Raw genomic sequence first — 144,179 nt, 5'->3', positions numbered from 1 at the left:
AGAAAGCTAAGAGGTTGAATGTCACCATCTGCAAGCTCTTGGCTACAGAAACGCTGCCTTTCTGCCTGGTGGACACAGAGGATTTTCGAGACCTTATGTCCGTCGCAGTGCCCCAGTACCAGATGCCCAGTCAGCACTACTTCTCAAAGAAAGGTGTGCCTGCGCTCCACCACACAACATCACCGCTTCTTTGAGAAACTCTGTGTGTGACAGGGTGCATTTCACCACAGACACTTGGACGAGTAGGCATGGACAGGGACGTTACATGTCGCTGACTGGGCACTGGGTAACTATGGTGACAGCAGGACAAGGGGCTGCTGTCCAAGTCTTGCCGTCCCCACAAGTTGTGCATCAATCCTCTTTATCTCGAAGTTCCTCCACTGCTTCTGCCTCCTCAAACTCCTCTCGGTCCTCCACCTGCAGCCAAAGCCTGTCTGGTCATGCCACATGCTTTCTAACTGCGCAGAAGGAATCTTGCACAACTCCTTACTATGCTGGCAGCAGGGCACAACGTCATCAGGCGGTTTTTACTTTGAAATGTCTGGGAAATGTGAGTCACACAGCTGAGGAGTTGTGATCAGCTCTGGAGAACCAGTTTCATGAATGGTTGTCTCCACTGGACCTGAAACCAGGGAAGGCCGTGTGCGACAATGCTGCAAACCTGGGTGCGGCCCTTCGCCGGGGCAATGTCACACATGTGCCTTGTATGGCTCACGTTTTGAACCTGGTTGTCCAGCAATTTTTAGCACACTATCCCGGACTAGATGGCCTTCTGCAGAGGGCACCGTCGCTGTGTGCTCACTTCCGCCATTCGCATCCCGCAGCTCAGCGACTTAGATCTCTACAGAAGTCGTTGGGCCTGCCACTTCACCGGCAAAAATGCGATGTGCCTACCCAGTGGAATTCAACTCTGCACATGTTGCAGCGACTGTGGCAGCACCGACAAGCCCTGGTGCAATACGTTCTGACGTATAGCCTGGGCCAACGGGATCCAGAGGTGGGGCAAATCACGCTGGAGGAGTGGTCTCAGATCAGGGACCTATGCACCCTTCTGCACAGTTTTGAAATGGCGACGAAGATGTTTAGTGCTGACGATGTCATTTTCAGCATGACTATTCCGGTGATTTACATGCTGGAGCACATATTAAACAGAATTCGGAGTTAGGTGGTGCGACAAGAGGAGGTGGAGGAAGTAGAGGAGGAGGAGTTGTATGCGGAAGGGCTAACATCTGCAAGGTCCAGACGGTCGGCAGCACCAAGGCGGCAGGCATGTGAGGGTGGAGGAGATGGATTTACCAGGGCGCATGGTAGCAGCCAAACTAGTGAGGAAGGTGCAGGAGCCCAGGAAGAAGTGGAGGATGACCTGATGGAAGACTCATCAGATGAGGGAGACCTTGATCACAATTCTGTTGTGCGAGGTTGAGGGGAGAGGGCAGAGGAAGGAAGCATGATTGTTACCTCGCCACCAACACAACAAGGACTTGGTGCTCCTGGATGCGCAAGACACATGAGTGCCTTCTTGCTGCACTACCTGCAACATGACCGTCGAATTGTCAGAATTCAAAATAATCCTGACTACTTGGTTGCCACACTCTTAGATCCCCGGTACAAAAGTAAATTTGCCGAAATAATTCCTGCCATAGAAAGGGTTTCACGCATGTAGAAGTATCAGCAGAGACTGTTGCAGAATCTTACATGTGCTTTTCCACAAAACACCAGTGGTGCATGTAGTGAATCTCACAGTTCTAACTTGCCAACCGTTGGACTGTCGAGTGTTCAGCACTCAAACCATAACAGAAACACAGTATCTGCTGGTAACAGCAATTTTTTCGGAATCATTTCACAGCTTTTTTACCCCATCCTTTGCAAGGCCACAGGAGACAAGAAGTCTGACACATAGTCAACGCCTAGAGACGATGGTACAGGAGTATCTCCAAGTAAACATCGAAGCCATGACTGTGTCACTGGACCCTTGCTCTTTTTGGGCTTCCAATCTGGATAAATGGCCGGAGCTCGCCACTTATGCCTTGGAGATCTTGTCATGCCCTGCAGCCAGCGTTCTCTCTGAATGTGTGTTCAGCGCGGCTGGTGGTGTGCTGACAGATAAGCGCACGCGGCTGTCCACTGAGAATGTAGACAGACTCACGTTCATGAAGATGAACGAATCATGGATCCGCAAGGACTTTTCTACCCCTCTATCATCGTGGGGAGAGTAAAAGCTTGAGGATTTCGTAAAATCACCTCACCAACAGTTTTAAGCTTTCAAATTACTAATAATTTTTAGCTGCATCTTGTCTGGAAAATAATTTTGGGCCTGTAGCAGTGTGCAGTACTCATTCTATTATGCCATCTATTCTAAGCTCCACCAGCTTGCAAATTACTAATAATTTTTAGCTGCATCTTGTCTGGAAAATAATTTTGGGCCTGTAGCAGTGTGCAGTACTCATTCTATTATGCCATCTATACTAAGCTCCACCAGCTTGCAAATTACTAATAATTTTTGGCTGCATCTTGTCTGGAAAATAATTTTGGGCCTGTAGCAGTGTGCGGTACTCATTCTATTATGCCATCTTTACTAAGCTCCACCAGCTTGCAAATTACTAATAATTTTTAGCTGCATCTTGTCTGGAAAATAATTTTGGGCCTGTAGCAGTGTGTGGTACTCATTCTATTATGCCATCTATACTAAGCTCCACCAGCTTGCAAATTACTAATAATTTTTAGCTGCATCTTGTCTGGAAAATAATTTTGGGCCTGTAGCAGTGTGCGGTACTCATTCTATTATGCCATCTATACTAAGTTCCACCAGCTTGCAAATTACTAATAATTTTTAGCTGCATCTTGTCTGGAAAATAATTTTGGGAATAGTAGCAGTGTGTGGTACTCATTCTAACCAACCGTTTTAAGCAACTCTGGGGCAATTGATGCCACTTAAGTGGTGTCTGTGCCACAAATTTTTGGAAAAAATGGACACTCTTTTTGGAGTCCCCTTGCTTTGTTTATCGTGACGTTGCCATCGTCAATTAGAGGTGGGTTGGGTCTCCCCCCCCCTTTTAACCGTAAGAAAATACATACACTATGGCTTGGGGTAACACAGATGGTTGAGTCTGAAGAGCTGTTTACTCAGAGGTCTGCTCCAAAGCTTCAGTGTGTGCTAGTTAGCATAATAACCCAGCTGCGAAGCAAGCTGCACCGCCTGTGTATCTAATAATGATTTTTAAATGCATCTAGCCTAGGCAGACTGTGGGGACCCCTAACCAAACCCAGATGCTCAGCCCTCTAACGCCCCCCTTTCATTGACAATACAATCATGTAACTCTTACAACTGGATGGTTGAGGATCGGTCACAGCTTTATTAACTGTTTATACTCATTCCATTAGAAATACATTTTATTTCTAAAATAATTCAGCTTGTTGCAGCATGCCCTGTGTCTCCAGTCTCCACAACAGCAAGTTGGCCAACAAGTGTAACTCTCCAACATGTCCTTTCTATTTCCAGGCCGCGGAGGATCCTGCTTACTCGTATGCAGGACTCCGACCCCCATCCATCACTCTTAACGCTTGTTCCACTCCGTCCTGGAGTCCTGACAGGAATATGTCCAGTCCAATATCCATTAAGTGAACACCGTCGGGCCGTATGAGGCCTGCTTTATCTCCTTTCAGTTGTCGGTGTCGTATCACTACACAGCCTCTGTCTCTTGTAAATTTTGCCATCCGAATATTTATTACCTGCCTTGTCCGTTCGATGGCCGTGATGTCTCACGCACCTTGCCATACCGTTCTCGGCACAATCTCTGACCATACTATAGTTAGTTTTGTGAAAAATTCTCTGAAGCGCTCAGTGTCTAGTTTCATTATTGCCATTAGTTATGCGCTCTTGTGATAAGCTATGTCGTTTCCCCCGGCCTGCATAACTAAGATGACCGGACCTCTTGCCTCTCTCTCTACCTTGATTGCCTCCATTAGTACCTGTGGCCATTGCAGGCCTCTAACACCTCTCCAGTTCAAATATGTGTTATGAAACTCCAATTTCCTCCCGCCTGGGCAGACTTTCACCCTTCTTTCTGCACAATATATATACGAGTTCTTAATCATTGCATAGCAAAAAAACAGCAAGGAAGTGGTATTTATATGTCATGTCCTGCTATGCACCTGTTCAAGGCTGAGTTAATCAGAAATTTAAACACACATACCATGTTAAAATCTTCTAGCATAAAAACAATGCATACAAATGTAAATAATCAAAAAGAAAAGAAGAAAAAAGGAACATATATATATAATAATAATCTATAAATGATCACTCATAATGATACATCAAATCATGTCTGATGTTTAAACCCGCTGGTACACGTGTATTTAAAGTATAAATCCACCAACTTTCTCTATTAAGGAGCTTTCTCCTATAATCATCCACCAAATCTCCACCAATCGCCACGGCCCACGGAGGGGCCACCACAGTCAGTGAATCCTTCCTTATTTAGTATAGAGTCTACCAATAATTTGGGCGTATTAGCCCAGCTGCGAAGCAAGCTGCACCGCCTGTGTATCTAATGAGAATTTTTAACTGCATCTAGCCTAGGCAGACTGTGGGGACCCCTAACCAAGCCCAGACGCTCTGCATCTAGCCCAGTCAATCATTTGATAGAATTGCTTGTAGCAGAGTCGCATGGGCTCTAAACCTTGCATAGCCTGTGCATTTTTTCAGATCGCTAAGGATGACCCAACTCGTGTTATCTGTAACATTTGTCACCAAAAGCTAAGTAGAGGCCCAAAAATCCATAGTTTGAGCACTTCATGCATGAACCGTCACATGGATATGAAGCATAAGTTGCAGTGCGAAGCTCACTGTGCTACAATGTGGCCTAGCGGGCCGGGACAACCACCATCTGCCCCACCTGTGTCATCCTGGGGAGACTAAAAGCTACTGCGTAGTCTTTTCCCAAAATTTGAGGGAATTACCATGGGAATGGTTTGGAAGAGGTATAAGAGTTTAGGTAGGACGTTCATTTTTAGTATACTTATTCTGCCGAACCAGGAAAAATCCTTCACCGTCCAAGAAGTAAGATCTTTACGGAGTTGTTCAATAAAGGGCCCAAAATTAAGATAAAATAGATGGGAGAGGTCTCTATGAATACAAATTCCTAAGTATTTGATACCCTGTGAGGGCCAGGCAAAGGGAAAGTTGGACTGGATGGAATCCTCTATGGATTTGGGGAGGGAGACATCGAGGGCCTCAGACTTCACTGCATTGATTTTAAAATTGGACCATGTAACAAAGTGATCTATTTCAGCCATAACAGCAGGAATGGATATATGTGATTGAGTGATATATACTAGGACATCATCAGCAAATGCAGAGCACTTGTACTCGGTGCCTCCCACCTCAATCCACCTAATATTGGGGTTATCGCGAATTGATGAGAGCAGGTGCTCCATCACTAGGATGTATAAGAGAGGGGACAGAGGACATCCCTGCCTTGTCCCATTGGTGATTATGAAAGGTGATGAAAATGTTCCATTTATCTTCAGCCTAGCTGACGGATTGCGATACAGGGCCATGATTTTGGCTATAAAAGGGTCCCCTAGACCCCTACCCCAAGCTTTTTAAGAGAATAATATATGGCGTGCCAGGAGACTCTATGGAATGCTTTCTCAGCATCCAATGAGAGTATCTAATTAAAATTTTTTAACTGCATCTAGCCCAGGAAATACTTTGGACCTAGTAGCAGTGTCTGCTAGTCAGCGGATTATCCCACCTGTTAAGCAAGCTACACCACCTGTAGTTTGGACACTTAATTTTTTCAAAGGAAATGCTTCGGGCCCCCCGGGACACTCAGTGAAGAGTATCGGGGAGGCTCCCCAAGGCACAAGGGCTGGGACTGGCAGTAGGATGCCTTGCTGTGGACCGCCAAGCTCGATCCTTATAAAAGCTTTTTAACTGCAGCAGCTTTAGTGGACGCTACTGGAGCTGGAATTCCCGTGGCTGCAGGCATCAGACTTGCCCTCCAATAGATCCTTGTAAAAGGATTTAAAGTGTACTCATTCAAATTACAGAGACAATTTAAATTAAAAGCTTAGACCTGCCTCCACCGCAGGGGGGCTCGCTCGACCCACCAGCGGACAGGCACCAGTATTGGGAGAGGGGGGCTGGCCGTCAGGGTCCACCGCAGCTCTGTCACAAACCCGGCGACACGGAGGTCGCATGGGCAGGAACGGACTGGCCGTGTCAGCTTCACACTTTTTTGGTTTTAGAAGGGCATGACATGCCTATATCTGTGTCTCCCCCTCCTTTTACTCCTCCACCTCTTTTCTTTTCGCATGACTATATGTACTTGTCACTTTTCCATGTGTTAGTTGTGTCTTTTCAGCAGATTGTCAGCTTTTGGACACCTTTGAAGGTGTTTTCTATGTGTTTCTATGTGCTTTTGTTTGCCTGCCATTGGTTTTAAAGGAGTTCGACGTACAGTTCGACGAACAGTTCGACGAACATACGGGTGTTCGACGAACCGAACCGAACTCGAACACTACGGGGGTGGCTTAACTCTACTTAGCTCCAGCCAGTCTGTAATATTTCCAGTGAACTATTGCACGACGCGATGGTATTAGCTCCGCCCCCAGTACCAGCAGCGAAGCCATCCACAATTTCCTTCTAAGAAATGTTATTTATTAGACTGAGTGGCTGGCCAAATACATTAGTTTCTCGCAAAGAAGCTGAAGTTACTGAGTGGCAGTAGGTGCAAGTTTCTCCAGCATGTTAGACCGGAGATTACATAAGGGAATATAGAGAGATTAGTTCAGAGATGTATGGAGGAGAAAGGTTATGGATGGCTTTTTAGGTCAGTGTTAGTAGTTTGAACTGGATATGCTGGGCAATTGGGAGCTAGTAAAGGGATCTTATAGATTGCAATCTTATTGATTGCTGGAGCCATGTCCACAGTAAAAAAAAGCAGACTGTGTGGCTGCCCAAATATATTAGTTTCTCACAAAGGAGCTGAAGATACTGAGTCGAGGTAGGTGCAAGTTTGTCCAGCATGTTAGATATCAGAGGAAGAACAGAGAGGGCAGCACAGTGGCTCAGTGGTTAGCACTGAAGCCTAACAGCGCCTGGATCCTGAGTTCAAATCCCAGCAAGGCCAACATCTGCAAGGATTTTGTATGTTCTCCGTGTGTTTGCGTGTGTTTCCCCCTCAGTAAAAAAGCAGCCATAAAGTGTACAGGAACCTTCACATAGACTTTTCTTAGCCAGGGCTGCTTCTCGGTAGGGTTGGACAGGCCAACCAGAGAATCGGAGAATCCTCTGGTTGGCCCTGGCTTCTCCATCAGGAGAGTTTATAGAGAAAACTTTGCAGCTGCTATGGGGCTCTTGATTGGGGGAGAAAGGTGGGCCCTCAGAATCAAGTTCTCTGGTGGGCCCAATGTTCTTCAGTCTGACACTGCTTATCAGTGAGAGTTGTATTTCACCACATTCATATTCTTTAGCTCGGTGAAAGGACTTGCATAGAGGGAAACCGTATCTACTCCGGCTGTCATTTCTCCACCACCAGGTTCCGGACATTGTCACGCAAGACCATACCTGGCTGTATGTTTAGCGGTGAGAGCTACAGATCTGCCTGCTGTGTTACAGCTTTCAACAACTCTGTAGCGGTGTGCGGTTTGTCACCTAAGCATAAGCATGTTATCTTCAGCACAGCCTGTTGCCACTTGGTCGAGTCAGTGCTGCAGTGCTTCCAACTAATAACTGATGTGGTCATTTTGGAGATGGAGGCTGAACTTGAAGAGGAGGTTCAGGAGCTGAACAATGTGATTACATTGAGGTTAAATTGGTAAGTCTGGTTTTTATACTAAAGATCCTACTGTGTTTTAATTTTTATTTTTTTTTAACGTCTCTTCAAATGTGTATTGGAATGCGTCCTACTTTTTGGCAGCTTTTGAAATTGCTGCATATGCAATAACAGTATAGGAGATCCATCCTTAATAATGGAAAGGACAATTCAAATAGATTCTATATTCTAAAATATTAACTGTCATATCTGAAATTCGTTTATGGGTGAGGTATCGCAGTATGGATAGCATATTACACCTATCCAGCCAGGTATTATTGCCTTATACTGCGTGCTGCTGGTGCTGCCCAAAAAAAAAATTAAAATCTATTCAATTCCCTATTGATAATGCTGTTAGATGCATTTACAATAGGGACAGGTGCTAGGTGGTATCATCAGCTCCAGATAAGTGTTCATTCTGGTCGCATAAATGTCTTCCACAGTCCATAACTTTTTTTTTATTATTTCTTTGGCCTCATATACTATTCATTACCGTGGAAAAAATGTTTCTTTAAATTTTTTTCCAGGAAAATCCATTTTAGCTTGTTTTTTGTATGTTTTTTTTATTGTCAGTCCATAAAAGTGGCATGATACTCTGACAACATTGTACACAGATATACTATTTGTCAGCGGCCAACTGTGAATACGTTTGAACCCACAACTGCAATACTTTAAATGGAGTGTAATATTCGATACGCTCACAAAAATTGCTGGATTATTAGGGCAATTATATGGGATCTGTAACGGGTCTGGGAGGCGGAACCTCTGAGCTACTATACAAGGGGGCGGTCCTTGTAAGGGAGCGGGTGGCGACCAGGCAGGCAGTCACAGCAGGTGACCGGGACAGTCTCTGGAAGAACGGGCAGGAAATCACGGCAAGTGACTGGGGCAGTCTCTGGGTGAACGGGCAGATGGTCACGGCAAGTGACCGGGACAGTCTCTGGAAGAACGGGCAGGAAATCACGGCAAGTGACTGGGGCAGTCTCTGGGTGAACGGGCAGATGGTCACGGCAAGTGACCGGGACAGTCTCTGGAAGAACGGGCAGGAGATCACGGCAAGTGACTGGGGCAGTCTCTGGGTGAACGGGCAGATGGTCACGGCAAGTGACCGGGGCAGTCTCTGGGTAAAGGATTGGTACGACCTGTGGCGGCTGATGGTAGACTTGAGCTCCCAGGTGAGCAGGCGAGAGTCTCTGGATAAACGGGTGGTCACAGCATGTGACGGCGGAGCCTCCAGGAAGACCAACCTGCAGGCGGCAGATGAGCGCTCCCAGGTGAGCGGGCGAGAGTCTCTGGATAAGCGGGTGGTCACAGCACGTGACGGCAGAGCCTCCAGGTAGGCTAGCGGACAGGCAGCAGATGAGCGCTCCCAGGTGAGCGGACAGGAGTCACTGGACAGGCAGGTGGTCACAGCACGTGACGGCGGAGCCTCCAGGTAGGCTAGCAGGCAGGTAGCTGAAGTGCGCTCCCAGGTGAGCGGGCAAGCTGGTCCTTAGACAGACTGACAGGAGTTGTAAGGCAGACCGTCGGACCTCAGGCTAGCAGGCAGGTAGCGGAATATCAGGCAGGAACAAGACAGCAAGCTGGCAGGAAACTGGCAGGTATCTGGCAGGTAACTGGCAACGGGACCTGAGGGCTGAAGCAGAGTAGTGAACAGTGCAACAACATTGCTCGGGCACCTCCATTTTGGAGGAGGTGCCTTTTATATGGGAGGTCCTCCGGCAATTGGCCGGGGACACCTTAGGACGGCGCGTGCGGCCCCTTTAAGAGGGAGGGAGAGCGCGCGCGCCCTAAGCACAGTGGCCGGGAAGGAGCGCGCGCTGCCAGCAGAGCGGGAGGAGGACGCCGGGCACGGAGCAGAGAGGTGAGGGGAACAGCGTCCCTGCCTAGCAGAGGGCAGGGACGCCGGCGCTACAGTACCCCCCCCTTTAGGCCCCCCCTTTTTTAGGCCAGACAGAAATTTAGCTAGGATAAGAGGGGCATGGATGTTCTCCCGGGGCTCCCACGTTCTCTCCTCAGGACCAAACCCCCTCCAATCTACTAGAAAAAAGGTCTTTCCTCTTACCCTTTTGGTGGCAAGAATGTTCTCTACCTCAAACTCATCCTCAGCAGAAACCGGAGCAGGAGGCGTACCTGTAGACTTGGAAAAAGAGTTAAGTACCACAGGTTTGAGGAGAGATACATGGAAGGAGTTAGGGATCCGTAAGTTGGCCGGGAGTTTTAATTTATAGGCCACCGGGTTGATCTGACTGATGACCTCCAGAGGACCGATGAACCGAGGCCCTAACTTGTAAGAAGGTATCTTGAGTCGAACATATTTAGATGAGAGCCAGACTTTATCTCCAGGACGAAATTGTGGAGGATCCAGGCGTTTTTTGTCAGCATGTCTTTTCATCCGTTCGGACGACTGAAGGAGTGCGGATCGGGCACTCTCCCAAATGGAGGAAAATTTGCTAACGAGAGATTCCGCAGCCGGGTTGTCCACAGAGGTGGAGACAGGAAAAGGAATCCGAGGATGCTGACCGAAGACTACAAAAAACGGGGATTTGGAGGAGGATTCACTCTCGTGATTGTTATAGGAGAACTCGGCCCAAGGTAGGAGATCCACCCAGTCAGAATGATGGGCATTAACGAAGTGCCGGAGGTAACTGGTCAGGTTCTGATTGATCCGCTCCACTTGACCATTGGACTGTGGGTGGTAAGCGGAAGAGAAGTCCAGGGTGACGTCTAGCAATTTACAAGTGGCTCTCCAGAAACGTGAGGTGAACTGTACCCCACGATCCGACACGATGTGGAGGGGCAGGCCATGAAGACGGAAGATGTGGCGGATAAAGTCTTTAGCCAGCTCGGGTGCAGACGGGAGGCCAGGCAGGGGAATAAAGTGAGCCATCTTGGAAAAGCGGTCAGCGACCACCCAAATGACCGTACAACCGGCAGAGACGGGGAGATCAGTTATGAAGTCCATAGCAATATGCTGCCAGGGGGCAGCAGGCACAGGAAGCGGAAGAAGGCGACCGGCTGGCAGGTGTCTCGGGACTTTGTTGCGGGCGCAGGACACACAGGCAGAAACAAAGTCCATTACGTCCTTGTGCAGGGTAGGCCACCAGTAGTGCCGGGCAATAAGCTGGAGGGTCTTTTTCTGACCGGCGTGGCCAGCTAGTTTAGACGAGTGACCCCAGTGTAGGATCTTCTCCCGATCAGGTACTGATACGAATGTCTTACCGGGAGGGAGACGATTTAGACTCACGGGAGCCACCTGCATTACTCTGGCGGGATCGATGATATGTTTAGGTTCTTCCTCGAGATCGGACACCAGAAAGGATCGGGACAAGGCATCTGCTTTGACGTTTTTGTCAGCCGGGCGAAAATGAAGAACAAAATCAAAGCGAGCAAAAAACAAGGACCACCGGGCTTGACGCGGGTTAAGTCTCTGGGCATGCTGGAGGTAAGCCAAGTTCTTGTGGTCAGTGTAAATTATTACCGGGTGAAGAGCCCCCTCGAGTAGGTAACGCCACTCCTCCAATGCCAGTTTGATGGCCAATAACTCTCGGTCTCCTATGGAATAGTTGCGCTCAGAAGAGGAGAAGAGTTTGGAGAAGAAGCCACAAGTTACCATTCTCCCGGAAGATGATTTTTGAGTAAGTACCGCTCCGGCTCCAGAGGAGGAGGCGTCAACTTCCAGGAAGAACTGCTTGTTGCCGTCCGGGCGATGCAGCACCGGGGCGGAAGAGAAGGCCTGTTTTAGGGAAAGAAAGGCCTCCTCTGCTTCGGGTGGCCACTCTTTGGGATTAGTACCCTTACGGGTGAGCGCGGAAATTGGGGCAGTCCGGGAAGAGAAGTGTGGTATGAAGAGACGGTAGTAGTTGGCGAAGCCCAGGAATCGCTGAATGGCCTTCAACCCCTCCGGTCGAGGCCATTTCTCGATGGCAGACAGTTTCTCTGGATCCATTCGTAGGCCGGTCTGAGAAATAATGTAGCCCAAAAACGGAAGCGAGGTCTGCTCAAAGAGGCACTTCTCGTATTTAGCGAAGAGGTGATTCTGCCTGAGCCTGAGCAGGACCTGACGAACGTCCCTCCGGTGAGTCTGGAGATCCGGAGAGAAGACCAAGATGTCGTCCAGGTACACCACTACGCAGGAGTAGAGAAGGTCCCGGAAGATGTCATTGACCAACTCTTGAAAGACGGCAGGAGCATTACAGAGACCAAAGGGCATTACCAGATATTCATAGTGGCCGTCCCGGGTGTTGAATGCCGTCTTCCATTCATCCCCCTGACGGATACGAACCAGGTTGTACGCCCCACGGAGGTCCAGTTTGGTGAAGATTCTAGCCCCCCTCAGGCGATCAAATAACTCCGGAATGAGCGGAAGGGGGTACTTATTCTTCACCGTGATCTGGTTAAGGCCTCTATAGTCTATACAGGGACGGAGAGAGCCGTCCTTCTTTTTGACGAAAAAGAAGCCTACTCCCGCCGGGGAGGTAGATTTCCGGATGAATCCCCTGGCCAGATTCTCCTCAATATATTCGGACATCGACCGGGTCTCAGCAGCGGATAAAGGATAAATACGCCCACGGGGAGGAGTAGTACCAGGTAACAGGTCGATAGGGCAGTCATATGGTCTATGAGGAGGTAGTGTCTCTGCTTCCTTTTTATTAAAGACATCAGCATAAGACCAATAAGGAATCGGAAGTCCAGGTAGATTAGCTGGGGTAGGAGAAGGATGGACGGGATGGACGGGAACCAGACAGGTCTTATGGCAGTCCTGTCCCCAGCGAAGGACTTCTCCGGTCTGCCAGTCAAGCACGGGTGCATGTCTCTGGAGCCAAGGTAGGCCTAGCAAGAGGGCGTGAGAGAGTCCAGGCAGAACATGAAAGGAGATGCTCTCAGAATTCCCACTTGCAGAGTTACGGATTCAGTGATGAGTTGGATGGGACGTGGTAAGAGGCCCCCATCCACAGCAGCGACAGATATTGGTACAGCCAGAGGTTTGGTGGGAATGCGGTATTTTTCTACCAGGGACTGTGAGATAAGATTCCCGGCCGCTCCAGAGTCAAGTTGGGCTAGTTCGAAATAACGATTCTCCCCGCAGATAATTGAGACTGACAGTAGCAGAGATGGAGAGGATTTATTCTTGTCTAGGTTGACCTCTCTGAGCGAACCTAGACACAGGCGTTTCCCGACCTCTCCGGGCAGGTACGGATCTGGTGCTCCTTACTGCCACAGTAGAAGCAGCTCCCTTCGGCACGGCGTAAGTCCTGACGGGTTTTGACCATCTTGGTCTGGTCGACCTGCATAGGCTCAGGAGAGTGTACCTGGGGAGAGACGGATGGAGTGACGGGTTTCTGAAAAGTAGGAGCTAGACGTGGAAACCTCCTCTCACGGGTGACCTCTTTGGCACGCTCCTGGAACCGTAGGTCAATCCGGGTGGCAAGAGTTATTAGGTCATCGAGAGTGGTAGGAATGTCCCGACCGGCAAGTTCATCTTTAATACGGCCGGACAGACCCTCCCAGAAGACGGATACCAGAGCGTCGTTATCCCAGGCCAGCTCCGAGGCAAGGGTACGGAACCGTATGGCATATTGGCCCACGGTGAGACTTCCCTGACGGAGGCGTAGCAGAGATGATGCGGATGAGGTCTTCCGTCCGGGTTCGTCGAAGACTTTCCGGAAAGCCGTGAGAAAGGCAGGCAAGTCGGACACCAGGGGGTCTCCTCTCTCCCATAGAGGATTTAGCCAGGCCAGGGCCTCCCCGGTGAGATGGGACATGATGAACGCAATTTTGGCCCGGTCGGAGTTAAACTGGTGGGACAATAGTTCAAAGTGCAGGGTGCACTGATTTATGAAGCCCCGAGCCTGGGCGGAGTCGCCTCCGAAGCGAGGAGGTGCAGAAAGCCGGGGTCCGGTGTAGGATACCATGGTATTAGTGGGCAGCGGGGCTGCCGGATTGCGAGACATGGCACTGGCGGAGGTTGCTGGTGAAGCAGTCAGAGTGTCCAGGCGAGTATTGACATTCCGCAGGTGACCCAGGATGGACTCCTGTTGGGACCTTTGACGGGACAGTTCATGACACAGGTCCGAGAGCGAGGGAGCTTGGGTGCCACCGGGTTCCATGGCCCGAGCAAACTGTAATGGGTCTGGGAGGCGGAACCTCTGAGCTACTATACAAGGGGGCGGTCCTTGTAAGGGAGCGGGTGGCGACCAGGCAGGCAGTCACAGCAGGTGACCGGGACAGTCTCTGGAAGAACGGGCAGGAAATCACGGCAAGTGACTGGGGCAGTCTCTGGGTGAACGGGCAGATGGTCACGGCAAGTGACCGGGACAGTCTCTGGAAGAACGGGCAGGAAATCACGGCAAGTGACTGGGGCAGTCTCTGGGTGAACGGGCAGATGGTCACGGCAAGTGACCGGGACAGTCTCTGGAAGAACGGGCAGGAGATCACGGCAAGTGACTGGGGCAGTCTCTGGGTGAACGGGCAGATGGTCACGGCAAGTGACCGGGGCAGTCTCTGGGTAAAGGATTGGTACGACCTGTGGCGGCTGATGGTAGACTTGAGCTCCCAGGTGAGCAGGCGAGAGTCTCTGGATAAACGGGTGGTCACAGCATGTGACGGCGGAGCCTCCAGGAAGACCAACAGACAGGCGGCAGATGAGCGCTCCCAGGTGAGCGGGCGAGAGTCTCTGGATAAGCGGGTGGTCACAGCACGTGACGGCAGAGCCTCCAGGTAGGCTAGCGGACAGGCAGCAGATGAGCGCTCCCAGGTGAGCGGACAGGAGTCACTGGACAGGCAGGTGGTCACAGCACGTGACGGCGGAGCCTCCAGGTAGGCTAGCAGGCAGGTAGCTGAAGTGCGCTCCCAGGTGAGCGGGCAAGCTGGTCCTTAGACAGACTGACAGGAGTTGTAAGGCAGACCGTCGGACCTCAGGCTAGCAGGCAGGTAGCGGAATATCAGGCAGGAACAAGACAGCAAGCTGGCAGGAAACTGGCAGGTATCTGGCAGGTAACTGGCAACGGGACCTGAGGGCTGAAGCAGAGTAGTGAACAGTGCAACAACATTGCTCGGGCACCTCCATTTTGGAGGAGGTGCCTTTTATATGGGAGGTCCTCCGGCAATTGGCCGGGGACACCTTAGGACGGCGCGAGCGGCCCCTTTAAGAGGGAGGGAGAGCGCGCGCGCGCGCCCTAAGCACAGTGGCCGGGAAGGAGCGCGCGCTGCCAGCAGAGCGGGAGGAGGACGCCGGGCACGGAGCAGAGAGGTGAGGGGAACAGCGTCCCTGCCTAGCAGAGGGCAGGGACGCCGGCGCTACAGAATCACGTCTGATGGCCACGGTTTCAGGCAGTCACCTAATAGTATGATATTTGTCAGCGACCAAGTGTCAATTGGTTCAACAAAACACAGCTGGCTAACTTTAAATTGAGTGGAATATTTGGCATGCTCCACAAAATTTCTGTATTATTACGGTAATCATATGGGATCACGTCTGATGGCCACGGTTTGAGGCAGTCGCCTAATAGTATGGTATTTGTCAGCGACCAAGTGTCAATTGGTTAAACAAAACACAGATGGCTGACTTTAAATGGAGTGGAATATTTGGCATGCTCCACAAAATTTCTTTATTATTATGGCAGTCATATGGGATCACGTCTGATGGCCCCGTATTCAGGCAACCGCCTAATAGTCTATGATATTTGTCAGTGACCAAGTGTCAATTGGTTCAACAAAACACAGCTGGCTGACTTTAAATGGACTAGAATATTTGGCACGCTTCACAAAATTTCTGTATTATTACGGCAGTCATATGGGATCACGTCTGATGGCCACTATTTCAAGCAGTCGCCTAATAATATCGTATTTGTCAGCGACCAAGTGTCAATCGGTTCAACAAAACACACCTGACTGACTTTAAATTCAGTGGAATATTTGGCACGCTCCACAAAATTTCTGTATTACTACGGCAGTCATATGGGATAACGCCCGATGGCCATGGTTTCAGGCAGTCGCCTAATAGTATGGTATTTGTCAGTGACCAAGTGTCAATTGGTTCAACAAAACACAGCTCACTGATTTTAAATGGAGTGGAATATTTGGCATGCTCCACAAAATTTCTGTATTATTATGGCAGTCATATGAGATCACATCTGATGGCCATGGTTTCAGGCAGTCGCCTAATAGTATATGATATTTGTCAGCGACCAAGTGTCAATTGGTTAAACAAAACACAGCTGGCTGACTTTAAATGGAGTTGAATATTTGGCATGCTCCACAAAATTTCTTTATTATTATGGCAGTCATATGAGATCACATCTGATGGCCATGGTTTCAGGCAGTCGCCTAATAGTATGGTATTTGTCAGCGACCAAGTGTCAATTGGTTTAACAAAACACAGCTGGCTGACTTTAAATTCAGTGGAATATTTGGCACGCTCCACAAAATTTCTTTATTACTATGGCAGTTATATGGGATAACCCTCGATGGCCACGGTTTCAGGCAGTTGCCTAATAGTATGGAATTTGTCAGTGACCAAGTGTCAATTGGTTCAACAAAACACAACTCGCTGATTTTAAATGGAGTGGAATATGTGGCATGCTCCACAAAATTTCTGTATTATTATGGCAATCATATGGGATCACGTCTGATGGCCACGGTTTCAGGCTGTCGCCTAATAGTATGGCATTTGTCAGCGACAAAGTGTTAATTGGTTCAACAAAACACAGCTGGCTGACTTTAAATTCAGTGGAATATTTGGCATGCTCCACAAAACTTCTGTATCATTACGACAGTCATATGGGATCACATCTGATGGTCACGGTTTCAGGCAGTCGTCTAATAGTATGGTATTTGTCAGCGAGCAAGTGTCAATTGGTTGAACAAAACACAGCTGGCTGACTTTAAATGTAGTGGATATTTGTCAGGCTCCACAAAATTTCTTTCCCTCACACAGCAGCACCTCTCTCTACTGTGCCGGTTTCCGGGATAAACTGTGATGAGCCTAGCGTCACCAGGTCTTATATAGACCCGATGACTCTATGCGGCCAGCCAATCACTGTAATGCCACAACCAATATGGCTACGGCATTGCAGTGTGTGGCAAGAAATCCCTGTATGTTCATTGGCTCTCTAAAGAGCGCCAAACATGCAGGGCAGGGACCCGAGCTCCCACTCGAGTAACCAGGAAATACTCGTCGAGCATGTCGAGCAGTGTGATGCTCGGGCGAGTACCGAGCAGTGGCGAGCACGCTTGCTCATCACTAAAACAGATGTCTCGAAGGTAGGCCTAGGAGCAGTACTGTCGCAAGAGGTGAACAGAGAAGTACATCCAGTCACCTACTTGAGCATGAATCTTACCCCGGCATTGAAAAATTATAGTGTAGTGGAGAAGGAGTGCTTGGCTATTAAATGGGCCTTGGAGTCCCTACACTATTATTGCTCGGGCGACAGTTTTGCTTGGTATGGATGAGAAATGCCAAGGAGAGCAATGCTCGAGTCACCAGATGGTTCTTGTCACTGCAAAATTTTAGTTTCTCAGTGGAACATCGAGTGGGGAAGACACAGGGAAATGCTGATGTCCTGTCACGGGCACCCTGTATGGTGACAGGTGTTAAACCCCACAAGTTTGAACAGGGGGGGGATATGTGAGGTAGTGAGGGGGATCATATACAAGGGACAGTATGTATCCCCCATGATGCGCATAGAGACCTATTGAACCCACTGGAGTGCATTGCAATCACAGACACAGCTATGATTGCAGTGCAAAATAAAAGTAAGTTTGGACTTGGTCAAGCTATTTGACCAAGTTGGATTTAAGAAAACCAGGCATGGGCTTTTATTTTCGGAGTGAACTACAGAATGGCAGTGGGGCGGTTCACTCCCTCCAGCCCGGGTCTTGCATGGGGTACATGTCCACAGTTTTCATTTAAAAACTTGCAGCAAAGGTTTGGGTGTGTCAGTGTTGTGTTTGCTAGCAGCAGAACAGGAGGAACTGCACTGCCAGCCTGTGTGAAGCTGAACACAGGCCTGTGAAGGCAACATAGCTGATACACGTTGAGTAATATGGCAGTGCCGTCGCCCACGACAACGAGGTTGGGTTATACAGACTGTATTGGAGTTGCCGGCTGCAATCCGGAGGATAAAGCTGCCTTTAATTTGTGAGTTTTTTGAACAATAAAAACTTTAAGTTGGACATTCTTGGGTCACTGCCTGTTAAATCACACTGCGTCAACACCGCCGTACTACAATATATACAAAAATGGAGTAATAGATTTGTATTATTTTAATCAACTCTATTTCCATAAAGTTTGACTACATATGTAATGACGAATGATGAATAATGTGGTCCTCAGAACTAGAGATGAGCGTTGTTCTACTCGAACTGTTCGCCAATCTCAAATTCGAGCTGTTTTGGGCGGTGTTCGAGCCGTTCGGCGAACACGAACAATTTGAGAAAAATTCGGCTGTTCGAGGTTATGTTCGATAACTGTTCGTGCACCAAAATCATAACTGGATTTTTTCTCAGTAATGATGAAAATTAATGTTAATACGCAATTTGAGTGTACAGCGGGGTGGGGGGAGGGGCAGGGGATGGATCTCTGCAGGAACAATGAAGATCTCCATTTTTTTTTCTCTTTCCCGCATTTACAGTGGGGAGGTGCAATCTGTCAGCCTATCAGCAGCGCACACACGGAGCGAAGTGCTTTTTTTCACACAAGCAAGGGCATGTGTCATTGGCAGTGTATGTCACATGTCCTTGCCCTATAAGACCAAGCCATTTTCCCCGTCGCCACCATTTTCTCACTGCTGCAGCTGCGTGTTAGACGGCACCGCTGTTGCTGTGTGCGCTATACCTTGTTAATTTCAAGCCAATTTTCGCACAAATATACAGATAGCTTGGGAGTAGGGAATAGTTGTGATTGCAGTCCTTTTAAGGACTAGGTTACAGCATTTCCTACGACTTTTATCAGGGAGGTCTGTGCTCTTAAATAGATAGGTTGTGGGAGTAAAGACTAATTGTAATTGGAGTCCTTTTCAGGACTAGGTTACATGAGTTCCTATCAGTTTTTGCCAGGCAGGTCTGTGCCAGTGCTGTGCAAGTTTTTTTCACAGCATTTGGCTGAATCTAGCAAAGCTAATCCTTTTTGGCCTATTGCAGAGTGTGTTAGTCAGTGGAGTAGCCTATCTGTGTTGCAAGATATACCACCTGTGTATAGAATACCAATTTTTTTACTGCACCTAGTGAAGTAAAATCTTTTGGGCATAGCATCATTCTATTAGTCCATCTATACTGACCTCCATCAGGTTGCAAATTAAAACTAATTTTTATCTGCATCTACAGTACCTCTGAAAAAATATTTGGGCTTCTAGCAGTGTGTGGGACTTGTTCTATTAGTCCATCTATACTGACCTCCATCAGGTTGCAAACTGAATATATTTTTTTCTGCATCTACCTCTGAAAAAATATTGGGCTTCTAGCTGTGTGTGGGTCTTGTTCTATTAATCCATCTATACTGACCTCCATCAGGTTGCAAACTGAATATAATTTTTTTCTGCATCTAGCTCTGAAAAAATATTTGGCCTTCTAGTAGTGTGTCGGACTTTCTCTATTAGTCCATCTATACTGACCTCCATCAGGTTGCAAATTAAAACTAATTTTTATCTGCATCTACAGTACCTCTGAAAAAATATTTGGGCTTCTAGCAGTGTGTGGGACTTGTTCTATTAGTCCATCTATACTGACCTCCATCAGGTTGCAAACTGAATATATTTTTTTCTGCATCTACCTCTGAAAAAATATTGGGCTTCTAGCTGTGTGTGGGTCTTGTTCTATTAATCCATCTATACTGACCTCCATCAGGTTGCAAACTGAATATAATTTTTTTCTGCATCTAGCTCTGAAAAAATATTTGGCCTTCTAGTAGTGTGTCGGACTTTCTCTATTAGTCCATCTATACTGACCTCCATCAGGTTGCAAATTAAAACTAATTTTTATCTGCATCTACAGTACCTCTGAAAAAATATTTGGGCTTCTAGCAGTGTGTGGGACTTGTTCTATTAGTCCATCTATACTGACCTCCATCAGGTTGCAAACTGAATATAGTTTTTTCTGCATCTACCTCTGAAAAAATATTGGGCTTCTAGCTGTGTGTGGGTCTTGTTCTATTAATCCATCTATACTGACCTCCATCAGGTTGCAAACTGAATATATTTTTTTCTGCATCTACCTCTGAAAAAATATTTGGCCTTCTAGTAGTGTGTCGGACTTTCTCTATTAGTCCATCTATACTGACCTCCATCAGGTTGCAAACTGAATATAATTTTTTTCTGCATCTAGCTCTGAAAAAATATTTGGCCTTCTAGTAGTGTGTCGGACTTTCTCTATTAGTCCATCTATACTGACCTCCATCAGGTTGCAAATTAAAACTAATTTTTATCTGCATCTACAGTACCTCTGAAAAAATATTTGGGCTTCTAGCAGTGTGTGGGACTTGTTCTATTAGTCCATCTATACTGACCTCCATCAGGTTGCAAACTGAATATATTTTTTTCTGCATCTACCTCTGAAAAAATATTGGGCTTCTAGCTGTGTGTGGGTCTTGTTCTATTAATCCATCTATACTGACCTCCATCAGGTTGCAAACTGAATATAATTTTTTTCTGCATCTAGCTCTGAAAAAATATTTGGCCTTCTAGTAGTGTGTCGGACTTTCTCTATTAGTCCATCTATACTGACCTCCATCAGGTTGCAAATTAAAACTAATTTTTATCTGCATCTACAGTACCTCTGAAAAAATATTTGGGCTTCTAGCTGTGTGTGGGACTTGTTGTATTAGTCCATCTATACTGACCTCCATCAGGTTGCAAACTGAATATATTTTTTTCTGCATCTACCTCTGAAAAAATATTTGGCCTTCTAGTAGTGTGTCGGACTTTCTCTATTAGTCCATCTATACTGACCTCCATCAGGTTGCAAATTCAAAATAATTTTTTTCTGCATCTAACCCAGCCAATAGTTTTGGCCTAATACCACAGTTTGGCCACTCAGCTCTGCTCGGTTACCATCCATTGTTTTTTTGTGCAAACAACTCCAGAGTTGTGAATTAGTTAACCACCAAAATGAGTGGAAAAAGGCCTGCTGCTGGTGGAAAGGGGAATAGGCGTGTTGGGAAGGGGAAAAAAGGTTGTGTCCGTGGGGTAGGTGTTAAAGCAACAGTAACATCTGCAGAAGAAAGACCATCTTCCAGCCAAACTAAAATGTCTACTTCTTTTAGCGGACAATGTGATAAGATCCCTTTCTTACGGCCACGCCAATCGCTACAAATTCCAGATGAGGCACAAAAACAGCAGGTGCTTCAACGGATATCAAGTGCTCCTTTAAGTGGGCTCTCCTCCACATCAACTTCAACATCACAAATACTCCAGTCCTCAAAGGTGTCACCCAAATCGCACTTGCTTCCTCACAGCTCCCAAATCTCCAGCTGCCCGTCTGAGTATGAGGTAGAACAGATGGTTGAGTCTGCAGAGCTGTTTACTCATACTATAGCCTGGGAATCAGAGGTCGACTCCAGCGCTTCTGTGAATCCAGACGAGGAAATGATCTGCACTGATGCCCAGAATCTTTATGAGTCGGATCCAGGACCAGACGCAGAAGGTTCTGACCATAATGTAGACCCTCATTCCCAAACTGTAACTCCTGTTGGTGGAGACAATGAGGAAGATGATGATAAGACTCAAATACCTGGTTGGAGCGACAACTTTAGTTTTTTGTCAGGGCAGGAACAGGTTGGCTCTGAGGACGACGGGTGTGATAACGCACAGGGTGATGATGATGAGGTCGGAGATCCCACTTACTGTCAACCCACAGTCAGCCAAGAGATGAGGTCAGCAGAGGAGGTGGAGGAAGATGCTAGTGACGACGAGGTCAGGTTGCGCCTTCCTGGACAGAGACGTAGTACTGGAAGCACGTCAACAACTGCATCCTCAATCACAACTCTGCCTCTCACCACAAGTCGTGGTGGCTCTTCAGGTCGCATGGGTGCTAAGCCTTGCATAGCCTGGGCATTTTTTCAGATCGATAAAGATGACCCAACTCGTGTTATCTGTAACATTTGTCAGCAAAAGCTAAGTAGAGGCCAAAAAATACATAGTTTGAGTACTTCATGCATGAACCGGCACATGGACATGAAGCATAAGTTGCAGTGGGAAGCTCAGTGTGCTACAATGCGGCCTAGCCGGCCGGGCCAACCACCGTCTGCCATATCTTGTGCATCCGCGGCCTCTTCATCCTCTGTGACTGGGGGGACAGCAGTCACACCTGTTTTGGGGCGCAGACCTGCCACCTCTTTACCCGCAACAGCCAGCGTGATTGGCAGGTCATCATTTTCTTTGGAGGTGGTAACACCAGCTGGTGTTGAGCGCTGTCCGACATCGATAGCACCACCTTTGGATGAAGGCAACCTAACATGTCCGCCTGCATCTTCCTCACAGACCGGCAGTTTGCCGGGGACACCCTTATCAACCCCGTCTAAGCACAATAGCCAGCCCTCGGTCCCTCAGATGTGGACAAGTAAAAGACCATTTCCTCCTAGCCATGAGAAAGCTAAGAGGTTGAATTTCACCATCTGCAAGCTCTTGGCTACAGAAATGCTGCCTTTCCGCCTGGTGGACACAGAGGATTTTCGAGACCTTATGTCCATCGCAGTGCCCCAGTACCAGATGCCCAGTCGGCACTACTTCTCAAAGAAAGGTGTGCCTGCGCTCCACCAGCATGTCGCACACAACATCACCGCTTCTTTGAGAAACTCTGTGTGTGACAGGGTGCATTTCACCACAGACACTTGGACGAGTAGGCATGGACAGGGGCGTTACATGTCGCTGACTGGGCACTGGGTAACTATGGTGACAGCAGGACAAGGGGCTGCTGTCCAAGTCTTGCCGTCCCCACGAGTTGTGCGTCAATCCTCTTTATGTCAAAGTTCCTCCACTGCTTCTGCCTCCTCAACCTCCTCTCGGTCTTCCACCTGCACCCAAAGCCTGTCTGGTCATGCCACAAGCTTTCTAACTGCGCAGAAGGGATCCTGCACACCTCCTTACTATGCTGGCAGTAGGGCTCAACGTCATCAGGCGGTTTTTACATTGAAATGTCTGGGAAATGTGAGTCACACAGCTGAGGAGTTGTGGTCAGCTCTGGAGAACCAATTTCATGAATGGTTGTCTCCACTGGACCTGAAACCAGGGAAGGCCGTGTGCGACAATGCTGCAAACCTGGGTGCGGCCCTTCGCCGGGGCAATGTCACACACGTGCCTTGTATGGCTCACGTGTTGAACCTGGTTGTCCAGCAATTTTTAGCCCACTATCCCAGACTAGATGGCCTTCTGCAGAGGGCACGGTCGCTGTGTGCTCACTTCCGCCGTTCGCATCCCGCAGCTCAGCAACTTACATCTCTACAGAAGTCGTTGGGCCTGCCACTTCACCGGCTAAAATGCGATGTGCCTACCCGGTGGAATTCAACTCTGCACATGTTGCAGCGACTGTGGCAGCACCGACAAGCCCTGGTGCAATACGTTCTGACGTATAGCCTGGGCCAACGAGATTCAGAGGTGGGGCAAATCATGCTGGAGGAGTGGTCTCAGATCAGGGACCTATGCACCCTTCTGCACAGTTTTGAAATGGCGACGAAGATGTTTAGTGCTGACGATGCCATTATCAGCATGACTATTCCGGTGATTTACATGCTGGAGCACATGTTAAACAGAATTCGGAGTCAGGTGGTGGCACAAGAGGAGGTGGAGGAAGTAGAGGAGGAGGAGTTGTATGCGGAAGGGCTAACATCTGCAAGGTCCAGAAGGTCGGCAGCACCAAGGCGGCAGGCATGTGAGGGTGGGGGAGATGGTTTTACCAGGGCGCATGGTAGCAGCCAAACTAGTGAGGAAGGTGCAGGAGCCCAGGAAGAAGTGGAGGACGAACTGATGGAAGACTCATCAGATGAGGGAGACCTTGATCACATTTCTGTTGTGCGAGGTTGGGGGGAGAGGACAGAGGAAGAAGCATGATTGTTACCTCGCCACCAACACAACAGGGACTTGGTGCTCCTGGATGCGCAACACACATGAGTGCCTTCTTGCTGCACTACCTGCAACATGACCCTCGAATTGTGAGAATTAGAAATAATCCTGACTACTGGGTTGCCACACTGTTAGATCCCCGGTACAAAAGTAAATTTTCAGAAATTATTCCTGCCATAGAAAGGGATGCACGCATGCAGGAGTATCAGCAGAGACTGTTGCAGAATCTTACATGTGCTTTTCCACAAAATACCAGTGGTGCACGTAGTGAATCTCACAGTTCCAACTTGCCAACCGTGGGACCGTCAAGTGTTCAGCACTCAAACCGTAACAGAACCACAGTATCTGCTGGTAACATCAATTTTGCGGAATCATTTCACCACTTTTTTAGCCCATCCTTTGCAAGGCCACAGGAGACAAGAAGTCTGACACATAGTCAACGCCTAGAGACGATGGTACAGGAGTATCTCCAAGTAAACATTGAAGCCACGACTGTGTCACTGGACCCTTGCTCTTTTTGGGCTTCCAATCTGGATAAATGGCCGGAGCTAGCCACTTACGCCTTGGAGATCTTGTCATGCCCCGCAGCCAGCGTTCTGTCTGAACGTGTGTTCAGCGCTGCTGGTGGTGTGCTGACAGATAAGCGCACGCGGCTCTCCACTGATAATGTAGACAGACTCACGTTCATAAAGATGAACAAATCATGGATCCGAAACGACTTTTCTACCCCTGTGTCATCCTGGGGAGAGTAAAAGCTTGATGATTGGTTAAAATCACCCTACCAAACGTTTTAAGCTTTCAAATTACTAATCATGTTTATCTGTATCTTGACTGGAAAATAATTTGGGCTTTGTAGCAGTGTGCAGCACTGATCCTATTAGGCCATCTATAATAAGCTCCACCAGATTTAAAATTAAAAATAATTTTTAGCTGCATCTAGCCCGGAAAATAATTTTGGGGCTCCGAGATGCGCAAGACACATAAGTGCCTTCTTGCTGCACTACCTGCAGCATGACCCTCATATTGTCAGAATTCGAAGTAATCATGACTACTGGGTTGCCACACTCTTAGATCCCCCAAACTTTTCGATCAACCTTTTCATTTTAATAAAGACCAAAAAAATGGTCATTTTTGAAATTATAAGCATTAGCAGGTTGTTAGAAACTGAAATCAAACAGTTTTCAACTCAAAACTTTATTCTAGGTGATGTTACATTTTCACATAGGACCCCTTGTTCGAAAGGAGCTTCTGAACTCTCTCGTCCATTGAATTTGTCAGGTTTTGGATGGTTTCTGCTTCAATTGTTTTGCATGAGGACAGAATACCCTCCCAGAGCTGTTGCTTAGATATGAACTGCCTCCCGCCATCATAGACACTCCTTTTAATGATGCTCCAAAGGTTCTGAATGGGGTAGAGGTCAGGGGAGCATGGGGGTCACACCATAAGTTTGTCCCCTTTTATGCCCATATCAGCCAGAGATGCAGATGTTTTATGTGCAGCATGAGATGGTGCATTATCATGCAGAAAAATGATCTTGCTGTGAAATACACGGTTCTTCTTCTTGAACCATGGCAGGAAGTGCTGTTTGAGAAAATCCACATACATTATGGAGTTCATCTTTAGCGCCTTCAGGGATCCTAAAGGGGCCGACAATCTCTCTCCCCATGATTCCAGCCCAAAACATTACTCCACCTCCTCCTTGTTGGCGCTGTAGCCGTGTTTGCGTGGGGTGTCCATCAACCAGCCATCCTCCACTCCATCCATCTGGACCATCGAGCGCTGCACGGCACTCATCCGTGAACAAAACAGTTTTGAAATCAGTCTTCATGTAATGTTTGGCCCACTGGAGCCGTTTCTGCTTGTGTGAAGTGGATAGAGGAGGTCGACAGGATGGCGTATGCACAGCTGCAAACCTCTGAAGGACCCTGCATCTTGTTGTTCGGGGGACGTTGGAGGCACAAGCAGCTTCAAAAACTTGTCTGCTGCTATGACAAGGCTTTTTTGCCGCTGCTCTTTCAACCTGACGTAATTGCCTGTAGGAAAGAGTCCTCAATTTGCCCTTATCAGCACGCACACGTGTGTACTGTGAATCAGCTACATACTTCTTGATTGCCAAGACACTTCATCCTGATCATCGCACAATGTTGATTGTAGTCATGCCTTGACCTAAACACTCCACAATTTGTTGCTTCTCAGCAGCCGACACATCCTTTTTCTTTCCCATTTTGGCAGAAAATGTAGGCTGCTTAATAATGTGAGAGAGCCTTCTTAAGTAGTCTTGCCTTTCATTGGACACACCTGCCAAACTAATTAGCACAGGTGTCTGCAATTGCTTACAGTGATATAAAGAGCCCAGACACACATCACCATCAATGAGTTTAACTGACAAACAAACAAATTCTTCCCTTATCACTCCTAAACACTTTTTGCATAATAATTTGGAACGCGGTGTACATGTGCTTTTCCACAAAACGCCAGCGGTTCACGTAGTGAATCTTACAGTTCTAACTTGCCAACCGTGGTCTGTATGGAATTGTTCAATAAAGGGCCCAAAATTAAGATAACATAGATGGGAGAGGTCTCTATGAATAGGAATTCCTAAGTATTTGATACCCTGTGAGGGCCAGGCAAAGGGAAAGTTGGACTGGATGGAATCCTATATGGATTTGGGGAGGGAGACATCGAGGGCCTCAGACTTCGCTGCATTGATTTTAAAATTTTACCATGTAACAAAGTGATCTATTTCAGCCATAACAGCATGGATGGATATATGTGATTGAGTGATATATACTAGGACATCATCAGCAAATAGAGAGCACTTGTACTCGGTGCCTCCCACCTCAATCCACCTAATATTGGGGTTATGGCGAATTGATGAGAGCAGGTGCTCCGTCACTAGGATGTATAAGAGAGGGGACAGAGGACATCCCTGCCTTGTCCCATTGGTGATTGTGAAAGGTGATGAAAATGTTCTGACGCACCCCCTGGGCCTTGGGACACCCGGAGCCGGACCCTTTTTGGTGGATGCTGGTGGTTGTAGTCTTCGTGGCGGCGACCCGGTTCCGTGGCTCAGGGCGGTCAAACCAGTGGCGGAACTATTTATGTGGTTTTGATGTTTAAATGTCCGACTACGCCAGCCGTGAATTGCGGTCAGAGTGAACCGCCGCTACAGGGCAGACCGCTGAGGCTGGTGTTGTGGGTGCAGCAGAGCGTAGCATAACTCCCCACGGGAGGAGTATAGCCTCAGGGCAGTGTATGCGGAGGATGGGGGTGATGGCGCAGGGCAGCAGCAGTAACGACACGGAGTCAGTGATGCAGTCCAGGGCCTTTACTCACAGTTCTTATTATCCAGACCACGTCTGCAGGTAACGGCTGCCCACGTCGTACTGTGCTCACCAGGTGAGGGGCTCAGACAACTCCCAGATAACTTTGGAGCACTTCACAGGACCCCCTTTGTGTGTCCTTTGTCTGGCCTTTCTTACCAACACTTCTGTCCGGCTGCCTCGGGCCTCCTCTTGGTAAACTTGGCGCCAGTTTCCCTGACCCTATGTGGTGCCTTCCTAGCGGGTGTAGCGAGGGGCTGCGCCACATAAAATGTCAGAGCCTCCGGTTTCTAGCTGAGGGTCGTTTCCTGCCTCCACTAGTTCGGGGACCGGTCTCCCCCTTTGGCCTGACCCCTCCACGCAGGTGGATTCGGGCGTGCGGTGGCGACTCGCCCGTCCGCACCCCTGGGATCCCTTCATTCCTCGTTCCTGGAGCCTTCTCCGCTCCTCTTCCTTCCTTCTCCCTCTTCCAGGCCTGGGCCTCTGTTACTAGGCCCGCCTCCGGAGCAGAGCTCATGCAGAGCCCCTGCTCCCTGCCACTTCTGCTCAGACTTCTCTGCACTGAACTAAGATGGTGCCCACCTTTTATTCTCCCTTCTCAATGCACCCAGGAACTGCTTCCTCCCTGCTCCTGCACTACAGGGTTCCCCTTCCTCAGTGTTCCCTCCCCCCACTCCAGCCAGGGACAGGGACTGTCGTGCCCATCTCAGGGGCATATTGGTCGCCCTGCCCCACGGCAATGTGGTGTAATGCATGCAGGTGTCGGGTCCTGATCCACACTCCATCCTTACCTGAGAGTGAGATATCACACCTCTGGGTGAGGTGCAATACGTCTGTAGCAACCGAGCCCTCAGGGTGCTACAGTTCCATTTATCTTCAGCCTAGGTGACGTATTGCGATACAGGGCCGTGATTTTGGCTATAAAAGGGTCCCCTAGACCCCTACCCCAAGCTTTTTAAGAGAATCATATATGGCGTGCCAGGAGACTCTATGGAATGCTTTCTCAGCATCCAACGAGAGTATCTAATTACAAATTTTTAACTGCATCTAGCCCAGGAAATACTTTGTGCCTAGTAGCAGTGTCTGCTAGTCAGCGGATTATCCCGGCTGTTAAGCAAGCTACACCACCTGTAGTTTAGACACTTAATTTTTTCAAAGGAAATGCTTCGGGACCATGGGATACTCAGTGAAGAGCATCAGGAGGCACCCCAAGGCATAGGGGCTGGGACTGGCAGTAGGATGCCTTGCGGTGGACAGCCGAGCTCGATCCTTATAAAAGCTTTTTAACTGCAGCAGCTTTAGTGGACGCTACTGGAGCTGGAATTACGCGGCTGCTGGCATGAGACTTGCCCTCCAATAGATCCTTGTAAATGGATTTAAAGTGTATTCATTCAAATTAGAGAGACAATTTAAATTAAAAAGCTTAGAGCTGCCTCCACCACAGGGGGGCTCGCTCGACCCACCAGCGGACAGGCACCAGTATTGGGAGAGGGGGGCTGGCCATCAGGGTTCACCGCGGCTCTGGCACAAACCCGGCGACACGGAGGTGGCACGGGCAGGAGCGGACTGGCCGTGTCGGCTTCTCACTTTTTGGATTTTAGAAGGGCATGACATGCCTATATCTGTGTCTCCCCCTCCTTTTACTCCTCCACCTCTTTTCTTTTCGCATGACTATATGTACTTGTCACTTTTCCATGTGTTAGTTGTGTCTTCTGAGCAGTTTGTCAGCTTTTGGACACCTTTGAAGGTGTTTTCTATGTGTTTCTATGTGTTTTTGTTTGCCTGCCATTGGTTTTAACGGTGTTCGAAGGTGTTCGACGAACAGTTCGACGAACAGTTCGGCGATCACACGGGTGTTCGACGAACCGAACCGAACTCGAACACTACGGGGGTGGCTCAACACTACTCAGAACTCAAGAACTAGTGAAGCCATAAATATTAAACCTGAGCACCATTGTAAGCATCTAGTTTTTATGCCACCGAACTTATAACTTAAATTCGACATGAATATGGCAAATTTGGATTTGTGATCGGAAAGGCGAGCAAAGGGAAAATCAGCAATGTTCAACGAATAAGTGCGGGAACGTGATTGCGGGGCAACTACAGTGCTTTTAACAGTTTTTCTAGTATAGTGCTTGTGTATGATGAGCAGGGAGACATGGTAGATGAGTGGGGGGCTGGTGATAGCTGAGAACAGATCAGATCAGCGGCGCGCTTGTAATTTTTTTCTTTCTGTAGGCTGTGGCTTTAAGTCAGGAATGCGCGGCTACCCAATCAGAGCACAGGAAGCATCCACACTGTCCAGACACAAGGGCTTCTGCAATTGGCTGCTGAAATCACATGTCCTCTCTATATAAAAAGCAGCCATGTTCCCTCAGCGCCATTTTATCCATGTCACTGCTGGAGAAAGATGCTGCTGAGTGTGTGCCTGTGTACTGAGAGATATTAGCTAGATAAAAGGGCGCTTCTTTAGAAGACAGATAGCGTAGATAAGTCCTCTGCTGTGTACCTGTTCAATCGACCTTGCAGCACATTTTTTTTTCTTGTGAAATTACTGAGATTCTGACTGAAAGAGCAGGACCCATGCCATAGAACAGTGTTGAGCACTGGTTGTATTGTGCTCCATGCACAAGCATACCTTCAATCTATTTTTGCACTTGCTAATGTGATAAAGCAAGCAAGCCCTTGTAGGCCACTTTTTGATTTTGTGGGGTTGAAATTCAGCTGTCTGCAGACTTTGCAGGGCTTCTGAGTACAGAGTACAAAAAAAAAATTTTTACATTTGCTAACATAATAGTGCAAGCTGTGTTAGCCCAGTTTGTCATTTTTTTGGTGGGTGAACTTCAGCTGTATGCAAAACAAATATAAAACAAATATATTTTTTTTGCTGGCAGGCAGAGTCCACATAGATTTTTTTGTGTCGTAAACGTGATACATTCTGATAAAAGCCACCTACTATTTTAGTGTCGGTGAATTTTAGCTGTTTTCAGAGTAAAAAAAATGATTTTTTTTGTCTTGCTAGGCAGAGTCTACAAAAGATTTTTTGGTGTCGCAAATGTGATACACTCTGCTAAAAGCCACCTGCTATTTTAATGGCGGTGAACTTCAGCTGTTTTCAGAGTAAAAAAATTGATTTTTTTGTCTTGCTAGGCAGAGTCCACAATAGATTTTTTTGTGTCACAAATGTGATACACTTTACTAAATGCCACCTACTATTTTAGTGGTGGTGTATGAAATTCAGCTGTATGCAGAGCTCATGCAGAGTAAAAAAAATCTATTTTTTACTGTGACTAACGTGATACAGCAGGCTAGATCTGAGTTTGAAATATCTTGGAGCATAAATTCTATGTTATACAGGCCTCATCCACAGTAAAAAAATACTTTCTTCGATTCCTAACGTTATACAGCAGGGGATATCTCAGTTTGAATTAGTTTGGAGACTATCTTGTATGTTATACAGGCCTCATCCACACTAAAAAAAATACTTTCTTTTGTTACTAATATGATACAGTAGGGGACATCTCTGTCTGAAATTGTTTGCAGCATATCTCCTATGTTATACAGGCCTCATCCACTAAAAAAATACTTTCTTCTGTTACTAATGTCATACACTAGGGAACATCTCAGGGTGCCAATGGAGGGTGGTTCACTGTGATTGAGGGGGGTTGGTGATACCAGAAAAACTGTTAGTGAAGGTGTTACTGAAGGCGAGGAACAAATGGAAGCAGAAGAGGTGATGGTCAAGCAACAGTCAGAACATGAAGAGGATAATCATCCCCTCTTTGTTCGCGTTTGGCAGGAGGGAATGGAGGAAACAAGCATCAGAATTACCCAGCCACCAACACAGCGTGGGCTTGAACCTCATGTAAGAGCCCGACATATAAGTGCGTTCTTACTGCACTTTCTGCAACATGATCCCCGTATAGTTATGATTCAAAATAGTGCTGACTACTTGGTTTCCACTCTGTTAGATCCACGTTATAAAAGTAAATTTTGCTAGATGCTTCCCGCCTTGGAAAGGGACCCGCGAATGCTGGAGTATCAAAACACGCTTTTACACAACCTTAAGATAGGTTTTCCCCAAGCCAGTAGTGAGGCACACAGAGTGCATTGCAGCTCTACACTTCCAACCTCCGGCACGTCAATTCATCAACGCCAAATTATTATTAGCAGCAGTAGATTAAGTGACAGAAGCAATTTCTGTGAGTCTTTTCACACATTTTTAGACCAGCTCATGCACCTGCACAACAGAGTACAAGTCTGACACGTGGTGAATGACTGGAGAGGATGGTGCACTCCTGATTGAGTCTCCATCTGCTGGGTTGACTGTAGTAGAAGTGGTTTTGGTTCCTAATTCTACAATTTCTACTGTAGTGAAATTGATGCTCCTTTGCTGGTGTCTGCCACAAATTTTTGGAATCCTGATTGGGTCTCCATCTATTGGGTTAGGTCTTTATCTCCTGGGTTGGCTGTAGTGGAAAAGGTTTTGCTCTCCATCCATTAGTATAGTTATACTGTAGTGAAATTAATTATTTGGTGCAGATATTGTTCTCCACAAAGGGGTACACAAACATGATAAACTCAAAATTGGTTTTCAATAAACAACCAAGAGCCGCCCCATCAAATACATCTGCTGCTTCTTCCTCTTCCTCTGTTAACATGCCAAGTATTGTCACCCATGTCTCCAATCACAGAACCTATGGTTGTATACCCTCTCCAGTCCGGCTGAGTGAGAGCCCATCAGCTGTAACAGAAGCAGGCATGCCTGCTGTGTTTGTTTCACTGAGCACACCACATGTTTCTCAATCCATCGTAACATCTCTGCTTGCACCTGACTCACGGTCTAGCAGTTTGTCCGCTTCACCATACTCCGCCCTCTCTCAGCACTGCAGCCAGTCCTCAGTCCCGCAGTTATGGTCACGTAAAAGATTATTTACTCCTACACATGACAAAGCTAAGAGGTTGAACTCCACCATCTCCAATCTGTAGGCCACAGAAATGGTGGTCTTAGACCCTAATTTTTTTTAAATGTGGACAGTCCTGATTGTGTCTCCATCTATTGGGTTAACTGTACTGGTAGAGGTGTTGGTTCCAATTACACTATTTCTACTGTAGTGAAATTGATGTCACTTTGCTGGTGTCTGACACTAATTTTTGGAAATGTAAACACTAGTAATAAGCGAGCATGTTCACTACTGCTCGGTACTCGCCCAAGCATCAAACTGCTCGACATGCTCGGCGCTCGCCGAATATTTCCGGGGTTGCTCGGCGGGAGCTCGGGTCTCCTCCCTGCATGTTTGATGCTCTTTAGAGCGCCAATGAACATGCAGGAATTGCCTGCCACTCACTGTAATGCCATAGCCATGTTGGTTGTGGCATTACAGTGATTGGCTGGCCGCACAGCGTCATCAGGTATATATCAGACCTGGCACCGTCATGCTCGTCACAGTCACTCTGGAATCAGACAGTGTAGGGAGAGCTGCTGCTGAGCTAGGGAGAGATTTGCTTGTTTCTAGTTAGTGTAGGTGTACCAAACTATATTAGAGACACATATCCATCTCAACAAACAGTCCTTCTGAGGACTAATCCATCTGCAGAGATATCAGTCAGGCAGTGTATATAGGCAGGCAGGCAGTGTATATAGCAGACTGCAGTGCAAATAGCACAAGAAGCTCCATTCCAGTTCTGTCTACTGCTGCTGTTATATTTCTAGAAATGGGCCCAGGTCTCAGGGGCCAGGAATAATTTTTTTTGGGATCTTAATCCTCATTATTTGCTTAAAAAGCAATCCAGAGCAATCTGCGTCATTTGCTTCTTGGCACTTCAGAATACAGCCAGGTCCTTTCCATATTAAAGCGCTAAAAATCCAGCTATTGAAAACTGTGTTTTCTCCGTCACACGGATCACATATACGTTTTCAGAAAATACTGCCATTTCTGCCCTCCATTAAATTTTTTTTTTCAGTGTGTCAGCAAAGTTTTTGACACTGGTTTGCTGTTCAAAATAGTTACCTACAGGCCAGGTATTTAAAACTGTGTTTTCTCTGTCACACGGATTACATATACATTTTCAGAAAATACTGCCATTACTGGCCTCCATTAAAAATTTGTTGCAGTGTGTCAGTGAAGCAATTGACACCAGATTGCTGTTCAAAATAGTTACCTACAGGCCAGGTATTTAAAACTGTGTTTTCTCCATCACATGGATCACATACACGTTTTCAGAAAATACTGCCATTTATGGCCTCCATTAAAAAAAAATTTCAGTGTGTCAGCAAAGTTTTTGCCACTGGTTTGCAGTTCAAAATAGTTATCTACAGGCCAGGTATTTAAAACTGTGTTTTCTCTGTCACACGGATTACATATTCGTTTTCAGAAAATAATGCCATTACTGCCCTCCATTAAAAAAAATTTTCAGTGTGTCAGTGAAGCAATTGACACGAGATTGCTGTTCAAAATAGTTACCTACAGGCCAGGTATTTAAAACTGTGTTTTCTCCATCACACGGATTACATATACGTTTTCAGAAAATACTGCCATTTCTGGCCTCCATTAAAAATTTGTTTCAGTGAAGCAATTGACACCAGATTGCTGTTCAAAATAGTTACCTACAGGTCAGGTATTTAAAACTGTGATTTGTCCGTCACACGGATCACATATAAGTTCGCTCCAAATTCAGTAATTTGTTGTGAGTGTGGAAGATATTGTCCTCCATTTAAAATGGGCAAGGCACGTGGCAAGGGACGGGGAAGTGGACGTGATGGTGCATGCAGAGGCCGAGGCCGTGCGCAAGCTGAAAATGTGCCACAACAAACACCCACATCTTCTCGCTCGACCTTCCTGTCCCAATTAATAGGGGACTGCAGAACACCACTATTGAACATAGAGCAGTGTGAAAAGGTTATTGGTTGGATAGCAGATAATGCTTCCAGTCACTTAACCACCACCACCACTACCTTTTCTTCCACACGGTCAAGTCTCAGTAGCTGTGAGTCTGGACCGCATATTCCTCACCCTGAACCTCCTACCTCCCACCATGCCGAGTGCCCAGAGACAACTGATCCCACACTTGGACACTCCGAAGAGCTGCTCACTTTCCCATTTATAGATTTGGGCCTCTCTCCCGGTCCACTTGAAGCGGTGCAAGAGGTGATCGCATGTAGCGATGCCCAAATATTTGAGCAGCCACGGTCACACGAAGGCGACGGTGGGAAAGTGTCACAAGAGGTGGATGATGATGAGACACAATTGCCAGAAAGTCAGGAGGAGAACCAGAGTGCCGAAGTGAAAGACAAGGTGGTGGTTGATATAGTAACCGACCCAACCTGGCAGGAGGACATGCAGAGCGAGGACAGCAGCACACAGGGGGAGGGAGGCAGAGCACACCAACAGACAGGAAGAAGCAGTGTAGTGGCCTCAGAAAGAAGGCAGGCAACCGTTCCCCGTAACACCAACACGAAGAAAGTTGCCAGTACAACTGTTAGGTCTTCCCGAGTCTGGTTGTTTTTAAAGACTCTGCCGATAACCCCAAAAAGGCCATTTGCACCACCTGCCGTGCCAGTATCAGCAGGGGTGGCAAAACGACCAGCCTGACCACCACCAGCATGATCTGGCACATTGCAGCAAAGCACCTGACTTTGTGGGACAAACCCCAGGATCCAGGAACAGTGTCTGCGGGTGGCACCATTGCTTCTTCCGCTGTTGTGCATGCAAGCCAATCCCATGTCCATGGTGCATGTCAAGATGCCTCTTGCCCTGCACCTGTCGTTGCACACTCTCAAGTAGCAGCATCAGAAAGCACATCCACGTCCTTGTCCCAGCGCATCGTTCAGTTGTCCATACCCCAGTCCTTGGAACGCAAGCGCAAATACGCAGTCAATGCCCCACAGGCCACAATACTAAATTCCCACATTTCACAACTGCTTGCACTTGAAATGTTGCCTTTTAGGCTCGTGGAGACGGAAACATTCCACAATCTGATGGTGGCGGCCGTCCCTCGGTACTCGGTCCCCAGCCGCCACTATTTCTCCCGGTGTGCCATCCCCGCATTACACAAGCACGTGTCCCAAAACATTAGCCGTGCCCTCAACAACGCAGTTACCGGTAAGGTCCACCTAACCACGGACACGTGGACAAGTGCTTGCGGGCAGGGATGGTACATCTCACTGACGGCACACTTGGTTAACATAGTGGAAGCCGGGACCCAGTCGGACCTTGGGACGGAACACGTACTCCTGATGCCGAGGATTGCGGGCCCTAGGTCAATAAGGGTTGCCCCCACAGTCTACAGCTCTTGCACCTCATCCTTCTCAGCCTCCTCCTCCTCTTCAGCCTTCATCTCCGAAATGACCACATCAGTCACAAGCAGCAACAGGCTGTGTTGAAGCTAATATGCTTAGGTGACAAACCACACAATGCTGAAGAATTGTGGACAGCTCTGAAAGAGCAGGCAGATCTGTGGCTCACACAGCGGAACCTACAGCTAGACATGGTCGTGTGTGACATTGGCCGGAACCTGGTGGCGGCTCTGAGGCGAGCTCACACACATACCGTGCCTGGCCCATGTGCTTAACCTTGTGGTTCAGCGGTTTCTCAAATCCTACCCGGAGCTGCCGGATCTGCTTGTTAAAGTACACCATCTGTGTGCCCATTTTAGAAAGTCACCTACAGCTTGCGCTGCCCTTGCTGTGTTTAAGCAGTGTTTGCAGCTTCTGGCTCACAGAGTTGTATGTGATGTCCCCACACGTTGGAACTCTACACTGCAGATTTTGGGAAGGATTTGTGAGCAGAAGAGGGCAGTTGTTGAGTACCAGCATCAACAAGGCCGTCGGAATTCAGTACAGACTCCACACATAAGACCTTAGGAGTGGACATGGATGTCAGACATATGTACCATCTTCCAAAATTTTGAAGACTCCACCAAGATGGTGAGCGGCGATGGCGCCATAATTAGCGTCACCATCCCACTTCTCTGTCTTCTGAAACGCTCTCTGCTCACAATCAAAGAGGATGCATTGCAGGCGGAGCATGATGAGATGGAGCAAGGAACCATACAGGGTGATTACCCGCATCTCATCCAAACGTGGATTGGGTGACAATGAGGAAGAGGAGGAGGAGGAAGAACAGGAGCTAGTTTCATGAGCTATAGATGGTACTACCTGCACAACTGTCATACCGTCTGTTCAGCATGGATGACCAGAGGACAGAGAGGAGGAGGAGGAGGAGAGTATGGTCAGTCATCCTCTTGGTGAGAACACGGAAGTCTTGCCTGTTAGCAGTCTGGCACGCATGGCTGAGTTTATGTTACGCTGCCTTTACCATGACCCTCGCGTTCTCAAAATTTTGGGTGACAGTCATTACTGGTTGGTGACACTTCTAGACCCATTCTACAAGGAGAACTTTTTATCTCTTATTCCTGAAGCGGACAAGTTTACAAAAATGGGGCAGTACCAGAAGGCCCTTGTTGCGGAACTAGTAAAAAAATTCCTATCTGAAAACGCTGGCGGCAGAGGTCACAGTTCGTTGGACAACCAAGGAGTACAGGCGAGAGATACACAAATGCAATCCAGCAGAGGCAGGGAAACACTGTCAAAGTTCTGGGACAGTTTTCTCAGACCCTCCCATCGCACAGGCCCTGAGGTGCGGGGTACTCTCACAAGGAGTGCAAAGTTTGGAAAGATGCTGACAGAGTACCTTGCCGACCGTACCAACGTCCTCTGTGATTCCTCTGTGCCTTTTAATTATTGAGTATCCAAGCTGGATACGTGGAATGAACTGACTCTCTACGCCTTGGAGGTCCTGGGCTGCCCCGCTGCTAGTGTTTTATCAGAGCGAGTTTTTAGTGCCGCTGGTGGAATTATAACTGATAAGCGCATCCACCTGTCAACTGAAAATGCTGACAGGATGACTCTTATAAAACTGAACAAGGGCTGGATTGGGCCAGACTTCTCAACTCTACCGAATGATAGCAGCGTAACATAAACTCAAATCCAGGGTCTTTTTTTGGGACTTATTCCCATGCACCTCTTCACACCCACACATGGGTATACGATTCCTGATTTTGACTATTTGCTCTTGTCCTCCTCCTTCTCCTCATCCTCCTCCACCACCATATCACCAGGGTGACCGTGGTCCGTGATGCAACACCAACATAATTTTTTAAAGGGTGTTTATGATGCCCATAAAAAAAAAATTATACAGTATGATCATGTATACCCCCCAAGGGTAAATGTTTGTCAGCCCATACACTTAGTGCATGGGCATTACAAATATAGGACACCTGCTCCTTTCTAATGGGAACATTTTTTTATGAGGCCCTCTAAGTCTCCTCCAAGGGGCATTGGAGTGCCTCCCAATTATTGCCAGCCCTTGCATTCACTGCATAGGCCAACACTATGGGAGACTCTCTCCTTTCTAATGAGAATATGTCATTACTGTGGCCCTGCTCTATGTGTCTTTAAATTCTTAGTGGGGTTTTTCTTAAATTTGGTCAGCCGTTGGACTCACTGCATACCCTATAACTGTACAGCAGACCCTCTCCTTTCTAATGGGAACATGTCGTACTTGTTACTGTGGCCCTGCTCTATGTGTCTTTAAATTCTTAGTGGGGTATTTCCTAAAATTGGTCCGCCGTTGGACTCACTGCATACCCTATAAATGTATAGCAGACTCTCTCCTTTCTAATGGGAATTTGTCATTACTGTGGCCCTGCTCTATGTGTCTTTAAATTCTTACTGGGGTTTTTCCTAAAATTGGTCAGCCGTTGGACTCACTGCGTACCCTTTAACTGTATAGCAGACCCTATCCTTTCTAATGGGAATATGTCTTACTTGTTACTGTGGCCCTGCTCTATGCATCTTTAAATTTTTAATGGCGTTTTTCCTATAATTGCCCAGCCGTTGGACTCACTGCATACCCTATAACTGTATAGCAGACTCTCTCCTTTCTAATGGGAATTTGTCGTTACTGTGGCCCTGCTCTTTGTGTCTTTAAATTCTTAGTGGGGTTTTTCCTAAATTTGGTCAGTCGTTGGACTCACTGCATACCCTATAACTGTATAGCAGACCCTCTCCTTTCTAATGGGAACATGTCGTACTTGTTACTGTGGCCCTGCTTTAAGAGTCTTTAAATTCTTAGTGGGGTTTTTCCCAAATTTTGGCAGCCCTTGCAGTCACAGCATGGGCATTACCACTATAGGAGACCTGCTCCTTTATAATGGGAACATTTTTTTTACTGAGACCGTCCTCTATGTCTCTTCAAAGGGGTATTGCGTTGCATCCAAATTTTTGGCAGCCCTTGCAGTCACTTCATACGCAATAACAGTATAGGAGACCCACTTGTGAATGATGGGAACAACAAAGCATAGCCGGCTGATGGCTCTCTAACAATAGTGAGGGCCATCTGATGGCCCTATGAAAATAGGCTTTATGACTTTCAGAGTCCCTCCATCATAAATAAAACAGGATGTGTCTGATGATGTGTCACACACCACATTGCCAGATAAAGTTGTAAAATGTTAAAACGACATTTCCCGTTGAATGCATTTGTCTTAAAAAATAACGTAAAAAAAAACAAAACAGTAGGATCTTTCTTTAGTATAAAAAACAACGTCACCAATTTAACCTCAATGTAATCACATTGTTCAGCTCCTGCACATCCTCCTCCATCTCCGAAATGACCACATCAGTCACCACCTGACAGCACTGTCTTGGCCAAGCGGCAACAGGCTGTGCTGAAGATAACATGCTTAATGCTTAGGTGACAAACCGCCCAGCGCTGCAGAGTTGTTGAAAGCTGTAACACAGCAGGTAGCACTCCTTGCTCCGTGCTGTTGATCTTCTAGGTGGGTGAGCTGATTTTTTCCTTTCTTTTTCTGCCATATGCCATGTGCTATCGTGCTCTCCACTATAGGACATATATCCATTATTGAATATAATCATTCATTTTTTCTGTGGCTATATATACATATTTTTCCATTGTTTTTGATTATTACTGGAAACTTTACGACAAATAAATTCCTTTGGGTCTTAAAATGTCACTATCCTTGGAAATGGAAAATGGAGATTATTGCAAGCCAGATTTTCCATATGATGAAGACCACACAAAAAGACGCAGTAAAGCGGCGTCTATATTCAGTCTGAACTCATCTCAACCTGCAGAAGCAGGACAAGAGTTACACCCACACCTGAAAGCATTAGAGAATCTTCTCATTAAAGAGACAAAACTATGGTGGGATAGTATTACTCTGCAATCCTACGTGGAAAAAAACATGATACCACGTGGATTGCACATTAGAAAACTTGCTACACATGTATTTAATGATGAGTTTAGTATGAAGTGGTTTGATATTTTGGACAATTGTTCTTTTCAATTGATGAAGTTATTAATAACTTTTGAGGAACAACAGTTATCATCTACTAAACTGGAAATTTTAAAAATTAAATCACTCATTAATACACTTCCAATGGATAAAACATATGATGATTGGAATGCCTCTATTAAACAAAGAATTATTCGTTTGGAAAATGATATTATTGCAATGAAAAAGAACAAGTTTGATAGAGACACACAGGCCTATGCTAATAAAGAAGTTTATTTGTGGAAACGGAAAATGAGACATTTTTTTCAAAGACCCATACTCAGACAGGGAGGCACGCCAAATAATAACACAAAAAGCACCTATAGGCATTTTGGCAAAAAAGTCAGTTTTTTTGGAATCAGTTTCATCCTGGGATAATTCAGAAGCCACCACCTCAGATGATCTTTCAGACTCCTCAACTGATTTTTTTAGTGCAACAAGACGCAATACTGCATACAATAAAAGTTCTATGGGTGTGAACATGCCCAATACTACTATAACGTCAAAAACCGGAAGAGGAGGAAACGAGGGGGCAGAAAACACAAAAGAACAAACTCATACCCGCTGAGATACAAGAAGAAATACAATGCCCACTAATCAACTTATCAAGTTATATATTGTCCAAATCCCAATTTTCTGTTTTATCCAAGGGACTGTCTTTTTCCCCTTCTAATGAATTTGATATATATAAAACCATGATGGATGTTAGTAAATTTGCAAGAGCACTGACTTTACGTTGTCATTTTTTTGAAGAACCAACTGATCTAATGAGTACAGACCAGAACCAGGGACAATTTAATTTGAGGACTTCAGAAATCCCGAACATAGGGACCTATGAAGAACAAAAATCCCTTTTTGATCTACAATTATTACAGTCGGAGAATGTACAGGATTGCACCAATTTGAATCATAAATATACCATCAAGAATCCTTACTACTATCCACTTCAATCAAGACCGGCCATTCTAGATGACTTTCAGGAAGCTGTTGAACGGGACTTGCATTCTCTAAAACAATCTCTAAAATATAAATGGAGACTGGCTTCCAATTTGACTAAATTGGAAAGAGATGCTATCATGGATATCAAAAATAATAACGATCTCATAGTGAGACCAGCAGATAAAGGAGGAGCAGTGGTACTCCTAGATGGAGGCCTATATGAGAAAATGAATCTAGATATGTTACAGGACAGCAATACCTATGAAGCACTACCAAATGACCCTACATTTAAATTTAAAAAAGAATTAGAAAATGTATTAGCCTATGGTATACAATTGGGAGTTATCACTGATAAATTAGCAGAGGATCTTTTGGTAAAATGTCCTATTACTCCCATATATCATTCCCTTCCTAAAATACATAAAGGGATTTTTCCCCCACCTTTCCGCCCAATAGTGGCAGGTATTGGTAGCTTAAATGAAAAACTCAGCATGTGGGTCGATATATTTCTACAACCTCTAGTCAAACAATTACCTGGTTACATTAAAGATACTAAACATCTTATAGCATCTCTTGATAATACTGAATGGGGGAATTCATCCCTTTGGCTCTCATGTGATGTTGTAGGTCTTTATCCGTGTATACCACACACACTAATGATCTCCATATTATCATACCATCTCCATACTTATAGCACTTATAGTGAAGATTTACAACATTTTTTAGTGCTCTCAGTTGAATATTTACTCAGCCACAACTATTTTTCCTTCAACAAAAATTTTTTCTACAGAAATGCGGAGCTTCAATGGGGGCGGGTTTCTCTCCCTCTATAGCCAACATTTTTATGGTCTTTTGGGAAAAACAGTATATTTTTTCTGACTCTGGTCCTTTCTCCTCCCATATCAGGTGGTATGGTCGCTACATAGACGACCTGCTCCTGATATGGGACGGGACAAGGTCAGAGGCGAATGAATTTTTTAAATTAATTTCTGATAATTCCATGAATCTTAAATTCACCCATAATATACAATCTAATTCGATTGATTTTTTTAGATATTACTTTGACTCTGACTGATCACACTGTAACTATCACACCCTGTAGAAAAAGTTTATCAAGAAATTCTACCTTACTGGCTTCCTCTTGCCATAATAAAAAGACTATAATTAATATACCAGTAGGAGAATTAATACGAACAAAAAGGAACACTAGTAACCCACGACAATATGAGATTGAAGCAAAAAAAGTCCTAGATAGACTATCAGCTAGACATTACCCCAAATGGACTTTAAAAAGAGCATACAATATAGTTAGCTCTAAAAACAGGAGTGATATGATTGGACCTAAATTCAGCAATCACCCTTCAGATGGTGTGAATGGATCCAACCAGGTCACCTTTGACTCTCAGTATAGCCCCCAATTTTCTATGATCAAAAATATTATCAACAAATATCTTCCTATGCTTTCTACAGATCCCAAATTGAGAGAAGTACTACTAACACCAGTTAGGTTCACAGCTCATAAGGCACCCACTTTGGGTGATCTATTATCTCCTAGTCTTTTTCTCAAATAAGATCCTTCTAATTCTAGTACCTGGTTACACACAACTGGTTTTTATAAATGTGGTCACTCCATTTGCACTTGCTGCAGCCATGTTAAAAATGCAGCAACTTTTACATCTTTTTCTACCAATATAAAATATAACATAAAAAATTTTATTAATTGTAATACTACTTATGTTATATATATTATTTCATGTAGTGCGTGCTGTCTCCAATACGTGGGATGTACGTGTACTACCTTGAAAAAACGCATCAGACGGCATTTATCAGATGTACATAATAAATTAAGTATCAGGTGTTCTGCAGCATCAAGACATTTTTCGTTATGCCATAATGGAGATACTTCAACATTTATAGTAACGGGCATAGAAAAAGTTTTGAAACCTCATAGAGGGGGTGATCATAGGAGAAAACTCCTTAATATAGAAAGTTGGTGGATTTATACTTTAAATACACGTGTACCAGCGAGTTTAAATATCAGACATGATTTGATGTACCATTATGAGTGATTATTTATGGATTATTATTATGTTTATGTTCCCTTTCTTCTCTTGGATTATTCACATTTATATGCATTGTTTCTATGCTATACGATTTTAATATGGTATGTGTGTTTAAAATTCTGATTAACCTAGCTCTGAACAGGTGCATAGCAGAACATGACATATAAATACCACTTCCTTGCTGTTTTTTTGCTATGCAATGATTAAGAACTTTTAGTTCGAAACGAGTTTGCTGTTCTTCTTCAAGGTGGACTTTTAATATTTTTTGTATGACCCAATAAAAAGTGGATTTTAGAAGATTTGTTCAGCCGGATCTTCCTGGTTCCTCATTGTTCGTCTGGTAGCACTCCTGGCTCCGTGCTGTTGATCTTCTAGGTGGGGGAGCTGATTATTTCCTTTCTTTTTCTGTAAAGCAGACTCTCTCCTTTCTAATGGGATTTTGTCTTTACTGTGGCCCTGCTCTATGTGTCTTTAAATTCTTAGTGGGGTTTTTCCTAGAATTGGTCAGCTGTTGGACTCACTGCATACCCTATAACTGTATAGTTGACTCTCTCCTTTCTAATGGGAATTTGTCATTACTGTGGCCCTGCTCTATGTGTCTTTAAATTCTTAGTGGGCTTGTCTATTGCAATCCCCATTAGGAAATGAGCTCCATTATTGACAGTGCTATCCAGTGTACATCTTGCCACATGTATGCAATCCTTGAACAGCCGGTCGGGGTTGCTTACTGCTGCGCGAGATGTGTGCATGTTGTGCGTTTGGAAGCCCAGATACTGGATCTAAATGAGCAGCTGGCAACACTGATGTAGAAAAGGCAAGAAAGCTTGTAAAAGAACTTCAACATGACGTTTCAAGGATGGAGCGAGACTGCCGTCTACTGGCCAGATACAGTCAAGCGGAACCAAAATATGCAAGGAAAGTTGCAGGGAGGGCAGGTTCAGACGCTGGACCCGATCAGGTGACTTCCAGGAAGGAGTTCCGGGAGATAAGAGGCCAGCGCGCCAAACCTGAGGGGTATTTGGCGCCAAGCAGCAGAAAGGAGCAGACGTGCTCCCTGTGACGCGCCCCTGGGCCTTCTGTGTCGTGCGGCATCGCGCGCACGGGGGCTTACCCGGAGCCGGATCAGATGGGGGTAGTAGTCTCGTGGCGGTGACCCGGTCCGTGCCCAGGGAGTCAAACTAAGCGGCGAGTCTATTAGCAGTAGATGTTAGAATGTGTGTCGACTACGCCACCCGTTGATTTGCGGTCACAAGGCCGCCGCTGCAAAACAGTCCGCTGAGGCCGGTGGTATGGGTGCAGCAGGGATGGTATAACCCCCAACGGGAGGGGTATGGCCTCAGGGCAGCAGGAGTAGATGATGGAGGTTGTGATGGTGCGGTAAGGAGGCACAGAGACGTGGGATGCAGTTTCAGGGTTTTTACTCACTGATGTTGCTTTAGTCACTCTGGCCTTGAGTGACCACCCGAGCCGTGCTGCGTCCACCAGGTGCGGGGCTCGGCTAACCCCCAGGCAGTTCCGGAGCGTGGTCCTGAGCTCCCCTCTCTCTCTCTTTCTGCTGGCCGTCCCCACCAGGGATCCACCTTTGTCCGGTTCCCTTGGGCCTTCTGATGGCAAAACCTTCTCTGGCTTTCCTGACCCTACTCTTGGTGTACCTTCCTGGTGGATGTGGTGAGGGTCGTGGCAAAGCTTGCCCACGACCTCCGGTTCCTGGCTAAGGGTTACTTTTGCCTCCGCCAGCTTGGGATCCGGTGCCCTTTTCTGCCAACCCTTCACCCTTTTTGGTCTGATTCTGGGATCTTAGGGTTCCCTCTGGCTCTGCCTCCCTGGGTCCTTCTTCCTCCTCTTTCTTCATGCTTGGCCCTGGAGCTGGGCCCAGCCGGAGCCACAGCTCCCTGTCAGCCCTCCTGGCTGAGCTCCTCTGCTCTGCTTCTCCTCAGGCTGAACTTGACTAAAAAGACCCTGTCTCTAGATGGTGCCCACCTTATATACTCCCTCTATGTGTGAGCCCAGGTGACCAGCACCCAATGGGCTCCTAGCTTTACCCAGAGTACTCCCCCTATCTGCCCCTACACTACTGGGATGTTCCACCCCCCCTCCCACTCCAGCCAGGGACAGACGCTGTCGTACCTGCACATTTAACTGGTGGGAGTACCGTAGTTCTGTCCCCCGGAAATGGGATGTATGTAGTGCATGCAGCCTACTGAGCTCAGTCCCACACTCCATCCTTACCCGGTAGTGGAATACCACACCTCTGGAGTGAGGTGCAATACCCCTGTAGCAGCCGAGTCCTCAGGGTGCTACATTCCCCCCTGGTAAATCACAGCACGTCCTCGGGCTGTAAAAGAGCAAAACATGCAAACATACAAAATTTTTTCAAAACATACACGAATATATAAAACATTATAAACATAATCAGCAACATAACATTACGGGTAACTTCTTATATTATAAGACTTTTTGATATTAAACTCTTCTTATAAAATGTTCTTGTTCTTCTGGCCACTGTGCACTTGTGACCAGGTAAAAGTGCAACAGTCACTTGAAGAAAAACAGTTCTTCTATAAAACCAGTAGGGGGCGCTTTAGGAAGCGCAACTATTTACAAGGGGTATGGCCGCTCTCAGTCCTCGGCCAGTGGGGATAAGGGATGGCTGCTCACAGTCCTCAGCCTGTTAAGGGATAGGGACACACGGGTAACAGTTTGCTGGTCCCAACGGGGACTATACTTTACTTAGCAGCAGTACTTGTAACAGTTCTTGTACCCTTACGGGTAACTATGTACAGTTCCACTTTACCGTACTTCAGTAACGGCATCCTCCTGCTCCTTCTCGCGGGTGACCTTCAAACCCGTCCGGGTTCTCTTGTTCCTCCTCGCACTGTAGCTCTCTCTCGGTCAGTCGGTGTACATGGAGAGCATATGGACCTTTGGCACATTGATGCCGGGTGAAAGTGACCTCATCACCCAGGTACAGATCTCGTCCTCTGTGTCCCTCCGGCAGGTGGGACTCGACATCTCTGCGGGTCACGAAGACGTCGCCGGGGGTGCGGTGATCCCGGATGAAGCCCCATCCGTGCTGCAGTTGGAATTTGATTACAGTCCCGGTGGCACGGGGACCGTGGGCTGCACGGGGGTTGCGTCGGGTCCGGCTCTTCTGTTCTGCACTCTGCACTTGCAGCCGCTCCTCGCGGACCCGCCTCTCTCGCCGCTCCCGGTCGAAGACCTCCAGCTGTTGCCGGCAGCACTCTGCTCGCTGGGCTGCGGCCACCCGGGTCTCTTGGGTGAAGCCGATGAGGTTTTCCCCGGTGGGGTCCCATTCAAATTGGGCCTCCTCCAGCGGGAGCGGGACGATCTTGACAGGCGCCGGAGCCGGAATCAGGGGCTCATCCAGGGGCCTTTCCTTCCGGAGTCGGGGATGGTAGTACTCTGGTGGCCACTCAAAGGGCTGCCCATCCGGGCAAGTATGTTGGGCGAACAAGTCTTCACCCAGGGGTAGGACTTTGTGGGTTGAGGGCGCGGTGGTGGCAGCGGCGCCCGGGTTCACCAGGCCTTGCGACCAGGCTGGGGGCACCCTGAAGGTAAAGGGCACAGCGGGGACGGCGGCGCCCGGGGGTACTCGGCCCTGCGACCAGGCCGGTGGCGTCTCCTGCTTGGTCGCGCTCGGAGTTGAGGCGCGTGACGTCACAGGGGGCGTGGTCGCGGCTCCTGCTTGAGGCCTAGTCTGGAGCGGTGGCGGTGCAGCGACGGGCACGGTAGGGGAAATTTCGGGCTCTGCGACGGGGAGCTGGGGCAGGCTCGTGGTTTCTAGGCTTGGGGTAGTGACGTCCCCTTTACCTGCCTCCGTCTCTTCAGCTCCTTCCACGGCGTCGTCTCCGGCCTTCATTCCTCCCGCACCATCCTCAGAGGCGGTCAGACTCCTCGTCTCGGGTGGCGTGCTCCGCGGGCGGGTTCCAGCCTGCTGGGCCATCTCCCTGCTCCACGCAGTCAGCGTTTCTTGCTGCACCTGGGCCATCCTCCGTGCGAGGCCCTCCAGCGCGGTCTGTGCACGCTCCCAGTCTCGGGGGAGCTGTGCCAGGATCTCCACCAGGTCTTGTGGGGTGGTAGCTTGCAACAGGCTCCTGACCACAGGGTCGGTGCTGCCTGACTCTCCCTCCATCTCCGGGTACAGCTTCTCCAGACTCCTCCAGGCTGCACCCATCCTCTCTCTTTTGTTCTTGATCCGCCTACCTTGAGGGCGGTCCTGGGGCAACTTAGTGATTGTCAGTTCCAGGGGCAGACCCCCCACGCTGACGGACATCTCAATCATTGCAGTCTCTGCTGGTGGGGGCGGTCTTCGTTTTTGGCGCCATTCTTGGTCCTGGCCCACGATGGGAGGTGGCCTCTTGCCACCCTCTGGCACGCCCATAATGGCGTCCGCTCTGCCAGGGCGGGAAATCGTCTCAGATGGCGGGAACCGCTTCCCAATGGCGGGAAACTCTGTGGATGGCGGGAAAAGACTGCAGATGGCGGGCAACCGGCGGGAAACGACTCCGGACGACGTCCGATGGCGGGGACCCTCCGGAATTGGCGGGAGACTTCTTTTTACGGTACAGATAAACTTTTCTTCAGGCACGCAGTACCCTGTGGTTGCGGGCACGAGATCCTGCCGACTACGCCAAAGTTGACGCGCCCCTGGGCCTTCTGTGTCGTGCGGCATCGCACGCACGGGGGCTTACCCGGAGCCGGATCAGATGGGGGTAGTAGTCTCGTGGCGGTGACCCGGTCCGTGCCCAGGGAGTCAAACTAAGCGGCGAGTCTATTAGCAGTAGATGTTAGAATGTGTGTCGACTACGCCACCCGTTGATTTGCGGTCACAAGGCCGCCGCTGCAAAACAGTCCGCTGAGGCCGGTGGTATGGGTGCAGCAGGGATGGTATAACCCCCAACGGGAGGGGTATGGCCTCAGGGCAGCAGGAGTAGATGATGGAGGTTGTGATGGTGCGGTAAGGAGGCACAGAGACGTGGGATGCAGTTTCAGGGTTTTTACTCACTGATGTTGCTTTAGTCACTCTGGCCTTGAGTGACCACCCGAGCCGTGCTGCGTCCACCAGGTGCGGGGCTCGGCTAACCCCCAGGCAGTTCCGGAGCGTGGTCCTGAGCTCCCCTCTCTCTCTCTTTCTGCTGGCCGTCCCCACCAGGGATCCACCTTTGTCCGGTTCCCTTGGGCCTTCTGATGGCAAAACCTTCTCTGGCTTTCCTGACCCTACTCTTGGTGTACCTTCCTGGTGGATGTGGTGAGGGTCGTGGCAAAGCTTGCCCACGACCTCCGGTTCCTGGCTAAGGGTTACTTTTGCCTCCGCCAGCTTGGGATCCGGTGCCCTTTTCTGCCAACCCTTCACCCTTTTTGGTCTGATTCTGGGATCTTAGGGTTCCCTCTGGCTCTGCCTCCCTGGGTCCTTCTTCCTCCTCTTTCTTCATGCTTGGCCCTGGAGCTGGGCCCAGCCGGAGCCACAGCTCCCTGTCAGCCCTCCTGGCTGAGCTCCTCTGCTCTGCTTCTCCTCAGGCTGAACTTGACTAAAAAGACCCTGTCTCTAGATGGTGCCCACCTTATATACTCCCTCTATGTGTGAGCCCAGGTGACCAGCACCCAATGGGCTCCTAGCTTTACCCAGAGTACTCCCCCTATCTGCCCCTACACTACTGGGATGTTCCACCCCCCCTCCCACTCCAGCCAGGGACAGACGCTGTCGTACCTGCACATTTAACTGGTGGGAGTACCGTAGTTCTGTCCCCCGGAAATGGGATGTATGTAGTGCATGCAGCCTACTGAGCTCAGTCCCACACTCCATCCTTACCCGGGAGTGGAATACCACACCTCTGGAGTGAGGTGCAATACCCCTGTAGCAGCCGAGTCCTCAGGGTGCTACACCTGCGTCCTGAGAAACCCCGCGTGGCAGGCCAAATCCAGAGGCCTGAGAGGTGCTCCAGCCGGGCACCGGTAAAAGAGCTCCGGATCCCTCACAGTTGTGACCCGAGTGCTGTGCCTGCTGAGGAGACTAGGAATCTCATCGCGGTGCTGAGTGAGTTCGCGGATCTCGACTTTGCCCGCCGACAGACGAGTCCGGGACCCCCCTATCCAAGGCTCGAGAGACTGCCTCCAATGGCCAAGCAGAGAGGAGCTGCATACGTGAGCAGGGCCGTCACTTCCACTGTTCACCCACGGTACCGGGGACAATTGGGTTTAGGTACTCAGGTTGGGAGTAGAGATGAGCGTTGTTCGACTTGAACTGTTCTCCAATCTCAAATTCGAGCTGTTTTGGGCGGTGTTCGAGCCGTTCGGCGAACACGAACGATTTGAGAAAAATTCGGCTGTTCGAGGTTATGTTCGATAACTGTTCGTGCACCAAAATCATAACTGGATTTTTTCTCAGTAATGATGAAAATTAATGTTAATACGCAGTTTGAGTGTACAGCGGGGTGGGGGGAGGGGCAGGGGATGGATCTCTGCAGGAATAATGAAGATCTCCATTTTTTTTTCTCTTTCCCGCATTTACAGTGGGGAGGTGCAATCTGTCAGCCTATCAGCAGCGCACACACGGAGCGAAGTGCTTTTTTTCACACAAGCAAGGACATGTGTCATTGGCAGTGTATGTCACATGTCCTTGCCCTATAAGACCAAGCCATTTTCCCCGTCGCCACCATTTTCTCACTGCTGCAGCTGGGTGTTAGACGGCACCGCTGTTGCTGTGTGCGCTATACCTTGTTAATTTCAAGCCAATTTTTGCACAAATCTACAGATAGCTTGGGAGTAGGGAATAGTTGTGATTGCAGTCCTTTTAAGGACTAGGTTACAGCATTTCCTACGACTTTTATCAGGCAGGTCTGTGCTCTTAAATAGATAGATTGTGGGAGTAAAGACTAATTGTAATTGCAGTCCTTTTCAGGACTAGGTTACATGAGTTCCTATCAGTTTTTGCCAGGCAGGTCTGTGCCAGTGCTGTGCAAGTTTTTTTCACAGAATTTGGCTGAATCTAGCAAAGCTAATCCTTTTTGGCCTATTGCAGAGTGTGTTAGTCAGTGGAGTAGCCTATCTGTGTTGCAAGATATACCACCTGTGTATAGAATACCAATTTTTTTACTGCACCTAGTGAAGTAAAATCTTTTGGGCATAGCATCATTCTATTAGTCCATCTATACTGACCTCCATCAGGTTGCAAATTGAATATAATTTTTTTCTGCATCTAGCTCTGAAAAAATATTTGGGCTTCTAGCAGTGTGTGGGACTTGTTCTATTAGTCCATCTATACTGACCTCCATCAGGTTGCAAACTGAATATAATTTTTTTCTGCATCTAGCTCTGAAAAAATATTTGGCCTTCTAGCAGTGTGTGGGACTTGTTCTATTAGTCCATCTATACTGACCTCCATCACGCTGCAAATTCAAAATAATTTTTTGTCTGCATCTAGCTCTGAAAAAATATTTGGCCTTCTAGCAGTGTGTGGGACTTTCTCTATTAGTCCATCTATACTGACCTCCATCAGGTTGCAAATTTAAAAATTATTTTTATCTGCATCTACCTCTGAAAAAATATTTGGGCTTCTAGCTGTGTGTGGGACTTGTTCTATTAGTCCATCTATACTGACCTCCATCAGGTTGCAAACTGAATATAATTTTTTTCTGCATCTAGCTCTGAAAAAATATTTGGCCTTCTAGCAGTGTGTGGGACTTTCTCTATTAGTCCATCTATACTGACCTCCATCAGGTTGCAAATTAAAAATAATTTTTATCTGCATCTAGCTCTGAAAAAATATTTGGCCTTCTAGCAGTGTGTGGGACTTTCTCTATTAGTACATCTATACTGACCTCCATCAGTTTGCAAATTAAAAATAATTTTTTGTCTGCATCTAGCTCTGAAAAAATATTTGGCCTTCTAGCAGTGTGTGGGACTTTCTCTATTAGTCCATCTATACTGACCTCCATCAGGTTGCAAATTCAAAATAATTTTTTGTCTGCATCTAGCTCTGAAAAAATATTTGGCCTTCTAGCAGTGTGTGGGACTTTCTCTTTTAGTCCATCTATACTGACCTCCATCAGGCTGCAAATTAAAAATAATTTTTATCTGCATCTACCTCTGAAAAAATATTTGACCTTCTAGCTGTGTGTGGGACTTGTTCTATTAGTCCATCTATACTGACCTCCATCAGGTTGCAAACTGAATATAATTTTTTTCTGCATCTAGCTCTGAAAAAATATTTGGCCTTCTAGCAGTGTGTGGGACTTTCTCTATTAGTCCATCTATACTGACCTCCATCAGGTTGCAAATTAAAAATAATTTATATCTGCATCTAGCGCTGAAAAAATATTTGGCCTTCTAGCAGTGTGTGGGACTTTCTCTATTAGTCCATCTATACTGACCTCCATCAGGTTGCAAACTGAATATATTTTTTTTCTGCATCTACCTCTGAAAAAATATTTGGGCTTCTAGCTGTGTGTAGGACTTGTTCTATTACTCCGTCTATACTGACCTCCATCAGGTTGCAAACTGAATACAATTTTTTTCTGCATCTACCTCTGAAAAAATATTTGGGCTTCTAGCTGTGTGTGGGACTTGTTCTATTAGTCCATCTATACTGACCTCCATCAGGTTGCAAATTGAATATAATTTTTTTCTGCATCTAGCCCAGTCAATAGTTTAGGCCTAATACCACAGTTTGGCCACTCAGCTCTGCTCGGTTCCCATCCATTGTTTTTTTGTGCAAACAACTCCAGAGTTGTGAATTAGTTAACCACCAAAATGAGTGGAAAAAGGCCTGCTGCTGGTGGAAAGGGGAATAGGCGTGTTGGGAAGGGGAAAAAAGGTTGTGTCCGTGGGGTAGGTGTTAAAGCAACAGTAACATCTGCAGAAGAAAGACCATCTTCCAGCCAAACTAAAATGTCTACTTCTTTTAGCGGACAATGTGATAAGATCCCTTTCTTACGGCCACGCCAATCGCTACAAATTCCAGATGAGGCACAAAAACAGCAGGTGCTTCAACGGATATCAAGTGCTCCTTTAAGTGGGCTCTCCTCCACATCAACTTCAACATCACAAATACTCCAGTCCTCAAAGGTGTCACCCCAATCGCACTTGCTTCCTCACAGCTCCCAAATCTCCAGCTGCCCGTCTGAGTATGAGGTAGAACAGATGGTTGAGTCTGCAGAGCTGTTTACTCATACTATAGCCTGGGAATCAGAGGTCGACTCCAGCGCTTCTGTGAATCCAGACGAGGAAATGATCTGCACTGATGCCCAGAATCTTTATGAGTCGGATCCAGGACCAGACGCAGAAGGTTCTGACCATAATGTAGACCCTCATTCCCAAACTGTAACTCCTGTTGGTGGAGACAATGACGAAGACGATGATGAGACTCAAATACCTGATTGGAGCGACAACTTTAGTTTTTTGTCAGGGCAGGAACAGGTTGGCTCTGAGGACGACGGGTGTGATAACGCACAGAGTGATGATGATGAGGTTGGAGATCCCACTTACTGTCAACCCACAGTCAGCCAAGAGATGAGGTCAGCAGAGGAGGTGGAGGAAGATGCTAGTGACGACGAGGTCAGGTTGCGCCTTCCTGGACAGAGACGTAGTACTGGAAGCACGTCAACAACTGCATCCTCAAACACAACTCTGCCTCTCACCACAAGTCGTGGTGGCTCTTCAGGTCGCATGGGTGCTAAGCCTTGCATAGCCTGGGCATTTTTTCAGATCGATAAAGATGACCCAACTCGTGTTATCTGTAACATTTGTCAGCAAAAGCTAAGTAGAGGCCAAAAAATACATAGTTTGAGTACTTCATGCATGAACCGTCACATGGACATAAAGCATAAGTTGCAGTGGGAAGCTCAGTGTGCTACAATGAGGCCTAGCCGGCCGGGCCATCCACCGTCTGCCATATCTTGTGCATCCGTGGCCTCTTCATCCTCTGTGACTGGGGGGACAGCAGTCACACCTGTTTTGGGGTGCAGACCTGCCACCTCTTTACCCGCAACAGCCAGCGTGATTGGCAGGTCATCATTTTCTTTGGAGGTGGTAACACCAGCTGGTGTTGAGTGCTGTCCGACATCGATAGCACCACCTTTGGATCAAGGCAACCTAACATGTCCGCCTGCATCTTCCTCACAGACCGGCAGTTTGCCGGGGACACCCTTATCAACCCCGTCTAAGCACAATAGCCAGCCCTCGGTCCCTCAGATGTGGACAAGTTAAAGACCATTTCCTCCAAGCCATGAGAAAGCTAAGAGGTTGAATTTCACCATCTGCAAGCTCTTGGCTACAGAAATGCTGCCTTTCCGCCTGGTGGACACAGAGGATTTTCGAGACCTTATGTCCGTCGCAGTGCCCCAGTACCAGATGCCCAGTCGGCACTACTTCTCAAAGAAAGGTGTGCCTGCGCTCCACCAGCATGTCGCACACAACATCACCGCTTCTTTGAGAAACTCTGTGTGTGACAGGGTGCATTTCACCACAGACACTTGGACGAGTAAGCATGGACAGGGGCGTTACATGTCGCTGACTGGGCACTGGGTAACTATGGTGGCAGCAGGACAAGGGGCTGCTGTCCAAGTCTTGCCGTCCCCACGAGTTGTGCGTCAATCCTCTTTATGTCAAAGTTCCTCCACTGCTTCTGCCTCCTCAACCTCCTCTCGGTCTTCCACCTGCACCCAAAGCCTGTCTGGTCATGCCACAAGCTTTCTAACTGCGCAGAAGGGATCCTGCACACCTCCTTACTATGCTGGCAGTAGGGCTCAACGTCATCAGGCGGTTTTTACTTTGAAATGTCTGGGAAATGTGAGTCACACAGCTGAGGAGTTGTGGTGAGCTCTGGAGAACTAATTTCAGGAATGGTTGTCTCCACTGGACCTGAAACCAGGGAAGGCCATGTGCGAGAATGCTGCAAACCTGGGTGCGGCCCTTCGCCGGGGCAATGTCACACACGTGCCTTGTATGGCTCACGTGTTGAACCTGGTTGTCCAGCAATTTTTAGCCCACTATCCCAGACTAGATGGCCTTCTGCAGAGGGCACGGTAGCTCAGCGACTTACATCTCTACAGAAGTCGTTGGGCCTGCCACTTCACCGGCTAAAATGCGATGTGCCTACCCGGTGGAATTCAACTCTGCACATGTTGCAGCGACTGTGGCAGCACCGACAAGCCCTGGTGCAATACGTTCTGACGTATAGCCTGGGCCAACGAGATCCAGAGGTGGGGCAAATCACGCTGGAGGAGTGGTCTCAGATCAGGGACCTATGCACCCTTCTGCACAGATTTGAAATGGCGACGAAGCTGTTTAGTGCTGACGATGCCATTATCAGCATGACTATTCCGGTGATTTACATGCTGGAGCACATGTTAAACAGAATTCGGAGTCAGGTGGTGGCACAAGAGGAGGTGGAGGAAGTAGAGGAGGAGGAGTTGTATGCGGAAGGGCTAACATCTGCAAGGTCCAGACGGTCGGCAGCACCAAGGCGGCAGGCATGTGAGGGTGGGGGAGATGGTTTTACCAGGGCGCATGGTAGCAGCCAAACTAGTGAGGAAGGTGCAGGAGCCCAGAAAGAAGTGGAGGACGAACTGATGGAAGACTCATCAGATGAGGGAGACCTTGATCACATTTCTGTTGTGCGAGGTTGGGGGTAGAGGACAGAGGAAGGAAGCATGATTGTTACCTCGCCACCAACACAACAGGGACTTGGTGCTCCTGGATGCGCAACACACATGAGTGCCTTCTTGCTGCACTACCTGCAACATGACCCTCGAATTGTGAGAATTAGAAATAATCCTGACTACTGAGTTGCCACACTGTTAGATCCCCGGTACAAAAGTAAATTTGCAGAAATTATTCCTGCCATAGAAAGGGATGCACGCATGCAGGAGTATCAGCAGAGACTGTTGCAGAATCTTACATGTGCTTTTCCACAAAACACCAGTGGTGCACGTAGTGAATCTCACAGTTCCAACTTGCCAACCGTGGGACCGTCAAGTGTTCAGCACTCAAACCGTAACAGAACCACAGTATCTGCTGGTAACATCAATTTTGCGGAATCATTTCACCACTTTTTTAGCCCATCCTTTGCAAGGCCACAGGAGACAAGAAGTCTGACACATAGTCAACGCCTAGAGACGATGGTACAGGAGTATCTCCAAGTAAACATTGAAGCCATGACTGTGTCACTGGACCCTTGCTCTTTTTGGGCTACCAATCTGGATAAATGGCCGGAGCTAGCCACTTACGCCTTGGAGATCTTGTCATGCCCCGCAGCCAGCGTTCTGTCTGAACGTGTGTTCAGCGCTGCTGGTGGTGTGCTGACAGATAAGCGCACGCGGCTCTCCACAGATAATGTAGACAGACTCACGTTCATAAAGATGAACAAATCATGGATCCGAAACGACTTTTCTACCCCTGTGTCATCCTGGGGAGAGTAAAAGCTTGATGATTGGTTAAAATCACCCTACCAACCGTTTTAAGCTTTCAAATTACTAATCATGTTTATCTGTATCTTGGCTGGAAAATAATTTGGGCTTTGTAGCAGTGTGCAGCACTGATTCTATTAGGCCATCTATAATAAGCTCCACCAGATTTAAAATTACTAATCATGTTTATCTGTATCTTGACTGGAAAATAATTTGGGCTTTGTAGCAGTGTGCAGCACTGATCCTATTAGGCCATCTATACTAAGCTCCACCAGATTTAAAATTAATAATAATTTTTAGCTGCATCTAGCCCGGAAAATAATTTTGGGGCTCCGAGATGCGCAAGGCACATAAGTGCCTTCTTGCTGCACTACCAGCAACATGACCCTCAGATTGTCAGAATTCGAAGTAATCATGACTACTGGGTTGCCACAATCTTAGATCCCCCAAACTGTTCGATCAACCTTTTCATTTTAATAAAGACCAAAAAAATGGTCATTTTTGAAATTATAAGCATTAGCAGGTTATTAGAAACTGAAATCAAACAGTTTTCAACTCAAAACTTTATTCTAGGTGATGTTACATTTTCACATAGGACCCCTTGTTCGAAAGGAGCTTCTGAACTCTCTCGTCCATTGAATTTGTCAGGTTTTGGATGGTTTCTGCTTCAATTGTTTTGCATGAGAACAGAATACCCTCCCAGAGCTGTTGCTTAGATGTAAACTGCCTCCCGCCATCATAGACACTCCTTTTGATGATGCTCCAGAGGTTCTGAATGGGGTAGAGGTCAGGGGAGCATGGGGGTCACACCATAAGTTTGTCCCCTTTTATGCCCATATCAGCCAGAGATGCTGATGTTTTATGTGCAGCATGAGATGGTGCATTATCATGCAAAAAAATGATCTTGCTGTGAAATACACGGTTCTTCTTCTTGAACCATGGCAGGAAGTGCTGTTTGAGAAAATCCACATACATTATGGAGTTCATCTTTAGCGCCTTCAGGGATCCTAAAGGGGCCGACAATCTCTCTCCCAATGATTCCAGCCCAAAACATTACTCCACCTCCTCCTTGTTGGCGCTGTAGCCGTGTTTGCGTGGGGTGTCCATCAACCAGCCATCCTCCACTCCATCCATCTGGACCATCGAGCGCTGCACGGCACTCATCCGTGAACAAAACAGTTTTGAAATCAGTCTTCATGTAATGTTTGGCCCACTGGAGCCGTTTCTGCTTGTGTGAAGTGGATAGAGGAGGTCGACAGGATGGCGTATGCACAGCTGCAAACCTCTGAAGGACCCTGCATCTTGTTGTTCTGGGGACGTTGGAGGCACCAGCAGCTTCAAAAACTTGTCTGCTGCTATGACAAGGCTTTTTTGCCGCTGATCTTTTAGCCTGATGTAATTGCCTGTAGGAAAGAGTCCTCAATTTGCCCTTATCAGCACGCACACGTGTGTACTGTGAATCAGCTACATACTTCTTGATTGCCAAGACACTTCATCCTGATCATCGCACAATGTTGATTGTAGTCATGCCTTGACCTAAACACTCCACGATTTGTTGCTTCTCAGCAGCCGACACATCCTTTTTCTTTCCCATTTTGGCAGAAAATGTAGGCTGCTTAATAATGTGTGACAGCCTTCTTAAGTAGTCTTGCCTTTCATTGGACACACCTGCCAAACTAATTAGCACAGGTGTCTGCAATTGCTTACAGTGATATAAAGAGCCCTGACACACATCACCATCAATGAGTTTAACTGACAAACAAACAAATTCTTCCCTTATCACTCCTAAACACTTTTTGCATAATAATTTGTAACACAGTGTACATGTGCTTTTCCACAAAACACCAGTGGTTCACGTAGTGAATCTTACAGTTCTAACTTGCCAACCGTGGTCTGTATGGAGTTGTTCAATAAAGGGCCCAAAATTAAGATAACATAGATGGGAGAGGTCTCTATGAATAGGAATTCCTAAGTATTTGATACCCTGTGAGGGCCAGGCAAAGGGAAAGTTGGACGGGATGGAATCCTATATGGATTTGGGGAGGGACACATCGAGGGCCTCAGACTTCGCTGCATTGATTTTAAAATTTGACCATGTAACAAAGTGATCTATTTCAGCCATAACAGCATGGATGGATATATGTGATTGAGTGATATATACTAGGACATCATCAGCAAATAGAGAGCACTTGTACTCGGTGCCTCCCACCTCAATCCACCTAATATTGGGGTTATGGCGAATTGATGAGAGCAGGTGCTCCGTCACTAGGATGTATAAGAGAGGGGACAGAGGACATCCCTGCCTTGTCCCATTGGTGATTGTGAAAGGTGATGAAAATGTTCTGATGCACCCCCTGGGCCTTGGGACACCCGGAGCCGGACCCTTTTTGGTGGATGCTGGTGGTTGTAGTCTTCGTGGCAGCGACCCGGTTCCGTGGCTCAGGGTGGCCAAACCAGTGGCGGAACTATTTATGTGGTTTTGATGTTTAAATGTCCGACTACGCCACCCGTGGATTGCGGTCAGAGTGAACCGCCGCTGCAGGGCAGACCGCTGAGGCTGGTGTTGTGGGTGCAGCAGAGCATATCATAACTCCCCACGGGAGGAGTATAGCCTCAGGGCAGTGTATGCGGAGGATGGGGGTGATGGTGCAGGGCAGCAGCAGTAACGACACGGAGTCAGTGATGCAGTCCAGGGCCTTTACTCACAGTTCTTATTATCCAGACCACGTCTGCAGGTAACGGCTGCCCACGTCGTACTGTGCTCACCAGGTGAGGGGCTCAGACAACTCCCAGATAACTTTGGAGCGCTTCACAGGACCCCCTTTGTGTGTCCTTTGTCTGGCCTTTCTTACCAACGCTTCTGTCCGGCTGCCTCGGGCCTCCTCTTGGTAAACTTGGCGCCAGTTTCCCTGACCCTATGTGGTGCCTTCCTAGCGGGTGTAGCGAGGGGATGCGCCACATAAAATGTCACAGCCTCCAGTTTCTAGCTGAGGGTCGTTTCCTGCCTCCACTAGTTTCGGGGACCGGTCTCCCCCTTTGGCCTGACCCCTCCACGCAGGTGGATTCGGGCGTGCGGTGGCGACTCGCCCGTCCGCACCCCTGGGATCCCTTCATTCCTTGTTCCTGGAGCCTTCTCCGCTCCTCTTCCTTCCTTCTCCCTCTTCCAGGCCTGGGCCTCTGTTACTAGGCCCGCCTCCGGATCAGAGCTCATGCAGAGCCCCTGCTCCCTGCCACTTCTGCTCAGATTTCTCTGCACTGAACTAAGATGGTGCCCACCTTTTATACTCCCTTCTCAATGCACCCAGGAACTGCTTCCTCCCTGCTCCTGCACTACAGGGTTCCCCTTCCTCAGTGTTCCCTCCCCCCACTCCAGCCAGGGACAGGGACTGTCGTGCCCATCTCAGAGGCATATTGGTCGCCCTGCCCCACGGCAATGTGGTGTAATGCATGCAGGTGTCGGGTCCTGATCCACACTCCATCCTTACCTGAGAGTGAGATATCACACCTCTGGGTGAGGTGCAATACCTCTGTAGCAACCGAGCCCTCAGGGTGCTACAGTTCCATTTATCTTCAGCCTAGGTGACGTATTGTGATACAGGGCCGTGATTTTGGCTATAAAAGGGTCCCCTAGACCCCTACCCCAAGCTTTTTAAGAGAATCATATATGGCGTGCCAGGAGACTCTATGGAATGCTTTCTCAGCATCCAAAGAGAGTATCTAATTACAAATTTTTAACTGCATCTAGCCCAGGAAATACTTTGTGCCTAGTAGCAGTGTCTGCTAGTCAGCGGATTATCCCGGCTGTTAAGCAAGCTACACCACCTGTAGTTTGGACACTTAATTTTTTCAAAGGAAATGCTTCGGGACCACGGGATACTCAGTGAAGAGCATCAGGAGGCACCCCAAGGCATAGGGGCTGGGACTGGCAGTAGGATGCCTTGCGGTGGACAGCCGAGCTCGATCCTTATAAAAGCTTTTTAACTGCAGCAGCTTTAGTGGACGGTACTGGAGCTGGAATTACGCGGCTGCTGGCATGAGACTTGCCCTCCAATAGATCCTTGTAAATGGATTTAAAGTGTATTCATTCAAATTAGAGAGACAATTTAAATTAAAAAGCTTAGAGCTGCCTCCACCACAGGGGGGCTCGCTCGACCCACCAGCGGACAGGCACCAGTATTGGGAGAGGGGGGCTGGCCGTCAGGGTTCACCGCGGCTCTGGCACAAACCCGGCGACACGGAGGTGGCACGGGCAGGAGCGGACTGAACGTGTCGGCTTCTCACTTTTTGGATTTTAGAAGGGCATGACATGCCTATATCTGTGTCTCCCCCTCCTTTTACTCCTCCACCTCTTTTCTTTTCGCATGACTATATGTACTTGTCACTTTTCCATGTGTTAGTTGTGTCTTCTGAGCAGTTTGTCAGCTTTTGGACACCTTTGAAGGTGTTTTCTATATGTTTCTATGTGTTTTTGCTTGCCTGCCATTGGTTTTAACGGTGTTCGAAGGTGTTCGACGAACAGTTCGACGAACAGTTCGGCGAACACACGGGTGTTCGACGAACCGAACCGAACTCGAACACTACGGGGGTGGCTCAACACTAGTTGGGAGGGGAACGGTTGGGGCTAAAGTAGCACAACGTGATTTGATTGAATTTATCCGGAAGAGACTCACGGCCTAGCGGAAATAACCAGTGACCCCCGCTAGGGCCAAATGCACAGTTAAACAACTTGCGTAGTGTCTCCCATGATTGAGGGCATCGCCTTGCTTTGAGAGACTGCGCCTTAGTTTGAGAAATTTCGTATTTTTCTGATATTTCAAACCACTGTTCATTACCCTTGTTGCTAATTCCTTGTTTCAGTATACCTGTTGTATAAAACTGTTTACAATCATCTCTGACTGTTCTCGCCTTGTGTCTCTGTGCGTTGCATTCCGGCACCTGCATTACACTGAGATCCATTGACAACATGGAAAGGAGTCTGCTGCTCACTGAGCAGCAGCTCACTGGGGTAGATGTGGGGGAGGGTGGTAGTCGAGAGCTGCAGGACAGTGAGGCCGTTAGTTGGGTGACAGTTAGAAGGGGGAGTAGAGGGAAGAGTGCCAGGGAGGCTAGTCCTGATCTGGCACACCCCAATAAGTTTGCAAAGTTGGCAGATGAGGGGAGTGATGGTACAGGGGTAGCACTGCTGCAGCAAGGCATGTCCCCTGAAAGCCGGAGGAGTGTCAGCTTCAGTAAAGAGGGAAATAGGAGAGTAGGGCAGGCTAGGCAGATGCTGGTAGTGGGGGACTCAATTATTAGCGGAACAGATAGGGCAATCTGTCACAAAGACAGGGATCGTCGAACAGTGTGCTGCCTACCTGGCGCTCGAGTCCGGCACATCACTGATCGGGTTGACAGATTACTGGGAGGGGCTGGTGAGGACCCAGCGGTCATGGTGCACATTGGCACAAATGACAAAGTTAAAGGTAGGTGGAAGGTCCTTAAAGATGATTTCAGGGAATTAGGCTGCAAGCTGAAAGCAAGGACCTCCAAGGTGGTATTCTCTGAAATACTACCGGTACCATGTGCCACGCCAGAGAGGCAACGGGAGATTAGGGAGATAAATAAGTGGCTCGAGAACTGGTGTAGGAAGGAGGGATTTGGGTTCCTGGAGAACTGGGCCGACTTCTCAGTTGGCTACAGACTCTACGCTAGGGACCGGCTGCACCTTAATGGGGAGGGTGCAGCTGTGCTGGGGGAGAAAATGGTTAGAAGGTTGGAGGAGTGTTTAAACTAGGGATTGGGGGGGAGGGTATTCATTTTATAGGTGGGGAAGATAGTGCAGATAGTGACCTGGGCACAAGTAAAGAAATTGGGGGTGGGGTTAGAACAGTCAATAAAGTAAGAAGGAATAGAGGTACAGAGAAATACATAAAATGCATGTACACTAATGCCAGAAGCCTCACCAACAAAATGGAGGAATTGGAATTAATTTTGTTGGAAAATAATTATGACATGGTAGGGATATCTGAGACGTGGCTGGACGAGAGCCATGACTGGGCAGTTAATTTACAGGGCTATAGTCTGTTCAGAAATGACCATACAAACAAGCGAGGGGGGGGGTGTTTATATGTAAAATCATCCTTAAAACCCGTCTTGCGGGACGATATATGTGAATCTAATGAAAATGTAGAGTCCTTGTGGGTGGAGATAAGGGGAGGGTGAAAAAATAATAAATTACTGATAGGGGTTTGTTATAAGTCTCCAAAAATAATGGAAGTAGCAGAGAATATCCTCGTAAAGCAAATAGATGAAGCAGCGACTCAAGGAGAAGTCATTATTATGGGAGACTTCAACTACCCTGAAATACATTGGGGGACAGAAACATGTAGTTCAAGCAAAGGTAATAGGTTGTTCACAACTATGAGAGACAATTACCTTTCACAACTGGTTCAGGACCCAACAAGAAGGGGGGCACTGCTAGACCTAATATTAACCAATAGGCCAGACCACATATCAAATATACGAGTTGGGGGTCACTTGGGTAATAGTGATCACAAAATAATACGTTTTCATGTAACCTTTAATAAGATGTGTAGTAGAGGGGTTACAAGGACACTAAACTTTAGGAAGGCTAATTTCCAACGGTTGAGAGATGATCTTAGTGCAATAAACTGGGACGATATCCTGAGACATAAAGCTACAAAAAGCAAATGGGAGACATTTATTAACATCCTGAATAGTACCTGTGCACAATATATACCCTTTGGGAATAAACATGCTAGAAATAGGAGGAAACCACTATGGCTAAATAGAGCTGTAAGGGGCGCAATAAGTCACAAAAAGAAAGCATTTAGAGAACTAAAGCAAGTAGGTAGTGATAAGGCATTAAATAAATATAGAAAATTAAATAAATTATGTAAAAAACAAATCAAGGCAGCAAAGATTGAGGCAGAGAGAATCATTGCAAGAGAAAGAAAAAATAACCCCAAAATATTCTTTAACTACATAAATAGTTTAAAACTAAAAAATGATAGTGTTGGCCCCCTTAAAAATAGTCTGGGTGAAATGGTGGATGAGGATGAGGAAAAAGCCAATATGCTAAATGATTTTTTTTCAACAGTATTTACACAAGAAAATCGCATGGCAGAAAACATGATTAGTGATAACAAAAATTCTCCATTAAATGTCACTTGCTTAACCCAGCAGGAAGTACGGCAGCGTCAAAAAATCACTAAAGTTGACAAATCCCCGGGCCTGGATGGGATACACCCGCGAGTACTGCAGGAATTAAGAAACGTCATAGATAGACCATTATTTTTAATCTTTAAAGATTCCATAATAACAGGGTCTGTACCACAGGACTGGCGTATAGCAAATGTGGTGCCAATATTCAAAAAGGGGACAAAAACTGAACTTGGAAATTACAGGCCAGTAAGCTTAACCTCTACTGTGGGTAAAATCCTGGAGGGTTTCCTAAGAGATGCTATAATAGAGTATCTGAAGAAGAATAACCTCATGACCCAATATCAACATGGGTTTACGAGGGACCGTTCCTGTCAAACTAATCTGATCAGTTTTTATGAGGAGGCAAGTTCAGGACTGGACCAAGGAAATGCAGTGGATGTTGTGTATATGGACTTTTCAAAAGCTTTTGATACGGCTCCACACAAAAGGTTGATACATAAAATGAGAACAATGGGGATAGGGGAAAATATATGTATGTGGGTTAAGAATTGGCTCAGTGATAGGAAACAAAGGGTGGTTATTAATGGAAAACACTCAGACTGGGTCTCAGTTAACAGTGGGGTACCACAGGGGTCAGTATTGGGCCCCCTTCTTTTTAACATATTTATTAATGACCTTGTAGGGGGCATACAGAGTAATATTTCAATATTTGCAGATGACACTAAACTCTGCAGGGTAATCAATACAGAGGAGGACAATTTTATATTACAGGAGGATCTATGTAAACTAGAAGCTTGGGCTGATAAATGGCAAATGAGCTTTAATGGGGATAAATGTAAGGTAATGCACTTGGGCCGAGGAAATAAAATGTATAATTATATGCTTAATTGTAAAACACTGGGCAAAACTGTAACTGAAAAAGACCTGGGTGTATTGGTGAACGACAAGCTCACGTTTAGTGGCCAGTGTCAGGCAGCTGCTGCAAAGGCAAATAAAATAATGGGATGCATTAAAAGAGGCATAGATGCTCATGAGGAGAACATAATTTTACCTCTATACAAGTCATTAGTGCGACCACACTTAGAATTCTGTGTACAGTTCTGGTCTCCGGTGTATAAGAAAGACATAGCTGAACTAGAGCGGGTGCAGAGAAGAGCGACAAAGGTTATTAGAGGACTGGGGGGTGTGCAATACCAAGACAGGTTATTACTAGTGTTGAGCATTCCGATACTGAAATATCGGGTATCGGCCGATATTCGCGGTATCGGAATTCCGATACTTAATTCCGATACTTTTACAATATCGAATACCGGAATCGGAAGTTCCCATAATGCCTGCGCTCTGCAGTGTCTCTGAAGGATGACAAGCTGGATGGTAGCGCTCAGCTGCGATCCAGCCTGTCATCAGAATGCCATCCCAGCGTGGGAGAATTCTCCTGATCGTTTAAAAGCCGGCGGGCGGTAAAAAGCCGCCGGCTTTTAAACAATCACACAGCCCCATACTGCTTCCCCGCAGCCTCCCACCCCGATCCTCCGCTCCCCTCGCCACCTCCCATCCCGATCATAAGTTAGGACCGGGCGGGGAGCGCAGCACAAAGGAGCGGGGAGCGAAGGACCCGGGCGGGGAAGACGGCAGTGAAAAGACTTCACCGCCGGCTTTCCCGTTCTGTGCTGCGCTTTCCCGCCGGTTATTTCAAATGAACAGCTGAGGTATCAGGTGATGCTGATCAGCTGTTCATTTGAAGGAGCCGTGGTGCCCTCAGAGGGTTCATGTGAGTTCATGCTTGACTGCATTGCATGAACTCACATGAACTTTCCCACGGCCGCACAGGTCAGCCTCACCTCCCAGACGATCAGCCCGTCATGATTGGTGTGTGTGGGTGTCTGTGCGGGGTGTCTGTGCGTGTGTCTGCGGGTGTGTGCGGTGTCTGTGCGATGTCTGCGGGTGTGTGCGTGCAGGCAGACATAGGCCGATGTGACACTACTACTCCCATCGGCCTATGTCTGTCCCCCGTCCACTCTTGCCAGCAGGATCAGCTCGATGGGAGCAGTAGTTCCCATCAGCCTGATCCTGCTATTTAAATTGCCCTACTGTGTCCCCAATAAATGTTAAATACATGTCATTGGTGGCCAGTGGTTGCCTACAATAAATTAGTTCATACATTACCTGTCCCCGCCGATCGCCACCTAAAATAATGTAAAAAATAAAAAACTACACCTATACTCACCTAGACACCTAATTCCCCGAAGCCATCGATCTCCTGTAATAAAATATAAAATAATAAACCACAACCTTATCCTTACCCCTTCGTAGTAGTCCACGAGTGTCCCACGATGATCTCCAGTTTAGAGCAGCCACATAGAATGTGACCGCTCTGAACCGCTGCCGCCGCTAGAATGATGGGGCCGTAAAGCAGCCCCGTCATTGCATAAGCGGGTTCACCGGAGTTCAGGCAGCGCTGCTCCGGTTAGCTCCTTTACGGCCCTGCTGTATCGTGAGAAATTCCCACGGTACAGCAGTGCCGTAAAGGAGGTCTCCGGAGCTGCGCTGCCTGAATGCACTCCGGTGACCTCAGTCAGTGGCTCCCGCTGCCGGGAGCGGACGTGTTCCCGGCAGTGTGAGCTTACAGCAGCCATGACAGCTGTCACATCTCCAGATGTGACAGCTGTGCATGGGAGGTCAGCGCAGGAACGTGGACAGGTAACTATTTTTTTTTAGTAAACTAAGAATTAAATAAAATTGTGTGTTTTATTTCAAATAAATTATTTTTTTCTGGGTGTAGTGTGTTTTTTCTTTTTAACAATTTGTAGGTTAGTAATGGGGGTGTCTTATAGACGCCCATCATTACTAACCTGGGCTTCATGGCAGCTGGCGCTGACATGTACCCCAACCCTATTACCCCCTGCTACCGCACCAGGGCAGCGTGGAAGAGCAAGGCTAAGTGCCAGAGTTGGTGCATCCTATGGATGCGCCATTTCTGGGGCGGCTGACGGCTGGTGTTTCTAGCCTGGGAGGGGGCCAATATTCATGGCACCCTTCCTGGGCTATTAATATCAGCCCCCAGCTGTCTGCCTAGCCTTTGCTAGCTATTAAATAGGGGGTACCCCACGTCATTTTTTGGGGGGGGGTCCCCCATTTTAATAGCTAGTAAAGGCTAGGTATTCAGCTGGGGGCTGATATTAGTAGTCTGGGAAGCTCCGTGGGTATTACCCACTTCCCAGGCTTCAAACATCTGCCCCAGCCGTCTGCTTAACCTCCACTAGAGACTAAAATTATGGGGGATCCCACGCCAATTTTTTTTTAAATAAATCATTTATTTTAACACTAAATGACATTTGAGGAGTTAATAAAGATGCAGTCCCTAAATTATTATTTATTTTTTAATTAATTTTTCCCAAAAATTTTGACGTGGGCTTTGCCATATTTTTGTATGCCAGCCAGGTACAGCATCCAGCTTCTACGAACGCGCCATTTTCTGGGGTGGCTGCGGACTGCAATTTGCACCGCGGGGGGGGGGGCAGAAAGCTTGGGCCTCCCTGCGCTGCAGATTCCACCCCCCAGCTGCCTAGTTGTACCTGGCTGGACACACAAATAGGGAGAAGCTCCACGTATTTTTTTTTTTAATTATTTCATGAAATTCATGAAATAATAAAGAAAAAAAGGGCTTCCCTATATTGTTGTGTCCGGCCAGGTACAAATAGGCAGCTGGTGGTTGGGCGCAGCCTGTTCCTGCCTGCTGTACCTGGCTGGACACAAATATAGTGCGAAGCCCCACGTCAATTTTTTTTTAATTATTTCAGGAAATTCATGAAATAATTAAAAAAAAATTAATGTGGGGCTTTGCCCTATATTTGTGTCCAGCCAGGTACAGGAGGCAGGAACAGGCTGCGCCCAACCACCAGCTGCCTATTTGTACCTGGCCGGACACAACAATATAGGGAAGCCCTTTTTTTAAAAAAATATTTCATGAAATAATTTAAAAAAAATTGACATGGGGCTTCGCACTATATTTGTGTCCAGCCAGGTACAGCAGGCAGGAACGGGCTGCCCCCAACCACCAGCTGCCTATTTGTACCTGGTTGGACACAACAATATAGGGAAGCCCTTTTTTTCTTAATTATTTCATGAATTTCATGAAATAATTAAAAAAAAAAATACGTGGGGCTTCGCCCTATTTTTGTGTCCAGCCAGGTACAACTAGGCAGCTGGGGGCTGAAATCCGCAGCGCAGGGAGGCCCAAGCTTTCTGGGCTCCACCCGCTGCAAATTGCAGTCCGCAGCCACCCCGGAAAATGGCGCGTTCATAGAAGCGCCATCTTCTGGCGCTGTACCCAACTCATCCAGGGCCCTGGTGCGGTGGCTCACTGCGTAATAAAGGGGTTAAGGCCAGCTTGGCATTATCAGCTGGCCCTAAGCCCGAAATTCATGGGGTCACGCCAATATTAGACATGACCACCATGAATTTCTAGTAAAGTATTTAAAAAAAACACAACACCCAGAATAAAGTCCTTTAATTGAAATAAACACACAATTCTTTATTGTTCTAAATTAAACTCTACTTACCATCACGCCCATTCCAGCTGAAGCCAACGATCTCCTGCAATAAAAGAAAAATAATAAAGCAACTTCATCCTTACCTTTCCATGGTTCCCACGACAGCTTCAGCTCTGCTACATCGAGATGACAGGCTGGACCGCAGCAGAACGCTGCCATCCAGCCTGTCATCCCCCAGACACTGAGAAGCGCAGGCATGCTTGTGCTCCTCAATGTCTCTCTGTGACGGCATAAAGATGAGCCGAGGTCATGTCCAATGAACTCGACTCACCTCATGCACGTCACTGACAGCGTGGGAAAATTCTCCTGCACTCAGCGCTTCAGCGTGAGAATTTTCCCACGCTGTCAGTGACGTGAATGAGGTGAGGTCATGTCCAATGAACTCAGCTCACCTCATGCACGTCACGCTGAAGCGCTGAGTGCAGGAGAATTCTCCCGCGCTGTCAGTGACTTGCATGAGGTGAGCCAAGTTCATTGGACATGAACTCGGCTCATCTGGATGCCATCACAGAGAGACACTGAGGAGCGCAAGCATGCCTGCGCTTCTCAGTGTCTGCGGGATGACAGGCTGGATGGCAGCGTTCTGCTGCGGTCCAGCCTGCCACCTCGATGTAGCAGAGCTGAAGCTGTCCTGGGAACCATGGAAAGGTAAGGATGAGGTTGCTTTATTATTTTTCTTTTATTGCAGGAGATCGTTGGCTTCAGCTGGAATGAGCGTGATGGTAAGTAGAGTTTAATTTAGAACAATAAAGAATTGTGTGTTTATTTCAATTAAAGGACTTTATTCTGGGTGTTTGTGTTTTTTTTTTAACTTTGACTATGGGGTTAGTAATGGGGGTGTCTTATAGACGCCTCTCCATTACTAACCTGGGCTTGATGTCAGCTGGCATTATAAGCTGACATCAACCCCAACCCTATTACCCCACTGCCACCGCTACAGGGCAGTGGGAAGAGCGAGGCTAAGTGCCAGAATTGGCGCATCCATAGGATGTGCCATTTCTGGGGCGGCTGACGGCTGGTGTTTCTAGCCTGGGAGGGGGCCAATATTCATGGCACCCTTCCTGGGCTATTAATATCAGCCCCCAGCTGTCTGCCTAGCCTTTGCTAGCTATTAAATTAGGGGGGATCCCACGTCATTTTTTTGAGGGGGTACCCCATTTTAATAGCTAGTAAAGGCTAGGTATTCAGCTGGGGGCTGATATTAGTAGCCTGGGAAGCTCCGTGGGTATTACCCCCTTCCCAGGCTTCAAACATCTGCCCCAGCCGTCAGCTTAACCTCCGCTAGAGACTAAAATTAAGGGGAACCCCACGCCAATTTTTTTTTAAATAAATCCTTTATTTTAACACTAAATGACAAGTACAGTAATCAACACTATCACTGTACTTCATATATATGTGACTGACATGTTTCTATCTATCTAATCTATGTATGATTCTCTATTCCTTCTATTCTAAATTGTCGGGTACAGATGCTGAATTGCTGGCTGGCTTTTTTAAAGAGATGGTGCATGAAAGCACTATTATATTTTTAAATAAATCCTTTACACTAAATGACAAGTACAGTAAGCAACACTGTCACTGTACTTCATATATATGTGACTGACATGTTTCTATCTATCTAATCTATGTGTGAAGCTCTATTCTGTCTGTTATAAATTGTCGGGTACCGCTGCTGAATTGCCGGCCGGCTTTTTTAAAGAGACAGTGCATGAAAACACAATTATTTTTTTAAATAAATCCTTTACACTAAATGACAAGTACAGTAAGCAACACTGTCACTGTACTTCATATATATGTGACTGACATGTTTCTATCTATCTAATCTATGTGTGAAGCTCTATTCTTTCTGTTGTAAATTGTCGGGTACCGGTGTATGCCGCTGCTGAATTGCCGGCTTTTCGCGTAATACATTGTACATTATTCTTAGTTGTTTTACTTCATGTAGAATTAACCTACAAGGAAAGAAAGGGTTTATTTTCATTCCGATATTTGTGTCCAATTGACTTGCATTGGTTTCCGGTATCGGAATCGGCGATATCCGATACTTTTTGGGTATCGGTCCGATCCAATCCGATACAATATTTCCTGATATCGGAAGGTATCGCTCAACACTAGTTATTACACTTGGGGTTATTTACTGTGGAAAAAAGAAGGCTTAGGGGTGATCTTATTACTATGTACAAGTATATGAGGGGACAGTACAAAGGCCTTTCTACTGATCTTTTTACTCTGAGGCCTGAGACGGGGACAAGGGGACATCTTCTACGTATGGAGGAAAGAAGGTTTAATCATAATCACAGACGGGGATTCTTTACTGTAAGAGCAGTGAGACTATGGAACTCTCTGCCGCATGATGTAGTAATGAGTGATTCACTGTTAAAATTTAAGAAGGGCATGGATGCCTTTCTTGAAAAGTATAATATTACAGGTTATAAATACTAGATTCCTTGATAGGGCGTTGATCCAGGGAACTAGTCTGATTGTCGTATGGAGTCGGGAAGGAATTTTTTTCCCCAATGTGGAGCTTAGTGTTTGCCACATGGGTTTTTTTGCCTTCCTCTGGATCAACATGTTAGGCTATGGGTTGAACTAGATGGACTTAGTCTTCCTTCAACCTTAAAAACTATATTACTATGTTACTATGTTACTATGTTTTTCCTAAAATTGGTCAGCCGTTGGACTCACTGCATACCCTTTAACTGTATAGCAAACCCTCTCCTTTCTAATGGGAACATGTAATACTTGTTACTGTGGCCCTGCTCTATGCGTCTTTAAATTTTTAATGGAGTTTTTCCTATAATTGCCCAGCCGTTGGACTCACTGCATACCCTATAACTGTATAGCAGACTCTCTCCTTTCTAATGGGAATTTGTCGTTGCTGTGGCCCTGCTCTATGTGTCTTTAAATTCTTAGTGGGGGTTTTCCTAAATTTGGTCAGCCGTTGGACTCACTGCATACCCTATAACTGTATAGCAGACCCTCTCCTTTCTAATGGGAACATGTCATACTTGTTACTGTGGCCCTGCTTTATGTGTCTTTAAATTCTTAGTAGGGTTTTTCCCAAATTTTGGCAGCCCTTGCAGTCACAGCATGGGCATTACCACTATAGGAGACCTGCTCCTTTATAATGGGAACATTTTTTTTTACTGAGACCCTCCTCTATGTCTCTTCAAAGGGGTATTGCATTGCATCCAAATTTTTGGCAGCCCTTGCAGTCACTTCATACGCAATAACAGTATAGGAGACCCACTTGTGAATGATGGGAACAACAAAGCATAGCCGGCTGATGGCTCTCTAACAATAGTGAGGGTCATCTGATGGCCCTATGAAAATAGGCTTTATGACTTTCAGAGTCCCTCCATCATAAATAAAACAGGTTGTGTCTGATGATGTGTCACACACCACATTGCCAGATAAGGTTATAAAATGTTAAAACGACATTTCCCGTTGAACGCATTTGTCTTAAAAAATAACGTAAAAAAAAACAAAACAATAGGATCTTTCTTTAGTATAAAAAACAGCGTCACCAATTTAACCTCAATGTAATCACATTGTTCAGCTCCTGCACCTCCTCCTCCATCTCCATCTCTCAGTCACAAGCTGACAGCACTGCAGCACTGCCTTGGCCAAGCGGCAACAGGCTGTGCTGAAGATAACATGCTTAATGCTTAGGTGACAAACCGCCCAGCACTGCAGAGTTGTTGAAAGCTGTAGCACAGCAGCCTGATCTGTGGCTCTCACCGCTGAACATACAGCCAGGCATGGTCGTGTGTGACAATGGGCGGGACCTGGTGACGGAGAAATGACAGCCGGAGTAGATATGGTTTCCCTCTATCCAGTCCTTTCACTGAGCTAAAGAATATGGCTGTGGTGAAATACAACTCCCAGCTGCTTCAGAAAAACATTGTGCCCATCAGAGGATTTGATTCTGAGGGCTCACCTTTCTCCCCCTCTCAAGAGCCCCATAGCAGCTGCAAAGTTAGCGCTATCATTAACTCTCCTGAGGTAGAAGCCAGGGAACACCAGAGGATTCTCTGGTGGGACCGTCCAACCCTGCCGATAAGCATTGCTGGCTGCTTTTTTAATGTGGATTGGACATGCTTATGCATGTTATTTCTCAAACCGCATTGTAGATGAGGCCTAAAAGGTCACATTTCAAGTGCAAGCAGCTGCCCAGAATTCTGGCAGTTTAGTATTGTGGCCTGTTTGGCTGGCTGCATACTTGCGCTTGCATTTCAAGTAACAGAAAACTAAGCAGATGGTGATCTCTATCATCATCATGGCCTCACCTCGGCACTATGAACTCTCCTGAAGGAGAAACCAGGGCCCACCGGAGGAGTCTCCGGTTTTCTGGTGGGTCCGTCCATCCCTGCCAAGAAGCAGCCCTGGCTAAGAAAAGTGTGGGGGAAGGTTCCCGGACACTCTATGGCTGCTTTATTAATGTGGATCGGACGTGCTTATGCATGTTATTTCTCAAACCGCATTGCAGATCAGGCCATTGCCCAACTCTGTAGTCATGAAATTAAATGCGCAAAGAAAGATGTTTGTGTGTCAAAGCACCACCGACAAGTGCAAGTTGATGTTGGATGGGCTGCAATTGCTTCTGCAACAAGCTGCATTAGAGGACATCCTGGGAGAAATGACACCCAGAGTACATACAGTTTCCCTCTATGCTAGTCCTTTCACCGAGCTAAATACAACACAGCAAAAAAGTGCACTGGGGAGGGCACGGGTAATGTTGTGGGACCCCTGCTTGTGGATTGGCGGAGACGATACCGGCAAAAATAGTGGCGGCTGGGAACCGAGTATGGATACCCGGTCCCCGCTGCCATAAGATTGTGGACAGCTTACACCTCCACACGCCTAAAAGGCCACATTTCAAGTGCAAGCAGCTGTCAAAAATTTGACAGTATAGTATTGTGGCCTGTGGGTGGGTGGGTGGCTGGCTGCAAATTTGCGCTTACATTCCAAGGAATGGGGTAGGAAAACTGAACGCTGCACTGGGACAAGGATGTGGACAGTGATTGTTGCAAGTCTGCAATGACAGGTGCATGGCGGGAGGCATCTTCGCATGCGCCAAGGATCACTTATGATGGGCACACTTTTAGCAGTGACCTGGGAGTCAGAAATGCTTCCAGAGGTCTTCCCCATGCTGTTCCCTTGTCTTTTCAGCACTGTATGCATGTGTCTGATGATGTGTCACACACCACATGGCCAGATAAGGTTGTAAAATGTTAAAATTACATTTCCCAGTGAATGCAATTGTCTTGGTTGAACGCAATGCAAAAGTGCAAAAACGCATCAAAAACGCTACGTGTGAACATAGCCCATGGTGTGGAGGAGTATTTTTGGTTTTGGTTATTTATTTTGCCTTATATACAAGTCATTACCCTGGAAAGAATGTTCCTTAACATATTTCCCAGGAAATCCATTTTGGTTTAGTTTTTGTATGTTTTATTGTGAGTCCGTAAAAGTGGCGTAATACTCTGACAACGTTGTTGACAGCAGTGACCTGGGAGTCAGAAATGCTTCTAGGGGTCTTCTCCATGCTGTTCCCATGTCATTTGAGCACTGTTCCCATCGATTTAGGCAATTTTTAGGCCCTCTGCAGACCACCGGGGGTAGCCGCCTGAAAAATACTCGGTTTCCCATAGACTTACATTGGGCTCGTTGCTCGGGTCGAGTACCCGAGTATTCCCATTTTCTCGACCCGAGCAACGAGTACCCGAGCATTTTAGTGCTTGCTCATCACTAGTAAACACTTCTGATTTAGTCTCCATCTATTGTGTTGGCTGTAGTGAAAGAGGCTTTGGTTCCTAATTCTACAATTTCTACTATAGTGAAATTAATGGCACTTTTCTGGTGTCTACCACAAATTTTTGGAAATGTGGAGAATCCTGATTGCGTCTCCATCTATTGGGTTTGGCAGTAGTGGAAGAGGTTTTGGTCTCCATTAAACTAATTCTACATTTGTGAAATTGATGTCACTTTGGTGGTGTTAGGCCCTAATTTAAGGAAATGTAAACACTTCTGATTGAGTCTCCAACTACTGGGTTGGCTGTACTGGAAGAGGTGTCGGTCCAAATTACACTATTTCTACTGTAGTGAAATTGATGACACTTGGCTGGTGTCTGCCACTAATTTTTGGAAATGTGGAGAATCCTGATTGGTCTCCAGCTATTGGATTTGGCTGTAGTGGAAGAGTTTTCAGTCTCTATTAAACTACTTCTACTCTGGTGAAATTGATGCCACTTTTATGGTGTTAGGCCCTAATTTAGGGAAATGTGACCACTCCTGGTTAGGTCTCCATCTCCTGGGTTGGCTGTAGTGGAAGAGGTGTCGTTCCTAATTCTACAATTTCTGCTGTACTGAAATTGATACCACTTTGTTGGTGTCTGCCACTAATGTTTGGAAATGTGGAGAATCCTGATTGGTTCTCCATCTGCTGGGTTGGCTGTAGTGGAAGAGTTGTCGGTCACCATTATACTAGTTCTACTCTACTAAAATTAATTCTTTGGTGCAGATTTTTTTGTCACAGGGGTACACAAGATATCATCAAAATTGTTTTTTTTAGTACCGTGGTTTAGAAAGCAGGCTATATTTCATCTTTTAATTCTTCGGTGCTGATATTGTTCTCCATTCAAGGGTACACATTAGTAATGATAGAGCACAACATGTGCTCAATTTAGTGGTTCAGCGGTTTCTTAAAACCTACCCAGATCTGCCAGAGCTGCTTGTGAAAGTACAATGCATGTGTGCCCATTTCAGAAAGTCAGCTATAGCTTCCGCCACCATGTCAGTGCTTCAGCAGTGTTTGCAGCTTCCAGTTCACCGACTGTTGTGCGATGTAAGCACATGTTGGAAATCAACATTGCAGATGTTGGAAAGGATTTGTGAGCAGCAGAGGTCAGTTGTGAAGTACCAGCTTCAACACGCCAATCAGCATTCAGGTCTTCCTCCGCACATAAGAGCTGATGAGTGGGCATGGATTTCTGACATCTGTGCCGTCCTCCAAAACTTTGAGGACTCCACCAAGATGGCGAGCAGCATAATTAGCATCACCATCCCGCTTCCCCGTTTACTGAAACGCTCGGTGCTCACAGTTAAAGAGGAGGCATTGCAGGCAGAGCAAGGAACTATACAGCCCAGCCTCATCTCAACATAGATTGGGTGATAATGAGGAGGAGGAGGAGGAGGAGAACATGGACAGTCCTATTGGGGAGGACAGGGAACTCGTGGTTGTCTTGGAAGTCTTTATACCACTCTTTCAGTCAGTGGGAAAGCTGTATGAGTTTAGCTTAATGACCGATTAGCCACCACATTCGGATCCTTCAGACACAACCTGAAAACCAATCTCTTCAAGACAGCCTATAGCCTGCCATTGCCTCGCTGTCACCTCAACAACACCGGAGCTAATGCAACTTCACAACCTACTGTCTCCTTCCTCACCATCCTGTAGAATGTAAGGCCACAAGTACAGGGTCTTTAAGACTTAAGATTAGTGTTGAGCCTCCCCCGTAGTGTTCGAGTTCGGTTCGGTTCGTCGAACACCCGTATGTTCGCCGAACTGTTCGTCGAACTGTTCGTCGAACACCTTCGAACACCGTTAAAACCAATGGCAGGCAAATAAAAACACATAGAAACACATAGAAAACACCTTCAAAGGTGTCCAAAAGCTGACAAACTGCTCAGAAGACACAACTAACACATGGAAAAGTGACAAGTACATATAGTCATGCGAAAAGAAAAGAGGTGGAGGAGTAAAAGGAGGGGGAGACACAGATATAGGCATGTCATGCCCTTCTAAAACCGAAAAAGTGCGAAGCCGACACGGCCAGTCCGTTCCTGACCGTGCAACCTCCGTGTCGCCGGATTTGTGCCAGAGCCGCGGTGGACCCTGATGGCCAGCCCCCCTCTCCCAATACTGGTGCCTGTCCGCTGGTGGGTCGAGCGAGCCCCCCTGTGGTGGAGGCAGGTCTAATCTTTTTAATTTAAATTGTCTCTCTAATTTGAATGAATACACTTTAAATCCTTTTACAAGGATCTATTGGAAGGCAAGTCTCATGCCAGCAGCCGCGTAATTCCAGCTCCAGTAGCGTCCACTAAAGCTGCTGCAGTTAAAAAGCTTTTATAAGGATCGAGCTCGGCGGTCTGCCGCAAGGCGTCCTACCGCTAGTCCCAGCCCCTATGCCTTGGGGTGCCTCCTGATGCTCTTCACTGAGTATCCCGGGGTCCCGAAGCATTTCCTTTGAAAAAATTAAGTGTCCAAACTACAGGTGGTGTAGCTTGCTTAACAGCTGGGATAATCCGCTGACTAGCAGACACTGCTACTAGGCACAAAGTATTTCCTGGGCTAGATGCAGTTAAAAATTTGTAATTAGATACTCTTGTTGGATGCTGAGAAAGCATTCCATAGAGTCTCCTGGCACACCATATATTATTCTCTTAAAAAGCTTGGGGTAGGGGTCTAGGGGACCCTTTTATAGCCAAAATCATGGCCCTGTATCGCAATACGTCACCTAGGCTGAAGATAAATGGAACTGTAGCACTTCGAGGGCTCGGTTGCTACAGAAGAATTGCACCTCACCCAGAGGTGTGATATCTTACTCTCAGGTAATGATGGAGTGTGGATCAGGACCCCGACACCTGCATGCATTACACCACATTGCCGTGGGGCAGGGCGACCAATATGCCCCTGAGATGGGCACGACAGTCCCTGTCCCTGGCTGGAGTGGGGGGAGGGAAAACCGAGGAAGGGGAACCCTGTAGTGCAGGAGCAGGGAGGAAGCAGTTCCTGGGTGCATTGAGAAGGGAGTATAAAAGGTGGGCACCATCTTAGTTCAGTGCAGAGAAGTCTGAGCAGAAGTGACAGGGAGCAGGGGCTCTGCATGAGCTCTGCTCCAGAGGCGGGCCTAGTAACAGAGGCCCAGGCCTGGAAGAGGGAGAAGGAAGGAAGAGGAGCAGAGAAGGCTCCAGGAACGAGGAACGAAGGGATCCCAGGGGTGCGGACGAGCGAGTCGCCACCGCACGCCCGAATCCACCTGCATGGAGGGGTCTGGCCAAAGGGGGAGACCGGTCCCCGAAACTAGTGGAGGCGGGAAACGACCCTCAGCTAGAAACCGGAGGCTGTGACATTTTATGAGGCGCAGCCCCTCGCTACACCCGCTAGGAAGGCACCACATAGGGTCAGGGAAACTGGCGCCAAGTTTACCAAGAGGAGGCCTGAGGCAGCCGGACAGAAGCGTTGGTAAGAAAGGCCAGACAAAGGACACACAAAGGGGGTCCTGTGAAGCGCTCCAAAGTTATCGGGGAGTTGTCTGAGCCCCTCACCTGGTGAGCACAGTACGACGTTGGCAGCCGTTACCTGCAGAAGTGGTCTGGATAATAAGAACTGTGAGTAAAGGCCCTGGACTGCATCGCTGACTCCGTGTCGTTACTGCTGCTGCCCTGCACCATCACCCCCATCCTCCGCATACACTGCCCTGAGGCTATACTCCTCCCATGTGGAGTTATACTACGCTCTGCTGCACCCACAACACCAGCCTCAGCGGTCTGCCCTGCAGCGGCGGTTCTCTCTGACCGCAATCCACGGGTGGCGTAGTCGGATATTTAAACATCAAAACCACATAAATAGTTGCGCCACTGTTTGACTGCCCTGAACCACCGAACCGGGTCGCCGCCACGGAGACTACAACCACCAGCATCCACCAAAAAGGGTCCGGCTCCGGGTGTCCCAAGGCCCAGGGGGCGCATCAGAACATTTTCATCACCTTTCATAATCACCAATGGGACAAGGCAGGGATGTCCTCTGTCCCCACTCTTATACATCCTAGTGACGGAGCACCTGCTCTCATCATTTCGCCATAACCCCAATAATAGGTGGATTGAGGTGGGAGGCACCGAGTACAAGTGGTCTGCATTTGCTGATGATGTCCTAGTATATATCACTCAATCACATATATCCATCCCTGCTGTTATGGCTGAAATAGATCACTTTGTTACATGGTCAAATTTTAAAATCAATGCAGCGAAGTCTGAGGCCCTCGATGTCTCCCTCCCCAAATCCATACAGGATTCCATCCAGTCCAACTTTCCCTTTGCCTGGCCCTCACAGGGTATCAAATACTTAGGAATTCGTATTCATAGAGACCTCTCCCGTCTATGTTATCTTAATTTTGGGCCCTTTATGGAACAACTCCATACAGACCACGGTTGGCAAGTTAGATCTGTGAGATTCACTACGTGAACCACTGGTGTTTTGTGGAAAAGCACATGTATACTGTGTTCCAAATTATTATGCAAAAAGTGTTTAGGAGTGATAAGGGAAGAATTTGTTTGTTTGTCAGTTAAACTCATTGATGGTGATGTGTGTCAGGGCTCTTTATACCACTGTAAGCAATTGTAGACAGCTATGCTAATTACTTTGGCAGGTGTGTCCAATGAAAGGCAAGACTACTTAAGAAGGCTGTCCCACATTATTAAGCAGCCTACATTTTCTGCCAAAATGGGAAAGAAAAAGGATGTGTTGGCTGCTGAGAAGCAACAAATTGTGGTGTGTTTAGGTCAAGGTATGACTACAACCAACATTGCCAAGACACTTCATTCTGATCATCGCACAATCAAGAAGTATGTAGCTGATTCACAGTACACACGTGTGCGTGCTGATAAGGGAAAATTGAGGACTCTTTCCTACAGGCAATTACGTCAAGTTAAAAGAGCAGCGGAAAAAAGCCTTGTCATAGCAGTAGACAAGTTTTTGAAGCTGCTGGTGCCTCTAACGTCCCCCGAACAACAAGATGCAGAGTCCTTCAGAGGTTTGCAGCTGTGCGCAAGCCATCCTGTCGACCTCCTCTATCCACTGCACTCAAGCAGAAATGGCTCCAGTGGGCCAAACAATACATGAAGACTGACTTCAAAACTGTTTTGTTCACGGATGAGTGCCGTGCAATGCTCTATGGTCCAGATGGATGGAGTGGAGGATGGCTGGTTGATGGACACCCCACGCAAACACGGCTACGGCGCCAACAAGGAGGAGGTGGAGTAATGTTTTGGGCTGGAATCATGGGGAGAGAGATTGTCGGCACCTTTAGGATCCCTGAAGGGGTAAAGATGAACTCCATAATGTATGTGGAGTTTCTCAAACAGCACTTCCTGCCATGGTTCAAGAAGAAGAACCGTGTATTCCACAGCAAGATCATTTTCATGCATGATAATGCACCGTCTCATGCTGCACATAACACATCTGCATCATTGGCTGATATGGGCATAAAAGGGGACAAACTTATGGTGTGACCCCCATGCTCCCCTGACCTCAACCCCATTGAGAACCTCTGGAGCATCATCAAAAGGAGTGTCTATGATGGCGGGAGGCAGTTCACATCTAAGCAACAGCTCATCCAAAACCTGACAAATTCAATGGACGAGAGAGTTCAGAAGCTCCTTTCGAACTAGGGGTCCTATGTGCAAATGTACCATCACCTAGAATAAAGTTTTGAGTTGAAAACTGTTTGATTTCAGTTTCTAATAACCTGCTAATGCTTATAATTTCAAAAATGACCATTTTTTTGTTCTTTAATAAAATGAAAAGGTTGATCGAAGAGTGTGGGGGATCTAAGAGTGTGGCAACCCAGTAGTCAGGATTACTTCGAATTCTGACAATCTGAGGGTCATGTTGCAGGTAGTGCAGCAAGAAGGCACTCATGTGTCTTGCGCATCTAGGAGCCCCAAAATTATTTTCCGGGCTAGAAGCAGCTAAAAATTATTATTAATTTTAAATCTGGAGGAGCTTAGTATAGATGGCCTAATAGAATCAGTACTGCACACTTCTACAAAGCCCAAATTATTTTCTAGCCAAAATAAAGATAAACATGATTAGTAATTTTAAATCTGGTGGAGCTTAGTATAGATGGCCTTATAGAATCAGTACTGCACACTGCTACAAAGCCCAAATTATTTTCCAGCCAAGATACAGATAAACATGATTAGTAATTTTAAATCTGGTGGAGCTTAGTATAGATGGCTTAATAGAATCAGTACTGCACACTGCTACAAAGCCCAAATTATTTTCCAGCCAAGATACACATAAACATAATTAGTAATTTTAAATCTGGTGGAGCTTAGTATAGATGGCCTAATAGAATCAGTACTGCACACTGCTACAAAACCCAAATTATTTTCCAGCCAAGATACAGATAAACATGATTAGTAATTTTAAAGCTTAAAATGGTTGGTGAGGTGATTTTAACAAATCATCAAGCTTTTACTCTACCCAGGATGACACAGGGGTAGAAAAGTCGTTTCGGATCCATGATTTGTTCATCTTTATGAACGTGAGTCTGTCTACATTATCAGTGGAGAGCCCCGTGCGCTTATCTGTCAGCACACCACCAGCAGCGCTGAACACACGTTCAAACACAACGCTGGCTGCAGGGCATGACAAGATCTCCAAGGCGTAAGTGGCGAGCTCCGGCCATTTATCCAGATTGGAAGCCCAAAAAGAGCAAGGGTCTAGTGACACAGTCATGGCTTCAATGTTTACTTGGAGATACTCCTGTACCATCGTCTCTAGGCGTTGACTATGTGTCAGACTTCTTGCCTCCTGTGGCCTTGCAAAGCATGGACTAAAAAAGTGGTGAAATGATTCCGCAAAATTGATGTTACCAGCAGATACTGTGCTTCTGTTACGGTTTGAGTGCTGAACACTCGACTGTCTCACGGTTGGCAAGTTGGAACTGTGAGATTCACTACGTGCACCACTGGTGTTTTGTGGAAAAGCACATGTAAGATTCTGCAACAGTCTCTGCTGATACTCCTGCATGCTTGCATCCCTTTCTATGGCAGGAATAATTTCTGCAAATTTACTTTTGTATCGGGGATCTAACAGTGTGGCAACCCAGTAGTCAGGATTATTTCTAATTCTCACAATTCGAGGGTCATGTTGCTGGTAGTGCAGCAAGAAGGCACTCATGTGTCTTCCGCATCCAGGAGCACCAAGTCCCTGTTGTGTTGGTGGCGAGGTAACAATCATGCTTCCTTCCTCTGTCCTCTCCCCCCAACCTCGCACAACAGAAATGTGATCAAGGTCTCCCTCATCTGATGAGTCTTCCATCAGTTCATCCTCCACTTCTTCCTGGGCTCCTGCACCTTCCTCACTAGTTTGGCTGCTACCATGCGCCCTGGTAAAACCATCTCCTCTCCCCCACCCTCACATGCCTGCCGCCTTGGTGATGCCGACCGTCTGGACCTTGCAGATGTTAGCCCTTCCGCATACAACTCCTCCTCCTCTACTTTCTCCACCTCCTCTTGTGCCACCACCTGACTCCGAATTCTGTTTAACATGTGCTCCAGCATGTAAATCACCGGAATAGTCATGCTGATAATGGCATCGTCAGCACTAAACATCTTCGTCGCCATTTCAAAACTGTGCAGAAGGGTGCATAGGTCCCTGATCTGAGACCACTCCTCCAGCGTGATTTGCCCCACCTCTGGATCTCGTTGGCCCAGGCTATACGTCAGAACGTATTGCACCAGGGCTTGTCGGTGCTGCCACAGTCGCTGCAACATGTGCAGAGTTGAATTCCACAGGGTTGGCACATCGCATTTTAGCCTGTGAAGTGGCAGGCCCAATGACTTCTGTAGAGATGTAAGTCGCTGAGCTGCGGGATGCGAATGGCGGAAGTGAGCACACAGCGACCGTGCCCTCTGCAGAAGGCCATCTAGTCCGGGATAGTGGACTAAAAATTGCTGGACAACCAGGTTCAACACGTGAGTCATACAAGGCACGTGTGTGACATTACCCCGGTGAAGGGCCGCACCCAGGTTTGCAGCAATGTCGCACACGGCCTTCCCTGGTTTCAGGTCCAGTGGAGACAACCATTCATGAAACTGGTTCTCCAGAGCTGACCACAACTCCTCAGCTGTGTGACTCTCATTTCTCAGACATTTCAAAGTAAAAACTGCCTGATGATGTTGAGCCCTGCTGCCAGCATAGTAAGGAGGTGTGCAAGATCCCTTCTGCGCAGTTAGAAAGCAGGTGGCATGACCAGACAGGCTTTGGGTGCAGGTGGAGGACCGAGAGGAGGTTGAGGACGAGAAGCAGTGGAGGAACTTTGAGATAAAGAGGATTGACGCACAACTCGTGGGGACGGCAAGACTTGGACAGGAGCCCCTTGTCCTGCTGTCACCATAGTTACCCAGTGCCCAGTCAGCGACATGTAACGCCCCTGTCCATGCCTACTCGTCCAAGCGTCTGTGGTGAAATGCAACCTGTCACACACAGAGTTTCTCAAAGAAGCGGTGATGTTGTGTGCGACATGCTGGTGGAGCGCAGGCACACCTTTCTTTGAGAAGTAGTGCCGACTAGGCATCTGGTACTGGGGCACTGCGATGGACATACGGTCTCAAAAATCCTCTGTGTCCACCAGGCGGAAAGGAAGCATTTCTGTAGCCAAGAGCTTGCAGATGGTGAAATTCAACCTCTTAGCTTTCTCATGGCTAGGAGGAAATGGTCTTTTACTTGTCCACATCTGAGGGACTGAGGGCTGGCTGTTGTGCTTAGACGGGGTTGAGAAGGGTGTCCCCGGCAAACTGCCGGTCTGTGAGGAAGATGCAGGCGGACATGTTAGGTTGCCTTGATCCAAAGGTGGTGCTATCGATGTCGGACAGCGCTCAAAACCAGCTGGTGTTACCACCTCCAAAGAAAATGATGCCAATCACGCTGGCTGTTGCAGGTAATGAGGTGGCAGGTCTGCGTCCCAAAACAGGTGTGACTGCTGTCCCCCCAGTCACAGAGGATGAAGAGGCCGCGGATGCACAAGATGTGGCAGACAGTGGTTGTTCCGGCTGGCTAGGCCGCATTGTAGCACAATGAGCTTCCCACTGCAACTTATGCTTCATGTCCATGTGCCGGTTCATGCATGAAGAACTCAAACTAGGTATTTTTTGGCCTCTACTTAGCTTTTGCTGACAAATGTTACAGATAACACGAGTTGGGTCATCTTTATCGATCTGAAAAAATGCCCAGGCTATGCAAGTGTAGCGCCCCGAGGGTTCGGCCGCTACAGGGGTATTGCATCTCTGCCAGAGGTGTGATATTCCACTCCCGGGTAAGGATAGAGTGTGGACCAGGACTCAGTAGCTGCAAGCACCACACACACCCCATTTCCGAGGGACAGTTCAACGGTGCTCCCACGAGACAGGAGTGCAGGCACGACAGCATCTGTCCCTGTCTGGATTGGGGAGGGGAAGGAAAACACAGTGGTGTAGGAGCAGATAGGGGTGGGTCTCTGGGCATAGGTAGGAGCCCATTGGTTGCTAGTCACCTGGGCTCACACATAGAGGGAGGTATATAAGGTGGGCACCATCTTAGGACAGAGTTCAGTTCAGTGAGAGAAGGAGTTCAGCCAGAGAGGGTTGACAGGGAGCTGTGGCTCGGTCTGGGCCCAGCTCCACGAGGCAGGCCTAGGGTGAAGGCCGGAGCCAGAAGGAAGGAACAGAAACAGAAAGGAAAGTAAGAAAGGAACAGGAACACAGAGAAAGGCCCAGAGACACGAGGACAGAAGGAACCCCATAGGCCCAGGAGATTGCGGGTGACGGGTTGGCAGAACAGGGTACCGGAACCCAAATTGGTGGAGGCAATAAATTCATCAGCCAAAGACTTGAGGTTGTGACCACAACTTGGTGCGACCCCTCACTACATCCACCAGGAAGGCATACCACATAGGGTCAGGGAAACCGGAGATAGGTTTCGCCAAGAGAAGGCCTGAGGAAGCTGGACAAAGGTCTGTCACTGGTGGGGACGGCCAGAGAAAGGAAGAGAAGGGAGCCCTGTGCCACGCTCTGGAATTGCCTGGGAGTTGGTCGAGCCCCTTGCCTGGTGGACGCAGCACGGCTTGGGCAGTCACTGCCGGTACCGAGGTGACTAGGATCAGTAAAGAACTGTGAGTAAAGCATTGGAGACTGCAACCACACGTCTCTGTGTTTCATCGCCGCACCAGCACCATCAGTACTGGGACGCTCACACCATCACTCTCATCATTCACACTAGCTGCCCTGAGGCAATACTTCTCCAGTGGGGAGTTATTCCATACTTGGATGCGCATACAGCATCAGCCTCAGCGGTCTGCAGTGCAGCGGCGGTCCCCACTGACCGCAATCCACGGGTGGCGTAGTCGGACACTTGTTATTACACTAAGACTGCCACTGAATTGACCACCCTGGGCACGGACCGGGTCAGCGCCACATAGACTACAACCCCCAGTGATCCGGCTCCGGGTATTCCCTGCACAACACAGGCCCAGGGGGCGCATCACAAGGCTTAGCACCCATGCGACCTGAAGAGCCACCACGACTTGTGGTGAGAGGCAGAGTTGTGTTTGAGGATGCAGTTGTTGACGTGCTTCCAGTACTACGTCTCTGTCCAGGAAGGCGCAACCTGACCTCGTCGTCACTAGCATCCTCCTCCACCTCCTCTGCTGACCTCATCTCTTGACTGACTGTGGGTTGACAGTAAGTGGGATCTCCAACCTCATCATCATCACCCTGTGTGTTATCACACCCGTCGTCCTCAGAGCCAACCTGTTCCTGCCCTGACAAAAAACTAAAGTTGTCGCTCCAATCAGGTATTTCAGTCTCATCATCGTCTTCCTCATTGTCTCCACCAACAGGAGTTACAGTTTGGGAACGAGGGTCTACATTATGGTCACAACCTTCTGCGTCTGGTCCTGGATCCGACTCATAAAGATTCTGGACATCAGTGCAGATCATTTCCTCGTCTGGATTCACAGAAGCTCTGGAGCCGACCTCTGATTCCCAGGCTATAGTATGAGTAAACAGCTCTGCAGACTCAACCATCTGTTCTACCCCATACTCAGACGGGCAGCTGGACACTTGGGAACTGTGAGGAAGCAAGTGCGATTGGGGTGACACCTCTGAGGACTGGAGTATTTGTGATGTTGAAGTTGAGGTGGAGGAGAGCCCACTTAAAGGAGCACTTGATATCCGTTGAAGCACCTGCTGTTTTTGTGCCTCATCTGGAATTTGTAACGATTGGCGTGGCCGTAAGAAAGGGATCTTATCACATTGTCCACTAAAAGAAGTAGACATTTTAGTTTGGCTGGAAGATGGTCTTTCTTCTGCAGATATTACTGTTGCCTTAACACCTACCCCACGGACACAACCTTTTTTCCCCTTCCCAACATGCCTATTCCCCTTTCCACCAGCAGCAGGCCTTTTTCCACTCATTTTGGTGGTTAGCTAATTCACAACTCTGGAGTCGTTTGCACAAAAAAACAATGGATGGGAACCGAGGAGAGCAGATTGGCCAAACTGTGGTATTAGGCCAAAAGTATTGGCTGGGTTAGATGCAGATAAAAATTATATTGAATTTGCAACCTGATGGAGGTTAGTATAGATGGACTAATAGAACAAGTCCCACACACTGCTAGAAGCCAAAATATTTTTTCAGAGCTAGATGCAGAAAAAAATTATATTGAATTTGCAACCTGATGGAGGTCAGTATAGATGGACTAATAGAACAAGTCCCACACACTGCTAGAAGCCGAAATATTTTTTCAGAGCTAGATGCAGAAAAAAATTATATTGAATTTGCAACCTGATGGAGGTCAGTATAGATGGACTAATAGAACAAGTCCCACACACTGCTACAAGCTGAAATATTTTTTCAGAGCTAGATACAGAAAAAAATTATATTGAATTTGCAACCTGATGGAGGTCAGTATAGATGGACTAATAGAACAAGTCCCACAAACTGCTAGAAGCCTAAATATTTTTTCAGAGCTAGATGCAGAAAAAAATTATATTGAATTTGCAACCTGATGGAGGTCAGTATAGATGGACTAATAGAACAAGTCCCACACACTGCTACAAGCTGAAATATTTTTTCAGAGCTAGATGCAGAAAAAAATTTGATTGAATTTGCAACCTGATGGAGGTTAGTATAGATGAACTAATAGAACAAGTCCCACACACTGCTAGAAGACAAAATATTTTTTCAGAGCTAGATGCAGAAAAGAATCAGATTGAATTTGCAACATGATGGAGGTCAGTATAGATGGACTAATAGAACAAGTCCCACACACTGCTAGAAGCCTAAATATTTTTTCAGAGCTAGATGCAGAAAAAAATTAGATTGAATTTGCAACCTGATGGAGGTCAGTATAGATGGACTAATAGAACAAGTCCCACACACTGCTAGAAGCCTAAATATTTTTTCAGACCTAGATGCAGAAAAAAATTAGATTGAATTTGCAACCTGATGGAGGTCAGTATAGATGGACTAATAGAACAAGTCCCACACACTGCTAGAAGCCTAAATATTTTTTCAGAGCTAGATGCAGAAAAAAATTAGATTGAATTTGCAACCTGATGGAGGTCAGTATAGATGGACTAATAGAACAAGTCCCACTCACTGCTACAAGCTGAAATATTTTTTCAGTGCTAGATGCAGAAAAAAATTAGATTGAATTTGCAACCTGATGGAGGTCAGTATAGATGGACTAATAAAACAAGTCCCACACACTGCTAGAAGCTGAAATATTTTTTCAGAGCTAGATGCAGAAAAAAATTATATTGAATTTGCAACCTGGTGGAGGTTAGTATAGATGGACTAATAGAATGATGCTATGCGCAAAAGGTTTTACTTCACTAGGTGCAGTAAAAAAAATTGTATTCTATACACAGGTGGTGTAGCTTGCAACACAGATAGGCTACTCCACTGACTAAGACACTCTGCAATAGGCCAAAAAGGATTTGCTTTGCTAAATTTAGCCAAATGCTGTGAAAAAAACTTGCACAGCACTGGCACAGACCTGCCTGGCAAAAAGTGATAGGAAATTATGCAACTTAGTACTGAAAAGGACTGCAATTACAATTAGTCTTTACTCCCAACCTATCTATTTAATAGCACAGACCTGTCTGATAAAAGTCGTATGAAATGATGTAACCTAGTCCTTAAAAGGACTGCAATCACAACTATTCCCTACTCCCAAGCTATCTGTAGATTTGTGCGAAAATTGGCTTGAAATTAACACTGAAAGTATAGCGCACACAGCAACAGCGGTGCCTCTAACACGCAGCTGCAGCACTGAGAAAATGGTGGCGACAGGGAAAATGGCTGGGTCTTATAGGGCAAGGACATGTGACATACACTGCCAATGACACATGCCCTTGGTTGTGTGAAAAAAAGCACTTCGCTCCATGTGTGCGCTGCTGATAGGCTGACAGATTGCACCTCCCCACTGTAAATGCGGGAAAGAGAAAAAAAAATGGAGATCTTCATTGTTCCTGCAGAGATCCATCCCCTGCCCCTCCCCCCGCCACGCTGTACACTCAAACTGCGTATTAACATTAATTTTCAGCATTACTGAGAAAAAATCCAGTTATCATTTTGGTGCACGAACAGTTATCAAACATAACCTCGAACAGCCGAATTTGTTTCAAATCGTTCGTGTTCGCCGAACGGCTCTAACACCGCCCAAAACAGCTCGAATTTGAGATTGGCGAACAGTTCGACTCGAACACCGCTCATCTCTACTTAAGATGCAATATGACACCTTGGCAAAGCCCAGTTATGTTCCCCCTCTGATATCTAACAATAACAAACAGGTCATGCTGGAGAAACTTGCACCTACTTCCACTCAGTGTCTTCAGCTCCTTTGTGAGAAACTAATGTTTGCTCAGCCAGTCTACCAAATAAAATTCCTGAGGTACTTAAATTGTGGATGACTTTGCTTCTTTTACTGGGTGCTAATACCAAACCGTGCCATTCACTGGATATTCCTGACTGGTTGGAGACAAGCTCATTTCCACAGAAAAGTACCAGCAAGCTAAGGAGATAGTGGCCTCTATCATCATGAAGGAGTTTGCTCATTGTCTAGTAGTCTGGTTTTTATACTAAAGATCTTGCTCATTTTTATACTTTTAAGTGAGCACACAAAGATCATGGATTCTGCAGCAGCGCATCCAGGCCTGGGATAGTGGCAGAGAAATTTCTGTACCATCAGGTTGAGGATGCAAGCCATGTGTGTGATGTTGCCCCAGTGTAGTGCCGCCACCAGGTGTGGCGCCCCTGAGGGTTCGACCGCCACAGGGATGCTGCACCTCTCTAATGGGGTGTGGTAACCCTCCATCAAGGTAAGAACGGTGCAATGATCAGGACCTCACCTCCACATCCAACACCACACTTCTCCCACCAGAGGGGGCTAGTAGGCACTAGGTGCTGCCCCTACTGGGAATTGGGAGACTGGGGAACCAAAAGTTAGGGGGAACCATGTAGTGGGTGAGGGTGGAGGACTCACATTTAGTTACACTTAATATTTCATATTTAATACACAGCCATCTTGGGCTCAAGGTTCTTTGATTGTGATCTCCATCCCTGACCGTGGCTTCTGGGTGAACCTGCAGCGGATGGAGACTCGTACCCTGGCCTTGGGTCGAGGGGCAGGTTCGAGTTAACATATGTCTCAACCCGGTCAAGGACCATGACCAAGAAGGCTCGGAGCTTAGGAGTGTAGCTCCACCGCAAAAGGATCCCAGGGGGTTGCAGACGGAGCGGTATACGCCACCTGTCCTTGCTATTCTGATCTAGTCAGAGGGATTCCGGCTGCAAGAGGGGTACCGGCCCCCGACACCTGAATTTGCTACTCCACGTCCTAGTCAGGGAAGCCCGGCAGGCCCTGAGGATCCCACCGGGTAACGGAAGGAGCGGAGCTGCCACCCGTATCCTGTTTCTGAACTTAGTCCAGAGGGAGACCCAGCCTATCTACACACACAGACAGGAGAGGACTCAGTCTGAAGTCTAGGAACACTCTGGTGCGGGGTCCTGAGTGAGCATTTGAATTACTCGGAGGTTGCCGGACCCCCATCCCTGGTGACCGCAGAACTCCGTGAGGAGCAGGGAGAAGCCTTGCAGCTGCACTCTCCACCGTGAGTAAACACACCTGGAAGTCGACCCCTATGGCCTCCGGACTCGTTATTTCTGCACCACACCGCGCAGCACCAGACATCCTACACTACGACTCCCTCCATCCTTGTCCTCTGCCCTGAGGCCCTGCTCCGCCTGTGGGGAGTAGTATCAACGTCGGCTGCCACAACATCCTGCCTCAGAGGACTACAGCAGTGGCCTTCACCAGGTACAACAGGTGGCGTAGTCGATAGCAGCCACTCAACCCTGATAGCCCTTACATCCTTTTTAATGTGACGGCCCTGGGCACGGGACGGGTCCAGGCCACGCCTGCACCCCACCTTCCATAGGACCCGGCTCCGAGTAACCCCCATCTTCCCAGGGCAGGGATGCGAGCATCACACAGGTTTGCACCATTATCGCACACAGCCTTACCTTGCTCCTGGTTCAGTGGAGACAGCCATTGCTCAAACTCAGCCTGGAGAGCTGTCCACTACTCTTCGGCTGTATGACTGCGATCTCCAAGGCATATTCATTTTAACACTGCCTGATAGCATTGAGCCTTGGCTGTGCAGTACGGAGGTGGGGTGGGATTCTCTCTGCACTGTTGGAACATGTGTCTCATTAAGGAAGATGTTGAGGATGCAGGTGGAGGCCCTAGAGGAGATGGAGGAGGGAGAAGTACTGAAGGAAGTGTTAGATACAGAGGTTTTTCCCACAAGCCTTGGGGATTCCAACACTTGCTGTCTAGTGACACCTTGGTGTCTAGTGGTTTAGTTGTCCATCCCCTGGTGTGTAGTGGTTTAGTTCTCCAACCCTAGCTGTTTAGTAACCCCTGTTGTCTTATTAGTTTAGTTCTCCAACCCCTGTTTTCTATTAGTTTAGTTCTCCATGTTCTGGTGTGTATTTTTTCATTCTCCAACCTTAGCTGTTTAGTAGTTTAGTTCTCCGACCCCTGTTGTCTTATTAGTTTAGTTTTCCAACCTCTGTTGTGTATTAGTTTAGTTCTCCATGTTCTGGTGAGTATTTATTTCTTTCTCCAACCCATCCATGCCCACCCCCAGGGGTTAACGTCTAGTGACGAGGGTTTGGATTCTTCTTGGACCCTACTTTATCCGGGCCTGGATCAACTGGAATAATTTTTGGGCATCGCTGCACATGCTTTCCCTTTCTTGAGTCTGTGAAGCTTTGGATCAGACCTCTGATACCCCAGAAAAGAATGTGTGAACAGCTCTGCAGACCCGCCCATCTCTGCTTCCCCATAATGAGTTGGCCTGTTTGAAAGTTGTAACATGGATGAAAACAAGGATAATTGGGGTGCCAGCTCTGAGGACTGTACTGTGTGTGATGTTAACGTGGAGGAAGAGGAGCAGAGGCCACCTGATGCAGTGCTTGTCATCTGCTGGAGCACATGTTCTTCCTGCCCCTCATCTACAAGGTGTACCACTGTGCGACTGCCAAAGAAAGGGAGTGGAGTCCAGTAACAGAAGTTTTAAAAATGCTGCACAATTGCTCACTGCAGCAAAACAAACCTACTTCTCATCTCTCATATCATACGTGCTCACAACCCTAAACAGCTATCAGTGCTTTCAAGTCCATCCTCATCCACCAGCTCCCCCTCCCTCTCCTCTCATCTCATCTGAAGACTTAGCCTCATTCTTCAAGCAGAATATTGACAACATAGGGCAAAGCGTTTGCTTAAAGTTCCAACAGCCCCTTCTCATGAAGACTCAACTTTCCTCCTCCTAAACCAGCTTCTCCGCCATCATGGAAGTCATCTTTACTCTCCAAATCACATCTCACCACCTGTGAACTTGACCCAATACCATCCCACCTCATTTCAAACTGTACCACAGTCTTCATCCCAAGCCTAACCCTCCTCTTCAACCTGTCACTAACAACTGGCGTCTTCTCCTCATGATTCAAACATACCTCAATCACACCCATCCTCCAAAAGACCTCCCTTGACCTATCCTATGTTTAGCTATTGCCCCATCTCACTTCTCCCTATGCCTCCAAACTATTGGATCAACACGTCTATTTTGAACTGTCCTCCCACCTCTCCTCCTGCTCCCTCTTTGACTGCTTACAATCTGGCTTCCGACCTCACCATTCCACTGAAACTGCCCTGACTAAAGTCACCAATGACCTACTAACTGCCAAATCCTAGCAAGACTAGTCTGTCCTCCTCCTCTTAGACCTGTCATCTGCCTTCGACACAGTAGACCATACCCTCTTACTATAGACTCTCATCTCTTGGCATCACAGACTTGGCCCTGTCTTGGATCTTTTCATACCTAACCGACAGGACATTCAATGTCTCCCACTCGAACACCACCTCCTCATCTCACCCCCTATGTGTCATTGTCCCCCAAAGTTCAGTTCTAGGACACAGGCTCTTCTCCATCTACACCTTTGGCATGGGACAGCTCATAGTCTCACGGATTTCATTATCACCTCTATGCTGGAGATACACAGATCTACCTCTCTGGACCTGATATCACATCATTACTAACCAGAATCCCACAATGTGTGTCCTGTATTTCATCCTTCTTCTCTGCTAGATTTGTAAAAATTAACATGGATAAAACAGAATGCATCATCTTTTCACCATCTCATTCATCCCCCCCAACTGACCTATCCATCAAAGTGAATGGCTGCCCACTTTCACCAGTCCCGCAAGCTTGACTCTGATCTGTCCTTCAAACGTCAGATCCAAGCCCTTTCCACTTGCTGACAACTCCAACTCCAAAGTATCTTGGGGATTCTCACATTCCTCACCCATGAATCTAGAAAAACATCAGAAAACGCCTTCATCATCTCCCGCCTCGACTACTAAAAGCTCCTGCTCTGTGGCCTCCCTTCTACCACTCTCACACCCCTCCAATCTATCCTAAACTGTGCTGGTTGATTAATCTACCTGTCACTCTGCTATTCCCAGGCTTCTCCCCTTTGTCAATCCCTGCGCTGGCTCCCGTCCCTGTTGCCCAGAGACTCCAATTGAAAAGCCTAACTTTGGCATACCAAGCCATCGAAAACCTTTCTCCTCCATACTAGTGATGAGTGAATATATTCGAAATCCGATCTCAAATGTTAAATTCGACATGAATGTGGCACATTCGAATTTGTAATTGGAAAGGCGAGCAAAATTTGTTAAATTTGGGAAAATCAGTAACGTTCGAAGAATTTATGTGGTTACGTGATTGCGGGGCAACTACTGCATTTTTTACAGTTTTGATACCATAGTGCTTAAGTATGATGAGCGGGGAGACGTGGCAGATGAGTGGGGGGGGGGGGTTGGTGAAAACTTAGGTGAGATCAGCGGCGCGCTGTTTTTTTTTGTTTTTTTCATAGCGCGGCTAGCCAATCAGAGCGCAGGAAGCATCCACAGTGTCCCAGACAAGGGCTTCTGCAATTGGCTGCTGAAATCACATGTCCTCTCCATATAAAAAACGACCATGTTCCCTTAGCTCCATTTTATGCATGTCACTGACGCTGCTCAGTGTGCTCTGTCCTGTGTAATGAGAGATATTAGCTAGATTGATGGGCGCTTCTGTGGAAGTCAGATAGTGTAGATAAGTCATGTGCTGTGTACCTGTTCAATCGACCTTGCAGCCTTTTTTTATGTTTTTGTGCAATTACTGAGATTCTCACAGAAAGAGCAGGGTCTATGGCTCAGGACAGTGCAGTGCATCGGTTGTACTGTGCTCCATGCAGACTCTCAATCTATTTTTGCAATAGCTAATGTTATAAAGCAAGCAAGCCCATGTAGGCCACTTTTTGTTTTTGTGGGGTTGAAATTCAGCTATCTGCAGAGCTTGTCAGTGCAGAGCTTCTGAGTACACAGCACAAAAAACTTTCTTTTTCATTTGCTAATATGATAGTGCAAGCTGTGGTTAGCCCAATTTTGTCATTTTTTTGGTGGATGAACTTCAGCTTTATGCACAGTAAAACAAATATTTTTTGCTGTCGTTAGCCACAGTCCACCAAAGATTTTTTTGTGTCGCAGACGTGTTACACTCTGCTATAAGCTACCTAGTCCTTTTAGTGGCGGTGAAATTCAGCTGTATTCAGAGCTTGTGCAGTCACAAAAATCTATTTTTTGCTGTTGCTAACGTTACACAGTAGCCTATATCTGAGTTTGAAATAGTTTGGAGAATATCTCCTATGTTATACAGGCGTCATCCACAATTAAAAAATACTTTGTTTGGTTCCTAACGTTATACAGCAGGAACATCTCAGTTTGAAATAGTTTGGAGAATATCTCCTATGTTATACAGGCCTCATCCACAGTAAAAAATACTTTGTTTGGTTCCTAACTAGGGTTAAGCGAGTATGTTCAAGATGAGCCGAGCTCATGTCCAATGAGCTCAGCTCACCTCATGCACGTCACTGACAGCGTGGGAAAATTCTCCTGCGCTCAGCGCTTGAGCAGGAGAATTCTCCCACAATGGGATGGCATTGAGATGACTGGCTGGATCGCAGCTGAACGCTGCCATCCAGCTTGTCATCCTTCAGAGACACTGCAGAGCGCAAGCATGCCTCTGCTCTGCAGTGTCTATGAAGGATGGCATGCTGGATAGCAGCGCTCAGCTGCAATCCAGCCTGTCATCTCAATGCCATCCCAGCGTGGGAGAATTCTCCTGCTCAAGCGCTGAGCACAGGAGAATTTTCCCACGCTGTCAGTGATGTGCATGAGGTGAGCTGAGCTCATTGGACATGACCTCGGCTCATCTTGATGCCGTCACAGCCAGACACTGAGGAGCGCAAGCATGCCTGCGCTTCTCAGTGTCTGCTGCATGGCTAGCTGGATGGCAGCTTTCAGCTGCGATCCAGCATGTCATGTGAATGTAGCAGAGCTGGAGCCGTCGTGGGAACCATGGAAAGGTAAGGATGAGGTTGCTTTATTATTTTAATGTTATTTCAGAAGACATTGGCTTCAACTGGAATGGGCGTGATGGTAAGTATGGTTTAATTTAGAACATTCAAAAATTGTGTATTTATTTCAATTAAGGGACTTTATTCTGGGTGTTGTGTTTTTTTAAATACTTTACTAGAAATTCATGGCGGTCATGTCTAATATTGGCATGACCCCATGAATTTCGGGCTTAGGGCCAGCTGATAATTCCGAGCTGGCCCTAACCCCTTTATTACCCAGTGAGCCACCGCACCAGGGCCCTGGATGAGTTGGGTACAGCATCGGAAGATGGCGCTTCTATGAACGCGCCATTTTCTGGGGTGGCTGCGGACTGCAATTTGCAGCGGGGGGGGGGGGCCCCAGAAAGCTTGGGCCTCCCTGCGCTGCGGATTCCAGCCCCCAGCTGCCTAGTTGTACCTGGCTGGACACAAAAATAGGGCGAAGCCCCACGTATTTTTTTTTTAAATTATTTCATGAAATTCATGAAATAATTTAAAAAAAAGGGCTTCCTATATTGTTGTGTCCGGCCAGGTACAAATAGGCAGCTGGTGGTTGGGGGCAGCCCGTTCCTGCCTGCTGTACCTGGCTGGACACAAAATTAGGGCAAAGCCCCACATATTTTTTTTTTAATTATTTCGTGAAATTCATGAAATAATACTAAAAAAAAAAGGGTTACCTATATTGTTGTGTCCGGCCAGGTACAAATAGGCATCTGGTCGTTGGGGGCAGCCCATTCCTGGATGCTGTACCTGGCTGGCATACAAAAATATGGCGAAGCCCACGTCAAAATTTTTGGGAAAAATTAATTAAAAAATAATAAAAAAATAAAATAATTTAGGGAATGCATCTTTATTAACCCCTCACGTGGAGGGGTTAATAAAGGTGCAGTCCCTAAATGTGTTTTTTTTTTCAAGTTTATTGAATTTTTCACCAAAAATTTGACGTGGCCTTCGCCATATTTTTGTGTCCAGCCAGGTACAGCAGGCAGGAACGGGCTGCCCTGAACCCCCAAATGCCTATTTGTACCTGGCTGGAAACAAAAATACAGGGAAGCCCTTTTTTTAATTATTTCATGAATTTCATGAAATAATTTTAAAAAAATTGCCGTGGGGCTTCGCCCTATTTTTGTATCCAGCCAGGTATAGCAGGCAGGAACGGACTGACCCCAACCACCAGCTGCCTATTTGTACCTGGCCGGACACAACAATATAGGGAAGCCCTTTTCTTTTAATTATTTCATGAATTTCATGAAATAATTAAAAAAAAAATACGTGGCGCTTCGCCCTATTTTTGTGTCCAGCCAGGTACATCTAGGCAGCTGGGGGCTGGAATCTGCAGCGCAGGGAGGCCCAAGCTTTCTGGGCCCGTCCCCCCCGCTGCAAATTGCAGTCCGCAGCCACCCCAGAAAATGGCGCGTTCATAGAAGCGCCATCTTCTGGCGCTGTACCCAACTCATCCAGGGCCTTGGTGCGGTGGCTCACTGGGTAATAAAGGGGTTAGGGCCAGGTTGGCATTATCAGCTGGCCCTAAGCCCGAAATTCATAGGGTCACGCCAATGTTAGACATGACCGCCATGAATTTCTAGTAAAGTATTTAAAAAAACACAACACCCAGAATAAAGTCCTTTAATTGAAATAAACACACAATTTTTTAATGTTCTAAATTAAACCATACTTACCATCATGCCCATTCCAGCTCAAGCCAATGTCTTCTGCAATAAAAGTAAAATAATAAAGCAACCTCATCCTTACCTTTCCATGGTTCCCAGGACGGCTCCAGCTCTGCTACATTCACATGACAGGCTGGATCACAGCCGAAAGCTGCCATCCAGCTAGCCATGCCGCAGACACTGAGAAGCGCAGGCATGCTTGCGCTCTGCAGTGTCTGGCAGTGACGGCATCCAGATGAGCTGAGGTCAAGTCCAATAAACTCAGCTCACCTCATGCACATCACTGACAGCGTGGGAAAATTCTCCTGCGCTCAGCACTTGAGCAGGAGAATTCTCCCACGATGGGATGGCATTGAGATGACAGGCTGGATCACAGCTGAATGCTGCCATCTTGCATGCAATCCTTCATAGACACTGCAGATCGCAGGCATGCTTGTGCTCTGCAGTGTCTCTGAAGGATGACAAGCTGAATGGCAGAGCTCAGCTGCAATCCATCCTGTCATCTCAATGCCATCCCAGCGTGGGAGAATTCTCCTACTCAAGCGCAGAGCGCAGGAGAATTTTCCCACGCTGTCAGTGACGTGCATGAGGTGAGCTGAGTTCACTGGACATGACCTCGGCTCATCTGGATGCCATCACAGCCAGACACTGAGGAGCGCAAGCATGCCTGCGCTTCTCAGTGTCTGCGGTATGGCAAGCTGAATGGCAGCTTTCGGCTGCGATCCAGCTTGACATGTGAATGTAGCAGAGCTGGAGCCGTCGTGGGAACCATGGAAAGGTAAGGATGAGGTTGCTTTATTATTTTACTTTTATTGCAGAAGACAATGGCTTTAGCTGGAATGGGCGTGATGGTAATTATGGTTTAATTGAGAACAATAAAGAATTGTGTGTTTATTTCAATTAAAGGACTTTATTCTGGGTGTTTGTGTTTTTTTTTAACTTTGACTATGGGGTTAGTAATGGGGGTGTCTTACAGACGCCTCTCCATTACTAACCTGGGCTTGATGTCAGCTGGCATTATAAGCTGACATCAACCCCAGCCCTGTTACCCCACTGCCACCACTACAGGGCAGTGGGAAGAGCGAGGCTAAGTGCCAGAATTGGCGCATCCTATGGATGCGCCATTTCTGGGGCGGCTGACGGCTGGTGTTTCTAGCCTGGGAGGAGGCCAATATTCATGGCACCCTTCCTGGGCTATTAATATCAGCCCCCAGCTGTCTGCCTAGCCTTTGCTAGCTATTAAAATAGGGGGGACCACACATCATTTTTTGAGGGGTCCTCGATTTTAATAGCTAGTAAAAGCTAGGTATTCAGCTGGGGGCTGATATTAGTAGCCTGGGAAGCTCCGTGGGTATTACCCCCTTCCCAGGCTTCAAACATCTGCCCCAGCTGTCTGCTTAACCTTCGCTAGAGACTAAAATTATGGAGAACCCCACGCCAATTTTTTTTTTAATAAATCCTTTATTTTAACACTAAATGACAAGTACAGTAATCAACACTATCACTGTACTTCTTATATATGTGACTGACATGTTTCTATGTATCTAATCTATGTGTGATGCTCTATTCTTTCTCTTCTAAATTGTCGGGTACCGATGCTGAATTGCCGGCCGGCTTTTTTAAAGAGACGGTGCATGAAAACACTATTATTTTTTTTAATAAATGCTTTAACACTAAATGACAAGTACAGTAAGCTGAGCGCTGCCATCCAGCTTGTCATCCTTCAGAGACACTGCAGAGCGCAGGCATTATGGGAACTTCCGATTTCGGTATTCGATTTTCTAAAAGTATCGGAACTCAGTATCGGAACTCCGATACCGCGAATATCGGTCAATACCCGATATTTCAGTATCGGAATGCTCAACACTACTGAGGAGGTAATCAGAGAACCTGAAGTAAACCCCCGCAAACACGGGGAGAACATACAAACTACTTGAAGATGTTGTCCTCTATCATCATAAAGGAGTTGGCTCGTTGTCTAGGAGACCGACCACCGCTGCTGTCTACTTTGTGAGCATTGTATTGAAGCTCGCAAGGTGTCACGGGTTTACCGTGACAGAGAGGAGCCAGAAGACCGCAGCGTCTGATTCCTCCCACTCCTGCAGTCATTAAAAAGAAGCCTTATGTCTTCATATTAATCGGTGCAGGGGTTAATCTGCTCAGTTGTGAGCTCCTGGAAGCTTAACGTGTTTTAGGCTCTCAACAGATTTGTCCCATGCATCTCCCCTACTGTGATAACGCTGTACCCCAACACATCAGACTGTCGCCTACCGTGGAAACCTTGAAAAGGAAGATGAAGATCCACTTCTTGTGACAAGCATGCAATCTGCGGTATCCGTAGCTCCAGCATAACGTTGCACGACTTGCTGTACCCTGACCTACTGTATCCTCACCTTTCCCTTGTAGATTGTTTGTGCGCCCTGGGGGGCAGGGTCTTCTCTCCTCTTGTACCAGTCGGTGACCCCTTTTGACATGTAACGCACCACGGAATAAATGTCACTGTAATAGTAATGATAATTAGACTACTTGTACTCTGGGTCAATTGATGGCACTTTCCAGGTGTCTACCCCTAATTTGATGTGTTTTGGCAGCTTTTGGGCCGGTTTAAAAGTGTTGCGTATGCGTTTTTTTGTCCCCATTGAATCCTATGGCGTTTGGTAACGTTCGTCGAACATTCGACGAATAAATCGGTGAATATTGCAATTTTGGCAGTCATAATCTGAATCGAATATTGAAACTTTCGCTCATCTCTACTCCATAAATGTGTGACCTAGTCTCCCTGTACTAGTTACCTGCACGTAACCTCCCATCCTTCCAAAATCTCCTCTACTTCCCTCTGATCTCTTCTTGTCACAATCGCATACAAGGTTTGTCCCGTGCATTTCACCAACTGTGTAACTCTGTACCCCAACACATAAGACTGTCGCCTACTGTGGAAACCTTGAAAAGGAAACTGAAGACCCACTTCTTGTGAGAAGCGTACAATCTGCGGTAAGCCTCGCTCCAGCATACCGCTGCATGACTAGCTGTTCCCTGACCTACTGTATACTCACCTCTCCCTTGTACATTGTTTGTGCACCCTCGAGGGCAGATTTCTCTCTCCTCTTGTACCTGTCGGTGACCCCTCTTCACATGTAATGCGCCACGCAATAAATGTCACTGTAATAATAATAATAAATAATAATTATAGGACTTGTACTCTGGGTCAATTGATGGAACTTTCCAGGTGTCTAACCCTAATTTGATGTGTATTGGCATCTTTTGGGCCCATTTGAAGATATTGTATATGCTTTTTTTTTAGTCCCCCTCATTGAATCCTAGGTCATTCGGAAATGTTCGACGAACATTCGACGAATAAATTTGGAGAATGTCTAAATATTCAGCGAACATTTCCGAACTGAACATTGAAATGTTCGCTCATCTCTAATCCCCACCCCCAATCCAATCTATAGTCCGGCCATTCTTTTGAACGTGTATTTGTTGGGAGATGTGAGGAGATGGAGAGCACCGATGCTGGCACTGGGCCCCCACCGCATTGCACTTTCAATTTTACCCCTGGACGGAAAGTGACAATAAAATTGAACTTAGTAAAAAACAGGGACCATCTAGCTTGCCTAGGGTTGAGATGTTTAATCAATTGAAGATATGACAGGTTCTTATGGTCTGTGATTACAGTAATAGGATGGACAGCTCCCTCCAACCAATGTCGCCATTCTTCAAATACCAATTTAATCGCCAAAAGCTCCCTTTTACCCATGTCATAATTTCTCTCAGCTGAAGATAATTTCTTAGAAAAGAAAGCGCATGGATGCCATTTACCAGGGGACTGACTCTGTGACAACATAGCCTCAACCCCCACCTCTGACACATCAACTTCCACAATAAAGGATTGGGAAACATCGGGTTGACTGAGTATATGTGAAGTGGCAAAATAACTCTTTAGGGAGGAAAAAGCCTGCAGAGTGGTATCTGACCACTGAGAAAGATTAGACCCCTTTCTTTTCATGTCAGTGAGGGGTTTCACAATTCACCGAATAATTTTGGATACATTTCTGGTAAAAATTAGTAAAACCCAGAAAACGCTGTAGAGCCTTCAGGTTCTTGGGACGCTCCCAATCAGGGACAGCACAGATCTTCTTCGGATCCATCCGAAAACCCGAAGATAACAACAGGTACCCCAAAAACTGCACCTCCTGGACGGCGAAAACACACTTTTCTAGTTTGGCATATAGTTTGTTATCCCTTAATATCTGAAGCTCCTGTTTAACATGCTCCCGATGTGTCTCAAAGTCAGGTGAGTAAACCAAAATATCATCCAGATAGACCACCACAAACCTGCCCACCAAATGATGGAAAATATCATTAATGAAATGTTGGAACACCGCAGGTGCATTGGTCAAACCGAAAGGCATAACCAGACTCTCAAAATGCCCTTTATGGGTATTGAACGCTGTTTTCCATTAATCTCCTTCTCTGATTCTAACCAGATTGTAGGCTCCCCTTAAATCCAATTTGGAGAACACCAGCTCCCACAATGTGGATGAACAAATCTGGAATCAGAGGAAGAGGGTATGGATCTTGGATGGTAATTTGATTTCATTCCCGGAAATCTAAACAGGGATGTAGACTGCCATCTTTTTTCTTCACAAAGAAGAACCATGCCGCCACGGGCGAAGATGAGGGTCTGATATGTCCCTTCTCCAGACTTTCTGAAATGAAATCCTTCATGGCTTGTTTCTCAGGGCCAGAAAGATTATACAGTCTGGACTTTGGTAGTTTAGCTCCTGGGGTCAGGTTAATAGGACAGTCATATGCACGATGAGGAGGAAAGTCCTGACACCCCCTCTCAGAAAAAACATCTTCAAAACCAGACAAAAACACAGGTAAGGTCTCTGTAGAGACTGTAGAAATGGAAATGTTTAAAGCGTTCTCGTGGCAGTTATCTCCCCGCTCAATGATTTCTGTGGATTGCCAATCCACCAACGGATTATGTTTCACCAACCATTGTAGACTCAGTACAATTGGGGTGGGAAGACCGTCCAACACATAGCAAGGGATTATCTCACAATGAACTGACCCCGCCCTTAGTCTTACATTATGTACAATATGAGTTAGAGCTTTCTGTGCAAGTGGCGCTGAGATGATGGGGAAGATGGGAATGGGTTTAGCTAAACTACAGCAAGCAAGACCATGAGTTCTCACAAACGTAGCATCAACCATGCTGACTCCAGCTCCACTGTCAATAAAAACAGAAATTTTCTCAGTCTTGCTCTCTAGCACCACCTCTGCTGTCAGGACAAACCGAGAACTGCAGGTTGATGATAAATGCACCCCTTGATTATCCAACTCCAGACTACCAAGGGTTAATCGGGTTTCCTTTTGCTTTGGAATCGAGGGACAGGCCCCAACAAAATGTCCCTTTTTTCCACAAAAAAATACGCCCTTTTTTGCGGATCTCAGGGGAAACGAACAATGCAGAGGCACCCTCTAACTGGATGGATTCTTCCACCTCCCCCAGTACTGGCTCACCCCCAGACTGCTCCCGCGGCAAGGTGGCATTACCCCGAAAAGGGGGTTCCGGAGAAGGTGGTCTCACTTACCTATCCCGAATTCATCTATCAACACGTATGGCCAAAGACATGGCAACCTCCAAGGACTCTGGGGTTTCATACACTGCCATAGCATCTTTCAATCTTTCAGTAAGGCCCTGACAAAATTGACTTCTGAGCGCTGGGTCATTCCATTTTGTATCAGTTGCCAATATACGGAATTCAGAGCTATATGTCTCTACTGACCAATTCCCCTGCTGAAGGTGACGCAGCCTGGAGTCAGCCAAGGAGATTCGGTCAGGGTCATCATAGATGAGGGCTAGAGCCCCCAAAAAAACCTTCACAGACTAGAGACAAACCGAACCCTGTGGCAAAGAGAACGCCCAGAATTGAGGATCTCCTTGCAGTAGTGAGATCACAATTCCCACTCACTGCTACTCCTCTCCAGAGGAGTATGAACGAAGTTTAAAATACAGTTTGCAAGCTTCCTTGAACACAAAAATCTTGTCCTTACCTCCAGAAAACCTGTCCGGGAGGGCAACCTTGGGTTTAAGCTGGACCGGCCTACATGCAGAGACCCCAACATTAGAGACCTGCAGCCGTTGTTGCTGCTGCTGAACCTCATAGCGGAGGTCAGTCACCTCCAGAGACTGCCTGCGCAGCTGCTCTGCCAGCTCAACAATGAAATCCATGAACCAAGGGAAAAGGAAAAAAAACACCCGAAAAAAAACACACACACAAATAAAACCACGTGTCAGTTTTTTTTCCCTTATTAGTGTACGTCCGGTGATAATGTCACGCAAGGTGTGGGAAAGCCTAAGTGCAAAATGAAGGGAAGAGGGGGAGGAAGCCCAAACACTAGGGAAAGTAGGAGTGGAGACCCTTAGGCAGATCTGATAACACCCTGCCTACCCTACCGTCCCTATATTGGTTCCACACCAATCGCTGAGCAGGACCCTAAACCCTATATATCCCTAGAGCTTGACCCTAGATAGGGAGGGGGGAAGGGTGAGCACTGGTCAGGCCCCACTACAAACTAACGACAACAAGGTAGACAAACAAAAGGGATTAACTTAGCTTGAGCAGACACCAGAGGAGTAACGCCAACTGTCCTCCAAGAGAAGAAACCAGCCAACAGCTAGTGCTCCAAACATGCACAAAAGAACATAGTAGTATCACCAGCAATTGCCCGGAGCAAACTGAGAGTTTTTAACTCCCATGCAAGGGTGTCAATCAGCAGCAGGAGGGAGGTCACCGCTGGGTCTTAAAGCAAGAAGGATTAAGAAGGTGTCTGCAATGCCAAGTGCAGTGACCTTCTACAGCCAGATCTAGAGCGACTGTCTATTACACCTGACACACCCGTCACATCTTCATACTGTGTGTAGAGGGTACTGTGGAGGAATTCATTGTGTTTGGCAGGCACTATTTTCTATCAGATCATGTTTTATTGTGAAAGATATCAAGATACATTCACATTTTAATTTTGTTTTTAGAAACAATCTAAACTAAAAAAAACAAACACACAAATAAAAAATATATGTCATTGTGAACCAAATAAAACCAGTTCATATTAACGTTCATTGTAGGTATTATCATTCGCATACTACAATTACAGACAATTATAGCATTTGCATATAATTATCTAGGATCCTTATTTTCCCAAAATCTAACACTTTGGATATGTGAGTTAGGGACTTGAGATGAAGTAGGAAATTTTACAGGTTTATGACAAGGAGATGTACAGACAGTCTATCATAGTGTTTCTGAGAAGGCTTTCTCACGCAATCACCGGAGTAGTTAACCATTGTTCCCATTTTTGTAAAAATTTTGAGGGCATTTCTTTTAATATATGTTCCCCTTTCCATACATAAGACATTATTTAGTTTGGATTTCAATTCATCTATCATTGGGGGGATAGTTCTATCCAGTGCAATGCTTGTCACGGTTCCAACTCTCACTGTGTCTGGGATGCAGTTACCGACAGCTCATCCATCCAATCTTGTACAGGGGCATGCTGGAGCTGTCAGTACTTTGATTGACAGCTCGGTCATCCAGTCTGGTACAGGGGCATGCTGAAGCTGTCAGCGTGTTGATTGACAGCTCGACTATCCAATCTGAGACTGGGAGGCACTGGCTATCTCCAGGTGTTCAGTAGCCCAGGTGACTGCCAGGCTGCTTAACTGTGCTGTTTCTCCCAGACCTCTGCCAGATGTACATTCAGCTAGTGCGAGGTTTGTTTCTCTGTGCATAAGTGTTCTGTGTTTTGATCTTCTGTTGCCTGACCTTGGACCTTGTTCTGACCATCCGTCTGTTTAACCTTTTCTGCTCTGATCCACTATCCTTCTGGTATTCTGACCAATGGAAAGTTACCTGACTACACCTTTGCCTCTTCCCTCTGTTTATGACGTACCCTCCTGGCTTTTGACTTTGGACTCCTTGACTATTCCATCTCACGGCTTAGCCTTGAAAAGTGACTCAGCTTCACAGTGCTAATTGTTTCCTAGCTTGAAATAGCACTCCGGAGATACTGTAGTTATAGCTAGAGGGGAATCCAAGTTCAGCCCCTCCTTCAACAGACCAAGTATGCAGATTTTGGGTTCCAACTGTATATGGATTCCAAACACAGATTTTATTAAGTCAGTTATCCCCTTCCAATAGTTCCCAATGTTTACACACTCCCACATCCTGTGCATTAAGTGAGCGTAGTTTTTTTTGCATCTTATATCAACTTTAAATAGGATACTCAGGGTCTTATATACTTTATGAATAAGAAAGATTTGGGACCATCTTTGTGATTCGGGCAAGGATAATTTAGGAGTTAGATCTACCACCTCTTCCCATTGTTCCTCAGATAGGGGACCCAAGTATGGCGGTGCTCCCGTGCCTTGCTCACCACAGCAAGAGGAAGGCGCGGGAGCGCCGCTATACTCCAGCACACCACCAATGACTGACTCATCTCCTGTGGGAACCCCATCTTGAAGCAGGTCCATTCACCAGCTGAATTCCAAGGTTCCTGTGACCTCGCACCCCCATGGGACCCCAGTGAGCTCTTGCTATCCCTGGACTTTATCCTAATCCTGCTCAGACACGAGACATTCACAAACCAATAAACAATAGCTACTTAATGATTAAGGCAAACTGTGGCCAAAACGTCTGCCTATTGTCACCTTAAAACTTGGTTTGTCTACTCTTTTTTGTCAATAAATGAATTCTGCATCCCAATCATCAGAGTGTGCGATGAATTAATCACCTGCTACAAACAAGTACCAGGCCATTTTAACCACTATTTTGGGGTGTCAGTCTGTCTTCTGTCCATATTAGTCCACGTAAAAAATCTTTGATTGCACTGCACAAAGCTGTAGTCCAAACATTTCCTACTGCCTGCTATAAACAAGCACCAGGCCATTTTAACCACTATTTTGGGGTGTCAGTCTGCCTTCTGTCCATATTAGTCCACGTGAAAAATCTTTGATTGCACTGCACAAAGCTGTAGTCCAAACATTTCCTACTGCCTGCTATCAACAAGCCCCAGGCCATTTTAACCACTATTTTGGGGTGTCAGCCTGCCTTCTGTCCATATTAGTTTACGTAAAAAATCTTTGATTGCCCTGCACAAAGCAGTAGTCCAAACAGCAGTAGCATGAATCTGCATTTTTGGTGAATTTAGGTTGGCTTGCTCTCATCTGGAGGGATTACAAACTGTGGAGATATCCAGTCCTTCTTGAATTTAATCAGTGTAAGTCTGTCTGCATTTTCCATGGATAGTGTGTGCACCTATCACTGATGATTGCCCCAGTGGAACTGAAAACATGCTCAGACACCACACTAGCAGCCGGGCAGGCTAGCACCTCCAAGGCATATAAGGAGAGGTCAGGCCAAGTGTTCAGCTTAGATACCCAATAATTAAAGGGAGCTGAAGCGTCAGAAAGGACGCACGTATGGTCACTTAAGTACCCCTGAACCATGTTCTGCAACTTATCCCTCCTTGGCATTGTTACAGGCACAGGTAGCCTTTACTGTTGTGCTGGTTTATTGAAAATTGCCCAATTTGTGCACATTTTCCCCCCACCTCTGTTGGAGCTGGTGTTCTTGTCTCTCCCCATTATTCCTTGGTGTTGAAAAGAGCCGGTACCTCTGTCAACAGCATTGTCTGAGGGTGATGTTTTCAGCAACTGATCTACAATGGCCCTCTTGAACAATTCAATTGTAAAACTCTTTGTTGACTCCAAAAGGAGAGAAGGAAATTTCTCCTTGTACCGTAGATCGAGAAAGGTGGCCAACCAGTATAGGTCGCTCTTGTCACCTGCACCTTAAAAACATCTCCAGAATCCTACCTTTTCTCACCTTTGAAACTGCTAAAACTCTTACTGTTGGTCTTATTCACTCTCGTCTGGACTACTGCAACTCTCTTCTGATCGGTCTCCCTCTTACCAAACTTTCTTCACTTCAATCCGTCCTAAATACAGCAGCCAGCGTCATATTTCTGTCCAGCCGCTTCACCAATGCCTCCATCTTGTGCCAGTCATTACACTGGTTGCCCATTTGCTACAGGGTCAAATATAAACTCATCACTCTCACCCACAAAGCTCTCCACAGTTCTGCACCGCCTTATATCTCCTCTCTCATCTCTGTCTATCGCCCTACACATGCCCTCTGTTCTACAAATGACCTAAGACTAACATCCCCCATAATCCGAACCTCGCACCTCCATCTCCAAGACTTCTCTCGTGCTGCACCAGTTCTCTGGAATCCTCTACCCCAGATGATCCGACTGATGGCTAGCCACCATGTCTTCAAGCGCGCTTTAAAAACCCATCTCTTTAAACAAGCCTACCACCTCATCTACTCAGTAAACTAACTTTCCCCTGTTCCCTCCTTCTAAATATTATTCTGAATCTGCACCCTATTATTCATCTGTCTCCACACCCTCAATGCACACAATAACTACACTCGATACTTGATTATTGCACTTAAACATACTGGCTGAAGACCGGATCATGCAGTCTTGTATGAAAATCCCTACTTATTATAATTGCCTGACCTGAAATAACAAGCACTTTTCACCTATTGTGTCCATCAATTGCCTTGTTGAATGTAAGCTTGCGAGTAGAGATGAGCGTTGTTCTACTCGAACTGTTCGCCAATCTCAAATTCGAGCTGTTTTGGGCGGTGTTCGAGCCGGTCGGCGAACACGAACAATTTGAGAAAAATTCGGCTGTTCGAGGTTATGTTCGATAACTGTTCGTGCACCAAAATCATAACTGGATTTTTTCTCAGTAATGATGAAAATTAATGTTAATACGCAGTTTGAGTGTACAGCGGGGCGGGGGGAGGGGCAGGGGATGGATCTCTGCAGGAACAATGAAGATCTCCATTTTTTTTTCTCTTTCCCGCATTTGCAGTGGGGAGGTGCAATCTGTCAGCCTATCAGCAGCGCACACACGGAGCGAAGTGCTTTTTTTCACACAAGCAAGGGCATGTGTGATTGGCAGTGTATGTCACATGTCCTTGCCCTATAACACCAAGCTATTTTCCCCGTCGCCACCATTTTCTCACTGCTGCAGCTGCGTGTTAGACGGCACCGCTGTTGCTGTGTGCGATATACCTTGTTAATTTCAAGCCAATTTTCGCACAAATATACAGATAGCTTGGGAGTAGGGAATAGTTGTGATTGCAGTCCTTTTAAGGACTAGGTTACAGCATTTCCTACGACTTTTATCAGGCAGGTCTGTGCTCTTAAATAGATAGATTGTGGGAGTAAAGACTAATTGTAATTGGAGTCCTTTTCAGGACTAGGTTACATCAGTTCCTATCAGTTTTTGCCAGGCAGGTCTGTGCCAGTGCTGTGCAAGTTTTTTTCACAGCATTTGGCTGAATCTAGCAAAGCTAATCCTTTTTGGCCTATTGCAGAGTGTGTTAGTCAGTGGAGTAGCCTATCTGTGTTGCAAGATATACCACCTGTGTATAGAATACCAATTTTTTTACTGCACCTAGTGAAGTAAAATCTTTTGGGCATAGCATCATTCTATTAGTCCATCTATACTGACCTCCATCAGGTTGCAAACTGAATATAATTTTTTTCTGCATCTAGCTCTGAAAAAATATTTGGGCTTCTAGCGGTGTGTGGGACTTGGTCTATTAGTCCATCTATACTGACCTCCATCAGGTTGCAAATTAAAAATAATTTTTTTCTGCATCTAGCGTTGAAAAAATATTTGTGCTTCTAGCAGTGTGTGGGACTTGGTCTATTAGTCCATCTATACTGACCTCCATCAGGTTGCAAATTAAAAATAATTTTTTTCTTCATTTATCTCTGAAAAAATATTTGGGCTTCTAGCAGCATGTGGGACTTGTTCTATTAGTCCATCTATACTGACCTCCATCAGGTTGCAAATTAAAAATAATTTTTTTCTGCATCTAGCTCTGAAAAAATATTTGGGCTTCTAGCAGTGTGTGGGACTTGGTCTATTAGTCCATCTATACTGACCTCCATCAGGTTGCAAATTAAAAATAATTTTTTTCTGCATCTAGCTCTGAAAAAATATTTGGGCTTCTAGCAGTGAGTGGGACTTGGTCTATTAGTCCATCTATACTGACCTCCATCAGGTTGCAAATTAAAAATAATTTTTTTCTGCATCTAGCTCTGAAAAAATATTTGGGCTTCTAGCAGTGTGTGGGACTTGGTCTATTAGTCCATCTATACTGACCTCCATCAGGTTGCAAATTAAAAATAATTTTTTTCTGCATCTAGCTCTGAAAAAATATTTGGGCTTCTAGCAGTGTGTGGGACTTGGTCTATTAGTCCATCTATGCTGACCTCCATCAGGTTGCAAATTAAAAATAATTTTTTTCTGCATCTAGCTCTGAAAAAATATTTGGGCTTCTAGCAGTGTGTGGGACTTGGTCTATTAGTCCATCTATACTGACCTCCATCAGGTTGCAAATTGAATAAAAAAAATTTCTGCATCTAGCTCTGAAAAAATATTTGGGCTTCTAGCGGTGTGTGGGACTTGGTCTATTAGTCCATCTATACTGACCTCCATCAGGTTGCAAATTAAAAATAATTTTTTTCTTCATTTATCTCTGAAAAAATATTTGGGCTTCTAGCAGCGTGTGGGACTTGTTCTATTAGTCCATCTATACTGACCTCCATCAGGTTGCAAATTAAAAATAATTTTTTTCTGCATCTAGCTCTGAAAAAATATTTGGGCTTCTAGCAGTGTGTGGGACTTGGTCTATTAGTCCATCTATACTGACCTCCATCAAGTTGCAAATTGAATAAAAAAATTTTCTGCATCTAGCTCTGAAAAAATATTTGGGCTTCTAGCGGTGTGTGGGACTTGGTCTATTAGTCCATGTATACTGACCTCCATCAGGTTGCAAATTAAAAATAATTTTTTTCTGCATCTAGCTCTGAAAAAATATTTGGGCTTCTAGCAGTGTGTGGGACTTGGTCTATTAGTCCATCTATACTGACCTCCATCAGGTTGCAAATTAAAAATAATTTTTTTCTGCATCTAGCTCTGAAAAAATATTTGGGCTTCTAGCAGTGTGTGGGACTTGGTCTATTAGTCCATCTATACTGACCTCCATCAGGTTGCAAATTAAAAATAATTTTTTTCTGCATCTAGCTCTGAAAAAATATTTGGGCTTCTAGCAGCGTGTGGGACTTGGTCTATTAGTCCATCTATACTGACCTCCATCAGGTTGCAAATTAAAAATAATTTTTTTCTGCATCTAGCTCTGAAAAAATATTTGGGCTTCTAGCAGTGTGTGGGACTTGGTCTATTAGTCCATCTATACTGACCTCCATCAGGTTGCAAATTAAAAATAATTTTTTTCTGCATCTAGCTCTGAAAAAATATTTGGGCTTCTAGCAGTGTGTGGGACTTGGTCTATTAGTCCATCTATACTGACCTCCATCAGGTTGCAAATTGAATAAAAAAAATTTCTGCATCTAGCTCTGAAAAAATATTTGGGCTTCTAGCGGTGTGTGGGACTTGGTCTATTAGTCCATCTATACTGACCTCCATCAGGTTGCAAATTAAAAATAATTTTTTTCTGCATCTAGCTCTGAAAAAATATTTGGGCTTCTAGCAGTGTGTGGGACTTGGTCTATTAGTCCATCTATACTGACCTCCATCAGGTTGCAAATTAAAAATAATTTTTTTCTTCATTTAGCTCTGAAAAAATATTTGGGCTTCTAGCAGTGTGTGGGACTTGTTCTATTAGTCCTTCTATACTGACGTCCAGCAGGTTGCAAATTAAATATAATTTTTTTCTGCATCTAGCTCTGAAAAAATATTTGGGCTTCTAGCGGTGTGTGGGACTTGGTCTATTAGTCCATCTATACTGACCTCCATCAGGTTGCAAATTAAAAATAATTTTTTTCTGCATCTAGCTCTGAAAAAATATTTGGGCTTCTAGCAGTGTGTGGGACTTGGTCTATTAGTCCATCTATACTGACCTCCATCAGGTTGCAAATTAAAAATAATTTTTTTCTGCATCTAGCTCTGAAAAAATATTTGGGCTTCTAGCAGTGTGTGGGACTTGGTCTATTAGTCCATCTATACTGACCTCCATCAGGTTGCAAATTAAAAATAATTTTTTTCTGCATCTAGCTCTGAAAAAATATTTGGGCTTCTAGCAGTGTGTGGGACTTGGTCTATTAGTCCATCTATACTGACCTCCATCAGGTTGCAAATTGAATAAAAAAATTTTCTGCATCTAGCTCTGAAAAAATATTTGGGCTTCTAGCGGTGTGTGGGACTTGGTCTATAAGTCCATCTATACTGACCTCCATCAGGTTGCAAATTAAAAATAATTTTTTTCTGCATCTAACCCAGCCAATAGTTTTGGCCTAATACCACAGTTTGGCCACTCAGCTCTGCTCGGTTACCATCCATTGTTTTTTTGTGCAAACAACTCCAGAGTTGTGAATTAGTTAACCACCAAAATGAGTGGAAAAAGGCCTGCTGCTGGTGGAAAGGGGAATAGGCGTGTTGGGAAGGGGAAAAAAGGTTGTGTCCGTGGGGTAGGTGCAGAAGAAAGACCATCTTCCAGCCAAACTAAAATGTCTACTTCTTTTAGCGGACAATGTGATAAGATCCCTTTCTTACGGCCACGCCAATCGCTACAAATTCCAGATGAGGCACAAAAACAGCAGGTGCTTCAACGGATATCAAGTGCTCCTTTAAGTGGGCTCTCCTCCACATCAACTTCAACATCACAAATACTCCAGTCCTCAAAGGTGTCACCCAAATCGCACTTGCTTCCTCACAGCTCCCAAATCTCCAGCTGCCCGTCTGAGTATGAGGTAGAACAGATTGTTGAGTCTGCAGAGCTGTTTACTCATACTATAGCCTGGGAATCAGAGGTCGACTCCAGCGCTTCTGTGAATCCAGACGAGGAAATGATCTGCACTGATGCCCAGAATCTTTATGAGTCGGATCCAGGACCAGACGCAGAAGGTTCTGACCATAATGTAGACCCTCATTCCCAAACTGTAACTCCTGTTGGTGGAGACAATGAGGAAGACGATGATAAGACTCAAATACCTGATTGGAGCGACAACTTTAGTTTTTTGTCAGGGCAGGAACAGGTTGGCTCTGAGGACGACGGGTGTGATAACGCACAGGGTGATGATGATGAGGTCGGAGATCCCACTTACTGTCAACCCACAGTCAGCCAAGAGATGAGGTCAGCAGAGGAGGTGGAGGAAGATGCTAGTGACGACGAGGTCAGGTTGCGCCTTCCTGGACAGAGACGTAGTACTGGAAGCACGTCAACAACTGCATCCTCAAACACAACTCTGCCTCTCACCACAAGTCGTGGTGGCTCTTCAGGTCGCATGGGTGCTAAGCCTTGCATAGCCTGGGCATTTTTTCAGATCGATAAAGATGACCCAACTCGTGTTATCTGTAACATTTGTCAGCAAAAGCTAAGTAGAGGCCAAAAAATACATAGTTTGAGTACTTCATGCATGAACCGGCACATGGACATGAAGCATAAGTTGCAGTGGGAAGCTCAGTGTGCTACAATGCGGTCTAGCCGGCCGGGCCAACCACCGTCTGCCATATCTTGTGCATCCGCGGCCTCTTCATCCTCTGTGACTGGGGGGACAGCAGTCACACCTGTTTTGGGGCGCAGACCTGCCACCTCTTTACCCGCAACAGCCAGCGTGATTGGCAGGTCATCATTTTCTTTGGAGGTGGTAACACCAGCTGGTCTTGAGCGCTGTCCGACATCGATAGCACCACCTTTGGATCAAGGCAACCTAACATGTCCGCCTGCATCTTCCTCACAGACCGGCAGTTTGCCGGGGACACCCTTATCAACCCCGTCTAAGCACAATAGCCAGCCCTCGGTCCCTCAGATGTGGACAAGTAAAAGACCATTTCCTCCTAGCCATGAGAAAGCTAAGAGGTTGAATTTCACCATCTGCAAGCTCTTGGCTACAGAAATGCTGCCTTTCCGCCTGGTGGACACAGAGGATTTTCGAGACCTTATGTCCGTCGCAGTGCCCCAGTACCAGATGCCCAGTCGGCACTACTTCTCAAAGAAAGGTGTGCCTGCGCTCCACCAGCATGTCGCACACAACATCACCGCTTCTTTGAGAAACTCTGTGTGTGACAGGGTGCATTTCACCACAGACACTTGGACGAGTAGGCATGGACAGGGGCGTTACATGTCGCTGACTGGGCACTGGGTAACTATGGTGACAGCAGGACAAGGGGCTGCTGTCCAAGTCTTGCCGTCCCCACGAGTTGTGCGTGAATCCTCTTTATGTCATTTTTCCTCCACTGCTTCTGCCTCCTCAACCTCCTCTCGGTCTTCCACCTGCACCCAAAGCCTGTCTGGTCATGCCACAAGCTTTCTAACTGCGCAGAAGGGATCCTGCACACCTCCTTACTATGCTGGCAGTAGGGCTCAACGTCATCAGGCGGTTTTTACATTGAAATGTCTGGGAAATGTGAGTCACACAGCTGAGGAGTTGTGGTCAGCTCTGGAGAACCAATTTCATGAATGGTTGTCTCCACTGGACCTGAAACCAGGGAAGGCCGTGTGCGACAATGCTGCAAACCTGGGTGCGGCCCTTCGCCGGGGCAATGTCACACACGTGCCTTGTATGGCTCACGTGTTGAACCTGGTTGTCCAGCAATTTTTAGCCCACTATCCCAGACTAGATGGCCTTCTGCAGAGGGCACGGTCGCTGTGTGCTCACTTCCGCCGTTCGCATCCCGCAGTTCAGCGACTTACATCTCTACAGAAGTCGTTGGGCCTGCCACTTCACCGGCTAAAATGCGATGTGCCTACCCGGTGGAATTCAACTCTGCACATGTTGCAGCGACTGTGGCAGCACCGACAAGCCCTGGTGCAATACGTTCTGACGTATAGCCTGGGCCAACGAGATTCAGAGGTGGGGCAAATCACGCTGGAGGAGTGGTCTCAGATCAGGGACCTATGCACCCTTCTGCACAGTTTTGAAATGGCGACGAAGATGTTTAGTGCTGACGATGCCATTATCAGCATGACTATTCCGGTGATTTACATGCTGGAGCACATGTTAAACAGAATTCGGAGTCAGGTGGTGGCACAAGAGGAGGTGGAGGAAGTAGAGGAGGAGGAGTTGTATGCGGAAGGGCTAACATCTGCAAGGTCCAGACGGTCGGCAGCACCAAGGCGGCAGGCATGTGAGGGTGGGGGAGATGGTTTAACCAGGGCGCATGGTAGCAGCCAAACTAGTGAGGAAGGTGCAGGAGCCCAGGAAGAAGTGGAGGATGAACTGATGGAAGACTCATCAGATGAGGGAGACCTTGATCACATTTCTGTTGTGCGAGGTTGGGGGGAGAGGACAGAGGAAGGAAGCATGATTGTTACCTCGCCACCAACACAACAGGGACTTGGTGCTCCTGGATGCGCAACACACATGAGTGCCTTCTTGCTGCACTACCTGCAACATGACCCTCGAATTGTGAGAATTAGAAATAATCCTGACTACTGGGTTGCCACACTGTTAGATCCCCGGTACAAAAGTAAATTTGCAGAAATTATTCCTGCCATAGAAAGGGATGCACGCATGCAGGAGTATCAGCAGAGACTGTTGCAGAATCTTACATGTGCTTTTCCACAAAATACCAGTGGTGCACGTAGTGAATCTCACAGTTCCAACTTGCCAACCGTGGGACCGTCAAGTGTTCAGCACTCAAACCGTAACAGAACCACAGTATCTGCTGGTAACATCAATTTTGCGGAATCATTTCACCACTTTTTTAGCCCATCCTTTGCAAGGCCACAGGAGACAAGAAGTCTGACACATAGTCAACGCCTAGAGACGATGGTACAGGAGTATCTCCAAGTAAACATTGAAGCCACGACTGTGTCACTGGACCCTTGCTCTTTTTGGGCTTCCAATCTGGATAAATGGCCGGAGCTAGCCACTTACGCCTTGGAGATCTTGTCATGCCCCGCAGCCAGCGTTCTGTCTGAACGTGTGTTCAGCGCTGCTGGTGGTGTGCTGACAGATAAGCGCACGCGGCTCTCCACTGATAATGTAGACAGACTCACGTTCATAAAGATGAACAAATCATGGATCCGAAACGACTTTTCTACCCCTGTGTCATCCTGGGGAGAGTAAAAGCTTGATGATTGGTTAAAATCACCCTACCAACCGTTTTAAGCTTTCAAATTACTAATCATGTTTATCTGTATCTTGACTGGAAAATAATTTGGGCTTTGTAGCAGTGTGCAGCACTGATCCTATTAGGCCATCTATAATAAGCTTCACCAGATTTAAAATTAAAAATAATTTTTAGCTGCATCTAGCCCGGAAAATAATTTTGGGGCTCCGAGATGCGCAAGACACATAAGTGCCTTCTTGCTGCACTACCTGCAGCATGACCCTCATATTGTCAGAATTCGAAGTAATCATGACTACTGGGTTGCCACACTCTTAGATCCCCCAAACTTTTCGATCAACCTTTTCATTTTAATAAAGACCAAAAAAATGGTCATTTTTGAAATTATAAGCATTAGCAGGTTGTTAGAAACTGAAATCAAACAGTTTTCAACTCAAAACTTTATTCTAGGTGATGTTACATTTTCACATAGGACCCCTTGTTCGAAAGGAGCTTCTGAACTCTCTCGTCCATTGAATTTGTCAGGTTTTGGATGGTTTCTGCTTCAATTGTTTTGCATGAGGACAGAATACCCTCCCAGAGCTGTTGCTTAGATGTGAACTGCCTCCCGCCATCATAGACACTCCTTTTAATGATGCTCCAAAGGTTCTGAATGGGGTAGAGGTCAGGGGAGCATGGGGGTCACACCATAAGTTTGTCCCCTTTTATGCCCATATCAGCCAGAGATGCAGATGTTTTATGTGCAGCATGAGATGGTGCATTATCATGCAGAAAAATGATCTTGCTGTGAAATACACGGTTCTTCTTCTTGAACCATGGCAGGAAGTGCTGTTTGAGAAAATCCACATACATTATGGAGTTCATCTTTAGCGCCTTCAGGGATCCTAAAGGGGCCGACAATCTCTCTCCCCATGATTCCAGCCCAAAACATTACTCCACCTCCTCCTTGTTGGCGCTGTAGCCGTGTTTGCGTGGGGTGTCCATCAACCAGCCATCCTCCACTCCATTCATCTGGACCATCGAGCGCTGCACGGCACTCATCCGTGAACAAAACAGTTTTGAAATCAGTCTTCATGTAATGTTTGGCCAACTGGAGCCGTTTCTGCTTGTGTGAAGTGGATAGAGGAGGTCGACAGGATGGCGTATGCACAGCTGCAAACCTCTGAAGGACCCTGCATCTTGTTGTTCGGGGGACGTTGGAGGCACAAGCAGCTTCAAAAACTTGTCTGCTGCTATGACAAGGCTTTTTTGCCGCTGCTCTTTCAACCTGACGTAATTGCCTGTAGGAAAGAGTCCTCAATTTGCCCTTATCAGCACGCACACGTGTGTACTGTGAATCAGCTACATACTTCTTGATTGCCAAGACACTTCATCCTGATCATCGCACAATGTTGATTGTAGTCATGCCTTGACCTAAACACTCCACAATTTGTTGCTTCTCAGCAGCCGACACATCCTTTTTCTTTCCCATTTTGGCAGAAAATGTAGGCTGCTTAATAATGTGAGAGAGCCTTCTTAAGTAGTCTTGCCTTTCATTGGACACACCTGCCAAACTAATTAGCACAGGTGTCTGCAATTGCTTACAGTGATATAAAGAGCCCTGACACACATCACCATCAATGAGTTTAACTGACAAACAAACAAATTCTTGCCTTATCACTCCTAAACACTTTTTGCATAATAATTTGGAACACAGTGTACATGTGCTTTTCCACAAAACACCAGTGGTTCACGTAGTGAATCTTACAGTTCTAACTTGCCAACCGTGGTCTGTATGGAATTGTTCAATAAAGGGCCCAAAATTAAGATAACATAGATGGGAGAGGTCTCTATGAATATGAATTCCTAAGTATTTGATACCCTGTGAGGGCCAGGCAAAGGGAAAGTTGGACTGGATGGAATCCTATATGGATTTAGGGAGGGAGACATCGAGGGCCTCAGACTTCGCTGCATTGATTTTAAAATTTTACCATGTAACAAAGTGATCTATTTCAGCCATAACAGCAGGGATGGATATATGTGATTGAGTGATATATACTAGGACATCATCAGCAAATAGAGAGCACTTGTACTCGGTGCCTCCCACCTCAATCCACCTAATATTGGGGTTATGGCGAATTGATGAGAGCAGGTGCTCCATCACTAGGATGTATAAGAGAGGGGACAGAGGACATCCCTGCCTTGTCCCATTGGTGATTGTGAAAGGTGATGAAAATGTTCTGACGCACCCCCTGGGCCTTGGGACACCCGGAGCCGGACCCTTTTTGGTGGATGCTGGTGGTTGTAGTCTTCGTGGCGGCGATCCGGTTCCGTGGCTCAGGGCGGTCAAACCAGTGGCGGAACTATTTATGTGGTTTTGATGTTTAAATGTCCGACTACGCCACCCGTGGATTGCGGTCAGAGTGAACGGCCGCTACAGGGCAGACCGCTAAGGCTGGTGTTGTGGGTGCAGCAGAGCGTAGCATAACTCCCCACGGGAGGAGTATAGCCTCAGGGCAGTGTATGCGGAGGATGGGGGTGATGGTGCAGGGCAGCAGCAGTAACGACACGGAGTCAGTGATGCAGTTCAGGGCCTTTACTCACAGTTCTTATTATCCAGACCACGTCTGCAGGTAACGGCTGCCCACGTCGTACTGTGCTCACCAGGTGAGGGGCTCAGACAACTCCCAGATAACTTTGGAGCGCTTCACAGGACCCCCTTTGTGTGTCCTTTGTCTGGCCTTTCTTACCAACACTTCTGTCCGGCTGCCTCGGGCCTCCTCTTGGTAAACTTGGCGCCAGTTTCCCTGACCCTATGTGGTGCCTTCCTAGCGGGTGGAGCAAGGGGCTGCGCCACATAAAATGTCAGAGCCTCCGGTTTCTAGCTGAGGGTCGTTTCCTGCCTCCACTAGTTCGGGGACCGGTCTCCCCCTTTGGCCTGACCCCTCCACGCAGGTGGATTCGGGCGTGCGGTGGCGACTCGCCCGTCCGCACCCCTGGGATCCCTTCATTCCTCGTTCCTGGAGCCTTCTCCGCTCCTCTTCCTTCCTTCTCCCTCTTGCAGGCCTGGGCCTCTGTTACTAGGCCCGCCTCCGGAGCAGAGCTCATGCAGAGCCCCTGCTCCCTGCCACTTCTGCTCAGACTTCTCTGCACTGAACTAAGATGGTGCCCACCTTTTATACTCCCTTCTCAATGCACCCAGGAACTGCTTCCTCCCTGCTCCTGCACTGCAGGGTTCCCCTTCCTCAGTGTTCCCTCCCCCCACTCCAGCCAGGGACAGGGACTGTCGTGCCCATCTCAGGGGCATATTGGTCGCCCTGCCCCACGGCAATGTGGTGTAATGCATGCAGGTGTCGGGTCCTGATCCACACTCCATCCTTATCTGAGAGTGAGATATCACACCTCTGGGTGAGGTGCAATACGTCTGTAGCAACCGAGCCCTCGGTGCTACAGTTCCATTTATATTCAGCCTAGGTGACGTATTGTGATACAGGGCCGTGATTTTGGCTATAAAAGGGTCCCCTAGACCCCTACCCCAAGCTTTTTAAGAGAATCATATATGGCGTGCCAGGAGACTCTATGGAATGCTTTCTCAGCATCCAACGAGAGTATCTACTTACAAATTTTTAACTGCATCTAGCCCAGGAAATACTTTGTGCCTAGTAGCAGTGTCTGCTAGTCAGCGGATTATCCCGGCTGTTAAGCAAGCTACACCACCTGTAGTTTGGACACTTAATTTTTTCAAAGGAAATGCTTCGGGACCACGGGATACTTAGTGAAGAGCATCAGGAGGCACCCCAAGGCATAGGGGCTGGGACTGGCACTAGGATGCCTTGCGGTGGACAGCCGAGCTCGATCCTTATAAAAGCTTTTTAACTGCAGCAGCTTTAGTGGACGCTACTGGAGCTGGAATTACGCGGCTGCTGGCATGAGACTTGCCCTCCAATAGATCCTTGTAAATGGATTTAAAGTGTATTCATTCAAATTAGAGGGACAATTTAAATTAAAAAGCTTAGAGCTGCCTCCACCACAGGGGGGCTCTCTCGACCCACCAGCGGACAGGCACCAGTATTGGGAGAGGGGGGCTGGCCGTCAGGGTTCACCGCGGCTCTGGCACAAACCCGGCGACACGGAGGTGGCACGGTCAGGAGCGGACTGGCCGTCTCGGCTTCTCACTTTTTGGATTTTAGAAGGGCATGACATGCCTATATCTGTGTCTCCCCCTCCTTTTACTCCTCCACCTCTTTTCTTTTCGCATGACTATATGTACTTGTCACTTTTCCATGTGTTAGTTGTGTCTTCTGAGCAGTTTGTCAGCTTTTGGACACCTTTGAAGGTGTTTTCTATGTGTTTCTATGTGTTTTTGTTTGCCTGCCATTGGTTTTAACGGTGTTCGAAGGTGTTCGACGAACAGTTCGACGAACAGTTCGGCGAACACACGGGTGTTCGACGAACCGAACCGAACTCGAACACTACGGGGGTGGCTCAACACTACTTGCGAGCAGGGACCTCACTCCTAATGTAACTGTTTAAACTGAATTTATTGTATGTACATGTCTCCACTTAATTGTAAAGTGCTGCGGAATAAGTTGGCGCTATATAAATAAAAAGTATTATTATTTATTAATGTTGGATAAAATGTGTATCACGTGAGGGTCATGCCACAGACTCTTACACATGAACAGTGCCATGTGGGCCAAGCTGCAAAAAGGCAAATGTTCTGTGTCCCCAACTGTAGAAACAGTACCCATACTCTCCTCACGCTGACTCGCCTCCTCCTCCACCTCCTCCTCTCCACCTCATCCAGACTGGACAGACATGAAGTTTTGGTTGAGTGTCCCCTCTGTAGCATTACGAGTCCCCTCGGTGGCACAGAAAAACAAGTCCTCTCCTTCCTCATCTTCCTCCTCATCACCCAAATGTTGCCTAAGAATATTGGCTAGGCTGGGTAGTATCACCCATTGGGAAATCTGGCTCCATACCAACATGCTGGGCACTCAAAGCTTCCTCTTTGATATTATGCAGTGATTGTTTTAAGAGACACAGCAGCGGGATGGTTACGCTGATAATAGTCTGATCACCGCTCACAAGGTTGGTGCAGTGCTCAAAGTTCTCAAGAACCTCACAAATGCCAGCGATCCACACCCACTCGACAGTTGTTATGTGTGGTGTCTGACTCCCAGTCTGACCGGCATGCTGAAGCTGGTATTCAGCTACTGCCCTCTGCTGTTCACTAATCCTTGCCAACATATGATAGGTGGAGTTCCACCCAGTGGGCAGGTCGCAAATGAGTTGGTGACTTGTCAAATTCAAGCACTTTTGCAGTGCTGTAAAAGCAGCAAAAGCAGTAGCGTAATGGTGGAAATGGGCGCTAATACGGCGCACCTTCTCAAGTAGGTACGGCAAGTCACGGAAAGTTTTCATAAATTTATTAACAACTAGATTCAGCACATGAGCCATACATGGCACGTGTACCAGCTTGCCAATCTTTAAAGCTGCCAACTGGTTACGCCTATTATCGCAGACGACCAGACCGGGTTTGAGTTGCAGCAGGGAGAACCACTGATTGGTCTGTTGTTTTAAAGCTTGCCACAGCTCTGTTGCAGTGTGTGCTTTCTGACCTAAACAGAACAGCTTCAGCAGAGCGTCTTGCCACTTTGCCGATGCGCTGCTGCACAGGTCCCAGCTTGGCAGTGATGGGGAGGGTAATTCAGCAGAGGATGAGGAGCCACCTGTGGTTTCTGGTAATGGATACCAGCGCTGCTGCAGACCTCCAGGGCAGGTGTTAGGGCAGCTGGGTTGGTGCGGCTCTCCACAGGCAGAGCACAGCCCCAGGGCAGTGTAGGTGCAGATGGTGATGCTGGGCGTTGTAGTGCAGAAGAGATGGCGCAGCAGGAGTAACTGACAGAGACAGGAGATTCACTTCAGTACCTTTACTGGTGCAGATGTCAGGTACGGTCCAGGGTACTCGGTAGGAAGGGTGCACTTTTGGACTCTCCCCAGTGAGCGGGTATAAGGCCTCCTGGTCCATTTCTCCCTCTCTCTAAGCTCATGGCCAGCCTGCAACTGGGCCTAGCTTCTGTGTTGTGCTGTTCTCTCACCTGTCGCTTTGTAGTAGGACCTTTCTCTGGCAACCACTATCCCTGGACGCTTGGGCCTTCGTGGCTCCTAGTCCTGCAAAGGGTTTAGCTTCAGGTCGCCAGGGATCTGTAATTCTCCTGGTATGCCGGTAATCCCTACTGGGTGTAGAGGACCCTGTAGGCGCGGACCCAGTGTCCGGTTTGTATTCTGGGGTGAGCCTGTGATGCTCCTTTGCCCCCTTAACTCCTTTCTCCTCTTTGCCTCCGGCCACACTCGGGGCCCTCAGTACACAGCAGCTCACGTGCTGCTTCTTCACTGGTCTAAGTGCCAGCACACTGTCTCTCAGACTGACTGCCTAACTCCACCCTCCAGATATATATATCCCTAACAGGGCTCCCTCTGGTGGTATGAGGTGGAAGGGTGGAGATGTTTGTAATGCAGTGAGGGCCACTTGTGGAGTGCCACATTCCCCCCTAGTACAATTCAGTACTCCTGGACTGAAGCATTTTTTTTAAAACAGGTAACAACAATAACAATAGTAATAACAATAATAACTACAACAGCAATGTTACAATAAGTCCCGTCACCAGGTGTCCATTTCGTTGATGAAGGTGTAACAAGGGTAACATGAGGGACCCGCCTGAAAACCCTCAACGTAGGCCCTGGGCGTGGCTACAGGGCATAAGTGATCCAGGTGTTGGACCACGTCGTCGGCCATGCCAAACGGGTTTTTGTTCTGTTGTCTTTTGACATAAAACCAATAGAGGGCACTTTAATAAGTGCAACTTTTTACAGGGACAGTTTTTGGCTGCTCACAGTCCTCAGCCTACAAGTCTTTATACCCTCACGGGTAACTAAATGCACACATATTATTTGCAGTTCATACACATAAATAACAGTAGGTAATACCCAACTGGGTAACTATTTATACTTTAGGCATTTTGTATTTTAATCCCTAAACCTGGAAGGGATTTGGCCTTGTGAGCTGCGTGTGGATCTTCGCAGCACTGGGGTGGTACTGGTGTTTGTGCATACACTATCCGCTAACCTTTCAGGTCTACGTGTAGGTAAGTCATAGAACTGCCTCAATCTCTCTATGGGACTGGCAAGTACACTGATTACTGGGCCTTCAGGCTCTGCTTCAGTTGGTGATCCTCCTCTTACTGGGGACTCTTCCTGTTCCTGAGCAGGTTCTTCTAGGGCGCTTACAGGTTCTACTGATGGTGGAGGTTCTTCTGGTTGCTGATAGAAGTGTATCACTGGTATGATAACTGCTCCATCAAGTTGAGGCCAGTCCGCAGGGAAGTCTCCTAGAACTGTATGAAGTACATCTTCCTCGGGTTTCTCTGGAATTACAAGAGGTGCTTCTTCCTCCGGTGTCTTCAGTAGACCTGGGCACAATTTCAAGTGGTCTCTTGAGACTGTTGTGGTCGTCTTACCTCCATCCTTACTGATCGGGCAGGTTTTACTGTTGTCAAATCTGGAGTTTAACATGGTATAGGGCTCTCTTTCCCACTGGTCATCGAGCTTGTGACCTCTTCTTTTCCAGTTGAGCACTATTTCTCCAGGTGCCAAGGGTTCTGCTTGTGCATGTTTATTGTACTGTTCTTCTTGCCTTTCCCTTACTCTGTTTAGGCGGTCTTCAACACAGGTCTGTACTTTCCTGTACTGCTCTTGTCGATTTGTGTCCCAGTCTTCAGTCGACATATCTGCAGTAGGTTCTACCACTCCGAGCTCCAGGTCCATGGGCAATTTTCCAGGTCTTGCTCTCATAAGGTACGCTGGGGTACAATTTGTAGAACTTACGCGTATGTGGTTATACAGGTCCACTAGGTCAGGTAGCTTTTCTGGACACTGGTTCCTCTCTTCCAAAGGCAGGGTTTTTAACAGATCTATGACGATGTTATTCATTTTCTCGCACATACCGTTGGTTTGCGGATGATATGGCATAGTCCGGATCTTCTTGCATCCATACAGGTGACAGAATTCCTTGAATAGCTCAGCTTCAAAAGCAGTGCCTTGATCTGTTAGCACCTTGTCCGGGTACCCATGGGGTCTGCCGAAGTAGGCTTGGAACGTTCTTGCTGCAGTTTCTGCTGTCAGATCCTTGACAGGGGCTACCACCAGGAACCAGGAATAGTGATCCACCATGGTCAGGGCATAGGAGTAGCCTGATCTGCTGGGTGACAGCTTGACGTGATCCAGAGCGACAATCTCCAGGGGTTCTGTTATTTTGATAGACTGCAAGGGTGCTTTCTGGCTGCCGTAGTCTTTCCTTCTGAGGCTACAGGGTCCACAATTCCGGCACCACCTTTCTATGGAACTCCGCATTCCAACCCAATAGAACCGGTCTTTCAGCAGGGTTTCCAGCTTCTTCCAGCCAAAGTGACCTGCTTGGTCGTGGTAGGCTTCTAACACCATCTGGATATCCGTCCTGGGTACATCAATCTGCCACACCATTTCATGGGTCTTGGGGTTGACATACCTTCTGCACAGCTTCTCTCTGTAGATGAACAGCCGGCTTCTCTCATTCCACAGGTGTTTGGCTTGTGGAGGAGCATCCTTCTCCAGGTGAGAACCTTCTTGAGTTATCAGTCCTTTGATGAGGCTGACAACCGGGTCACTGTCCTGGGTCTCCTTCCAACTGTGATGAGGTAAAGGATTTAGCGTCTTACCATGACGACTTCTGGAGGCGTGTTGCTCGTGGACCATTCCGCTTCTGTGGAAAGCAGGTAATTCAATTTCTTTTAGGTTATCCACTTCATCCTCGGTGTCCGACTGGTGGGGAATTCTTGACAGGGCATCAGCATTGGTGTTCTTGTGACCTGCCCGGTACTTGATTGTGAACTGATAATTCGACAACCTAGCCACCCAACGCTGTTCCATGGCTCCCAACCTGGCTGTCTCCAGGTGTGTCAAGGGGTTATTGTCAGTAAAAGCTGTGGATTTAGTTGAGGCTAGGTAATGCTTGAATCTTTCAGTGATAGCCCAGACAAAGGCCAGGAGCTCCAGCTTGAAGGAACTGTAATTCTCCGGGTTCCTCTCAGTAGGGCGAAGCTTCCTACTGGCATAGGCAATTACCTTTTCTCTGCCGTTTTGCTTCTGGGACAACACAGCTCCCAGTCCCTCGTTGCTGGCGTCGGTGTACAACAGGAAAGGCTGGCTGTAGTCAGGGTAAGCCAGGATTTCTTCACCAGTTAGGACTTCCTTCATTACTGCAAAGGATTCAGCCAGTTCCTTACCCCACTGGAATGGGGGATTTTTACCTCTTTTGGACTGTCCTACCAGGAGGTCTTGTAAAGGTGCTGCCTTTTTCGTATAGTCCTTAATGAACCTCCTGTAGTACCCAACCAGTCCCAGAAACTGACGTACTTCTTGATGTTTCTCGGTTCAGGCCACTTCTGGATGGCAGTGACCTTCCCTGGGTCTGGTGCTGCTCCCTCTGAGCTGACTACTAGGGTTGAGCGAGTATGTTCTGTCCGAGTATGCTCAGGCCGAGCTTCAAGTATTTATAGCTGCTCGGTGATATGGTTGAATCGCTCCCGTGTGCATGATTTGCAACTGTTTGACAGTTTTATTACATGTGAGGAATGTGTAAGAATTAGACATTCCTCACATGTAATAAAACTGTCAAACAGTCGCAAATAATGCACACGGGAGCGATTCAAACACATCACCAAGCAGCTATAAATACTCGGAGCTCAGCCTGAGCGTACTCGGTGAAAGGGTTAATAGAACATACTCGCTCAACACTACTGACTACGTGTCCCAGGTACTGAACCTTCTGTTTGAGCAGGTGGCACTATGAAGGTTTTAGTTTCATCCCATACCGGGACAATGCTTCAAATTCCTCCGCCAGGTGCTTTAGATCAGTGGTCCCCAACCTTTTTTGCACCAGGGACCGGCTTGAAGCAAGATCATTTTTCCATGGCCCAGCAAGGAGGGGGTGGGGTGGGCGGGGCTTTGGTCATATGGGGGCGGGGTAATGGAGGGATTTGGAGTTTAGTGCATACTTATCATATAGTGTAGACCAGGTCCCCGCCAGGAGCTATGCCAGGAGCCCCACATAATGTGCTGTGCCAGGAGCCGCATCACTGAGGCCCCATCACGCCCTGCAGCAGGACAGGGCAGCTGTCCTGACAGCTGCTGTTCAGCTGCATTTACTTCATCCCAGGGGCGGACACAGACTGTAGTGGGCCCCTGTGCAAGAAATTTTTGGGGGCCCCCCCCGCCCTTCATAAGGCAACAAAGTTATGTAAACATAACCCCCCCATGTGCATCTCTCACCCCCCCATGTGCAGCTCACCCCCGTGCATCTCTCATCCCCCTCCGTGCATCTCTCATCCCCTCCGTGCATCTCTCATCCCCCCCGTGCATCTCTCACCCCCCCGTGCATCTCTCATCCACCCCCCGTGCATCTCTCATCCCCCCCGTGCATCTCTCACCCCCCCGTGCATCTCTCATCCACCCCCCGTGCATCTCTCATCCCCCCCATGCATCTCTCACCCCCCCGTGCATCTCTCACCCCCCCGTGCATCTCTCATCTCTCCCCTCCCTCCCATGTGCATCTCTCATCTCTCCCCTCCCCCCATGTGCATCTCTCATCTCTCCCCTCCCCCCATGTGCATCTCTCATCTCTCCCCTCCCCCATGTGGATCTCTCATCTCTCCCCTCCCCCATGTGCATCTCTCATCTCTCCCCTCCCCCCCATGTGGATCTCTCATCTCTCCCCTCCCCCATGTGCATCTCTCATCTCTCCCCTCCCCCCCATGTGGATCTCTCATCTCTCCCCTCCCCCATGTGCATCTCTCATCTCTCCCCTCCCCCCATGTGCATCTCCCATTCCCCCCACTCATAGTTAATTGTATTTAAAAAAAAATAAAACTTGTTATACTTACCCCCATGCGATCCCTGCAGAATCCTGGCGCTCGTCCAAATCGCTGACACCAGGTTCTCCTGACTTCCGGCCATGTGACGGCGCCGTCACATGGCCGGAAGTCAACGGAATCATGAAGGTGCTGCCGCAGCAGCGCAGCGCTAAGATGTCCCGGACCCGGCGCTTAGCATGCGGCCGGGGGCCCCATGAGGAGAGAGACGCACAAGAGGGGGGCTCCGAGGGGGCTCCTACCGGCCGGGCCCCATACTGGAGTCAGGGCAGTCATGCCCTGATGGCGGCCCTGCTGGAGGCTGGAGGGGCCCCCTCTCCCCGCGGACCGGCTGAAAAACCCCAACGGCCCGGTCCTGGTCCGCGGACCGGCGGTTGGGGACCTCTGCTTTAGATGGTCTTCATATGTCCTCGAGTACACGATAACGTCTTCCAGGTACAGGAGCACTGTCTCAAAGTTCTGGTGTCCTAAGCAACACTCCATCAGCCTCTGGAACGTCCCGGGGGGCATTGCAGAGCCCAAACGGCATACTGTTGAACTCGCATAATCCCATCGGGGTGGTGAAGGCTGTCTTCTCCCGGTCTTCCTCAGCAACAGAGACTTGCCAGTACCCACTAGTGAGATCCAATGTGGATAAGTAATTGGCAGATTTTAGTGCAGCCAGGTATTCCTCTATACGGGGCAAAGGGTATGCATCTTTATGTGTTATTCGATTAATTTGTCTATAATCTACACACATCCTCATGCTTCCGTCCTTCTTTCAGACCAGGACCAGGGGAGCTGCCCAGGGGCTTTAGCTATCCCTTACTACCCCTGCCTTTTTCATGTCATGCAACATTTCCTTGGCTTTTTGGTAATGTGCTGGTGGTATGGGTCTGTAACGCTCCTTAATGGGTGGATGGTTACCTGTGGGTATGTGGTGTAGTACCCCTTTAACCCTTCCAAAATCAAGTGGGTGTTTACTAAACACTTGTTCATATTCCTGAACCACCCTGTAGACACCGTGTTTTTGATGGACAGGAGTGGCGTCAGTCCCAACATGGAGCTGTTGACACCATTCCTCCAGCTGAACTTCGGAGTCATTGTCCTCCACTGTATCCAGTGGGGTCAAGGATTCCACTGTGTGTATGGCATCATTATTCACAGTATACAGTCTGGCAACAGCGGCGTATCGTGGCAATTTAACTTCCTCCTCCCCACAATTTAGGAGATGTACAGGTACCCTTCCATTGGGTACATCAACTACCCCTCTAGCAGTTAGGAGTGTAGGTCTGTGTTCTGAGCTAGTGGGCTCCACTACCGCCTGGTAGTTCCGTCCCTTGAGACCTATTGCTGCCCTACACCAAATCAGCATTTCACTCATTGGGGGAATCACAATGGGTATCGGGTCTGTCACCCGTACATTACCAATCTCACCACCTGTTAGTTTTACCTGCTGCTGGTACAGGAGGGCTCGAATTTCCTTCTGTAGCACCTTCCTCTGCCCTGGTTTAGCAGTGTCAGCCATCTGTTGGAGTAAGAACAACACTTCTCCCAAACAGTTACCAACTACATTTGTATCAAATATCATATACAAGTCTGTATCTCCAGGGTTAGACTCCACTACAATCAGCCCTTGGTCCTTTAGTTCCGCTCTCCCCACCTTCACTGTCACGTCCTTAACCCCTACTAGGTTAAGAGGAAGGCCATTGGATGCATACACAGAGAGATTTGGGGCTGGCGAATGGAGTTCATCTAGGGACCAGTACCTTTTGTAGAGGATGTCAGGTATGATGGTTACCTGTGACCCGGTGTCCAGTAGTGCAGGTGTTGCTATTCCATCCAGCACGATGGACAGGAAAGGCCTTCCTCCTACAAACCGGTGGTACCAGCTTGATGGGCCTGGTTGGTCTACTCCTGGGTGTCGGCCCTCGGCACCAGGGTTTGCCCGTTTAAAGGACAGGTCCGGGTGGTATGGCCTGCCTTGTGGCAACGGTAGCAGACGAATTCTCTTGGAGGGCGACGTTGGCCGTTGGTCCTCCCACGGGGTGGCGTTGTCCTCCTTCTTCTCCTCTTCCAGGGGACATCCTCAGGACTGTCGGCAAGTACGATCCTTCCCTCCGGCTCGGGCTCCGCCTGTAGCTGCAGGGCGCTCAGGACAGTGGTCGGGATTTTACTTAGCTGACGCACTTCAGAGCGCAGGCTGTCCAGCTCGCTAGGGGGCACTGCTTGCACCTTTGTTTCAGCCATTAATGAAGGAGCAATGGTTGCTGCGGGCACCGGGGTGGCCCCACCATGGTAACGTTGGATAGCAGTATCTGATGGTTCCAGGGACTGCAGACCCTTAATAACCATGTCTTCAGGGCGTCAAAGGTGGCATTTGGATGATCTAAGGCCCACCACCGTACGGTTCTGCTCTCCTCCTGGGACCTCAACCCCCGGATAAATTGCTCGATCAGCATTTTGTTCTCATCATGTATGCTGGCCGGACTAGCCTGTTTCAGGGCCCGCAGTGCCTCTTGTAAACATCAGGCATAGTCCCGGATGCTGTCCTCAGGTTTCTGGGTACAGTGGTAGAACCTCATCTGAAGATCTGTCTCAGTGCGGTTTTCAAAGACAGTTTGCAGTCTTAAATATGATAGATACTGATTCCTGGTCTGTGACTGGCCAGGTTTCAACTTCCCGCTCGGCGGCAGCAGTCAGTTGTCCCAGCACAACAGCGGCTCCCTGTTTACCAGTCATTGAATACATGTCCAATACACCGCATATCTTTCTCCTGAATCCAGACAGGGTGTCTGGTTTGCCATCATACTGGGGAAGCCATTTTGCTCCAGGGATTTACGGCAGGGCCATGGGCATGACTGGAATCGCGACCCCTGCTGGTGGGGCGGCTGCTCTGGCCTGAGCAGCACCGGGCGTGAGTTGAGCATCAGGAGCGTTAACCGGTGCTCCGGCATTTTGCTGGTCATCGGCCATGGTTGCGCCCCCCTAGTGAACCGTAGCCTACCTTCTTTACTTTTGATCGGGTAGGCCGCAGCTCCGCAGGCGACGGTCTCTTTCCAGGACCTTACGTTTCCCTCGCGGCTGACGCCAGAGCGTGCGCTTGATGACGGTCTCCTTCCAGGAACTGACGCTTCCTGGTTCGGCGTCGAGGAGCGAGGCGGGGCCTGGGCTTTACGCGCTACCAACAGTCACACCTCTCTGGTTCCCGCGGTTACGCCCCTCTTCTTCCCACGCGGCGACGCGGTAATGGCGGCGATGTTCACCACAGTTGAAACACAGTTCAATTACGGCACACAGTAGCCGGTGGCAATGGGCACGGAATCCTGTTCGTGAAGCCAGAAAGAGAGAGTGTCTCGCCCAGGGAGGTACTGGGGTTACTCTGTACCCGGGCCTTTAACCTTGTTTAGGATGTCAAGGCAGTCGGCTCTCGGGCCCGTACTGTGGGGTCTCTCTTGAAAAAGGGGTTTTTGGTCGGTAACAGTTTTTTTCTCTTGACACCACCTGTGGTTTCTGGTAACGGATACCAGCGCTGCTGCAGACCTCCGGGGCAGGTGTTAGGGCAGCTGGGTTGGTGCGGCTCTCCACAGGCAGAGCACAGCCCCAGGGCAGTGTAGGTGCATATGGTGATGCTGGGCGTTGTAGTGCAGAAGAGATGGCGCAGCAGGAGTAACTGACAGAGACAGGAGATTCACTTCAGTACCTTTACTGGTGCAGATGTCAGGTACGGTCCAGGGTACTCGGTAGGAAGGGTGCACTTCTGGACTCTCACCAGTGAGTGGGTATAAGGCCTCCTGGTCCATTTCTCCCTCTCTCTAAGCTCCTGGCCAGCCTGCAACTGGGCCTAGCTTCTGTGTTGTGTTGTTCTCTCACCTGTCGCTTGGTAGTAGGACCTTTCTCTGGCAACCATTATCCCTGGACGCTGGGGCCTTCGTGTTTCCTGGTCCTGTAAAGGGTTTAGCTTCAGGTCGACCAGGGATCTGTAATTCTCCTGGTATGCCGGTAATCCCTACTGGGTGTAGAGGACCCTGTAGGCGTGGACCCAGTGTCCGGTTTGTATTCTGGGATGAGCCTGTGATGCTCCTTTGCCCCCTTAACTCCTTTCTCCTCTTTGCCTCCGGCCACACTCGGGGCCCTCAGTACACAGCAGCTCACGTGCTGCTTCTTCACTGGTCTAAGTGCCAGCACACTGTCTCTCAGACTGACTGCCTAACTCCACCCTCCAGATATATATATCCCTAACAGGGTTCCCTCTGGTGGTATGAGGTGGAAGGGTGGAGGTGTTTGTAATGTAGTGAGGGCTTCTTGTGGAGAAGTCCATCCATGCACCCTTTTGGGTCCTGTGGTACCTGTGGTAGCAGGGTGCCACAGCTTCCTGCGTCAACCATGACTCAGCCCATAGGGCTAATTTTCTCAAGCCCTATGCACATTGTGCAGTGGACAAATCTGGAATGTACAGTAGTCATACCAAACCAATATTTGTCATTGGGGGCCCTTGTCACAGGTTGTGCCACATTGTGACTGAGATAGGGGATACATAATCAATAGAAATTTACACTGACTGTTGATGACCGACTGATGGCCCTCTGAAAACTTGCATTGAGGGCCACAACTACTACAGTACTCAATCGTAGATAATGTTTGTCAAGGGAGGCCCTTGTCATGGAATCTTCCTGCACCTATGACACAGCCCCCAGCCCCAGGAGTAATTTTTGGAAATATGATGCACATTCTGTACTGGACCAAGTAGTACAGTATCAAGAAATCTTCTCTTGCTGTATAATCTGGGGTATATTGACAATCAAAATCTCTAAGCCATTTGGAGAAGCTTCTCCAACCAATCCTGGAGGGGGGGGCACCATATATCCTTTGTCCATTGACTGGCACAAGTGGTATATTTGAGCTCGTCATCCAGTTGACTAGTGCAGCTTTATTTCTCCGGTTCACAGAGTTCGGCCATACCTGAGGATCGTAGGCCGCATTCACTGCTACCTTCTAGTACTCCATGTCTCTTGGCCATTTTCTCTGTAGTCTCTGCCCTTAAACGAGTTAAATAATAGTGAGGGCCCTACAATATGAATAAGTGAGGGCACTCTCAAATGTACACAAGAGACACCTCCAAAATTTCTCGAGGAGGGCACTTCAAAATGTATGTTACAGGGACACACGAGGGCTCTCACAAAACTCAGCTTTCCTGCCTACTGCAGACCCTCTAAACATTTGAATTTAGGGCCGCAGTATCACATGGTGGTGGAGGAGGAGGAGGGTCAAGCCCAACGCTACAATGGGCACATTGTAAACTGCTATGGAATATGTATTCTACTATCTGAGTGTCAATGATGGAGGGACCGCCCAAATGTCTAAGTAACAGCAGTCCCTCCAAAACTCATGTTACAGAGCCACCTGAGGCCTCATACCTACTGGTACGTTCTAGCTGTGCTTGTAAAGTGCTGGGGAATAGCGAACTAAAAATGATGTATGACAGAGAGACCTGCAAAATGTATAAGTCAGGGCACTCCCAATTGTAAAAAGGCGATTGTAAAAATGCCACAACAGTATGTGTGAACAAAGGCTAAAAGGGATATGTTTTTAGTTTCTCTGGTTTATTTAGCCTTATATACAAGTTGTTATGCAGGAAAAACTGTTTCTTTACCTTTTTGGCCTTTTAAATGCAATTTAGGTAAGGTTTGGTAGTTGTTCTTGTGTGTCTGTAAAAGTGGCGTAATACTGTGACAAACTTATTCCCTGAAACCATATGTGAGTCAGAAATGCATGCAGGCACATTCTCCACGCTCTTCCCATTCTGTTTCATCACTTTCCCATCCATTTCAGCCTTTTCCTCAGGCCCCCAGATCCCTTTTGTAGGGCCCAGCAGAAAATTACTCGCATTTCCCATTGACTTACATTGTACTCGCTATTCGGAACGAATACGCAATTATTACAAAGTACTCGTTACGAGTATAGCGATTAAGAATATTACGGTACTCGCTCATCACTAGCGCAGACCCATAGATTTGAATGGATCTGCGTGTGTAAATATCTCCAGTATCTGTGGAAACGGTCACCATGCGTACTGGAGATTCTGACGTGTGAAAGAGGCCTAACAGCCGTGGGTTGGTCGCGATGGGTCTCATGACTGCTGATCAGATCAGCTAACATGTGCCTGAATATGGTTGTGCTCAGTGCCGGACACCGCAACAAAGAGGGGTAATCCTCCTATGACATACCTATACGTCATAGATTGTAAAGGGGTTAAGTATGTGGCGCCCCTGAGGGTTCAGTCGCCACAGAGGTACTGCACCTCACCCAGAGGTGTGGTGTCTCTCTTCTCTCAGGTAAGGAGGGAGTGCTGCTCGGAACCCCTACACCTGCATCCAGCAATACACTGCTCCAGGCCGGCTGGAGGGGCAACATGCAGAGCGCAGCTGCTGAGCCCTGTCCCTGGCTGGATTGGGGGGAACCCAGAGGTAGGGGGAACCAGTAATGGGTGTGGGTGGAGGAAGTACTTAGGGGGAGCACTATAGTAGTAGTATTATAAATAGGGAAGCCATATTAGGGTGGCAGTTGAGTAGAGGAGAGCAGTTCAGAAGAACAGCTCGGAACAGTTCAGAAGAACAGTCCGGGAGCAGAGTCTCACTAGGAGCTCTCCTCCACAACCAGGGGCCTAGTGACAGGGGCCCAGTAGGGGAGCAGGGAGTAGGCTCCGTTCTAAGAAGGGATCCTAGGGGGTACGGCGAGTGCAGGAAGGCACCCGTACGCCCCGAATCTGCCAGAAGACAGAGGGATCGTAAGCCGCATTCTAATCCCCATGAGGGTCAAGCAGGTCTGTGAACTCCGACATACAGGAGGGACTTCAGAGCACCCGAGCAGGATTGAGAGTGGGCAGCGCAGGGCAGGAGAGAGAAAGACCCAGTGTGAAGATGGTCTGGTTAGGAACACGGAAAAGTGGGGTTCTGTCAGGTGCTCCTAATCTGCCTGAGGAAGAGCTGAACCCCTGCCTGGTGAACGCAGCGCGACGCGGGAGGCTGTAAGCTGACAGTGCACCCTGAGGAACTAAAGAACTGTGAGTAAAGACTCGCATTACTGCACCACACCGCCTCTGTCCATTATTTCGTCTGCTCCATCTTTCCCCCCTACACTACACCGCCCATCGCAGCCATCATCTATCTACACTGCCCTGGAGCTTGCTCTATCTGTGGAGAGCCACACCATCCCTGCTGCCATAACACCAGCTCCAGAGGACTGCTCCGCAGCGGCGGCTCCCCTTTAGCCGCATTCCACAGGTGACGTCACGAACTTTCCCAAATCCCCTATATAGAATTCCCCTTTTGTTGACCGCCCTGGGCCACGGACCGGGCCAGCCACCATGATATTCCCCACCGGCATCCACAGAGGCCCGGCTGCCGAGTACCCCACGGCCCTGGGGGCGCGTCAAGTACACATGTCTTTTTTAAAATATATTAGTTTTGACCATTTTTTGTTTTTTTTTAAAGCAACAACAAGCGCGCCGCAGATGCCACTACTGGATTCACCCCATACTTCAGGAACAGGTTGAAAAGGGACACTTTAGTACTCTGTACCCCGACTTGCGCAGGTTTGTTTCTTGACCTTTGTTTGGATGCATTGTGAATTTTGTTCCTTTATTTAATTAGATTTTTTTTTGCAGATATCCAGAGAAATTTTTTTCATTTTGCTGGCTTTCCATAAATGCATTTGACAATTTGTTACAAATTCTACGTCGACATTTGACTTTGGAAGATACCGTCATGAGGCAGGAGATCTCGGCTGAGGAAAGGCTGCTCATCACCTTGTGGTAAAATAGTTCTCTTTTTTGTTTATCGTAGACACTGATACAATGCACCCGGTGACTGTCTGCAGCGTTCAGGGTCAGGTGATGTCAGCAGTGCTCCATTGCACGTTTTTCAACGATAGGCCGCACTAACACCACCTGTCCTCTGCTAACAGTCACAAGTTATATGTTATTTGAATTTTTTTTTTTTTTTTATTGTTTCTTTCAGATTTTTGGCCACAGGAGAGAGTTATGCATCACTGCATCTTCAATTTAGATTTGGAAAATCCACCATTTCTCAAATTGTTCGAAGCACATGCAGCGTTATCTTGTAGAATTTGCAGCCCTTTGTGATGCCTTCCTCAACCGAGGAGACTTGGCTTCAGGTTGCAGCAGGCTTTCAGACTTCCCAAACTACATAGGTGCTGTTGTTGGAAAACACGTGAGAGTGATTCAGCCACCGCGATCAGGATATGTCTTCTACAATTGTAAGAAGTATTTTTCTGTGGTCCTGATGGCAGTGGCTGACGCACATTACAAGTTTGTGGCCATCGATGTTGGTGCCTATGGCTGAACAGGGGACTCCCGGGTGTTGAGAACTTCACAGATCGGACTGCAAATTCTTCAAGATGGCACTATGCTCTCAGCCCTCAACCTCTTCCAGGGACCACGCATCCAGTCCCTTTTGTGATGGTATCAGATGAGGCTTTCCCCCTGATGCCAAACCTGCTGTGCCCATACCCACGAAGGGGACTGAATGCCCAGAAGAGGATTTTTAACTTTTGACTGAGCCAGGCACAAAGAATCGTGGAATGCACCTTTGGTATCATGGTAAGTCAGTGGAGGATCTTGAACACAGCCATCCAGTTAGATATTGCCACAGTTGATTCTGTCATCAAAGCTTGCTGTGTTTTTCACAACTATGTTTAGGACAACAGTCCTGAAGTAAATGTTGAGACACTGTACCAGCCTTTTGATGCACCAATCAACTGGGGTCCTGGAGGTCCCAACACTACAGGTGTGCGTGTTCAAGAAAACTTCACTGACTATTTCATAAGTCAAGAAGGTGCCGTGCCCTGGCAAAACTGTTGTGTTGGTGGTGCGCAGCCTGTATAGACGAGATAGACTTGACAGAAGACCTAAAGCACATGACGGAATGCTTCAGGACTGGAATGTTCAAGGCTTACATTTGGTTCTTGTTTTTCAGAAATGGAGTTTATATTTTTTTGTAAAATAAATGTTTAACAATGTAATTGTGGTCTTCATATCATTTTAACTACCAAAAAGGCTTTACACTGTGTTCCAAATTATTATGCAAATAATATTTTCTCAGATTTTCCCAAATTACCTATATGAATTGCAGTCATTGTAATTTTCCAGTCAAATAGCTATTAGAGTACAATTGAAAGGTTTTTGTACAAATTGCCTATGATAACAGTATATTTTTAAAAAAATAAAAAACTCAAACTGCACTCAAAATGCATGTTCCAAATTATTATGCACAGCAGAGTTTTCAACCTTTTCATTTTAATAAAGAACAAAAAATGGTCATTTTTGAAATTATAAGCATTAGCAGGTTATTACAAACTGAAATCAAACAGTTTTCAACTCAAAACTTTATTCTAGGTGATGTTACATTTGTACATAGGACCGCTTGTTCGAAAGGAGCTTCTGAACTCTCTCGTCCATTGAATTTGTCAGGTTTTGGATGGTTTCTGCTTTAATTGTTTTGCATGAGGACAGAATACCCTCCCAGAGCTGTTGCTTAGATGTGAACTGCCTCCCGACATCATAGACACTCCTTTTGATGATGCTCCAGAGGTTCTCAATGGGGTTGAGGTCAGGGGAGAATGGGTGCCACACCATAAGTTTGTCCCCTTTAATGCCCATAGCAGCCAGAGATGCAGATGTGTTATGTGCAGCATGAGACGGGGCATTATCATGCATGAAATGATCTCGATGGTCCAGATGGATGGAGTGGAGGATGGCTGGTTGATGGACACCCCATGCAAACACGGCTACGGAGCTAAGAAGGAGGAGGTGGAGTAATGTTTTGGGCTGGAATCATGGGGAGAGAGATTGTCGGCCCTTTTAGGATCCCTGAAGGGGTAAAGATGAACTCCATAATGTATGTTGAGTTTCTCAAACAGCACTTCCTTCCATGGTTCAAGAAGAAGAACCGTGCATTCCGCAGCAAGATCATTTTCATGCATGATAATGCTCCATCTCATGCTGCACATAACACATCTGCATCTCTGGCTGCTATGGGCATAAAAGGGGACAAACTTATGGTGTGGCACCCATTCTCCCCTGACCTCAACCCCATTGAGAACCTCTGGAGCATCATCAAAAGGAGTGTCTATGATGGCGGGAGGCAGTTCACATCTAAGCAACAGCTCTGGGAGGGTATTCTGTCCTCATGCAAAACAATTGAAGCAGAAACCATCCAAAACCTGACAAACTCAATGGACGAGAGAGTTCAGAAGCTCTTTTCGAACAAGCGGTCCTATGTGGAAATGTAACATCACCTAGAATAAAGTTTTGAGTTGAAAACTGTTTGATTTCAGTTTGTAATAACTAGAGAAGAGCGTTGTTCTACTCGAACTGTTTGCCAATCTCAAATTCGAGCTGTTTTGGGCGGTATTCGAGCCGTTCGGCGAAGACGAACGATTTGAGAAAAATTCGGCTGTTCGAGGTTATGTTCGATAAATGTTCGTGCACCAAAATCATAACTGGATTTTTTCTCAGTAATGATGAAAATTAATGTTAATACGCAGTTTGAGTGTTCAGCGGGGTGGGGGGAGGGGCAGGGGATGGATCTCTGCAGGAATAATGAAGATCTCCATTTTTTTTTCTCTTTCCCGCATTTACAGTGGGGAGGTGCAATCTGTCAGCCTATCAGCAGCGCACACACGGATCGAAGTGCTTTTTTTCACACAAGCAAGGGCATGTGTCATTGGCAGTGTATGTCACATGTCCTTGCCCTATAAGACCAAGCCATTTTCCCCGTCGCCACCATTTTCTCACTGCTGCAGCTGCGTGTTAGACGGCACCGCTGTTGCTGTGTGCGCTATACCTTGTTAATTTCAAGCCAATTTTCGCACAAATCTACAGATAGCTTGGGAGTAGGGAATAGTTGTGATTGCAGTCCTTTTAAGGACTAGGTTACAGCATTTCCTACGACTTTTATCAGGCAGGTCTGTGCTCTTAAATAGATAGGTTGTGGGAGTAAAGACTAATTGTAATTGGAGTCCTTTTCAGGACTAGGTTACATCAGTTCCTATCAGTTTTCGCCAGGCAGGTCTGTGCCAGTGCTGTGCAAGTTTTTTTCACAGCATTTGGCTGAATCTAGCAAAGCTAATCCTTTTTGGCCTATTGCAGAGTGTGTTAGTCAGTGGAGTAGCCTATCTGTGTTGCAAGATATACCACCTGTGTATAGAATACCAATTTTTTTACTGCACCTAGTGAAGTAAAATCTTTTGGGCATAGCATCATTCTATTAGTCCATCTATACTGACCTCCATCAGGTTGCAAATTGAATATAATTTTTTTCTGCATCTAGCTCTGAAAAAATATTTGGCCTTCTAGCAGTGTATGGGACTTTCTCTATTAGTCCATCTATACTGACCTCCATCAGGTTGCAAACTGAATATATTTTTTTCTGCATCTACCTCTGAAAAAATATTGGGCTTGTAGCTGTGTGTGGGACTTGTTCTATTAATCCATCTATACAGACCTCCATCAGGTTGCAAACTGAATATAATTTTTTTCTGCATCTACCTCTGAAAAAATATTTGGGCTTCTAGCTGTGTGTGGGACTTGTTCTATTACTCCATCTATACTGACCTCCATCAGGTTGCAAATTGAATATAATTTTTTTCTGCATCTAGCTCTGAAAAAATATTGGGCTTCTAGCTGTGTGTGGGACTTGTTGTATTAGTCCATCTATACTGACCTCCATCAGGTTGCAAACTGAATATATTTTTTTCTGCATCTACCTCTGAAAAAATATTGGGCTTCTAGCTGTGTGTGGGACTGGTTCTATTAATCCATCTATACAGACCTCCATCAGGTTGCAAACTGAATATAATTTTTTTCTGCATCTAGCTCTGAAAAAATATTTGGGCTTCTAGCAGTGTGTGGGACTTTCTCTATTAGTCCATCTATACTGACCTCCATCAGGTTGCAAACTGAATATAATATTTTTCTGCATCTAGCTCTGAAAAAATATTTGGCCTTCTAGCAGTGTGTGGGACTTTCTCTATTAGTCCAAATATACTGACCTCCATCAGGTTGCAAACTGAATATAATTTTTTTCTGCATCTAGCTCTGAAAAAATATTTGGCCTTCTAGCAGAGTGTGGGACTTTCTCTATTAGTCCATCTATACTGACCTCCATCAGGTTGCAAACTGAATATTATTTTTTTCTGCATCTAGCTCTGAAAAAATATTTGGCCTTCTAGCAGTGTGTGGGACTTTCTCTATTAGTCCATCTATACTGACCTCCATCAGGTTGCAAACTGAATATAATTTTTTTCTGCATCTAGCTCTGAAAAAATATTTGGCCTTCTAGCAGTGTGTGGGACTTTCTCTATTAGTCCATCTATACTAACCTCTATCAGGTTGCAAATTAAAAATAATTTTTATCTGCATCTAGCTCTGAAAAAATATTTGGGCTTCTAGCTGTGTGTGGGACTTGTTCTATTACTCCATCTATACTGACCTCCATCAGGTGGGAAATTGAATATAATTTTTTTCTGCATCTAGCTCTGAAAAATTATTGGGCTTCTAGCTGTGTGTGGGACTTGTTGTATTAGTCCATCTATACTGACCTCCATCAGGTTGCAAACTGAATATATTGTTTTCTGCATCTACCTCTGAAAAAATATTGGGCTTCTAGCTGTGTGTGGGACTTGTTCTATTAATCCATCTATACAGACCTCCATCAGGTTGCAAACTGAATATCATTTTTTTCTGCATCTAGCTCTGAAAAAATATTTGGCCTTCTAGCAGTGTGTGAGACTTTCTCTATTAGTCCATCTATACTGACCTCCATCAGGTTGCAAACTGAATATAATTTTTTTCTGTATCTAACTCTGAAAAAATATTTGGCCTTCTAGCAGTGTGTGGGACTTTCTCTATTAGTCCATCTATACTGACCTCCATCAGGTTGCAAACTGAATATAATTTTTTTCTGCATCTAGCTCTGAAAAAATATTTGGCCTTCTAGCAGTGTGTGGGACTTTCTCTATTAGTCCATCTATTCTGACCTGCATCAGGTTGCAAATTAAAAATTATTTTTATCTGCATCTAGCTCTGAAAAAATATTTGGGCTTCTAGCTGTGTGTGGGACTTGTTCTATTACTCCATCTATACTGACCTCCATCAGGTTGCAAATTGAATATAATTTTTTTCTGCATCTAGCTCTGAAAAAATATTGGGCTTCTAGCTGTGTGTGGGACTTGTTGTATTAGTCCATCTATACTGACCTCCATCAGGTTGCAAACTGAATATATTTTTTTCTGCATCTACCTCTGAAAAAATATTGGGCTTCTAGCTGTGTGTGGGACTTGTTCTATTAATCCATCTATACAGACCTCCATCAGGTTGCAAACTGAATATAATTTTTTTCTGCATCTAGCTCTGAAAAAATATTTGGCCTTCTAGCAGTGTGTGTGACTTTCTCTATTAGTCCATCTATACTGACCTCCATCAGGTTGCAAATTAAAAATAATTTTTATCTGCATCTACCTCTGAAAAAATATTTGGGCTTCTAGCTGTGTGTGGGACTTGTTCTATTACTCCATCTATACTGACCTCCATCAGGTTGCAAATTGAATATAATTTTTTTCTGCATCTAGCTCTGAAAAAATATTGGGCTTCTAGCTGTGTGTGGGACTTGTTGTATTAGTCCATCTATACTGACCTCCATCAGGTTGCAAACTGAATATATTTTTTTCTGCATCTACCTCTGAAAAAATATTGGGCTTCTAGCTGTGTGTGGGACTTGTTCTATTAATCCATCTATACAGACCTCCATCAGGTTGCAAACTGAATATAATTTTTTTCTGCATCTAGCTCTGAAAAAATATTTGGCCTTCTAGCAGTGTGTGGGACTTTCTCTATTAGTCTATCTATACTGACCTCCATCAGGTTGCAAACTGAATATATTTTTTTCTGCATCTACCTCTGAAAAAATATTGGGCTTCTAGCTGTGTGTGGGACTTGTTCTATTAATCCATCTATACAGACCTCCATCAGGTTGCAAACTGAATATAATTTTTTTCTGCATCTAGCTCTGAAAAAATATTTGGCCTTCTAGCAGTGTGTGGGACTTTCTCTATTAGTCCATCTATACTGACCTCCATCAGGTTGCAAATTAAAAATAATTTTTATCTGCATCTACCTCTGAAAAAATATTTGGGCTTCTAGCTGTGTGTGGGACTTGTTCTATTACTCCATCTATACTGACCTCCATCAGGTTGCAAATTGAATATAATTTTTTTCTGCATCTAGCTCTGAAAAAATATTGGGCTTCTAGCTGTGTGTGGGACTTGTTGTATTAGTCCATCTATACTGACCTCCATCAGGTTGCAAACTGAATATATTTTTTTCTGCATCTACCTCTGAAAAAATATTGGGCTTCTAGCTGTGTGTGGGACTTGTTCTATTAATCCATCTATACAGACCTCCATCAGGTTGCAAACTGAATATAATTTTTTTCTGCATCTAGCTCTGAAAAAATATTTGGCCTTCTAGCAGTGTGTGGGACTTTCTCTATTAGTCCATCTATACTGACCTCCATCAGGTTGCAAACTGAATATAATTTTTTCCTGCATCTAGCTCTGAAAAAATATTTGGCCTTCTAGCAGTGTGTGGGACTTTCTCTATTAGTCCATCTATACTGACCTCCATCAGGTTGAAAACTGAATATAATTTTTTTCTGCATCTAGCTCTGAAAAAATATTTGGCCTTCTAGCAGTGTGTGGGACTTGTTCTATTAGTCCACCTATACTGACCTCCATCAGGTTGCAAATTCAAAATAATTTTTTGTCTGCATCTAGCTCTGAAAAAATATTGGGCTTCTAGCTGTGTGTGGGACTTGTTCTATTACTCCATCTATACTGACCTCCATCAGGTTGCAAATTGAATATAATTTTTTTCTGCATCTAGCTCTGAAAAAATATTGGGCTTCTAGCTGTGTGTGGGACTTGTTGTATTAGTCCATCTATACTGACCTCCATCAGGTTGCAAACTGAATATATTTTTTTCTGCATCTACCTCTGAAAAAATATTGGGCTTCTAGCTGTGTGTGGGACTTGTTCTATTAATCCATCTATACAGACCTCCATCAGGTTGCAAACTGAATATAATTTTTTTCTGCATCTAGCTCTGAAAAAATATTTGGCCTTCTAGCAGTGTGTGGGACTTTCTCTATTAGTCCATCTATACTGACCTCCATCAGGTTGCAAACTGAATATAATTTTTTCCTGCATCTAGCTCTGAAAAATATTTGGCCTTCTAGCAGTGTGTGGGACTTTCTCTATTAGTCCATCTATACTGACCTCCATCAGGTTGAAAACTGAATATAATTTTTTTCTGCATCTAGCTCTGAAAAAATATTTGGCCTTCTAGCAGTGTGTGGGACTTTCTCTATTAGTCCATCTATACTGACCTCCATCAGGTTGCAAATTCAAAATAATTTTTTGTCTGCATCTAGCTCTGAAAAAATATTTGGCCTTCTAGCAGTGTGTGGGACTTTCTCTATTAGTCCATCTATACTGACCTCCATCAGGTTGCAAATTAAAAATAATTTTTATCTGCATCTACCTCTGAAAAAATATTTGGGCTTCTAGCTGTGTGTGGGACTTGTTCTATTACTCCATCTATACTGACCTCCATCAGGTTGCAAATTGAATATAATTTTTTTCTGCATCTAACCCAGCCAATAGTTTTGGCCTAATACCACAGTTTGGCCACTCAGCTCTGCTCGGTTCCCATCCATTGTTTTTTTGTGCAAACAACTTCAGAGTTGTGAATTAGTTAACCACCAAAATGAGTGGAAAAAGGCCTGCTGCTGGTGGAAAGGGGAATAGGCGTGTTGGGAAGGGGAAAAAAGGTTGTGTCCGTGGGGTAGGTGTTAAAGCAACAGTAACATCTGCAGAAGAAAGACCATCTTCCAGCCAAACTAAAATGTCTACTTCTTTTAGCGGACAATGTGATAAGATCCCTTTCTTACGGCCACGCCAATCGCTACAAATTCCAGATGAGGCACAAAAACAGCAGGTGCTTCAACGGATATCAAGTGCTCCTTTAAGTGGGCTCTCCTCCACATCAACTTCAACATCACAAATACTCCAGTCCTCAAAGGTGTCACCCCAATCGCACTTGCTTCCTCACAGCTCCCAAATCTCCAGCTGCCCGTCTGAGTATGAGGTAGAACAGATGGTTGAGTCTGCAGAGCTGTTTACTCATACTATAGCCTGGGAATCAGAGGTCGACTCCAGCGCTTCTGTGAATCCAGACGAGGAAATGATCTGCACTGATGCCCAGAATCTTTATGAGTCGGATCCAGGACCAGACGCAGAAGGTTCTGACCATAATGTAGACCCTCATTCCCAAACTGTAACTCCTGTTGATGGAGACAATGAGGAAGACGATGATGAGACTCAAATACCTGATTGGAGCGACAACTTTAGTTTTTTGTCAGGGCAGGAACAGGTTGGCTCTGAGGACGACGGGTGTGATAACGCACAGGGTGATGATGATGAGGTTGGAGATCCCACTTACTGTCAACCCACAGTCAGCCAAGAGATGAGGTCAGCAGAGGAGGTGGAGGAGAATGCTAGTGACGACGAGGTCAGGTTGCGCCTTCCTGGACAGAGACATAGTACTGGAAGCACGTCAACCACTGCATCCTCAAACACAACTCTGCCTCTCACCACAAGTCGTGGTGGCTCTTCAGGTCGCATGGGTGCTAAGCCTTGCATAGCCTGGGCATTTTTTCAGATCGATAAAGATGACCCAACTCGTGTTATCTGTAACATTTGTCAGCAAAAGCTAAGTAAAGGCCAAAAAATACATAGTTTGAGTACTTCATGCATGAACCGGCACATGGACACGAAGCATAAGTTGCAGTGGGAAGCTCAGTGTGCTACAATGCGGCCTAGCCGGCCGGGCCAACCAACTTCTGCCATATCTTGTGCATCCGCGGCCTCTTCATCCTCTGTGACTGGGGGGACAGCAGTCACACCTGTTTGGGGCGCAGACCTGCCACCTCTTTACCCGCAACAGCCAGCGTGATTGGCAGGTCATCATTTTCTTTGGAGGTGGTAACACCAGCTGGTGTTGAGCGCTGTCCGACATCGATAGCACCACCTTTGGATCAAGGCAACCTAACATGTCCGCCTGCATCTTCCTCACAGACCGGTAGTTTGCCGGGGACACCCTTATCAACCCCGTCTAAGCACAATAGCCAGCCCTCGGTCCCTCAGATGTGGAAAAGTAAAAGACCATTTCCTCCTAACCATGAGAAAGCTAAGAGGTTGAATTTCACCATCTGCAAGCTCTTGGCTACAGAAATGCTGCCTTTCCGCCTGGTGGACACATAGGATTTTCGAGACCTTATGTCCGTTGCATTGCCCCAGTACCAGATGCCCAGTCGGCACTACTTCTCAAAGAAAGGTGTGCCTGCGCTCCACCAGCATGTCGCACACAACATCACCGCTTCTTTGAGAAACTCTGTGTGTGACAGGGTGCATTTCACCACAGACACTTGGACGAGTATGCATGGACAGGGGCGTTACATGTCGCTGACTGGGCACTGGGTAACTATGGTGACAGCAGGACAAGGGGCTGCTGTCCAAGTCTTGCTGTCCCCACGAGTTGTGCGTCAATCCTCTTTATGTCAAAGTTCCTCCACTGCTTCTGCCTCCTCAACCTCCTCTCGGTTTTCCACCTGCACCCAAAGCCTGTCTGGTAATGCCACTTGCTTTCTAACTGCGCAGAAGGAATCCTGCACACCTCCTTACTATGCTGGCAGCAGGGCTCAACGGCATCAGTGTTTACTTTGAAATGTCTGGGAAATGTGAGTCACACAGCTGAGGAGTTGTGGTCAGCTCTGGAGAACCAATTTCATGAATGGTTGTCTCCACTGGACCTGAAACCAGGGAAGGCCGTGTGCGACAATGCTGCAAACCTGGGTGCGGCCCTTCGCCGGGGCAATGTCACACACGTGCCTTGTATGGCTCACGTGTTGAACCTGGTTGTCCAGCAATTTTTAGCCCACTATCCCAGACTAGATGGCCTTCTGCAGAGGGCACGGTCGCTGTGTGCTCACTTCCGCCGTTCGCATCCCGCAGCTCAGCGACTTACATCTCTACAGAAGTCGTTGGGCCTGCCACTTCACCGGCTAAAATGCGATGTGCCTACCCGGTGGAATTCAACTCTGCACATGTTGCAGCGACTGTGGCAGCACCGACAAGCCCTGGTGCAATACGTTCTGACGTATAGCCTGGGCCAACGAGATCCAGACGTGGGGCAAATCACGCTGGAGGAGTGGTCTCAGATCAGGGACCTATGCACCCTTCTGCACAGTTTTGAAATGGCGACGAAGATGTTTAGTGCTGACGATGCCATTATCAGCATGACTATTCCGGTGATTTACATCCTGGAGCACATGTTAAACAGAATTCGGAGTCAGGTGGTGGCACAAGAGGAGGTGGAGGAAGTAGAGGAGGAGGAGTTGTATGCGGAAGGGCTAACATCTGCAAGGTCCAGACGGTCGGCAGCACCAAGGCAGCAGGCATGTGAGGGTGGGGGAGATGGTTTTACCAGGGCGCATGGTAGCAGCCAAACTAGTGAGGAAGGTGCAGGAGCCCGGGAAGAAGTGGAGGACGAACTGATGGAAGACTCATCAGATGAGGGAGACCTTGATCACATTTCTGTTGTGCGAGATTGGGGGGAGAGGACAGAGGAAGGAAGCATGATTGTTACCTCGCCACCAACACAACAGGGACTTGGTGCTCCTGGATGCGCAACACACATGAGTGCCTTCTTGCTGCACTACCTGCAACATGACCCTCGAATTGTGAGAATTAGAAATAATCCTGACTACTGGGTTGCCACACTGTTAGATCCCCGGTACAAAAGTAAATTTGCAGAAATTATTCCTGCCATAGAAAGGGATGCACGCATGCAGGAGTATCAGCAGAGACTGTTGCAGAATCTTACATGTGCTTTTCCACAAAATACCAGTGGCGCACGTAGTGAATCTCACAGTTCCAACTTGCCAACCGTGGGACCGTCAAGTGTTCAGCACTCAAACCGTAACAGAACCACAGTATCTGCTGATAACATCAATTTTGCGGAATCATTTCACCACTTTTTTAGCCCATCCTTTGCAAGGCCACAGGAGACAAGAAGTCTGACACATAGTCAACGCATAGAGACGATGATACAGGAGTATCTCCAAGTAAACATTGAAGCCATGACTGTGTCACTGGACCCTTGCTCTTTTTGGGCTTCCAATCTGGATAAATGGCCGGAGCTAGCCACTTACGCCTTGGAGATCTTGTCATGCCCCGCAGCCAGCGTTCTGTCTGAACGTGTGTTCAGCGCTGCTGGTGGTGTGCTGACAGATAAGCGCACGCGGCTCTCCACTGATAATGTAGACAGACTCACGTTCATAAAGATGAACAAATCATGGATCCGAAACGACTTTTCTACCCCTGTGTCAACCTGGGGAGAGTAGAAGATGGATGATTGGTTAAAATCACCCTACCAACCGTTTTAAGCTTTCAAATTACTAATCATGTTTATCTGTATTTTGGCTGGAAAATAATTTGGGCTTTGTAGCAGTGTGCAGCACTGATTCTATTAGGCCATCTATAATAAGCTCCACCAGATTTAAAATTACTAATCATGTTTATCTGTATCTTGGCTGGAAAATAATTTGGGCTTTGTAGCAGTGTGCAGCACTGATCCTATTAGGCCATCTATACTAAGCTCCACCAGATTTAAAATTAATAATAATTTTTAGCTGCATCTAGCCCGGAAAATAATTTTGGGGCTCCGAGATGCGCAAGACACATAAGTGCCTTCTTGCTGCACTACCTGCAACATGACCCTCATATTGTCAGAATTCGAAGTAATCATGACTAATGGGTTGCCACACTCTTAGATCCGCCAAACTTTTCGATCAACCTTTTCATTTTAATAAAGACCAAAAAAATGGTCATTTTTGAAATTATAAGCATTAGCAGGTTATTAGAAACTGAAATCAAACAGTTTTCAACTCAAAACTTTATTCTAGGTGATGTTACATTTTCACATAGGACCCCTTGTTCGAAAGGAGCTTCTGAACTCTCTCGTCCATTGAATTTGTCAGGTTTTGGATGGTTTCTGCTTCAATTGTTTTGCATGAGGACAGAATACCCTCTCAGAGCTGTTGCTTAGATGTGAACTGCCTCCCGCCATCATAGACACTCCTTTTGATGATGCTCCAGAGGTTCTGAATGGGGTAGAGGTCAGGGGAGCATGGGGGTCACACCATAAGTTTGTCCCCTTTTATGCCCATATCAGCCAGAGATGTAGATGTTTTATGTGCAGCATGAGATGGTGCATTATCATGCAAAAAAATGATCTTGCTGTGAAATACACGGTTCTTCTTCTTGAACCATGGCAGGAAGTGCTGTTTGAGAAAATCCTCATACATTATGGAGTTCATCTTTAGCGCCTTCAGGGATCCTAAAGGGGCTGACAATCTCTCTCCCCATGATTCCAGCCCAAAACATTACTCCACCTCCTCCTTGTTGGCGCTGTAGCCGTGTTTGCGTGGGGTGTCCATCAACCAGCCATCCTCCACTCCATCCATCTGGACCATCGAGCGCTGCACGGCACTCATCCGTGAACAAAACAGTTTTGAAATCAGTCTTCATGTAATGTTTGGCCCACTGGAGACGTTTCTGCTTGTGTGAAGTGGATAGAGGAGGTCGACAGGATGGCGTATGCACAGCTGCAAACCTCTGAAGGACCCTGCATCTTGTTGTTCGGGGGACGTTGGAGGCACCAGCAG

The 144,179-nt window shown here is 47.0% G+C and overlaps 1 pseudogene; it reads left to right on the top strand.

The window, feature by feature from the left end:
• The first annotated feature begins 40,250 nt into the window (after positions 1-40,250).
• On the top strand, positions 40,251-132,220 carry LOC141167234 (uncharacterized; annotated as a pseudogene).
• The last annotated feature ends 11,959 nt before the right edge of the window (positions 132,221-144,179 follow it).

The sequence above is a fragment of the Phyllobates terribilis genome, unplaced genomic scaffold (assembly GCF_046119375.1).
Source record: "Phyllobates terribilis strain yellow unplaced genomic scaffold, ASM4611937v1 Scaffold_11__3_contigs__length_659146591, whole genome shotgun sequence".
NCBI lineage: Eukaryota > Metazoa > Chordata > Amphibia > Anura > Dendrobatidae > Phyllobates > Phyllobates terribilis.
This window is presented reverse-complemented; position numbering and strand designations above follow the sequence as displayed.